Raw genomic sequence first — 143,052 nt, 5'->3', positions numbered from 1 at the left:
TATCAAACTCACATACACAGTAAGCAAACTCTTTCCTGCAGAAATCCTCCACTCCTTATTCTCTTTCTTCTTCCTCTTGAACAACATGCAGACAATTATATAAAGGGTATAAAGGGTAATAAGGGAAGATAGCCTTGGGAAACACAAAGTAAAATTCAGAATCAATTCATGTAAACGCAGAAGCTCCGAATCCTAGCTTCAAAGAGATCGATTTTGAATCCCTAGAATTGATTTTGGAAGACAAAGCCAAACATAAATTATTTTCACTTTCACGGTAGAAGCAAGAAAAAACGTGATTTTGGGATCCTAGACTTGAAACCAAACACACACTTAGTCGTACCATGATGGGGTTTGTGAAAACTATAACTCTGAACTTTTAACTCTTTTAACCTTTAGAGCAACTCAATTTAGCTACTCACCCCACAGTGACTCACTACTCTGAGAGTATTTTAATTAGAGTATATCCATATGTTTTGCACAATATACACTTCTTCTTTTTTTTTTTTGTTGAATTCTCAATAGACACACTTAATTTCATATGAATTGATTGATATTCATACTATTAAAATTGAATGATTTGCAGGTTCAAAACAAGACTGTCACACGATTGTGCCATGAACAAGTGATTGTCACAGTTAATGGACTTTACCCTGGTCCAAAGTTGGAGGTCACAGAAGGTGACTCTGTTATTGTTCATGTAGTCAACAATTCACCTTACAACGTAACAATTCATTGGTAAGCAATTTGATTAACATAATTTATGTGATAATATTACATTTTTCAATCTTAGACATATTAGGCTTCTTTTTTTTCAACAATTCATTTGTAAACAATGCATATTTGATCCATGTAGGAGACTTTAATTTTTTATAAGATTTTGATACTAAAATTGAATTGAATTTCTAACTGTTTATGGATTTTTGAACTATGTAAAGGCACGGAGTATTCCAGCTATTTAGTGCATGGGCAGATGGTCCTGAATATATAACACAATGTTCAATTCGTCCGGGATATAATTTTACGTACAAATTTAATGTGACGGAACAAGAAGGAACAATATGGTGGCATGCACACGCATCAGCTGTACGTGCAACAGTTCACGGTGCTCTTATCATTCGTCCTCGTTCGGGTCAATTTCCATTTCCCAAACCCTACAAGGAAGTACCAATAATACTAGGTAATTTGATTTGCTTTTTGTTGATTTTGTTCTTTCCAATCCAACCTCAATTTTATGAATAAACTATAGAATTTACTCGAAAATAACTTTAACAAAAATTTTTATTTTGATATAGGTGATTGGTATGATGGGAATGTTGAGGATCTTATCAAAAAGGAACTCGAAACAGGCGATAAAATAGCATCCAATGCTTTCACTATCAATGGCTTTCCTGGTGATCTCTTCAATTGTTCAAAACATCGTATGTTTCTATGGTTGCCTTCTCTATTTTAGCTAAACATTTAGTAATATATTAATATAATACATGAAAGCTTATTTATTTGTGTAAACTGTTTCACATAAGTTCAAAAATAAGTCAATCCAAACGGACCCTAAGTCAACGTTCATTCGCTAAAAGAAATATTTTCGAAAAACATTATATAATGTTAGTGTTCAAAACTTACTATTGAAATAAACAATACTCTAATTCATGTATGTATATTTTGACTTATATTTTAGATATATACAAGCTGAGAGTGAAGCAAGGAAAGACTTACCTGTTCCGAATGGTCAACGCTGCACTCAATAACAACCTTTTCTTCAAGATTACAAATCACAAGTTCACAGTTGTAGCTTCGGATGCCGCATATACCGAGCCTTATGTCACCGACATACTCGTCATTGCTGCCGGCCAAAGCGCGGATGTGCTTTTCACCGCCGACCAACCTAAAAGTTCATACTACATGGCTGCATCACCTTATGTTGTTGGAGAACCTGTACCACTTTTTGACAATACAACAACTCGTGGCATTTTATATTATGAAGGTTACAAAAAATCAAAAACAAATCATAAACTTGTGATGCCAGCATTACCATTACACAACAATACACCAATAGCTCACAAATTTTTCAGCAGCATAAAGGGCCTTGTAGGGGCACCACATTGGGTCCCTGTCCCACTTGAAGTCGATGAACACATGTTTATCACAATTAACATGGGTTTACAACATTGTCCTTTAAATGCTACATGCACAGGTCCATTAGGGCAAAAATTCTCAGCTAGCATGAACAATGAGTCGTTTGCGCTTCCAGTTGGAAAAGGGTACTCTATACAGGAAGCATATTTTTACAATGTGAGTGGTATATATACTACAGACTTCCCAGATAATCCTCCGAAAACATTCAATTTTGTCGATCCAAAAATATTTTTCGATGCAAATGTTACATTTGTGCCGAAATCGACTAAGGTGAGGAAATTCAAGTTCAATTCAACGGTCGAGGTTGTATTTCAAAATACAGCAATTTTGAATGCGCAAAGTCATCCAATGCACCTTCATGGTATGAATTTTCATATTTTGGCTCAAGACTTTGGGATTTTCAATCCTGCTACAGATAGATTGAAGTATAATTTGGTGAACCCTCAAATTCGGAACACGGTTCCTGTGCCAGTTGCTGGATGGGCAGCTATTAGATTTCGAGCAAACAACCCAGGTATGTATATGTACAAGTGTATGTTATATTAGTTCACTACTTTAAAAAATTAATCAGTGACAGACATTTGTAAAAGAAAATTATCAAATCTCTCTGAATTCGCCACTAAGTAATTTAGTGACGAATTTGATTTTTTGTCTATAATTGTGGTCACTATTTTGTTTGGATAGCATATTATAATTATTCATTGTTTTATTTTTGCAGGGGTATGGTTTTTACATTGTCATGTGGATGATCATAATCTTTGGGGACTAGTCACAGCTTTCATAGTTGAGAATGGACCAACACCTCCAACTTCTCTTGGCCCACCACCTGCTGATTTGCCTAAATGTTAATTAGCTACTATGTGTTAGATTAATGTTGTTTGTATATGTTACAAATCAAAGTCAAAGTCTCATGTATCAGACTTTTCTTTTCATTATTTAATCAGTCAAACATTTGAGTTAAATTTTATGAAAAAAGTAAGACCTTTAGCCTTTAGTTAGGTGCTAGGATGCAAGTTTTAAGGTCTTAAATTGATGATATTAAACTGCATCATTTGTAATAAGTGCAGTAAAAATGTGAAATGTTTATGATTAACCCACCCTTGTTTATAATCATTTAGTTGAAGATTCATTTAGTTGAAGGTCTTCTTTCCAATCAATATTAAAAAGAAACATGAAAGAAAACTCGAGATCTCGCATGTTAACGAGAAAAACAAAGAGAATCATCGATTTGTCTTAAAATCTATTGTTAGTATAAGTGATTATGAGCCAAATACATTTCTTCTTGTCAACTGTGTTATGTCCTGTTGGCATAGTTCAAACCAGAATCATAACATGGAATTGAGGGGTATGAAAATGTTTAAAGATCAAAGAAAACAAATGCTTCAATTTTTCATTTACCTGCTCCAGCACTCCCACTAACCTCTATGCTGCATCTTCACTACCAATGATATCAAAGCCTCTCCCATGCAGTAGAGTTTGTTAGTGTGTCTTTTTCACTTCCTTTCCTCCTCTGTAGCACATTCATGAAGCAAATCAAATTTGCTTAAACCAAAAGTTGAAATAGATTATTGGCAGATTCTAACAGTTTGAGTCAAACAAGTAAGCAACTCTTTTCAAAAGAAAAAGAAAAGTAAACAAGTATTTGCATAAGGAGATATATATCATATATGAACTTCAACATATAACTAAAGATCCAAGTCATAAATCAAAATGAGAAAAAACTATAGCTAGCCGTGGAAAGTTCAAGCTTACTATGTTCCACTTTCTATGCTCTGATCATACTACATAATCTTAATGTAACAAATTGTCCCATCAATCATCCTCAGAATCACTGTCACTTAGATCAGACGAATCCAATTCCTTTGATATCAAAGGTTCTTCCTTTTCCTCACTACAATCTCCAACCATTTCTCCAATTACACTAGTATCCTTTATTAGGATAAACTTTCCTACCAGACTGTCGTATACAGAGATTGTGCTTGGTGTCGGGGTTGCAGACCTATAATTCAAAAATATATCCATTAGACAGAAGTGACAAAACAAAACTTACAATAAAAACACAAAAAGAAAAAAATGATTGCATAGTGATAATTGTTAACAATGCAGCCATATCCATCAGCAAACAAAGAAATTGATTAGCGTCAACCATGATGCCATGAATTCAAGCCTGTACAAAAGACTATAATGGGTCCTGTCATTAAATAATAGTTCTTATTGCAATATCATTATCATCAGGTATACAAATATCATAACTTTCTTGTACAATCAACCTAAGGCATGATATGAAATATGCACATGTTATCATTACATGATAAAGATTTTAAAACAACATACATGAATTACCATAGATTGAAACAATGGTAAATGGCTGTAAACTATAGAAGAGAACTTACTTCCAATTCCAACAAGTCAAAACCAAGCTTTCAACGTAATAATATAATGCGTGGCAGAAAACCAACAAAGTTCGTTGGAAATTCTAATTCTTTCTACATGTCTCTCCGATTATAAATAATTGCTCTATTACCGTGACAATTTCACAACATCAGTTTATCTCCTTTCTTAGAGAGGTAGAATGGAAACAATTCAGTGCAAAATTCAATGTGTGGAAGCAAAGCCAAGTCATGAAGGAATGACATGTAGTGCATTTTAAGATTGAGTCCAAGACTCTTGAACTCCAAATTCCTTCATCTGCCATATAACAAACTGAGTCCCCTTGAAATCATGCGAAAAGCAAAGGCTGTCCATCATAACTTGAAGAGTTGAATGAAAGCGTGGCACCTCATCGATGCCCGGAGGCAGCAAAAACTGTGTATGTGTCCCTTGATTTGATGAGATTTGATGTAATTGGGAAGAGCCAACCAGTTAGCAGTACCCTTCAAATGCACACCTTGATTAATTTTATTAGGGTAAAACTTCATTAAGCAAACAGGAATCAAAAGGCAACTTTGAATATTTCTCCAACAATTATCATCTGAACTGAAAACTACAACCTAAATTCTCCATAAAACATTATTCTCGATATCAACCAGTATCTGCCGAAGAGTCACGACCTTGTAAGTTCCCGTTGAAATATCACAACCAAAAGTGAAATTTAATAAAATGACATAGGATTGAAAAGTCCCTAATTTTTTAGATAACGTTCACATGACAGGGTTCCATAAACAAAGCCAGTACTTAGTTCAACCTCAGATTCACAGTCACATAGTTCATCCTCAGACTCACTGTCACTTAGTTCATCGAAATATAACAAAGACCCTTCTTCTTCATCACTACTATCACCAACTGTGTCTCGAGTGATATCAAGCCTCGTGCCTTTTCTCATTTCCTTTCCTCCTGCTTAGTAAATTCATGCAGCTAATCAAATCAAATTTGCTTAAACCAAATTTGAGTTGATGAAACATGGCAGATTGTCACACTTTCTAAAGGTACAAGTCCAAGCAGAATGCAATAATTTAGTTTAAACATGTTCCAATCCACTTGTGGACAACTTTGAAAGTAAGAGCTTAGGAGGATAAGCCAACAAAATATAATTATGCCATTCAGTTTTCAATTGCAAACTAGTTTAAAATTTGACTAATAGTCCAACATATTAAGAGAAAAGAAGCCAACAAAGAAATTGGAATTCCCCTTTAACATATTTGCTGATATAAGAACCAACTAAAGTCTCTAGAATAGGTAAATTCCAGATGCCATAATCTATAAAGCAACAACAGAACTAACATATTTGTCTGATTAGGGCACTTGTTAAGTTGTTAGTATTTTTCTTTTTTTTTTTCTAGTTCAAGTATACAAACTCTAGTAGCTCTTACTAAACAGAACACAATCCCACACATTACAGACAAATATAACTTAATGCTTAAAGAAATAATGTTTTTTTTTTGTAAAAAAAAAAAAAAAAAAAGCAGTAACTATGATGTGTAGTTCAAAATACTTACAAAAAGAAGAAACTATGTTTCCAAAAGATGGTAAATCAATGTTTATAAAATAAAAGTTTTAGAGGGAAATAGGAAAGAAGATGAAGAAAATCTGCACAATGTGAGCAGCAACTAAGATCAATAATATCTTCAAAGTCAAACAGAAGCAATGGCGAAAAAAGGCAGCAGAAAAAGCTAGTGAGTGGTATATATACTATAAAATAATTTGAACATCTATGAATCACAATATCAACTTATTTGATGAGAACCTTGTTTTGAGATTGAGTGCATAAAGGCAGAAACTGGATATTTTAGATCTCAATTTCTAATAAAAACTACTTCAAACAAGCAGGTAAGTCCCAAATTTAAAATTGTTAAAGAAAACTTCTGACAATATAATTGAACAGAGAACAGTAAACTTAAAATATAAAATAAAAGAATGGAATATTACTATGATGATCCTTAATTTTTTGTCTAGTTCAAGTATACAACCTCTAGCTCTTATTAAACAGAATACACGATCCACACACTGCAGTCACGCATTATAACTTAATCCGTATAGAAATTTTTTTTTTACGCAGTAACTACAGTGTGTTTCCAAAACAGGAAAAATACTTAACAATAATGTGTGTAGTACAGTAACTACAAAAGGAAGAAACAATGTTTCTAAAAGGTATGCCATTGTTAATAAAATAAAGGTATGAGAGTGACAAATACCCAACAATATAAAATGCCAATCCCACAGTCAAACACTCCAAAAAACTAAAACAGAGGAAAAGGTGAAAGAAAATGAAGAAAATCAACACAATGTGAGCAGCAACTAAGATAAAAACTACATAATCTTTTGTTTTTGAAAGGCCTAAATAATTATAATAAAACCTCAAATTCGGCATGCAAGAAAAATAAAACAAAATTACAAGATAGTCAGACTACATAGTACATCCATCAACATCAGACTCACTGTCACTTGCTTAGTTCATCCTCGGACTCACTGTAACTTAGTTCATCCAAATATAAGAAAGACCCTTCGTCTTCCTCACTACTATCTTCAACTGTGTCTCCAATTTCACTATCATCCTCTATTAGGATAGACTTTCCTACCATACTGTCATGTGGAAAGGATGTGCTTGGAGTCGGGGTTGCAGACCTATAATTAAAAAAATATCCATTAGTATAGATACATCAATTCTACAATAATATGTCTAGAATTGATGTACAATGAATCTAAAAAAATAATTTTTTTCTTATATATAGGACCGGAGGGAGTACATGGACTACCGTGGATTCAAACAATTGTGAATGGTAGAAGAGGACTTACTTCCAAGGAGGTGAAACCAAGCTTTCAACGTAATCCATGGCAGAAAACCAAAATAGTTTGTTGGAAATTCTAATTCTCTCTATCTCTACTCTTTGATCTCTCCGATTATAGATAATTGCTCGGTCATCTTCATAATTTGCCAATATCAGTGTATCTCCATTCTTAGAAAGGTACAATGGGAGCAACGGAGTACCAAATTGACTGCATCCATTGAAATCCAAGTCATGATAAATTCTGAAGTAGTCAATTCTAAATAACCGAGTCCAAGACTCCTGAACTCCAAACTCTTTCATCTGCCATATAACAAATTCGATTCCCTTGAAATCATGCGAAAAGCAAAGGCAATCCATCATAACATGAAGGTTTGGACTAAAGCGTGGCACCTCATCAAAACCTAGAGGCGGCGAAATCTGTGTGTATGTCTCAGTCGAAAGATCAAGTGAAACAATCATAAATTGCTTAGCATTAGCAACACACTTCCAAACATTATCTTCATAAAACCATGGCCATATGTGATTGGAAAGAGCCAACCAGTTAACAGTACCATAGAAATACAGACCATTACTAGTTCGATCATTGTTATAGACCATTAGACAAAGAGGAGTCAAAGGGCATTTCGGAACATTTCTCCAAAAATTAACACAAAAATTGTACACTCTAACCTGACTTTTCCATCCATCATTTCCTTCACCAATAACCGCCGCCTTACGCAGGGCAACCACCTTGTAATCTCCAGTTGAAATATCACATCCAAAAGCAAACTTGTAAGTGAGATCGTAAGTGAAAATAGGAGATTTAGAGTCACATAAAGGATTAGGGTCGTAAAATGTCCCTAATTTTTGAGACATTGTTCTCATGGCAGGGTTCCATAAACAAAATGAGAATTTCCGAAACAAACCTTTGTTTGTCTTACAGCGAGATTGAAAAAGCAAGCAGAGCAATCCATTGCAAGAACCAACAACCTTACAGTAGTTCATTGAACCATGACAACTGTCACCGGAAACAGTGATCGGCGGAGTCTCGAGTAAACGACTCACGGGGAATGATTTGATACTACTCATAGGGTATTGCCTAGTTGGTGGTGTGAGTATGAGGTGTGGTTTTTGTGAGGATTTGTTAAGGTGTTTTTGGACAAAGGTTGGATCTGAGATGAGAGTGTTCCATGATTTGCTTACGCATTTGAGTTGCACGATGGTTTTGAAGCTAAGAAGCAATAGGATTTTGGCAATGAGATCGTCGGGAATGGTTGCCGGAGGCAGCAGCTTTGAGTTGGATATATCCATTAGATTGAGAACCCTAATTTTTTCAAATTCCTCAAATGATTAAGAAGTAAGAGAGGAGAAAGAAGGAAAAGGAAGCACGTATGGTTCGATTAGAAAGCAAAAGGAACAAGAAATGGATGAAGGGTATTTCCCTCTGATTCCATCTGCTGTGGGTATGTGCTGGTTCGAAGAAGCATGGAGAAAAGAAAACAATGAACAAACATCTCCTTTTCATCCATGTGGATTAAAAAATAAATATAAATAAATAATAATTGACATGTAAGCCTGCCACGTCAACAAAATGTACAATGTGTGATTAAAGACTATAAACTGCAAAAAACAGTATTATAGGGGATAATAAAACTCGCCCAAATAAATCTCTGTGAACTTAACTCAGTTGGCAGGACATCGCACTATATGTACAGGAGATAATGCTCAAATCTCAGACACTCCACTTATTCACCTTTAAGGTAGATTTTCTATCCTTGATGATATGGAACAATCATGATATTACAAGAAGATTCATTAAAAACTTCAATTTCAACTTCAAAAATTTGTGATAATCAAAGTGTCATTTACTTATCGAAGAATTTTTCTTTTCACTTGAGGTTGAAGCATATTGATGTTTGTTATCATTGGATTCGTGATGTATTAGATTCCAAGTTGATGGAGCTTGAAAAGATTCACACCGATGACAATGGTTCGGATATGTGACGAAGGTGTTTTCTAGCGGAAAGTTTGAGTTTTGTCCTATGGAAGCTAGATTAGTGTTGCCCTTCAAATAGTCGGTCGGAGGAGTTTATTGGGCTATCCCTTCTATTTGGAGTGACCCAAATGAATGTGGGTTAGTGACTCATGTGTGTATGCCTTTGTTATTATCCAACAAAGAGGAATATAGTTAATATTGTACGAGAAACAACAAAAGAAAAGAAGAGTGAAAGATATAACCACATCAATCCTCGTAGCTGTATTTTTTAGCACATAACAGTCTCACTAAATCGGAGTTTTCTCACAATTCAACCGTTGGATCGTCCTAAAACTTTGATATAGTGTTCGTCACTCATAGGAGTACATTCTAAATGGTGTGATTTGGATTTGGAGCTTTCTAAGTCTGCCTGATGAATCCATTTATGAGGTATGAAAATCCTGGTGTTTTTGGGTTGTTTGTCTCTCTTGATTCTTGTTGTATTCCAAAGATTGATCGTAGATCTTGATGATGTTTATGTACGCCTCTAACCAGTGTTAGAGAGAACATTGATTGGCCTAAGGGTCCTGTGGTTTTTACTCCTAGTTAATAGAGGTTTTTCCACGCTAAAATTGTGTTGTATTGTTTTGCGTGTTTTGTTAGTTTTCGTTGCATTTGGTATTTGGGAGAGATTGCATTATTGAATAGTTTCCGTTGCATTTGTGGTTTCCTCCCAACAGAAGGTCCGCTCTCCAATCAAATATATTCCTCCTATGAGTTCAGTTATGTGCTATTGACATAGATAAAATCAGATTACCAGAATCATAACATGGAAATAGAGGAGTTAAATTTGCAAATGTTTACATGTCAAAGAAAACAAATGCTTTAGTTTTTCATTTATTTGTTCAAGCATTCCCACTATCAAGCCTGCCTCTCCCTTGGAGTAGAGTGTTGATGAGACACATGGTGATTGATTAACAGAATTTCAAAACAATGTGTGATGAAATGATTCAGGAATTCCATGGTAGATTATTGGTAGATTATAACATTTTCTAGAGGTACAAATCCAAGAAGAATTCAGTATATTAGTCTTAACATGTTCCAAACTTCCAATCCATTTATTTGCAGCCAACTAAATTTATGGATAATAATCCAATTCATTGTTTCAGTTATAAATCAATCTTGGTAGCTCAGGTCCAATTGTTTGAATTAAGTTCTCTTTGGATAAGCAGCTTACTTGAGAGATCTTTTCATAAGTTATTATGGAGAGCTTATAGAAAATTAGAAATAAGCCGAAAACAACTTATGAACATGAGAAACAATTTCTATAAACACTTTCAAACAGTCTCAAATAGCGTTTCCGCCAATATCAGTTCAAATAAGCCAATTGAAACCGAATCACTAATAATTAAAATTTAAACATACAAATATGTTGGTAGACCAATTAAAAAATTAATAGTTCAAAATTTCATATAATATTAAAATTAAAAAAAATAAACAGAAACAACAATCACCCTCTTAACAATTTGAGACTACTACCCAATTTATTCCACATAGACCTTCCCATGAATTCCCAATAATTATAGGAGTAATAATTATGAAAATTAAAATAATAAAACAGATAATAAACCATTGCAACGAAAAACACCATCATCCCAATTCTCACTGAATATTTCTTACCAATTTGAACTGTGTCCTTCCATTGAATTGGAAAGAAAAGATTTGACGATGTCGATGTCTTTGTTTTAGCAGCAGCAATGTTGGGTTTGTTCCTGGGTCGAAATTTGCTGAAGAATTTCTTGAATTTAAAAGTGATGAATTTGTTGAATTTAGAAGTGATGAAACTAGGTGGTGGTGGTTGTTTTGTGGGGTGTGAAGTGATTGTGAAAAGGAAATTGGGAAGGTTTAGAAGAATGGAGAAGCGAAAGAAGGAGATGGTTAGTGTTGATGGGTTTGTTGCAGCTGCGAATCTGAATCTGAATCTGAAACGTTTGGCTTTTGAAGTGAGTCGGATTCTCCATTGTTGTTGTTGTTGTTGATCTCGATCGAGTTCCATTGCATTGCCAAACAGAGCGGAAGTAACCGTTAGAGTTAGGCTTTTGAAGCGTAGTGGGAGAGTGCTGCAACGGTGTTGTTATTCTATTCAACGCGTAATGGACAAAACTTAGACCATGTACCTATTAGGTACTCATGGTACTTATTAGGTACTATCATTGGAGCACAACATATTTTAGTACCTAATAGGTACCACTTCTAATATAAGAACTCTCTCTCTTCTTTTTATGGGACCCACTTTATTTAATATATTCAAAAAAAATTAATTTGGTAATATTATTTTAAATTAAATTTCAAATTTTAATGATGTGGAGTTATTGATGGGACCCATTTTAGAACTTTTTAAGAAATGCTTCATTGGAGGGGTTGAGTACCCATTAGGTACTATTATTAAAAAAATAATAAATTGATGATGTGTTTATGTGGGACCATTTAAGTACTCAAAAATGGAGTGCTCCATTGTGGATACTCTTAGGGGGCGTTTGTTTCAAGATTGTTAATTTTACTCCCAGGAATCATATTTTCAGGAAATAATAATGGGAACTTTATTCCCAGGTATTTTAGAAAAAACATGTTTGGTTCATATTAACTACATTCCTAGGAATTATTGATAAAAGTGGGTAAAAGAGAAGTTATTGGAAGTTATTTAAAATGTATTCCCATTTTCATGAGAACTTTTCTTTCCCACCCATTTTCTTGGGAATAAAATCATGGGAATAAGAGAAGTTATTGGAAGTTATTTTATTCCAAGGAAACTTCATATCCAGGAATAATTTCATGTCAACCTTGTAACAAACATAGGTATATTTATTCCAACCCATATATTCCCAGGAATATTATTCCTAACCTTGAAACAAACACCCCCTTAGATACATTACTATAGGTACTGTTTTTGCTGTTCCCAATAAAAACCGGACACGTGTACACATACATAGTCCCATCCTAAGACCATCCACGATGGTCTGTCTCAACATTCAACACCACTTTTTTCACTCCACATCATTTTCTCTTTCTACCACTACTCATTCAACACTCATTCAACTTTTATTCTCTCCAATAGTTTTTTCATTCAACACACTATCCCACCACTTTCTCTACCCCACCACTTTTATTTCATATTCTTATTTAAATTTATATTTTTGTTTTTATTATTACATAAAATTACAATTATCGATTAAAAATAAATTAAAATAATTAACACTTGACGATTTATTTTTTAGTTTTTTGTAATAAAAACAAAATTTATTTAAATAATTTATATGATACAAATCATCTTAACTTAATTTAAAATAAAACACACAGGTAACGTAATTAGTACGATACAAATAATTTAAAATGCAATGCAACACACAAACAACGTAATTAGTACGATACAAATAATTTAAAATGCAATGCAACACACAAACAACGTAATAATTAGTACAATACAAATCATCTTCAATCACGTCTCATTCCAATGTTTGTCCATATGTGCTTCACTAAATCTGCTTGCAATTCTTGATGACCTTTTGGGATCCATTTCTCATAAAAAAAGACTAATACTTCAAGATTAACACTAATAGAAAGATAATAATACAATTAACACTAATAGTGAAAAAATCAATTTTTTTTCCTGTGTCCAAATCAAATGAACCAAGTCTTCATTTATAGACAAAAAAAAATCATGAATTTTGGTGAAAAAAATAAAAAAATAAAAAATTAATTTGCAACGAAATAATTGAGTTCAAAAATATTACATAGATAAAAATCCAACCAATCACAGCCAGCCACGTGGTTGGATCTTATCTCCCACCACTCTCTCTCCGCGTCCAGCAACTTGCAAGCCTCACCTTGCGCGCATGTGGCACACGCGCCTGTTGTGAGCCACAAGAAGCCTACCGCGTGGTCCCCCTTGCATTCTTCAACTGTGTTGAATAACTTCATCACCTCTCTCCTCCAATTCATGTTCAACATGAGTTTCAACACACCATTGCACAGATTTTTTGTGTTGAATTCAGTTTCAACAAGCTCATTGCACATGGGTCTAAGAGCATCTACAATGGAAAAACAAATTTTGGTTGCTTGAAGTATTTTTTGTGGGACCAAATTGCCACATTGCATTTAAGCAACCTCTAAACAATGGCAATTAATATAAGCAACCTATATTTGACCCACCACTTTATATTTTTTTATTTTCATTTAATTAATATTGAGTCAAATTTAAATTTTAAATAAATAAATTATTCATTTATTTTTTTACTGAATTGTTAACATGTGTGTACCGTAATAAATGTAGAATTTGCTTGACTATAAAAATAAATAAAGAGTATAATTTGGGATGCAGAACAACACAAAATCCAGACACTTTTTTCTTTTGCTGGGTAACTCTAGAAACACCAACTCCATTAATCAATTTCTCAAAATCTCACCACAAAACAAAACACTCTCAAACTACCCTTCAATTGATAACTCACAACAAATCTAGATCTATGATTCTCTTGATCTGCTTTTTTTTTTAGACATTTATAAATCTATTTTTTGGATTTATTATTCTCTTCCTTCATTTCTATAGATCTCACAACAAATCTGTAACTCACAACTAGAGCTGTAAAAAGGGCCTTAAGGGGCCGACCCTTTAAGGGGCGGACCCACTTATTCCTGATTATTAATTTTATTTAAATTTTAAACACAGTTTTTTTAGGGTGCCGATCGTGGACAGTGCTGATTGAAGAAAAAGAGAATAAGTTCACGACACTAGAAAAATTGTTTAAAATTTAAATAAAATTAATAATCAGGAATAAGTGGGTCCGCCCCTTAAAGGGCCGACCCCTTAAGGCCCTTTTTACAGCTCTACTCACAACAAACTAATTTATATATTTTTGGATTTCGTTTGAGATTGCAGCAAGGATTTATTAGGCTGATCTGATTTTTTTTCTCTCCTCATCTATGAATTCCGTTTAAGATTGTAGCAAGCTGCCAAGCTTTTATTATTTTTTTAATGATAAGCAACACATCCTTTCATTGCTTCGAAAAGCAACTAACACAAAATACTAAGCAATGAGAACGCCACATGTATCTACTCCAAAGCTGAAAAACTTGAAACAGAGAACCAATGTATCCATGTAGGCGCTAAGCAACCGTCATTGTAGTTGCTCTAACTCCGTTAATTTTATTTGGAAATTACTGGAATCACACGCAATTTTTCTTACACCAATTGCTGCGTGTGAGTCCCTAATCTCACTTGTTGAACTTTCTAAGTTTTGTCCTTCTCTAATTCTCTAATTTTGTTAAAATCCTAATCCTTAATCTACTATTTAGTAAAATCGATTACCACCAAAGTCATTAATTTATCATTATTACTTTTAACCACGTTGCAAGTTTTATATTGTTTATTGTAATTTCACTAAAAGCATATATTAAAAAAAAATATAGAAAGATGATATGCTTAAAAATAAGAATAAACCAGATTATAGATTAAAACAAAACACAACAACCAATACATAAAAATAGGGAAAAAAAATTATAGAAAATTTAGTCAATAAAAAATTATAGAGAAAATATAGAAAAAAATAAGAAACCGCATAAAAAATAGGAATATAAAAAAAATGACAATACTCTAAAAAAATTTATAGGTTCTTGCATAATAGACACAGACTAGCGCGGAACGCGCCTGTCTGACCACTAGTATACCATAATTTTTGTTACATATACCTTTTAATATTAAGACTTTTATATCTTATTTTTTAGGGTAAATGATCATTTACCCCCTGCAAAATAAGCGAATTTTCGTTTACCCCCTATGCAGATTTTTTTTTTCTGTTTACCCCACTGCAAAACATAGATTCCCTCATTTTGCCCCATGGGTGTACAGCAGGACATGTGACTGTGCACATATGCTGACGTGACTTGTACACGTGGAAAAAATCATTTATATTTTTTTAAAAAATTCCACGTCAGATAATATATTATTTTTTTTTAAAAAAAGTTTCCTAAAATAAAAAAAACTAATTTTTTTTCCTAAAATAAAAATTTTTTTTTTTATTTTGCACCAAAAATAAAGATTTACTCCCAAATAAAATTTATTTTTAAAATAAAAATTTTAAAGATTTATTTTCAAATTTTTTTAATTAAAAAAAAAACAGAATCTTTATTTTTTAAAAACAAAACCATTTTATATTAATCTTTTTGAATTAAAAAAAATATAGAAAAAGTACAGTAAAAAAATAGAAAAAGTAGTTTCAGTTTTCATCTTCTACCAAAACTATTTGCCCTACAACTAGAAATAACGAAGTAGAAGAGGACTCTGACGATTGAAAAAGACGACGACGAATACGATCACGACGGTGGAACTAGAAATAACTAAAAATTCATTCTACTTCTACTTCATTTTCTATCTTATCTAATAAATATAAAATTCAAAATTAAACAAATGGATTCTGGTAACTAATCTTACTCGATTGAATGAATTTGTTTTGACTTTTATATTTATTAGATAAGATAGAAAATGAGTTATTTTCAAGGTAGCTAGTTAGAACTTGATTCTTCAAAAATTGAAAGATAAATGAAATAGTACATTTTTTCAAGGTACTGTTCTAGTATTTCAAATTTATCAAATAAGAGTTGAAATTTAGTCTGTGGTTTGTTCTGTCTTAATTGAAGTCTGTTACTGTCAAACTTTGAGTAGCTAGCTGCGTCTTCTGGTTTTATTGTTTTCGGGTGTTGCTGGGTTTGTTTGGGTTACTTGAAGCTTAGGTGTGGGCAATTTTTTCTTGTTTCTCTCCCTGGTAGTGCAGTGGCGTGTATCTTTTTGGCTCCCGGGTACATCTTGTGCTTCGGTATTGAGTTTGAAACAGTATAATGGTTGCAAATTTGCAGATACAGAGTTGAAATATGTAGAATAGAAATTTTATGCTTTGATTGTTCTAACTTTTGACCATTGACCAATACATATAATCAAATGCTTTCACTTCATCAATCAATTTTCAATTGGTTCCTTCTTATTATATTTCACACAATCTATTTTAGCGAGTGAAATTGGTATCGACAAGTTTATAATGATTTCATTTACTTCAATTTTCATTATGCTAAGAACTGGATTCATGGCATTGTGTTTGTATTATGTGAGTTTGTGTTACATTTAATTCGTGTGTTTCGCTTTTTCACTTCTAGTTTGATGAGTTTTTTTTTTATTAATATTAGATTGCAGCTCCAAGCACATTGGAAGTGGGAAAACATTTAATATTGCACGACGCGGATAAGCTAAGCAGCCTTGGTTACAGGATGATGGATTAGACAATCAGTTAGATTACTTTCTGTGATCTAAACATTTTGAGGAAGTAGAAAATAGTAATTTTTACATTTTGCCATTTTCTTAGATGTTGTTTTAATGGGAGCCAGAGCATTTGATCTTTGTGCAACAAGCAACTGTTTTGTCTTTTAAATTTTCCTTATAATATCATGTTATTATTCTATTTTATTTTTTAAATATCAAATAGTCTACACCACACCAGTATTTTGACACAAATACATCAAAACATAAACAGGAGTAGTACCGGTAGGTATCATAGGGATTTGGATCGGCTGATGTAACTGCTACATGCAGTAAAAAAACCGTAGCTCTACAAAACAGATCAGACACTCCTGATTAATATAATTAATTTTATATAGATTTTAATCTTGGCCATTCATTTCTGATTGGGGTTAGAAGCAGTTACCGCGTTGACACAGTAACTGGATCAAATCCAATTCCGTATTATACTCCAAGACTGCTGCCCAGCACGGAATTATAAGGACCAAAATGGACCACAACGTTACTATACCTGAAAAACCAGCATAGCAATAACTAGAACAGAATAGATAATGGGCAGGAAGTTTTAAGAGGCAAGTATTAGAAATTGCCATTCTTCCAAGCTAGGAAGCTATAACTCTTTAGGTCCTATAGAGGCATCAAACCAATGGCAAAAAATAACATCAGATTTAAATTCACAGTATAACAACAATTATGTTAGCTAGTATCACAATTTTACATATTCTTTCTTCATATCATGTTTGCACCAGCTTCTTTTGACACTCTTATGTGCCATACCCTGCCACACACCTCGTACACAATGTGATGTTGATACTTTATTATTTATTAAAACCAGACTTGCATTGTTCCCTCTTCAATTGAAAATGAATCACATTATATAATCCACCGATAGTACTAGTAGTGTTAATAAGAAAGAAAGGTGGCCATTGGGGTATGGCTTAAGGGGTATCCAGTTTCGTAAATGAAACACAACGCACAAATATCACCAAAATCAAATCCCTTATACACAATTTTCACTGAATCGATACATAAATTCTACAAACTTTGTGGCCCAATTACAACAGAGTTTTTTTATACAGTCCAATTTACAAGAGTTAGTGTATATATATATTTATGATTTGCAAAATTTGTGCCCAAAAAAAAAATAAATTTGCAAAATTTGATTTTCTTTTGATTGTATTGCAAGGAAGAAAAGAACATTTGAATCTATGGTAATTCATGTATGTTGTTTTAAAATCTGTGATGTTAAAATAACTGTGTGAATATTTCATATGATGACTTATGTTAATTGTATTGGAGTTAGCAATTAAATCTATTTTTTAATGGCATATGACCCTAATAATAATATAGCCTTTCGAGATGGCTTGGAATCATGAGATAGTGTTTTTTTTTTGACGTTATGGAATCATGAGATAGTGTTAGTAATTGAGATAGTAGTGATAGTTTAGAAAATAGTTTGATAGTAGCAAGTAGCGTGAGGATCACTTAGAGAAAGAATAGATTGTATTGCTCTCGACTTGGATACAATTACAAATGATCCATGGTTACATATTTATAGGGGTGGATGACACATTCTAGGTCCTAGATTCTAGATCTTTCGTGATATGTGCTAGTATAAGGGCTCGTTTGACCCAACTTTTTTTCGAGCTTATGCAAACAGCTTATGCAATATAAATTAAGTTTTATGCTATTTTATAAGTTCACACGAGTGGAAATTGTAATTTTATAAGCTATTTTATCATAAACTACCTTGACAAACTTATAATAATATATAAAAATTGCATAAGCTGTTTGCATAAGCTCTAAAAAAAGCTGGGCCAAATGAGCCCTAAATCTAGTACTTATTCTACTAACTACTCAAGTAATCTAAAAAGTTCTACAAGTGTTACTTAATTAACTAATAGTTATAAATTCGACAAGTTACTAATACATTCTAGAAAATTCTAGAAATGTGCATCGCATTTTTAACAGATAGAAGCCAATATTTTCTTTGTTTACTGTTAGATATTGCTACAATTTTGACCATTCACATTATGTATTCCTTTTTTGAATTAATTAAGTGGAAAGGTCTTTGTTATCAGAGGATTTGGATGGGGATGAGGATTAATTAAGTGGCACTCACTCATAATGGATGAGTTAATTTGTTAGATTAAGATTATGTAGTATGATGAAAGCATAGGAAGTAGGACAGTTGAAATTTGAATTTTTTACAACCAGCCACAGTTTTTCTTATTCTGATATTTTTTTTCTTTTATGAGTTGGATTTTTAGTTATGTTCAAGTTCATTTATGATATATTAACTTACTAATGGTGAAATTGAAAGCCAAAAAATAAAAAAAAACTTTTACCACTTCTTTGACAAAGTTGACATTTCAAAGAATGGTTTTGGTTGATACAATTCAAAGAATATGCTGTGAATTTATGTTAGGCCTATTGTTTCTTTGAATATTGCGGAAAGTTTGAGTCACCATTCTAAAGATATTAGCTGATCTAATATTAATTTAAGTTTAACACACATTAGATGATCTAATATTTTAAGCTCACAAGATAAAAAGAGCTATGATAATTTTAAGGGTAAAATATGTTTTACCCTAATTTTAATTACGGCCAAATTTGATTAAGAATAAAAATCCTATTACTTAAATCTTCGTTTTAAATTAAATAATCTACTTCTAATTATATTAATTAAAAAATAAAAATAAAATTGATTACTATTAAATTTACTAATTTGTCTTTATCTTTTTTAATAATATTCCAAGTATTATATCTTTATTGTAGTTTTTTTTTATACAAATCTTTATTGTAGTTTTACTCTACTAATAAGATATGAATATTTTTTTTAGTAAAAAAGATATGAATATCTTTTTGTAGTTTTACTCTATTAATAAGATATGAACAAAATAAAAATATGAATCTATGCATAAAATAGAAACAAATATTTTTTTTAGGAAGTTTAGTAAAAAAATTATAAATAACAGAAAGAATATTATAGAAACACCAATGCTATATACAGTAAGTTAGCAACAAACTTATACAATAGGTTTGCGTTCTTTAACTTGGGTGAGGGTTTTCTGAATTCAGCGTGGCTGCTCTGATGGCTATCCTTCCGAACAAGAAGAAGCCATATCAATCCAAGGAACGACTGCCGCCGGCATTCATTCCCGATGAACTGATTTCCGAAATCCTATCTCTTCTCAGTGTTAAAACCATCGTGAGACTCAAATGCGTAAGCAAGTCATGGAACAGTCTCATCTCCGATCAAACCTTTGTCGAAAAACACCTTAAGGTATCTTCACAAAACCCACAACTCATATTCACACCACCTTATTTAAAATACCCTATGAGTAGTATCTTACCCATCCCTGTGTGTCGTTTACTCGATAAGCCGTCGATCACTATTCCCCATAGTTCGATGGAGTACTGTCAGGTAGTTGGTTCCTGCAAGGGATTGCTCTGTTTACTTTTCCATGATCTCTGCAGTAAACAGGAACGTATGTATCGGACATACTCGTTTTGTTTATTGAACCCCGCCACGAGAACACTATCTGAAAAATTAGGGACTTTTCATGACTATAATGATCCAGAACCTCGACCAGGCACTTACAAGTTCAGTTTTGGTTGTGATATTTCAACAGGAACTTTCAAGGTGGTGGAGAATTTTGGAAAACGAGATACAGAGAATTGGCGTTCATGGATAAGTCATGTCAGAATTTTCAGTTTGAGTGATAATTGTTGGAGAAATATTGAGAGTTTCCCTTTCTTTCCTATTCATCTAAACAATGATGGCTTGTATTTCAGTGGCACCGTCAATTGGCTGGCTCTTCGTAAGCATGGTTGTTATGTTGATTTTTATCAATTGATTCCCAGAGTTGAGGACATTATTGTGATTGTTTCCCTTGATCTTTCCACTGAGACATACAAGCAGTTTTCGTTGCCTCCGGGTTTTGATGAGCTGCCACGCTATCAGCCAACTCTTCATGTTCTGATGGACAGCTTATGCTTTTCGCATGATTTCAAGCGTACTGAGTTTGTAACATGGAAAATGACAGAGTTTGGAGTTCAAGAGTCTTGGACTCAGTTATTTAGAATTCAATACTTTAATCTTCAAATGTATGACCTTCCAGGCAAGCATGACACGTTGGCGTACCTTCTTGATTATAACCTTCCATTGTTGCCATTAGACATTTCTCAGAATGGAGATACACTAATATTTGCAAATTATGAAGATGAGCAAGCTATTGTCTATAATCATATAGATAAGAGAGTAGAGAGAATTGAAATTTCCAAGAAACTGTGTTTGTTTTCTGCCAGGAACTATGTTGAAAGTTTGGTTTCGACTCCTTCAAAGTAAGTTTTTTATTACTGTTTCCTATGGTATTCATGTATGTTGTTTTAAAACTTGTGTGAATATTTCATATGATGACTATAGTGATGATATTGCAGTAAAATCTATTTTTTAATGATGCGGCCCTGATCATGAATGTTTGGATTCATAGCATCATGATAGAAGCTAATTTTTTCTTTGTTCACTGCTAGACATAACTACAATTTTAACCATTATCATTATGCATTCATTTCTTGAATTATAGGTCTGCAACCCCGACTCGTAGCACATCCTCTGCAGATGGAAGTATGGTAGGAAAGTCCGTCGTAGACGACGATAGCCAAATTGGAAAGATAGTTGGTGATAGTAGTGAGGAAGACAAAGTTAAAGCCATTCGGACGAGGATTAACTAAGTGACATCAACTCTAAAGATAACAGGAGTGCTAATTTCACAACCTCTGATGGCTGCAGGAACCTTTTTTTTTTTTTTTTTATGAACGAACTGTAACGAAAAAAGTGACCATTCGACAGCGGATTTGAATAGGATTTTCAGATTTTAGAAAAGGTTTTGTTTTTGTGTGAGTGAATTCAATTCTATTTCTGAATTTTAATTAATCGTATTTCAAGAAGTTTTTGTTACAATTCAATCTTTCCCCCTACAAAATTCCATGACTTTCTCAATTTTCTTTCCCAACTCAAGTTTTTCTCAACACTGCTTTGATTTATTTTTTTTCCTTTTTTTTCAATTTTTCCATCTATTTTCTCACTTGGATTTTTCTCACAAAAGGGTTTTCTGGATTTAATTTTCTTTATTGTTTTTACTCAAACACACACACAACCCATTTTTTGACTAAACCCATTATGTACTTGAACGTTACAATACCTGAAGAGAAGAAGTTAGATCCCAACAACAACGTGACAGTGAGGAAAAAACGAAGAAGAGGACACAAAGAGACAAAGTATCGAATAATGGCTAGTTTTTTAGAATTAACCTGGTAAACAGATAAAAATAAGTGGATGACAAGTCAAATCTCTTATATTATAAGTTTATATACAAGAGCAAACCTTAAATCTAGAATGAACATTATTGTCACGTTAGTAAAAAATATAATAAAACAATTTGCAATGTTCACATTATTGTTGCATCATTGGAGAACGAGAACAACAAGCTGAAGATGCAATGTTCACATAATTCAAAATAATTTAGAATTGTTCAAAATATTAGCAAAAAATTTAGAATGAACATTATGAAATGAATACGTTAATGTATAATACGGAATGAACATATTTTGCATACATTTTGCATATATTTTGCAAAGGATTATGTAGAAAGTTTGGTTTCAGTTTGTTGAGAGTAAGTTTCTCTTAGAAATTTGCTTATTTGAATTTATGTTAATTCAATTGCCCTGTATCCTTGTCATTATGCAATTTACTCTGTGCTGTGGTTTGTTCTTGCTTATTTTAAGTCTGTTACTGTCAAACTGGTTTTATTGTTTTCGGGGGTTTGTTTGTGTTACTTGAAGTTTAGGTGTGGGCAATTTTTTCTTGTTTCTCTCCCTGGTAGTGCAGTGGTTTGTATCTTTTTGATTCACTTGTGAACATTACGAATTCATTTCTATTATGTGAGTTTGTGTTACATTTAATTTTCGTGTTTCGCTTTTTCACCGCTAGTCTGATGAGTACTTTATTTTTCAAGCACATTAGGCACTATCAATGCTACATGGAAGTGGAAAAGCATTTGATATTGCACGACACGGATAAGATAAGCAGCCTTGGTTACGGGATGATGGATTAGACTACTTTCTGTGATCTAAACATTTTGAGGAAGTAGGAAATTGTAATTTACATTTTGCAATTTTACAACAATTATGTTAGGTAGTATCACAATTTTACATAATCTTTCTTCATATCATGTTTGCACCAGCTTCTTTTGACACTACCCTGCCACACATTGTGATGTTGATACTTATTAGTTATTAAAACCAGACTTGCATTGTTCGCTCTGTAATTGAATAGAATCACACATTATATAATCCACGGATAGTAGTGTTAATAAGAAGGAAGGTGACCATTGGGGTGTGGCTTAAAGGGTACCCGGTTTGGTAAATGGAAGACAACGCACCACTCTCCGTCGGCGCTGGGCCTTTGGATGATGTAGTGCGCCATCGCCGTCTATTCGTCTGGATGTCGTACTCTAGAGGGTGTAATTTTTGACCTATTTTCTACCATAGTTTAGAGTGTCACTTGTGAAATTGAGTTGTTTTTATCATGGACTTCCTTGTTTATTACTTTGCACAATTTTGGGCAGTTATACAAAACGTCTTAAAAGAGCGATCTAGTTCGCGACTTTGCCTGTAATTTCTTCACGGACTTTTTTTTTTAAACCATAATTTTTAAATAAATATAAAAACAACCGAACAATGAGAGAAGACGATACAAATTAATTTTCAACAACACAATCAACAACACTAACCACTCATAAACAACATCAACAACAACACACACACAATCAAGAAAATGGATCCTCTCAATTTATTTTTCCTCAATTTTTCTCAATTTGCACATCTCAACCCTCAACTAATTTTTCTCCATTTTTTAAAACTTAAATATTATTCTATATTTATAACTCCTGGTCTAGATAGCACATTATTTCCTCAATTTTTTTTTTCCATTTGAGAGGATCCATTCTCCACAATCAACACTCAAACCAACAACAACAACCTCAACCTTCTTCTTTTCCTTCTTCAACAGATTTTGCGGATTCTGGCACAGCCGGCGAAACAAATCAATAGTTCCGGTAGCGTGTGGCCTCTGATTTGTTTTAGTTTTGATTTGTTTGGGTCTTTAAGAATTAAAGATCTGATTGGTTTCTAATTTGTTTTAGTTTTAATTTGTTCGGGTCTTTAAGAATTTAAGATCTGATTTTTAGATACTTTTTAGTTATAATTTTTTTTTTTTACAATTTAACGGTTTTTGTGAAAATTGGACGGAAAAGACTATTGTGACTTGTTAAATATGCTTGGATCTCATCCCCAAAAGCTAGCTCAAAGGGTGAGGTTGCCCTCACATATTTATACACTTCACATCCCGGGAACCTAAGCAATGTGGGACTTCAAACAATCTCAAACAACACAACAACACATTCAACACCCACCCTCACGCCTAGCGTGGTCCTGGGTCAAATGTCCACATTGCAGTCCTTAACCCGGCTCTGATACCATGTTAAATATGTTTGGATCTCAACCCCAAAAGCTAGCTCAAAGGGTGAGATTGCCCTCACTTATTTATACACTTCACATCCCGGGAACCTAAGCAATGTGAGACTTCAAACAATCTCAAACAACACAACAACACATTCAACATGACTAACGATGATATGGTTAAGGGACTAAAACGATTTTTTTTAAGGGGCTAATGTGAAACCAAAAATATTTTTAAGGGACTAAAATACTAATCAAACCTTTATTTTTTTAACGAAACCTTCTCTCATCTTTTACCTCTTTTCACCAAAATGAAATCCCTTGTACGGAATTTTCGCCGAATTGATACATAAAATCGGCAAACTTCACACGTTTGGGTTGACCTGCACTTTTGTGCGATTTTATTAGATCAGATTCTATGTCCCCCAATGATTTCTCTTCTAATTTCTTTTTCCTTTTTATTAAATATTGTTATTATGGGAATATGGTAGACGATAAGGGTTTTTGGAAATGTCCATGCTGGTATTCCTAAAGATCACTACTCTTTTAACTTAGGAAAAAAAAGTTAAATAATGCATTTTAAGAGTATTAGGGGCAAGTTTAGATTGTAGAGAAATTGTGGTTGAAAGATAAATTTTGATGTCTATGGATAAATTAATTGGAAGTATTTTTTTGAAATCTTCTCAACCCATCACAACATTTCTCCTTTAATAAATTTTTTTTTTTTGCATTTTATCTTCCTATTATACCTTTATTTTAATTCACCAATAAATATTTTTTCACATATTTTCTCTTTCCAATAAATTTAATATATCATGTATCAAAAAAAATTAATATGTTATGTACAAAAAAAAACTTAAATTATCAACAACTATCCTAAATATTTGGAATTTACATAAGGGTATAATAGACAAAATATAATCTTAAATTATCAAAACGACAAGTAATTTGAAACAATTTTTTTCTTCTAAAAGGACATAATTTGAAACGGAGGGAGTAGTCGATGTAGGAGGATTTCTTCTGTATTTTATTATTTTAGTTAGATTTAGTTTTATTATATTTTAGGTTGATTTCTTATTTTTATATTTCACCTAGGTTAGTTATTTTTATATTTTAGGTAGATTTGTAATTTTTATTTAGCTAGGTTTGTTGTTTTTATTTTTACAATCTTTTAGGAGATTTGTTAATTTTATTTTTCACTCCTATTTAAGATAAATTATTGTAGCCGCAACTTTTTGATTCAGTAAAAATTCAGAGATTTTTCTCAAATTTTGGTGGATTCCAAATTACTCTTTACGGTGGATTCCAAAAATCTGGTGAATTCGAGCACCTTTATCTAATAAGATTAGGATTTGTTTTTCCTTCAAGCTTTCCTTCTGCGTCAGTAGTATATATATTTGATTTTCTTTGTTAGGGTTTAACTAACCGTCACCACTGCCGACTTCTATCTATGATGGATACCCTTGTGATTAAAAGAAAAAAGCCACGGCAATCTAATGCCCCAAAGAACTCGTTGCCAACGCTGTTCCTCCCTGAAGAACTCCTGGCCGAAATCCTACCCTTCTTTGACGTTAAAACCGTCACGCGACTCAAGTGCCTGAGCAAGTCATGGATGGCTTTCATATCCGATTCAAACTTCGTCCAAAAGCATCTTAAAAATTCATTACAAAACCCACACCTCACTTTATTTTGGTTTCAACGCAATTGTTGTTTTAATGTTGTACCCTTCCCCGTGTATCGTTTACTCAAAAATCCTGGCATTAACCTTTATTACAGTCGCTGTTTCCATCGTTTAAAGCATCGTTTGGAGGAGTCTTGCGAGTTTGTTGGTTCCTGTAACGGATTGCTCTGCTTTCATAACTATTCTGAAACATTGGCACGAACTCATGAGCTCTGTTTCTGGAACCCTGCCACCAGAACAACATCGAAAAAATTAGGGTCGTCGTTATGTGATAGCAACTGGCCTGATTTAGGCATTTTTCACTTCACGTTTGGTTATGATGCTTCAACGAGAACATATAAGGTTGTTGCGTTTCGTGCTAATGAGAACGGAGGTTTGTGGAAAAGCCAGGTTAAAGTGTTCAGTCTAGGTGATAATTGTTGGAGAAATATTCAGAGTTTTCCGGTGGTACCTTTTAATTGGTTGAATATTAGTTGTAGACGTCTTAATGATGGTGTTCATTTTAGTGGCACTGTTAATTGGTTGGCTCTGGACAGGTCTATTACTCATGTAAAGCAAATTGTGATCGTTTCGCTAGACCTTTCAACGGAGACATACAAGCAGTTTTTGCTGCCTCCAGGTTTTGATGTGGTGCCACTTTTTAAGCCGGTTCTTAGGGTTCTGATGGACTGTCTTTGTTTTTCTCATGATTCCAACAAAACTGAATTTGTTTTATGGCAAATGAAGGAGTATGGGGTTCAAGAGTCGTGGACTCAATTATTTAAGATTAATTTAAGCTATCTTCAAATGCATCTTCCAATGCATAAAGATGGTTTTCAATTGGCATGCCTATATGTAAATGGTGATCGGGTGATTTTTGCAGATAAATTTCGTAAGCGAGCATTTATCTATAATTTAAAAGATAAAACAATAGAGAGAATTAAAAATAGAAACTGCATACATTGGTTCGACAAGGCAAAAGATTATGTAGAAAGTTTAGTTTCAGTTTGTTGAAAGTAAGTTATTCTTTTTTTTCTTTGTTTATGTTAATAGATTGTGTGAATTATTTTGACGATGACTTAGGTTGATTGTATTGCTAATTAATTATATTACTAGATTGAATGAATTTGTTTTGATTGTTAGTACTTCTTAGATAATATCTGCATTTGTAATTTTGTATAATGTTTCAATGATATAAACATTATAAGTTTAGTTTACAATGAACAAATTCGTAGTAGCATTTTACATAATGCAACTTATGTCATGTCATACCAATTTTATGGATATGGATTCACATTCACTTATGAATTCGATTGACTATTTTGTTTACATTTTATTTTGTGATTTGCTTTTTCACTTGTAGTCTATTACAAATTTTTTGAATTTCAGATCTGCAACTCCTACATAAGCACATTGGGCATTATTGATGATACTGTTTTGTCAAATTTTTGTTTATGATGACTTGGATCTTGAATTATATTGATGTTAATTTATATATGACATATCAAATTATAAATCAGTTTATGCAAATATTTGATTGTTTTTTTAATGGCCAAAGTTAGTAATTAATTGTTAGTGTTAGTATTTTTTACATTATGCATAACTTTACTCCTAACTCCTTTCACCTTTAACTCAAACCAGTTGATTTTTTAATGTGTTAGAAGTTCTCACGCATTAACAGGTTACATTTTTGTGGATCTCACTTAAACCTATTGGTCCACAAGGTTTCATTTCATCTCATTTTTCCCTCTAATTAATGCAATTTTGGAACAGAGATTTGTGTTTTAGTCTTTTAGTTATCAAGTAGCTTAGTCAAGTCTAACCAATGCACCAAATAACTCAAACTCGTCGTCGAAGGTGATCCTCCTCCCCATCAACCTCATCGCCGAAATCCTATCTCTGCTTAGCGTAAAAACCATCGTGCAATTCAAATGTGTGAGCAAGTCATGGAACGCTCTCACATCCGAATCAAACTTTGTCGAAAAACACCTTAAGGCATCTTCACAAAACCCGCACCTCACTTTATCTTGGTATGAAAAAAAACCGAATCTTAAGAAATTCATCGTACCCTTCCTTCCATGTGCATCGTTTACTCAAAAACTGATCCGCCACCATTTCCAGCGACGATTTCTATCGTTGGAAGGAAGCTTACGGGAGGTTCGTTGGTTCATGTAACGGATTGCTCTGTTTTGATTCCAGTTCTAGGAAACCGGCAGGAACTTTTGAGTATTGGCTCCATTTCTCAAACCCTGCCACTAGAACAACAAGATCTGAAAAATTTGAGGACACGTTTGGCCACCACAATTGTAGGTTCACATTTGGTTATGATGCTTCAACGAAAACTTATAAGGTTGTAGCGTTTCGTGCTGAAAAAAATAATGGATCTAGCGATGTTAAAGTTTTCAATCTAGGTGATAATTGTTGGAGAAATATTCAAAATTTTCCTGTGGCTCCTAATAATTCGTTGGATCATTATTATACGTTAGATAGCCTTAATAATGGTGTGCATTTTTATGGCACCATTAACTGGTTAGCTCTGGATAAGTCTATTACTCATATTAAGAAATTTGTGATTCTTTCACTGGACCTTTCGACGGAGACATACAAACAGTTTCTGCTGCCTCTCGGTTTTGATGAGGTGCCATTTTCTCAGCTGGTTCTTAGGGTTCTAATGGACTGTCTTTGTTTTTCGCATGATTCCAACAATACTGAATTTATTTTATGGAAGATGAAGGAGTATGGGGTTCAAGAATCTTGGACTCAAGTATTTAAGATTAGTTACCAGAATCTTGCAATGCAACTTCCAATTCGTCTTCTAGTGGAGCCTCCAATGCTTAACATTCGTTATGGTCATCGTTATCAATTGATGTGCCTTTATATAAATGCTGATATAGTAATTTTTGCAAGTAAACATTGCAAAAAGTCATTTATCTATAATTTAAAAGATAAAACAGTTGTGAAAATTAAAAGTAGATATACCATACGGTGGTTCCATGATTCAAAGGATTATGTAGAAAGTTTGGTTTCGGTTCATTGAGAGTTAGTTTCTCTTAGAATTTCACTTGTTTGAATTTATGGTAAATTAATTCATTGTATATATATCCTTGTCATTATGCACTAATTAATAGATTGTGTGAATTATTTGAAGATGGCTCAGTGGATTGCTAATTGCTGCTTATATATTTGAGTTTGGTTGCAGCTAGTTTTAACAGATCCAGGATAGTCTGTGCTTTGTTATGTGCATTATTATCTGCCTTGAATGTTCTAATTTTCTCTGCATTATATGCTAGTTATATCATGCCATTACTTATGGATATGGGGATTCACTTATGAGCATTACGAATTCGTTTTACTTTTTGTTTACATTGTATTTTTGTATTTAGCATTTTCACTTGTAGTCTAATATGATTTTTTTGAATATCAGATCTGCAACCCAACTCCAAGCACCTTCGGAATTATTGATGATACATGGAAGTATGGTAGGAAAGTCTCAAGTGTATGGAAGAGGAAAAAAAATTGATACCACACGACGCGGAAAAGCTAAGCAACCTTGGTTAGGGAATGACAATCAGTTAGATTACTTTATGTGATCTAAAACACAGGAAGTAGGAAAGAGTAATTTACATTTTGCCTTCTTTTTTAGATGTTATTGATTGGGGGCCTGAGCATTATCTTTGTGCAAAAATTGCTTATTGTTAATTATGACTTGGATCTTGTTTCTTGAATTATTTTGATTTTTATATATGATATATCAAACTTATAAATCAGTTTATGCAAATATTTGATGTTTTCATGTGTTAGAACTTCCCACCCATACACAATTTCATGGCAAATATATGCATGTCCTGCAGCCAAATCGATCTGTCTCAATGTATCCCACCATTCTATCCGCCACAACTTCTGATGTCGAACGCCAGTATTCTACGCCCCCATCTGCCTCTCTAAGCTAGTGCAACTACCACCACATAACAAACTAGACTAGTTCCTTGAATTACAAGTTATAAGTAACAATAACTAACCTGTAACCAGTTGGTTTAATATATTTTCTTTAGTTTACTTTTGGTATCTACCACATTTTCCTGAACTTCTAATTTATTTGATTTTTACCAAGTTCTGGTGTAAGATCCTTATTCCTTCTAATTAACCATTAACCTAATACTTTTTAGGGTCTTGTTAACATGTGCCCTTAGGGCACATGTTAAGATATACTAAAATAGAAATTCAACATTTAATGATACAAGAAATTTAATGCTTCAAAAGTCAAAATACACAAATTAGCATTTAATAATTTCTATTTTTGCTTCCTTAACATGTGCCTTAAGGGCACAAGTTAACATTCTCCTACTTTTTAAGGTTTTGGTTACATGAGAGGTGAACCATTAACCTAATACTTTTTAAGGTTTTGGTTAGAGATGTAGTGTCTCTCTCTTGAGGTCCTGGAGAATTTGACCCGATGTTTCTCCCAAAATCCCCTAGAATCCCCAACAAATGGTATCAAAGTTTTTTGGTTTGATTCGGCGATGGAGATCACTGTGTAGTTTAGGCTAGAGAAAATTGATAAAAGAATTATGTTTGCCTTGTGGAAAATCAAGTGAATGATGTGTTGATACGATATAATATTACACAAGGTATTGGTCAGTACACGTGCATTGATTGATATTGATGCAAGGTGTGCTGTTAGATTATGTCGGTGGTTGAAGAGCTTCTTGCCAACACAGAAGTTGCACAATAGTTTTCAGCCGTTTTTTGACATGTGAAATATACTCTTTATGGTGGAGTATGATAGTTCTTTTGAACTATGATTGTCGGTGACGACAATGAAAGCATATGTATTTTAAACATATTTGATTCAGATTCTATTTTTTCTCCGGTATGGACTTTCAACATAATATTCTTTTAATTTCTCTCTGTCTGATATTCCCAACAACTAGTGTCATACTCCACCATAAATATATTCTTTATGGTGGAGTATGATAGTTCTTTTGAACTATGATTGTCGGTGACGACAATGGAAGCATATGTATTTTAAACATATTTGATTCAGATTCTATTTTTTCTCCGGTATGGACTTTCGACATAATATTCTTTTAATTTCTCTATGTCTGATATTCCCAACAACTGGTGTCATATTTTTGCGTTTCAAATATGGGTTGTTAAGTCTCACATCGACTTGAAATAACAAGAATGATGAGTTTATAAGAGATGTGACACGTTAACTTACTACTTTAAGGTTTTGGGCAGAGATGTGACGTCTTCCTCACTACAAGAATTCTTGGTATTATCTATGAAAATTTCTGAAAAAATTCGATTCCTCACAAAACGCAATCAATTCTGAGGAAATATTCCTAGGAAACCATTTATAAGGGTAGCGCGTTTTACAAGAATACATTTCCTAGGAATTTTTTCTCACTAACCAGTTTTCACTGAGTCAGACTACTTTCCTACTTTCCTAAAAATATTTCCTCACTAACCATCTAATCTTATAAACAAGGCAAGACTTCATTCTGCACAAAGGCTGTTTTCAATGTCTTCCACACGTTTCCCTATGGTGTTTACCTAGGAAATTTTTCAAGAAAACCAACATTGATGACCGTTTCAAATAAGTACCTATTCATTATTATCCTGATCATTTTGGCATTTTTTTTTGGTTGCAAACCTTCAAATATTCCTTTCCTTATTTATTCCTTTCCTCATAATTGATTTTGTTTCATAAAATAAAAAAATTGATTTGTTCCAAAATAAATCAATTTGATATTCTATTTTAGTTGAATGAAATAAAATTAGAATTTATTTATGGGTCAGATCAAATTATACCAATTAGTTTGACACTAAATGTTACACTTCAGACAAATCCCAAATCATTTGATATATATTGAGATACATCAAAATTAACGGTTTGTGTCGTTTTTTAAATACTGTTAATCTTTATGTTCGCAATAGCATATCAAATGATTTTGGATTTGTCTGAAATTTTACATAAATGATCTATATGATATAAATTTTTCAATCCAACGGTGGATTTTATAAAATTTATATCGGTTAAAACGTTATTGAGATGTGTAACATTTGGTGTCAAACTAGTTTATGTCATTTGATCCCGACCCTTTAATAAACCGGAATATTTGGTGTCAAACTAGTTATTTCCATTTGATGTGAAACAAAGTTGTTGAAGAAAACCAACAAACGGGAACACATGTCCTTAAAGTTGTCCGGTAAACTAAATATGAACAAATGAACATGATAAATATGAACAATTGCCTTAAAAAAAAAAAAATCAGCTAGTACTATATATAAGATTGCAAAATTTGATTTGCTTTTAATTGCATTGCACGGTAGAAAGAAATACTAGTAACATAGGTTAGGGTTTAACAAACGCACACAACTGCCGCCAAATTAATAACATTGCAAGGTTCTACTCTTTTGTATTTGCACAACTGATTTGCGGTCCTTGAGTTGTGTTGGGATTTTTTCAACTTCTACAATGGATACGTTTCCGATCAAAAGAAAGAAGCCGCGTCGATCCAGTACACCAAAGAACTCATCGCAGATGGTGTTCCTCCCTGAAGAACTCCTCAGTCCTCACCGAAATTCTGCCATTCTTTAACGTTAAAACCATCATGCGGATGAAATGCCTAAGCAAGTCATGGATGACTTTCATATCCGATTTAAACTTCGTCGAAAAGCATCTTAAAAATTCATCAAAAAACCCACACCTCACTATGTATTGGCATCAACGCAATAGACATCTTAATGTTGTACCCTATTCCGTGTCTCGTATACTCAAAAACCCATGCATCAACCTTTATGACAGCAAGAATTTCCAGCATTCCAAGCATCACTTGGAGAATCCTCGGCAGTTCATTGGTTCTTGTAACGGATTGCTCTGCTTCCTTTTGCCTTCTGAAACATTGGCACAAACTGATGAGCTCTGTTTCTGGAACCCTGCCACCAGAACAACATCTAAAAAATTAGGGTCGTCGTTATGTTATAGCAACTGGCCTGATTTAGGCTTTTTTCACTTCACGTTTGGTTATGATGCTTCAACGAGAACATATAAGGTTGTTGCGTTTCGTGCTAGTGAGACCGGAGGTTCATGGAAAAGCGAGGTTAAAGTGTTTAGTGTAGGTGATAGTTGTTGGAGAAATATTCAGAGCTTTCCTATGGTTCCTTTTAATTGGTTGGATATTCCTTATAGACGTCTTAATGATGGTGTTCATTTCAATGGCACCGTTAATTGGTTGACTCTTGACGAGTCTATTACACATGTTGAGAAATTTGGGATCGTCTCTCTAGACCTTTCCACGGAGACATACAAGCAGTTTCTGCTGCCTCCAGGTTTTGATGATGTGCCATTTTTTCATCCGGTTCTTAGGGTTCTGATGGACAGTCTTTGTTTTTCTCATGATTCCAATAAAACTGAATTTGTTTTATGGCAAATGAAACAGTATGGAGTTCAAGAGTCTTGGAAGCAATTATTTAAGTTTAGCTTCCAGAATCTTAACGTCCATAATATCGATTATGGTTTTCCATTAGTGTGTCTTTATGTGAATGGTGATATGGGAATTTTTACAGATAAACTTCGTAATCGAGCATTTATCTATAATTTAAAAGATAAAACAGTAAAGAGCATTACAAGTATAAATAGCAATTGGTCCGTTGACAAAGCAATGGAGTATGTGGAAAGTTTAGTTTCAGTTGGTTGAGAGTAAGTTTTTTTTTTATTATTATTTATGTTAATTCATTGTTTTTCTATCCTTTTCTTTATGTATTAATAGATAGATTGAGGTACATGAGAAACATTAAAAATAATAGAGGGAAAAAGGTTAATGTGGAAGTGACATTGATTATTGTTATGTACTACTTAGAAAATATCTACATTTGTACAAGTACACAAATGAGGTCTTTGATGGGTGGTATAAATGTTAAAATTTTAGTATTTCAATTGAGTACAAACTACAAAACTCATGTTCCATAAGAGAAATTATCTGCCTTGAATGTTCTAAGTTTTAACATTTAAGCTTTATGAATTCAATTTACTTTTTGTTTACATTTTATTTTTGGGATTCACTTTTACACTTAGCTTGTAGTACTATAATACAATTTTTTTGGATTTCAGATCTGCAACTCCAACATATGCACCTTGGGCACGGAAGCATGGTAGGAATGTTTATAGAGAGTAAGGAAAAGTAAAAGCATTTGATATTACAGGACGCGGAAAAACTAAGCAACGGATGAGACAAACAGTTAGATTACTTTCTGTGATCTAAACATAGGAAGTAGGAAATAGTAATTTACAATTTAATGAGGCCATAGTGCTTGTGGATCTCCTAATCAAAATATAACAAATCTTTTACCACTTCTCTAACAATACAGACAATTCTACGAATGGTAACTGCAAGTTTTCTCAGTTATATGTCATCATGTTTCAATAACATTGCTCTGTGAATGTTATTTGCTTTGAATATCATGGAAAATTTATAGCAAAAACAATTGACTCTTGTGACTCTTAACAAAAAGAATCCCAAAACCAGAAAAATGTACAGTAAACCAGTAAATACGACATTGCTGAATTGTGCAAACCACAGAGGGATAAACAAGAAAGATAGCAATGCAGAAGTACATTTTAAACAAAAAGTCATGCAGTGTCAAAACTGAGATTATGCAGAAACGCATAAACAAAAACCGGTTTTTTCACACTGAAATAGAAACAAAAGTAATGCAAAAGTTTAATATAAACAACATAGAAGCAGCAGTAATTTACAAACCTGGAATGTGTTTATTGAAGGAGATGCTCTCTCCCGGAGATGTAATCTATCTTTTGAGGCCAAACTTTATAATCAAACTTGTGTGTACAATTCTTCCCGTCTCATGATGAAACCATCTCTTGTTAATTTCATCAGTTGATAATTTTACTGCACAGATATGTATGTTTTGGCATTTTTGCTTGTTTACGGTTGCTGTGTTTCTGGTTACTAAATAAACTGTGTTATCGTTGTTTTTGGTTTATCATTTTCTGCACTGTGAATATTCACCGCTTCATTACCTGTTTAGTTTGTGCGTTTCTGGTTTAAGCACTACTATAGTACTATTCTGTTTTCTGCTGCATTACTTGTTGCTGGCTGTCTTTTTGGTTTGATTTGTGCAATGATATAAATTCTTGAAGGCTTCCCAATTGTTTTTCATTTTTTGATCTTAACCCTCCGGTTCCCAAGGGAAGGGAGACCTGATAAACTGGAGTTCGGCCAAAAATTATTCCACACAAAAAGTATACTTTTGTTCCTTTCCCCTTGTAATTTATTCTCAATGTGTTTATACAATTTTAGGTATAGCTTCCCTTAATAGTCTTCATCATTATTCTAAAACAACATTGTTTATTTGGTGTTTCTTTCTGAGATGTAATAGAGAACAAGAGAAATAAATAGTAACGAAGACAAAAATGAGAAATGTAAAGAAACCATTGCCAGATTCAAAATGGAAAATTGAAAGAACAAGATATTGATGAGTTCATGCCCATCAAACAATTAAAAACTATCAAGCAACAAAAGCTACAGATCAAATATTTGGCAATCCTCCAAGATTAGTTCTTATAATCTGGAAGAGACCAATTGTCAAAGCAGAAGTCGAGGTCAAAACAGCTTTTAGTATGTTGAGACCCTACATTAACATAAAAATTAAAAAACAAATCAGTACCAGTGTAATGTAAAAAACAGATTCTAGTTGAATTTCAAAGCATAAATTCTAAGGAAGTTTCTTACCTCGTTTACACCAATTCGGATGACCATTTCCTCCAAGTCAAATAGAGGGACATTTGATCTTATTAGATATGAAGCAGCAGATACAGAAGACATTGGAGTCACAACCAAGCTGTCTGTCACCAGGAACATTGAAGGTCCTTTGGCATATTCTCCAGAGCTTGATGATTTTGACAAACAAAACTTAGGATCAACGAAAGACAATGGTGTATTATGTTGACTAACACAATTGCTCACATACTTGGTGTTGAATTAACTGACGGAAGACATCTACTGAACACCTTCGTTTGGTAAGTATGATAATAATACATAGGTAACGCTCTGGCGCCAATTTGGGTGGGCTAATTTAGCTTCTTCAAAAAAATAATACATAGGTAACGAAGCAGCACTGATTGGTAATAACTGGTTCCTAAGCTCGAATTGAGGGGCACACAGAGGCGTTACCAGTTTGTTTTTTAGGTCTTGTGAAATCAAATATCTGTCTGGACTCAACTCAGTCATGCTATTATATAAATTATCAATGGAGCTTACCGAAGAGAATCCTTGAAGCATATGCAACACTCCTCCTAAGGGGAAAGTGAGAAAACTCAAAAGAAAGTCAACAAAATCTTCCTCTGCTTCAGCATACAAAACCTCTCTTGTTGAGTTTCTCACCAGTAGTTTCACAGACATTTGTCTAAAATCATAGGGTGATCCATCTCTAATCTCAAACACAGATTGGTTTCTTTGGTTCAAACTACGAATAAATTGATTATTATTTCTAAATATAAAATCAGTTCAAGGAGTATTTGAGAGCATTGAGAATTTGAGAAGATAAAGTACCTGCACAAATCAAATCAATCAAAAATAACTTAATTAATTAAACAAAAATCAGCAGCAAAGATATATTTGTATAGAGCGAAATGCCAAGAAAGCATGCCTCATTTCTGGTTATGAGCAGTGTTCTTTCCTCAATAGCTTGAATGTTTTGGACTCCAAGGTTCCGAAGCAGATGAACACTTGTTCCGATAATGTTAGGCATAACATAAAGATCATCACAAATTATAAATGTAGCAGTTTCCTTGACAAATCCGTTTTCTCCAATCAAACAATTATATGGGATTACTACTTTGGTCATTACCCCTCCACAAGTGCATCTCTGATTCCTAAAAGTGCTCAAAAGGTCACAGGCCACTTCTACTCTCAGAGTAACAAGTCAAGTTCTCACAGACAAAATACTTCCTGGGTTCAGTGTCGTCGATGTTCAATTTCATATTACGGCAATAAGCTTCCATAAAGTTTCTAGGATTGAGTAGCATTTCCTTGCAGGCATGTGTCGAGAGACATTGTTCATCAAGATTTGCCACACTTTGTTAGAGTGAGCTAATGCTACCAAATCTCACTGCTTCAACATTCGACTCTTTAGCAACAAGTCTAGCAATAGTACCTAAAGGCAGTGTTAAGAAGCTGAAAAGAGCATCAACAAAATCCTTCCCTGCCTCGGCATACACAACTTTGTTCCTTTCATTGTCCACCAAAACTCTCAATATAACTCTGTCAACTTGTTGAACTGATTGAATTACAGTACCAGCCATTGTAACAAACAATAGCAGATCGCCTAGTTAGAAAAGAAAAGCAATCGATGAAACTTGCTTATTATGAAGAGTTTGTTTGGTTTTTAAGATAGACGTTTTATTTCTTCAACGTGTTTTAGATTCTGCAAAACATTGGAATGTGAATTGAAATTATTAATCACATCTGATAGTGCAAAAGCCTTGGAGTAATTGGGCAGAAAAAAAGGATTGGCTATTTTTACGATTCAGATTCCCTCTTTTTTTTTTTAAAATGTAATATATTTTTTATATAAAAAATATTGACTACCCAAATTTTATAACAAGGATTCTCTTCTTTATGCTTCCATATAATTCAAGTCCTCAAAGTTTTTAATATGATGACTTAAACTTTTTTTCTTTAGTTGAGAATTTTTAATTAGCTAAAGAATTTTGATTTTGAGACTGGTAGAAAAGTATACTGAGCTAAACTAATAGCAAATAATGCATTACATTTTATTTATTGAAATTATTTGAAGTACAAACTAATTTCAAATTTTGAAAATTCGTTGAGTACCAACAAATTAAAGATTTTTATTACAATGATCAAATCCCAAAACATAATGCGAGTACTTTCTAATTCTTTCCCATCTATGCAAAAGATAAATTGAGAACTAATTCATGGGACTAAGGTACTTTTTTTTTACAGAGGAGCAGGGGCAAATGCTACATGCATGTCCTCTGACACATAAGAAACAGGGCCAGATGCAGCTCCAGAGCTCACAAGCTCGACCATAGCGCGGCGAGGGTTGGTCTTTTGCATCTCACAGAGGTCAGGCAAAAACACACCTGCATAATATCAAATCAATCTTCGTTTATGTCTATGTGAAACTCATAAAACAAAACATATATAGTCCTTCATAAATAATTAAATTAAAAAAAAAATGCAAATATGATCACTAATACGAGGAAAAGAACCATAGTTATTTTATATTTTGTTTGCGAAGAATGACAAATGTGTATCTTTGATTAAATTTGAAGTTTTTACATTTTAATGTTCACTTTCAACCAAGAAATTAGAACAAAAAGAAAAGACTAAACATCCTTATTAAGTTGAAATTTCAACCATGATTTATTAATTATTACTATGTTAGTTGAGAGAACATTCTTGGAAGGTTCTTGAAATAAAGACAGCAACATGTAGTTTTCAACACTAATCACTAAAGTCCAATTATTTGAATTGATCAAAATAAGATTAAAAGGAATATCACATCATGAAATGCATCTCACTTTTTCTAAATTGATGGGTTGAAAATTGAAATAATTAGTCTAATTATTATTTTTTTGTCAAGTAACTAATGATTAGTCTAATTTAATTTATGGCCACAATGATAAGCAAAATTGTCCTTTCAGATTCATTAGATAACTGATATATTCGGACTATAATACAAACCAAATACATCGGTTATTCAATAAATCTGAAAAGTACAGTTTCGCTTATATTCGTGGCTAAATGGAGTATATTTTAAAATCATACTAAAGGAAATAATTTTTTTTATACTAAAGACAATCCAAATGAAAATTTTCTTACCCTCTCCAGCAGCCAAATTGAAATAAAGATCAACAATATTGGGGCAATTCTGGTAACAAGATGGTGAACAAAGTTTGGCAGTGAATTGTGGCTCAAGCAATGCATCAGAAGAAATTCCAACAGAATTCCTTTCAACTCCACAAGCTTTCACACATTGATTTGTCTCTATGTATCCTGCCATTCTCTCCACCACAACTTCCGATGTCGTGCACTGGTATTCTACGCCACCATCCGCGGCCTTCTCTGTCTCCAACAAACACCGTTTTCCCGAAGAAGCTATTGAGAAAGAACATAAATCCTTTTGCAACTCCTCACATACAACTTCAGCTGTCAATTGAAGATTGAGAATTAATTAAAATACATATTATGTCAAGATTTAATTTTTTAAATAAAAAAAAATTGCGTTAATAACTAGATATTAATTGGAAAATATTTTAGAGGGTTGTATATATATATATAGTATGCGTACCAAAAGATGCATGGATAAAAAGGGAACAAAAGAACATAACCAAAGGTAATTTGGATGAGTAAGACATGGTTTGAAATTTTGGCTATTACTATAAGATTTGTGTATAGTGTATCAAAAATTAAGGAATTGAATTAAAAAAAATAGGAAATATGGTATGGAAGATTTTTTCTTTGTTTTTGAGAATATGGTAATTGTATGGAAGAGATGTTCACAAACTATATGAAAATGTAACAAAGATTTGACTATATATAGGTGGGAAATGTGTCTAATGGACGCGTTAAGATGGCTCCTAATGTCCTAAATAAGTTAGCTTGGGCTCCACCCCATTCTCTTCTTTTTTTTTCTTTCTTAATTAAATCTTAAATCACACATGATTTTTTATTTTTTTACAGAACTGCTATAGCATTTTTACACAATTTTAGGTATTCAAAAAAAAAAAAAAATTCAAACATTATTCGAGATTAAACAGGTTAAATTTCAGTCAAAATGTATTACAACTCTAAAAAAAATTAAAAAAAAATTATTAATTTGAACTAATTAGTACTACCTTCAATCATTTTTATAAAAGATAAATGAATTCGGGCTTAGGCCCTCATGATTATAAAAAAAAAAAAATTTACAAAATTGATATATGTAAAACTCAATCCAAGGGGGTAAACGATGGAATCTTGATATTACGATGGGGTAATCAAAAAAAATTATTTTGTAGGGGTAAGTCAAAAATCGGTCATATTGCAAGCGGTAAAGACCTATTAAATACATCAACTTTTTGTATTTTTGAGTATTTGATTAATTAAATGGTCATTGATTTGTCTACATGCATGAATTATATAGATAAAAATGCATTTCTAGCTAGTATTACATTATTCGACAAAAAAAAAATCATTGCTTTGTATTTCGTTGACCTTTTTATTTGTATATTAATTGGAAGCCATAAAAAGTGATAGGAATTTACAAATTAAATAATACAAGTATTTGGAAATTTAGGAGAATAAAATGGGAATGGCCTCCCTTAGCTTGTTGTGACGCTAGTTAGTTAGAAAGTTGACGTTGTAACAAAAGGACATTGAATTAGTTTTGTGTTTCCCACGTTTAGAACTTCATTTTTTCACTTAAAGAAAAAGTCATAATGGACGAAGGCTCGACAGAATTGCCACTTGTCTTGTCTGCGTATAAGAAAGGAAGGTTGCAACTAGCTGACCATAAACAAAGTAGCTAGCCAGTATCAACCAAATACATCGAATTATATTAAGCAAACAGCATATATAATATATACCGTTTTATTATAATTATTATTAGGAGGCTCTTATTATTAGTATTTTTTAAGTTATCAGATATATTAATTAGTCGGTGAATTAAGATAAATAGTTTATGAACTTTTATTAAATATGGTTAAATTTTATGGATATTTTCAGTGATGGATATTATAATTTTTGCTAGCGAAGGCTAAAAAATAGTCTAAATATTTCAATAAAAGAAATACTTTTTGAACTTTTTTAAAATACACAATTATAGTATTTTTTTTTACTCAAAAATAATAATATTCATTATTCAATTTCGCTAAAAATCAATAAGGATGAATCTGCGAACAGGCTCATATCATCCGAGTTAATAGCATAAAACAGCCTAGTGCCTATAACAAAACCTACAATTGATATTATAAAATTCAAATGTCTGGAATAGACATGCATTCATATCTGCAACGTTGACGACGCTAAAGTCATTGAATCTGAACTGAATTTGGATCGAATCAAACCTGCAAATCTGAACAAAAAACAAACATCATACTAAGACGGAACAATCAAAACAAAAAACTCTGCACTAAGATGAGATTAAAACATGAAAATATCTCGAAGAAAACTCGAATGAAACCTAAAAAATATGTGAACATCTGTTAAGAGTCTCACATCGGTTAAGAGATGGTCTGACTAAGTGTTTATAAACAAGAGGCAATCCTCACTTTACGAGCCGGTTTTGTAAGGTTGAGTTAGGTCCAATACTCATTTCTAAGATGATATCAGAGCTCTCCACGATCCGTTGGGCCACCTGTTATCGGGTTTCCGCTATCGGGCCACCTACCGTTTATATCCACGCACCAAGTCCATTAGTGCTGGGCGTGAGGGGGTGTGGTAAGAGTCCCACATCGGTTGAGAGATGGTCTGACTAAGTGTTTATATACTAGAGGCAATCCTCACCTTACAAGCTGATTTTGTAAAGATTATTTAGGCCTCGATATTCATGACATATTTGGCCACCCGTTGTTGTTGATTACACGTTCCAGCTTGTTCAGTCCTAGACGTGAGGGGGTGTGTTAGAAGTCCCACATTGTCTAGAGATATGGCAAAGATAACCTTTATAAGTGTAGTGCAAACCTCAACCTCAAACTAGCTTTTGTGATTGAGTATAGGTTTCCAAATTCTAATAATATCCTCACTTATTTAAATAAAAAAATAAATAAAAAAAGATCAAAAGTAGTAATTTCGGATCAAAATTGATCCTAACCCCTGTCTAATTGATAAGCCAGGAGAAGAAGAAAAAAAATGAAGTGTGAAGAAATTAAAAAGTTGGATTAGTGAAAAGTTCGTTGAAAATATTCCATGATATTTTCACTATCAATATTATAAAATTTTCAGATGTAACTAAAAGATCATTCAATGGAAGTAACAGCAAGAGAAATAGACAAAAAATTGGTTGAAACTTTCCCAGTTTATATATTTATATTTTTATATATTCCTTCCTTCTTTTTTATTTTTAAAAAAAAATTGCATTTATATTTTTTTATATGCATATTTTTAAAAAAAAAATTTTTTTGACAATAAGGACGTGAAGAGATTTAATAAAGAAAAAAAAATGAATTTGGAGGATAATTGGTCCCAAACCAAAAAATAACTAGTAACTAGATTTAAAATTGAATTTAAGAAATATTCGGTTTTAAACTAAATTTGATAAATAACCAATTTAAAAATCGGATTTACAAATTTAACCGGTTACGTAACCATAATCATATTTATAACTAGTTTGATAATCGGTTTTTAAATAAAATGTGGATTTGATTATGGATACTAATCCAAAAAAATGGTTTATAAATGGTTTGGTTTTGGTTTTGGAGAAAAACCGACCATGCACACCCCTAGTTGAAAGTGAACAAACTATTGCTTCAATGAATTAAGAGAGAAGAAGAAAAAAGTTAAAAGACAAAGTGCGTAGAAATTAAAAAGTTGAATTATTGAAAAATTGAAACCTGAACAATCATCAAATATGTTCTAGTATGAAATTTCAAACTGAAGCAATTTTCTGGTATGTATTTCAAAGAATTTATGCAAATCAAGCAATTTTTTGTAATAATGTGTAAAAATAAAAAACTTGATTGTTTTTAGTTTATACATGAAACCAAATTAGTCCCATCAAAATAATTGCAAGGGTGGAAGAAATTTTTTTTCTCTTCTAGAATCGTTTCTCGAGTAGAATAAAGTCGTTCCATTTCTATGACTTGGCTATAGAGATTTTCTTTTGTCACCCTAACAATATTTCGGACTTCCTACAAAATTATCAATATATCCCCTGTGTGCTACTTAGGTAGCGAATATTATAAAAATAAGAAATTTGAAAGTAAAAAAACTCTCTTTTAGCCATCTGCTAGTTAAGTACCAAAAGAGTAAAATATGAAACAAATAAAGCACGCAAGAAGGTGGAAAAGTGGCCAAAAAATCTCTCTTGGGCCTTACTGAACAATTAGGTCAAGATTTCTCTACGGCTCAATGCTTCCTACAGATGTTTTCTCTTTAGGTCTCCATGATTCTTTTTCTCCCTGGATTTTATTTTTTTGCCCTTAAATAAAAATTCCGGTTTCTACGAAACCGAATTTCTTTTGCTTGAAAAAAAAATCGGTTTCTGTTAACCGAATTTTTCCTGAATTTGAACTAGAAAAACTTTGGTTTCTGCGAATCGAAATTTTTATCAAGAGCAAAATTGGATTTTTGGGAGGTATAAAAGTTACATTGGGGACCTAAAGAGAAAACATCCTTCCTACACCTTGGATGTGTATCACGTTACGGGCCGGTAAAGGCAATATAGTATTTAAATGAGAAAAAAGTTCAATATTATCTCCCACATCAATACCATTTAGGGCGCGCCAGTAACCCTTAACATTTGGGCTTCCTATGCTCAACACACACAAGTCAGATTCAACATATCGATCGGTTTTAGACCACTATACTTATCGCATCACCCATGCTTTTGGCACGCCTCATGTATTTTCTTATTTAACTAATTGACGTTGTAATAAAAAAAATTGAAATGAAAAAAAAAAATTTACTATTTATCTAGCAACTGCATTTGTTACTTATAATGCGGATTAAACTGACACAAGGATATTAAAAGAAAGGGTGATGCTAACTAGTGCCCCCGAGGCACTAGTTAAAGATATAAAAAAAATAATTTTTGCATTGGAAATGACACTTTTTATACTTTACAAACATTGACTACACAAGTTTCAATGTAATTTTACTATAATTAGTATCCTTAACTAGTGCCCCGAGGGCACTAGTTAACATTTTCCAATAAAACATGAACACGTCAATGATAAGTCAACAACATGTTGACTTTAATCTTCACTTGTGTGTATTACTTTAATATTCCAAAGTCCACGACATCGAATTGTTTTGGAATTCAACCAATAGTTGGTTTAGTGGTGATTGATGCTGAACTTGGTAAGAAGGATCACGGTTCGATTCCCAACAATTGTGGGGGGACTGGAATCACTTGATGTTAAAAATAACTTCCGAACCAGATTAAACTGGTGGTGAAAGAAAAAAAAATTGTTTTGGAATTGTTGAGAGTACAATTTTTTTCTTATTTTGATAAAAAAAAAAATACAAAAATCCATCGTGGCAGAACAGAACCATTGGAATCCACAAGTAATATCAATCACAAAAAGGAAAAATCATATGAATAAGATAAGTGGGACCAACAGTATCACAAACAATTATGAACCTTACAATCTCTTTTCCATCAATACCTTACAACACAATCCATCCATGCAACTTCATCACTAGCAACACCCTCCAAAAAAAAAAATCAACAAAAACTAAAACTTTACAATAACCATGGTTGCAATGGCAGCAGCAACAGCATCATCACAATTAATATTCTCAAAACCATGTTCACCTTCACGTCTTTGTCCTTTTCAACTGTGTGTTTTTGACACAAAATCAGTGTTATCATCAAGTTCAAGGAGAAAGCATGTGAGTGGTGGCTCTGGTGTTAGATGTATGGCTGTGGGTGAAGTAACACCTGAAACAAAGAAAAAAAGTGGTTATGAGCTTATAACATTGACTAGTTGGTTGTTGAAGCAAGAACAAACAGGGATTATTGATGCAGAATTAACAATTGTTCTTTCTAGTATTTCCTTGGCATGTAAACAGATTGCTTCTTTGGTTCAAAGAGCTAATATTTCTAATCTTACTGGTGTTCAAGGTGCTGTAAATATTCAAGGAGAAGACCAGAAAAAACTTGATGTTGTCTCGAATGAGGTAAAGTATTACACATTTCTTTATTCAAAAAGTTTAAGTCAGGATGAATTCTGAATTATGGTATTAAATTGCGGTTGCTGTGACATGCAATGCAGCTGTTGCCGTGTGAAATGATTTTGGAATTTTAAGAATCTATATAAAATGACAGTGGGACACGAGAAAGGATCCTCTCAATTTGTTTTCTCTCAATTTCTCTCAATTTTCACATCTCAACCATCGATCAATTTTAATTGATTTCTTTTTAGATTTAAATATTGTTTTATATGTCCAAATACCAACATTATTTCCTCTAAAAAAATTTCAACTTGAGAATCCTTTCTCAGTGGGACACTACTATGCCACTAGACTTTTTTTGCCCTCCATCGTAGAGTATCAGTTTATTCTATAAGTATGGATTCAAATATGCTTGAAATATACTGTTGACAGACTGTTAAAAGTAAGGTTTTTCATTAGATTTTAGGCAAATTAGGATTTGAGATTTATAAGTTTTTTTTGTGAGAAAATTTGAAGAACATGCTTAAATTGTCTGATGCGGCTTCACATGCGGTTGCATTGCATTTGAACACGGTAATGAAAATCACACTGCAATTGCGGGGTGCGGAATTGAGGACAATTTAAAACAATGTTCTGAATTTTTTTGAATGGCTAAAAGAAATTGTTCTGACTTCTGAATTACCAAAGCTCTGTCTTCTCCAAAAGGCAGATGTTAACATCAAAAAGAAAAATTCAAGGCCGAGTTGCAATTTGATATAGCAATTAAATGTTACTAATGCTGCTGCTGCCTCAAGTACAGTCACTTCAAATCTCAAGAGACGTAAATTTTTTTGATGTCGCGATCAAAATCGCAATTGTGGGTTTATTTAAATATCCTTGTTAAATATGTTTCAATTCACTGAGAAAATTTAATTTTCGCCAAGTTAATTTGCAAAAACATTTATTCTAAAAGACTGTAGTAGAAGTAGAAGCGTTTGTTTCTCACATTCTTAACCAAAATTTATAGGTACTTCAATTTAAAGGTTTACTTAGGTAGGTAGCTACTAATATTGATAAACAGTGTATTGTTTTGTATTTATTTTCAGGTTTTTTCAAATTGCTTGAGGTCAAGTGGGAGGACAGGTATAATAGCATCAGAGGAAGAGGATGTACCAGTGGCAGTAGAAGAGAGTTATTCAGGAAACTACATTGTGGTATTTGATCCACTTGATGGTTCATCAAATATTGATGCTGCAGTTTCAACTGGTTCCATTTTTGGCATTTACAGCCCCAATGATGAGTGTCTAGCTGACACTAGTGACTCTGATGACCCCACAGTAAGTGATGTTTGGGAATAGATTATGTTTTATTATGATTAGAAATCGAACTCGGTACTCTGAGGTTTACAACATTCACACACACGGTTTACCTATTTATCAAGAAATTAGAAAAAATATTATTCATTTCATTAAGAATTGACAAGGGCTTGAGACCTTGAAGTGTGCTCCTCTCAAGGTCTCATGTTCGATTCCCCCTGGTATAAATTTGGGTTGGCTAGTCCATACAGAGTAAAAAAAAAAAAAAAAAAACTGTCCTTAAACGAGGCCCCCACAAGTGGGCGGTGGTATTGGCCGGATACTGAGTTTTCAAAAAACAAAAAATATTGATAAGGGCCTTGAAAATTTTGATTCAACTGTCATAGGTGTATGATCAGGTTTGGCTGACAAAATAAACTACAAAGGTAGTCTAGTTGAACAAGGGCTTAACTGCAATTGGTTGAACCGATTGAACCATGACCAAATGATCTTACTGGTTCAATCTCTGATCCGAGTTTTAAAACATTTCTTAACACAGTACAAATTTTGATTGCAGCTTGACACAGAAGAACAAAGGTGCATTGTGAATGTGTGCCAACCAGGAAGCAACCTACTAGCAGCTGGTTACTGCATGTATTCTAGCTCAGTAATCTTTGTTCTAACAATTGGCAAAGGAGTTTTTGTATTCACATTGGATCCAATGTATGGAGAATTTGTTTTGACTCAGGAAAATCTTCAAATACCAAAATCAGGGCAAATTTATTCTTTCAATGAAGGGAATTATGGGTTGTGGGATGACAAATTAAAGAAATACATTGATTCTCTTAAGGAACCAGGTGCAAATGGCAAACCTTATTCTGCAAGGTATATTGGTAGTTTGGTAGGTGATTTCCATAGGACACTGCTTTATGGTGGCATTTATGGGTACCCTAGGGACAAGAAAAGTAAGAATGGGAAGCTTAGGCTTTTATATGAGTGTGCTCCAATGAGTTTCATTGTAGAACAGGCTGGTGGAAAAGGTTCAGATGGTCATCAGAGAGTACTTGACATTCAACCCACAGAAGTAAGTGTAGACTGATTTCATATGCATCTATAATGCAATGTCTTAAATCAATGATTTTAAGATCATACCAAACTAGTCGGTTCAACCGATTGAACCACAAACTGACTATTTTGTCGGTCGGTGTGATCCCAGTTGAACTGTAGTCTAGTTCAACTGGGTATAACCTAAGATTGGTTAAACTTTCTTTTTTCTTTCTATTTTAACTTTTCAAATACTTTTTTATGTAATTATTTGTCTTGCGGTTAGGTTTAACCAATTGAACCATGACCCAAAGGATTAAAAAATTAAATCTCTGGTCTTGTTTCTATAAACATTGTCTAAATCTTGATCGCAATCACCATCTCTTGTATTCAAGAGAATCACGATCAAATATGATAGATGTGATTGCGACCTAATTTTGGTCATGTTGGAGTCGCAGAGACATCAAATACCTTGATGTCGCAGTCCAAACCGCGGTTGAGGAACTTTTTGTTTCCTTTATAATAGTTCATTATAAATGTTAGGTTGGATAGTCTTATTCAACTTTTCTTTTTTATGGACAGATTCATCAGCGTGTTCCACTTTACATTGGGAGCACAGAGGAGGTGGAGAAGGTTGAAAAGTACTTGGCTTAAATGATATGTTAATGCAGAGAAAGTTGTTCTGTTTATGAAGTTTAAGCTCAATGAATTCTTTTGGTTTTATTCCCCATTTTCAGATTATTTTGGATAGACATTATATATATAAAATTTTGAAGTAATCCTGTTTTAATAGCACAACTTACCTTTGCCTAAAATTGATAACGAAACAATCATGTCTAGTACATTTTCATTTTAAAATTACATCAAATGTTTCAAAGTATATTACACATGCATCAAGGTATTTAACCACAATATATTGTTGCCTATTTCTTCTAATCAGATATTCAATTTATAGACATCAATTTAACTGAACTTACTGCAAACCAAAGATATTGGCTGATAAAAGATATATAAAAGAAACATAATATATATTATTTCGATTTAAAAGGAACCAATATTGTATATATCATCTAAGACAAAAATTGGAAGTGCAAAGGCATCATTATGAATAACTGACATCCCAACTATGTTGGCACCCCAGTAATCCAACAATCATTTGCAGCACGCCAAATATTAAGTGAATTATTTGTTTGTACAAACAAAATATGTGTGTTCGTACAAAGCTACATTTTCGAACAAAACATAACAGCATTTTCAAAAGCTACAGATTTCTTCATCAACATTGAAGCTCCAATCTTCTATTTGCATCGCTAGCTTGAAAAGTCAATTAGTTTATAAATGTCATCATCATCTGAGTTAAAAAGATCATCTACGTTTAAAAGATCATCTACGATTAAAAGATCATCTAGGTTTAAATGATCATCAAAGGCAGAATTGTCGAATTGATTTTCGGATGCAGGTGTAGAAATCTCATTGAACAGCTGATTTTTCAAGCTTTCAGGCACATCGGCAGAATCAATGCCCAGCATACTTTCTTCATGATCACTCTTACTCGGCTTGTCTGAATTTGTCATGACAGGAGAAATGCAATGACTCGTTTCCTTGGAAGCCATTTGTTTAGTAGGACTGGCCATAACTCTCTTGCATGATATTGCATTGTAACTAGTTGGCACGGCCTCATGATCGCTGATCTTACTCGGCTTGTCTGAATTTGTCATGACAGGAGAAATGCAATGACTCGTTTCCTTGGAAGCCATTTGTTTCGTTGGACTAGCCATAACTCTCTTGCATGATATTGCATTGCAACTAGTTGTCACGGCCTCTCCATCGCACGGCACGACAAAAGAATTCTCCATAGAAGATATATTTGTATCAATTTGAGAAGACATTGTTACATTAATACCTTGTATGGGAATTCTTCTACCAGATGAAGTATGATGGTGTTTGGGTGCTGAAGGAGCATCCATATCTGAAATATCCTTTCTCTTTCTACTAGATATATTTGAAATGCTCGAAGGAGGTTGCAACTGTGTATTGAATTTGTTTTGCCCAGAAGTAGAGACACCTAAGTAAAAATAGATAAAACATTAAAATCAAGAATGATAAAGAGCAGAGTAGACAAATTCAAAGTATGAATTAGCAAACTTGTAAATCACTCCATCAAATAACTCTCTAAGTTCTCCCAGAAAAATTTTCAAGGCATAGGAACTCTACATATTCGAAAAAGAACTCCCTAATGTCAATTTTATAAGAAACAACTTATTTTTAAGGTTAGTTGAATATTTGAAATGTATCTGATCTATATTGACCGGATACATTAAATATTTAACCGTTTCTTGTAAAAAAGACCGAAAGTAGTAACAAACTATATTGTGAATAAAGGATTGTACCTGGATGAGATTTGTTACTAATAATTGCTGGTTGAGGAACATGAGTGAGTGTTGATTTTGCAGCAGGTGGAGGAATGAGCCCACTAACATTGTAAGTATTCATGTGCATTAGAATTTGATTTTTCGCATGTTCTAAATTAGCCTTTTCTTTATCCATTGTTTCCTTCTGCTCTTTTAAACTGATATATTCCTCTAACATCTCATTCAATGTCATCAGATTCTTTGGTGCCTGAATAAATAAAATATAAATATCAATAAATAAATAAATAAATAAATAAATACATAAAGAAAAGTTAGACCTAATATCTAGAAATCTTTGACAAAATAGAAGAAACCGAAGTGTTGAAAATAAATTGAAAATAAAGATGCAACAAAAGTACCTCGTGAATGGGAGAATGAGCAAATAAAGAAACTTCGTTTCGAAAACACTGACGGGTGCATGAGAAGTTGTTGTCTGACAAATATTTGTCAACAATGAACGTAGCTTGTTCGCCGATAAATTTATTATTCATTGTTGTATTGTAGTAAATAGTAGAGACTGCGAAACTGTGAGAACAGAGAAAAGTGACAAGAAGTTGTTATTAATCAAGATAAAAAATGGAAAGAATTTCAATTTATATCGATTCAGATTTAGATATAACAAACACCTATTTTGATGCGCTCCTCAAACAGGAAAAAAAAAAAACTATATATATTCATTCATTAAAAAATTATTTATGTATGAATCTATGCATAAAAATAGCAACAAAACAAAAATAATAATCTAGCATAAAAATAGGAACAAAAAAAATAATAAAAAAAATTATAGAAACTTTAGTCAAATAAAAAAATTATAGAAAAAATACGATGAATGCTCATTAAATAGAAATATATAAATAAAAACATAAACAATATTTTTCAATAAAAAAAAACATAAACAATATTACTATCAAGTTTTTTTTATAAGAATATTACTATCAAGTTTACTTACTACTAACTATTAATAATATTGTAATATATAATACTACTAACTATTAATAATACTGTAATATTATAATAATAAAGTTAATTAGTATAAAATTATCTAAGTTACCCTAAATACTTCTAACCAAATTTCTAACTTTTTATTAAAAAATATACACCGTACTATTATTCATTTAATAAGTTTTATAAGAAATAACACAATAATTTCACTCTTGTAAAAAAAAAAATACTTGTGTCAACGATAATTACATAAGATAAAAGAACACATAAAATATTTCAATAATTACAATTTAAGTTCGAAGTGAAGTCTATAAAACGGTAAGGAAATATTGTTATTCATCACACTCTTGCAAGAGCGATGATTTATCGAACTAGTCAATATTGTATTATTTGTATTTGTCTATTATCTTCTTTATATTGAAATTTATTTGATTAATGAAATAAATAAAAAGATTTATAAGAATTGATAACGAGAGATTAATGCAATGTATTACCTTTTGGTGGATGAATGTGAAAGAATCAATCTCACTCTCTGAACTGGATTCCTTGCCTCTTTCTTCTACGAGGATGAATGTGAGAGACTGACAACACACTTATGAAATTTATACAGAATTTCCCATTATTATTTTTTATATATATAATGGGGGCCTAATTAAGCCCAACCATTATTTTAGGATATTTTGTTTCTTTTTCTTCCCTTTTATTTTAAAATTTACATTTATCCTTTTTTTTTAACCGTAAATCTATCTATTGTTTCGATTTTTTTTTTACCACCAGTTGAATCTGGTTCGGTCTTTTATCTTTTTTTTAATAAAACTAATTAATGCCAAGCACGAACACCTCTATGATTTGGCGTGTCGCAGTGTCTGACACGTGTCGGGGTCCGACACTCGTGCGGCACGTGTCAGATAGCTCATAGCGGTGTCGGAAAAAACTCAATTTTTCCTTTACTTTGACACTCATTTGATCGGTGTCCGACTCTTATAAGACACTCGTACGACCCGTGTCGGACAAGTGTCCCAAAATTTTAATTTTTTTTTGCTTATGCTCTCCTTAGACACATATCAGACATATCTACAAGAGTTAAAGATGTAACACCCTAACCCATACTACCCTTAAAAACGTAATTTTAAAAACTTTTCAACAAGTGTAAAGGCAGAGTGCCACGCGGTAATTAAAACACAAGCATACACACAGAGCGTCATGAAGTTTAACATGAAAAGCAACAGCGGATTCAATCAAACCAAGCATGCATATATATACATAAGCCATATTCATCCTTAAGGATGTCACTTATACAAGAACTAGCATATCAAAAAGGTAACACCGATATACGATGTAAGCCAAGCGTAAACCCCGACTCGATGTTACATTACCAGAGCATTTACTATTTACAAACTCTAGCCAAAAGCTAGCACTAAAAGGAGAAATCTATACTAAGTCTCCTCACCAAAAGGTACTTCAACACCAAGCTAAAACAGCAGTCTAAACGTCGGCACAGTCCTCAGCCTGAATATCTGAACCCCCAAAGGTCCAGCAAATAACACAAAGCAGAGAGTTAGAAAACATAATCGCATAACATACGAGCATAAGAAAGGTCTTACACTTTCGAACTACATCATACATATTCTAACTCACGCCAAAACATCGCACTAAACAATTATCAATTAATAAGGTTCAACACAATTCAACCAGATAATGTCACATACCATTTATCAAATATATGCGCATTTACCCTAAGGTATCTAATGCCAATCAATTCACTGTCATGCCATCCCTAGACATAACTAAATGCATGTGGTACCAAGGTGTCTCACCAACGGTGGACCAAGAACAGTTTTATATCTTGCTGGATATGTCGGAACTTACCGAACCATCTTATCTCCCTTGGATAAGGCAACACAGTTTTATATCCTGTTGGATAGCAACTCCGGACTCATGGATTCATCTAATCCGATCCTCGGCTTCATTATGGACACATAATCCATTTTCGTTATTGGAACCCAAGTTTCCAATGTTCACATACAATCATGAATGCATGTATGTATACACATATCAACCATATGATATTCTTTAGCTCGAAGCTACTCTTTTATGAATGCGGGAACACAATCCTAACACATTCACTTAACATTACAATTAATGCCAAAACTTCACATTGCTCACTTTAAGCTACAACTTATTGCATACACGTTTATCAATCATATAACGATTAACAATAAGCATTAACAGTATCAACATGTATCAACAATCATGTAAGGATACCCTTAAACCATGTTACAAGTGCCAAATTACACTTACAAACATCAACAAAAATTGTTGTCACAGAGGCCTTTGCTAAGCGAGGGCTTAGCGAGACATGGCGAACCACGATCCAGGAAGTCACCTGCTCATGGCGAGCATTGGCGAGCTTCAACGAACTATTCGCTGAGCGAAGGCTTAGCGAGCCTACGCGAACCTCACCAGGGGATCACCTGCTCATAGCGAGCATTGGCGAGCTTCAGCGCACATGTTCGCTACAGCGAACTCCTGGTCGCTTAGCGAACTACACCAGAAAAGAATATCTGTTCTTGAGTTTTCTAAGGCGGTTTAACCTTGAATCAACTCAAAAATTCATTCAAACATGTTATAAATTCTTATAAACAGCAATTCCAAGCATATATGATATCAAGGAACATTAATCATCTCTTCCAAACATCCAAATACCTCAAACAATCAAAATCATGCCAATTTCTTGGATTTTAAGCAACTTTCATAAACTTTTCAAACATGATTCAAACACATACATATTTTTCATGAAATCAAGCTAGTGATTAACACATACAAAGTGATGATGAAGAACATCACACTCACATACAAAAGCTTAATCAAAAGTCTAAAAGAAATTGAGTTGGAGAGTTCGGGAATGGAGACATAGACAATCTCCCCTCTCCTTGCCACTCAAGAATCATGAATTCTAATCTCTCACCTTAAGTTTGGTGATGATTCCTTGCCTTCTCTTGCTCAAGCTTTCTCTCTTGATCAAACCCTAGCCCTTGTTCTATTCTTGCTTCTAAGACAAAAGTCATGAAATGAGCTAAGTCTCATGACAAGGTTTCCTTAAATACCTCTCCCTAAAAGTCATGAACCAAGCCCAAGTGGCTTAGGCCCAAATGGCCTCTCACGCCCATTAAGCCCAAAACAAAGGTTCTCGCGTCTAATAACTTACGTTCGGCTAAATAATTATTCGTCGCTCACTAAAATAATAAAAGCCAATTAATAAATAAAATACATTTAATAAAATATACGAATACGAAAAATGGGTCGTTACAAAAGATGTGTCGAAACAACAATATTGATCAATGAGAGATTGAAGACTTTACATTTTGATTACAATATTTTTAGTTTTTTCGGCTCGTACCACTTTTCGGCGGGCTTAAGCGGACCAAGCCTAAATGGGGAGGGCTTGTACGGTTTTCCACCCCTAGTCGCGGTGTCTGTGTTGGAGTCTGTGCTTCATAGATTAATGCTATATATTTGAAAAACTAAAGTTTATTTTTACATAACATTTTTTTGGTACATAATATATTAAATTTATTGAAAAGAGAATAGTGTGTGTAAAAAAATAGGAATTTATTAGTTAAAATGAGTGTATAATGGGAAGAAAATGTGAAGAAAAAAAACACTTTATTAATTTGTTGTTACTATTCTATTAAAACACTTAAAAGGATCTTTTTTTTGTGGTGCACTTAAAAAGGAACTAAACAGGGACGGATTCAGTGAGGGGCAGGCAGTGGCCAAGGCCCTCCCCTCCTACTATATATGAATGTACAAATGCTATATATTTTTCATTACTCCTCTCTCACATACAACATTGATCATATACATACATATAAACTAATATTATAATATTAGTTGTTAGTAATGCTGTAAGACAAACACATGAGTTATATAGGGTAAAACAATGAGTTATTCCGAGGTTGTCAATAGGGTATATTAAATTTAAATAAATATTTTCAATGTGTCTTTTTGTTAGTATTTTTTGGACAAATTGACCAATACAATACACACTTGAGTACCAAACTAATAAAAGATTGATAGACACATATTTGAGAGTTAATCTGTCTAACAAAAGACACATTGAAGTTTTTCTTTTCATAATTTAAATACATTAAAAGACTATTGTGATAGTTTAATTTTTCGATTTCCCATCGAATGAGTTTCTAGATCCGTCCCTGGAACTAAATGAATATTTTTTATCCTATTTATATGTAATAATTTTGGAATGCGCAAACCCATTCTCAATTTTGCAACTTATCTTTTTTATATATTTATTTATATTAATTAAATTCTTAAATATTTTGAAGTTCGATTTGATATTTAAATGTATTTTACATATGACATATGATATTGGTTATGAACTCAATAGTCACACGAATAAGTGGAGCAAATTTAATGGCAACCAAAATCAAAATGAACGCAATAATAATCACGAAGAAAATAAACTAAGCAAAGAAGGATGAAGAAGAACAATCATACTTAGTATGGGGTGAGAGTTGTCGTTCGTTCCACTAATTCAAAAGAGTATTAGAAACGGTTTTTCCAAAAAAAAAAAAAAAAGAGTATTAGAAACGGTTGCAGAAAGATTCCAAAGCAATTACAAGAATTAATATTCAAATCTAATTCTACCATTTTCCTGAATCTAATTCTACTTAATTTTGAGCTTATGAGAAACAACTTATGCAAAATAAATAAACTTTTACTCTATATTATTATAAGTTTTTCAAGATAGTTTATGAGAAAATAACTTTTAAAGATATACAATTTTTATTAGTGAAAACTTATGAATTAACATAAAAAATTATTTATTTGCACAAACTATTTTCATAAGCTAAAAAATTAGCCAAATCCAAACGGTCCCATAGTGTTCTTCAAAGTGAATCCAATGATGATTCAAAATGTGTTCTTGCCGGGAGAATTCTCCATAAACCCTAGTTTGAATGTTGGCTTCAAACCCTATTTATACGTTTACATGCTCTCAATATATAGTAAAATTAACTAAACAAAATCTTTGAGTATTTTTTCTGAATCTTGCGTGCAAGAACCGGTTCATCTGGAACATGCATTGGTTCATGTTCTTCTCGGATTCCAGTTTGCACAATCTTGCATCAGATCATCCAAAGATGCTTCGGTTCATTTATCTCTGGATCCTCTTTGATTGTGACATGCACTAGTTCTTATGAACTTGCACCAGTGCATCCTAGAACTTATAGACTTCTGATGAATTTCTGAACCTTGATCTCGGCAACAATTTGGTTAACATACATGTTGGATTCTCTTCTGGTGTTACTTTCTCTACAACGATCTCCTTTAAATCAATCATGTCTCTAACAAAGTGTAATAGAATGTCGATGTGTGTTTTCCTTTCATGATACAGTTGATCATTTGCCAAATGAATTGCACTCTGACTATCATAGTGTATCTTCACACACCCTTGACCGAATCCAAGCTCCCCAATCATACTTTTCAACCATATGACTTCCTTCGCCCCTTCAAAAGGACAAATTCACTTCCTATCAATTTAAACACAAAGCCTGACAAAGATTTTATTGTGTCTATATATATATTATCTGCATAGTCCGGTCTTCATCATTTCTCGTGTCTATATATTTTCTTGTTTATTTAAGACCACCCTTCAAAGAACCATTTCAAGTATTTTAGGAGGGTACTATCTGAAAGATTTTAGAAGAAATAAACTCAAAATTTAAGGTAAAGTTAGAAAAAATTAACTCAAAATTTAACAAAAAGGACGAATTAACTTATGTTGAGAGCAACAACATAAGGGACCAACTTGAAATTTTGTAAACATAAGTACCAAATTGAAACATCAGGGGCTAAATATGCAATTAAGCCTAAAATAATAATGACAAATTAGTAAATTTGGTATTAATCAATTTTATTATATTAGAAGTAGATATTAAGTGTTTAAAGGTCATGCTAAATAATACCTTGGGGCAACTGCTAAACATACCAAAAAAAAAAATAAAAATAAAAAATAAAGTTAATACCAAAAGGACAACATTTCCTTATTAACTAGAACATCGACCTGTGCGGTGCACAGATCTAATTAGTTGTAATGTAAGATATGTAATTATAAATTATGATATGATAATTGCAATAATATAAGGTATATGAAAAAATTTTAGTAACATTAAACGATAGTTCAATAATAATTTTGGATAAATATTCATACAAAGGAAGGTATATTACGGAAGACTTCCTTACGGACCACATTCGAAGTCTTAGTCGTATCTTCGTCGTCATCGTCGATGATCAATATTTTTAATACTTCTCTAGAAGTAACTTTTGAAATCGCAACATACAACTGACCATGTGAAAACACTGGCGACAGAAGATATATCTCAACATGCTTTAAAAATTGTCTCTGGCTCTTTGAACCGGAAAACAACCTTCTTTGATTCGGAAAGGTTAAGATATATTGTTAGCAAAAGAAACAAATGTGAATCAGTGATTTTTTTCGTAATTAATAATATATAGTCACGTTGATATATACCTAAAGTCAACTACTATTTGCATAAATATCACCTTGATATATGTATATATATATATATATATATTTGCAGTAATACGATCAACCATACTCCTCAACATGAACAAACTTTTAAGTTCAGAATGACATTAAAAAAGTATATTTTTCTTAGCATGTTTAGTTAAAAAAAGTAACTTTTAAGTCCAATGATTTTTTTTCTTTCCGTAAAAAAAAACACTAAGAAAATGGTTAACATGGTTAGTTAATTAGTAAAAAATATTGAATTAGGATAAAAAAATGTAAATTTTTTCAAAAAATAAAACACTAAGAAAATGTATGATTTGATGATTTGCTAGATTTCTAATTATCGGTTTTTAATTGTTTAAACTGTGCAATGTAATTTGATGGTGTTTAATTGTTGTATGAAATCTTTCCTATGAAAATCGATGGTGCTTATCAATTATTGCACATAATTTTAATCACATTTGGTATACTTGCCATAGTGGTTGAAAATATTGCATTGCATTGAAGGGCTGCGGGTTCGAATCCCCTAGTCAAGACAAAATTGTATTAGTTTTTAATAAAAATTGCAAGATAAAAGTGAAGGGAGAACAAATTAGGTTTATGGTTTGCTTGTGTATACAAGCTTATAATACTAGAACATCGACCCCGCACGGGTCTGGTTAGCTCTAAGATATATAATGATTAAATAAAATATGATAATTCCAATAATGTAAGGTATATGAAAAAAGTTGAGTAACATTAAACGATAGTTCAACAATAATATTGGATAAATATTCATACAAAGAAAATTATGTTATATTTCGGAAGACTTCCTTATAGACCACATTCGAAGTCTTAGTCGTATCTTCACCGTTGTCATCGATCATCAATATTTTTAATCCTTTTCAAGAAGTAACTTTTGAAATTACAACATACAACTGACCATATGAAAACACTGACGACGGAAGATATATCCCAACATACTTTAAAGATTGTCCCTGACTCTTATTAATAGTCATCGCAAAAGAAATCATTATAGGAAATTGTCTCCGTTGAAATTTAAAAGGAATTCTCACGTTAGATGGTGTCAGAGAAAATCTAGGTATGAAAACCTGATCACCAATATTACTTCCTGAAATAATTTTTCCTCCAAGAACACGTTTTCCCAATCTCGTAATAATAAGTCTTGTTCCATTGCATAATCCTAATTTTTGATTCAAATTCCTTAATAGCATAACTGGAACTCCAACTTTAAGTCTCAACTTGTGATTTGGAAGTCCCGACGTAGAAATCGTGTTCAAAAATTCGGGAGTATGACAACATCCACTGTTTGACCGTCTACATTTTGTGTGAGTGGAGTATCATAACTCAAATATGTATTTTCTTCACCAGAAATTAAATCCAACATATAATCATTTATTGTGTCGACTATTGAATTTTTAGGAGCTAATATAGCTCTATTTTGGAAATACGTTATATCGTTCATGTTTTGTAAAAGTTGGGGATAGGTGCTTTCAACGATAGAAGCAAGAGGATCACCTGAATTTGGAATCAATAAATCTGATGGAATGTCAAGTTCTAAATCATCGTCGTTGTCATCTCCAATTTCTCCATCGCCAACACCCAAAACCCATTCATAAAACAATCTTTTTTGTTCAACGTCTGCACTCGAAGCACCACCGAGAAGCCTCATGTTTTTAATCAATGTTAAAACTTCACAAAAATTCCAAAGAATCGAATAATTAATAGTAGCATGAACAACTTTTGGGCTTGTACCTTTGGGTATTACTGGTAGAATTTGTCTAAAATCTCCACCAAAAACAACAACTTTTCCACCGAAGGGAATGTGTTTATTTTTTTCATCAACAGACTTGAGAATATCTTTTAAAGTTCGATCAACAGCTTCGAAATAGTGTTTGTGCATCTTTGGTGCTTCATCCCATATAATGAGCTTTGGTTTTTGTATTAATAGCGCCAAAGGGCTTTTAGGAACTATGGTACGTGTTGAGAACTCGTCAACATTTAGAGGAATACAAAACCTTGAATGTGCTGTTCCACCGCCAGGTATAAGCAATGAGATCGACATCGACTCATCCCAATCTTTAAGGAAGAGATCAGCGATCCCACTTGAGGCAACTGTTAAAACTATCTCACCTTTTGAGCGTAATGCGGCTGACATGACCCTCCAGATAAATGTCTTCCCTGTACCGCCATAACCATAAAAAAAAAACACACCAGGTTTGTTTTCGTTAACTCTTTTCATGATTATGTCATATACTTTACGTTGCTCTGAAGTCATAGTTGACATCAATCTAACATGTTCCTCAGCTAATGATTGTCTGTTATAATTCAATTCGTCGTGTATTAAACTATTTTGTATATCAGGAACTAATGATGTGTCTGCTCTAGGCATTGGAGGATAATCTTTTAAACTCTTCCCACAACTATGTAACATCATCTCAATATCTGCTAGTGCATATTGTATCAATTGATCATCAGTTAATTTTAAATCTGCAATGTTAAAATCAAAATAATGAATGTGATTAGTGACATGACTATGGTTGTGTTTGGTTGTATTGTAAAAAAAATTGATTTAGCAGGATTGAGTTTTGATAATAACTTTCCAAATCTCACATGATAATTATTCTCTAAATTTATGATCCGGTAGAAAAAAATCATTGATCAGGAAAGACATAAAAATATTTTGTGATGAATAATATAGTCAACAATAATTTTGATAAGATATACTTTTAAAATTGATGGTACTTATCAATTATTGCACATAATTTTAATCACAATTGGTATACTTGCCATAGTGGTTGGAAATATTGCCTTGTACTGAAGGGTTGCAGACAAAATTGTATTATTTTATAATAAAAATTACAAGATAAAATGGAGGAAAAATAGGGAAAACAAATTAGGGTTTAGAGTTTTTAATATAAAAGATATTATTAAAAAGTACCTGGGGCACTCTATAGTACTACCTCCGTTTTTTATAAGTGGTCATTTATAATAGTTACAACAAATTAAGAATATGTATTTTTGTCTCTTATCTTCCTATTATAAGTGGTCATTTATGTACAAAAATATATATTTAATATATTATGTACTAAAAGAAAAAAAATATAGTTTTCCAAATATATAACATTAATTAGTTTTATTGAAAAATATAAGAGTAATTGACAAAAGCTACAATTGACAAATCATATTCTTTTTTTTTTTTTTGGAAAACTGAAAATATTATTGAAAAGCAAATTATGACACACACCCCAAGTCTTTTTGGACCTGGTTCATAATAGACACAGGAAAGTTATTGGGCCAGTATCTATTTGGCTCAATTAAAGCCCAATGTGCTAGAACATTGACAAATCATATTCTTAAAACACTAAACTGGACAATTAAAAAAAATGGATGGAGTATTTTCTAGTATTTAAATGGTTGAATATACTAGGGATGGCAACGGGCGCCCATGGGTGCAGGTTTGACACTTACCAAACCCACACCCGAAATCATCACCCAAACCCAAACTCAAACCCAAATGTTGTTCGGGTGGCAAAACAACACCCACGTCCACACCCATTGGGTTCGGGTTTTTTTCACCCAAACCCAAACCCGCAACACATTTGAAAATAATTTGCAAATTTAAGAAATTAAATTTCAACATAGACTTTGAAGAAATTACAACATAGACTTTCAAGAAATTACAACATAGACTTTCAAGAAATTACAACATAGACTTTCAAGAAATTAAATTATAACTAAAATTTAAGGTCTTCCAAGGAAATTGAGGGAGATTATGAGGGTAATTAGGTAGTTATAAAATATTTCGGGTGGGTGTATGGGTTTCGGGTGTGGGTTTGACTGATACCAAACCCACACCCATATTATCGGGTGTCACCTGAACCCAAACCCAAACCCAGTCAAATCGGGTTTCACCCGTTGACTTGGGTTTGGGTTCGGGTGGGTCTCTCGGGTTTGGGTTTTTTTGCCATTCCTAGAATATACAAGTTTTTGAAATAATCTTTTAGTCAAATTAAGGCACATGCTAATAAGTGATACATACCTTTTGATAATTGAGGATATTTATCCAAGAAACAATAAGAATAAACCACATAAATAGATTTGTATGTGGTAGTCACAACTAACTTATAACCAACTTTTTATGTCACATGAATATGATTTATTCTCATTGTTTTTTATATTGATTTGTTCTCATTGATTATTAGTAAATACCCGTAAATTATTAAGGAAAGTTTAGAAAAAACTAATATTTTCCAAAATTTAATAATTAAGATAACCAACCATTAATAAAAGGAGATTCATAAACGAGTAGATATTTTGGGAAGAAGAATATTAAAGTGACAACGAAAAATCTATTTTGAAGGAAAATAAAATTTAAATAACACCATAAAAACAATTTTTAAATTTTCAATTGTTTTATTTAATTTCATTTTAACCTAATCTTAAAAGAGTTGGACCCTTGATTGTCCGTGGTTTGACACTAGTTTCAAAGTTATTTTTGACACAAAATCTTGTTGGCCGATTTTAAACAAAGAATCCTCTTAGGATTGTCATTCGAAGGTGGTGAATTTTTTTCCCTGATTATGGGGATCGAGGAAAAATTCCCCAAAACAGGTTTAAGGATGAGAAAGAGATTTTTAAAGGATGAGAAAGAGATTTTATACCAAGTCTCGCGCGTGGCCGAACACTTTATATGTGTATACACACAATGTGTGGAAAATATATTTTTATGTGATCTTTGTTTTTGTCGCAACTCACAAGACACACAATAATGTCTTCGTTTTTTCTCTATTTTATGATTAATCTTTTTTTACAACTAATTTGATTAAAAATAATAGCAAATTGATAATTTTTATAATGACATTAATCTTCTTATGTCATGCTTTTATGTAAACTTTGAGGTTAAGTTTTTTAAGAGATAAATTTGATTGGTCATACTCTTGCTATGACAGTCAATGTAATTGGGCCAGAGATTATTCTTTTATGTATTGAACATTTATATAGTTAATTATATGAATTAAGTTTGTTTGGTTAAAAAAAAAAAACTCAACAAACTAAATATAATGATTGGTGATGCTTGGTTTTTTCCGTTATAATTTGGGATGGAGGGGATATTAGATAAATAATATATAATTTGTTTTTTGTCATTTTCATGTATTAAATATGACTCTTAAAATCATACATATCAATCACTAAGAACAACCCACCAACCATCAAATTACGAAGTTTAATTTAAAAAATTAAAATTTCAGTATTAATAAATCATACACAATTCCTTCATTCTCATGTAATAAATATAACTTTTTGAGGCATGCATATTAATGACAAAAACACCTAAAAAATATTTAGTGCCTCTATAAATATGAGGTCCTGAAAGTCATTCATCTCGAACTATGTTCAAAGCCGCTATTATTTACCAATATTTACTATATAAATTTATTTTATCTCCATGTGCCCGTTAAATTAATTTTCTCGTGCCTATCATGTCCATAGGAACATAGTCACTGCTACCATGTGTATGTAATTTTAATCATCCCTAAATTATTATTAGTATTAGTATTATATACTATATATATATATATATATATATATATATATATATATATATATATATATGAAATAACTTCTATGCTTATACGTGCACATTTTATTCATTCCTAAACATATATACTCATAATTTTTATTTTATCTTCGATATGTAAAACTTAATCATTTTATACTTCATGCATATCAATAAATCATTTACTAAATTGTGAGTTATATATATATATATATATATATATATATATATATATATATATATATATATATATATATATATATATATATATATATATATATATATATATATATATATGGGGTTTGCTAATTTAGACCCACTTAAAAACATGAAGTTTAAATTAGTAAGGTGCACTTTTTCACTTTAGACAAAAATATCAACTTTTTCTATGTCATCGGATTCTTTGGTGCCTGAATAAATAAAAGGGTCGTGTTAAACAGTGCACCCGGTGCACTTGTTAAGCATACTCAAAATAGAAATAAAACATAAAGTTAATGTTAATAAAAACAACTTTTTACACTTTCAATGCATTGAATGCATGAGTTTCAAGATAATTTTTTTGTATTTATGTGCTTAACTAGTGGACCGGGTGCACTATTTAACATTTTCCTAAATAAAATATAAATATCAATAAATAAACAAATACATAAAGAAAAGTTAGACCTATTATCCAGAAATCTTTGACAAAACAGAGGAAACCCAAAAGTTGAAAATAAAGATGCAACAAAAGTACCTCGTGAATGGGAGAACGAGCAAATAAAGAAGCTTCGTTTCGAAAACAGTGACGGGTGCATAAAAGTTGTTGCCTGACAAGTATTTGTTAACAACGAACGCAGCTTGTTCGCCGATAAATTTATTCTTCATTATCATATAGAAACTGAAAGCTGTGAGAATCTAAAAATCAAATAAGAACTTGTTGAGAGGATAGATCAAAAGCAAATTAAACCAGGGAGTTTGATGAGTTATTCTATAAAGTATTAAATTTAAACCAACCAAAGATTTTGGTTGCTCTTTTATACACCTAACATTTTGAAACAACAACAAATAAAATCCCTATTTTCGTGCACCATTCATGTAAATCTATGTATTGTTTCGAATTTAGATTTAGATATATAATAACTTATCCCGTTAATAATGTAGATATACTCATATCAAAGGATTTTTTTTCATTTTAAAAATAAAATCCCCGGCAAACTTGGATAAAACATTGTCTTAACTTTATTTTATTTTACACACTTGTAGACCAAATGTATGCTTCTTCCGTCCCGTTTTTGATTGCGAATTTAACGTTTATATTTAACTTTCGTTTTAGTATTTTAAGGGTATAATTTGTCAATTATACATTTGTCAATTATTTTTATCTTTTTCAAAAAAAAATTGAACAACAAAATATTATTATTAATAATTGGTCTATGCACAAGACGTAACCGGTCTTTTATCTTTTTTTAATAAAACTAATTAATGCCTAGCACGGAAACCTTTATGATTAGGTGTGTCGCGGTGTCTGACACGTGTTGGGGTCCGACACTCATATGACACTCGTACGGCACGTGTCAAATAGCTCATAGCGGTGTTGGAAAAAACTCAATTTTTCCTTTACTTTGACACTCATTTGATCGGTGTCCGACACTTGTAACTTTACATTTTGATTACAATATTTTTAGTTTTTTTGGAGATATGTCTAATATGTCTAATTTATTGTGTACTATATTTTTGATTACATAACTTTACATATTTTCCTTTACTTCTCCTTAGACACATATTAGACATATTTTAAAGATGTGTCGAAACAACAATATTGATCAATGAGGGATTTGAGACTTTACATTTTGATTACAATATTTTTAGTTTTTTTGGCTCGTACCGCTTTTCGGCGGGCTTAAGCGAACCGAGCCTAAACGGGGCGGGCTTGTCCGGTTTTCCACCCCTAGTCGCGGGGTCTGTGTCGGAGTCCGTGTTTCTTAGATTAATCCTATATATTTGAAAAACATAGTACACAATAAATTTTGTGGTCCTATATATATCTCAAGCTATACGAACTTTTGACATTTGCCATAAACCCTAATATAGTGTTGTTCTATTGCAAAACATTTTTTCATAAAAGATGAAACCCAAAGCTATTAAAGCATTGTGAAAGCGAAAGCACACAAGCAAAAGGGAAAAGCATAGGGCAACCCTAATGCAAACCTGTGATAAGGTTGTGACATTTCAGTCTTATGTGATTTATCATCAGAGTCTCACATGCTCTAACGATTTAGTTGTAGCTACCAAATAAATAGTCATGGTGTGGTTGTGAAGAAATAAATTAAGTTAAAGAGAGAGGTTTCCTTCTTCAAAATTGGAAATAAAAAGATTATATCAAACTACTAAACTTTTTTTTTTTTTATGTACAAACTACTAAACTTTGAAATAAACATAGATAGATATAATGTAATTAATGACACATAATATGTGATGCATTATTAAGTATCATATGGTCATTTTAACATTGGGCAGATATAGGGTTGTGGAATTAGAGGGGGTGAATTAGAGAATGGAGTGACAAGTAAGGTAAAGCTATGATTCTCACCTTCAATAAAACTAACTATACTAATTACTAACATTAGTTATTTAAAAAATTATATCTTTGTGACCTCTGGTTGGAGGACAAAAAGACTTATCAAGTAAAAGTAATTTAGAGTCCAATCCAGATAAATATATTTTAACCATCAATCTTTCATTAAACTTTATTTACATCTCAACTCTTAGAAATTCGATATTAATTCATTCTTACAAAATCGTTTGTTATGTGAGGATTGTCTATACTTTATAAATACATATTCAAGCAATCTTGCAACTGATGTGAGACTTATCTCACTTCACACTTGTCACAACATATGAACGGTTTCAAAACCTCCAAGAAATTGAATTACTGTGTAATTTTAGATGATTTGAAGCTGGTTATATACTCCTTTCAATTTCATATATAAGTAAAAGTTTATTTTTTTTCTTATGTTTATTCAATAACTGATATATTCTGTTTATATTGATTAACCATATTAATTATTGAGTGAAATTAAAAAAAATGAATTTACTTATATATAATCATAGTAGAGTACTTTTGAACTGCAGTGGAATTAAAGTGTATAGATCCAAAATACCACAGCTGTTGCATGGAAGCAAAGCAAAGAATGTTGTTTACACTTTACATGTTAGGTTTAGGAACATGACAAAGAAAGCATGCGTAGACAGTATTTGTTTTTATTTGATGTGGCTATTTTTAATTTGCCTATGATCTATTCCCTCCGTTCTATAATGAGCGAGTCATATGATTGCGCCACGCATGTTAATACATAACTTTGACGATTAATATTTTTAATTAAATAATAGTAAAAATTATAAAAATATGATATTTTGAAATATTCATTGAGATGAATTCAACAACATCTAATATACTAATATTTGTTTTTATTTATTAGTAAAAAAAGATCAAAGCAACACATGTGAATAGTGCATATAGTCAAAATAATTCAGTCATTTACCCCCTGCAAAATAAGCAAATTTTTGTTTACCTTCCATGCAGATTTTTTTCTGTTTACCCCCTGTAAAAAATAGATTCCCTCATTTTGCCCCCTGAATGTACAGCAGGATAAGTGACTATGCAAATTTGCTGATGTGGCTTGTATACCTGAAAAAAATTATTTATATTTATTTTTTTAATTCCACGTCAGATAATAAAATTGTATTTTTTTTTAATAAAAAACTGCAAGATAAAAGTAGAGGGAAAATAAATTAGGTTTAGGGTTTGCTTGTATATACAAGCTTATATTATAAGAGATAACTATTATCACGTTGATATATACCTGGAGTCAACTACTATTTGCATAAATATCACGTTGATATATATTTGCACTAATACGATCAATCATACTCCCCAACAGGAACAAACTTTTAAATCCAAAAAGACATAAAAAAAAAGTAAATTTTTCTTAGCATGTTTAGTTAAAAAAAATTAACTTTTAAGTCGAATGATTTTTTTCTTTCCGTAAAAAAGAACACTAAGAAAATGGTTAACATGTTTAGTTAATTAGTAAAAAAAAAAATATATTATCCTAGGATGTTTAGTGTTTTTTAAAAGAGATTTTCTTATAGCTGGAATATATGTACCAAATCGATAAAAAACCAAAAATATTGAATTAGGATAAAAAAATGTAAATTTTTTCGTAAAATAAAACATTAAGAAAATGTATGATTTGATGATTTGGTAGATTTCTAATTGTCGGTTTTTAATTGTTTAAACTATGCAATGTAATTTGATGGTGCTTAATTGTTGTATGAAATCTTTCCTATGAAAATTGATGATGCTTAACAATTATTGCACATAATTTTAATTATAATTGGTATACTTGTCATAGTGGTAGAAAATGTTGCATTGCACTGAAGGGTTGTGAGTTCGAATCTTAGTCAAAATTGATTTTGTTTTAATAAAAAACCACAATATAAAAGTGGAGGGAAAACAAATTAAGTTTAAGTATTGTTTGTGTATATAAACTTATAATATAAGAGATATTTAACTATTTTGCTTCCTTATGCTTAAAAGTAATGACCTTTAATTAATTTAATAATGTGACGTGATAATAAAGAATATTAAATATTGTGAATTTGTGAACCCTCTCCAGCAAGATTCCTTTAAGCATAAGTCAAGTATTGATACCATTGTTCGACCTGTGAATATTTTTTTAATAGATTGATCTTGTTACATCTCTTTCATTTTCAAACCCTACATACACTACACGTTTGCATATTGGAAATTGCCATATTATTTTTTTGATTTTATACATTTGAAGCTTGTTTTATATTTATATTAGAGTTAATAAGCGGAAAGTTTGGGGTTCGAACCCGAACTTTTGTATAATATATGTAATATTTCTACCAACTAAATTAAGCTCACATGTACCTTTTTTTTTATGGTCGTGTTAAACAGTGCACTTGGTGCACTTGTGCTTCTGGTGCACTTGTTAAGCATACCAAAAATAGAAATAAAACATAAAGTTAATGTTGATAAAAATAATTTTTTACACTTTCAATGCATTGAATGCACAAGTTTTAAGATTTTTTTTTTTTGTATGTTTAACTAATGCACCAGGTACACTATTTAACATTATTTTTTTTTATTAGAGTTAAAAAATAAACTTATATTGTATTTTATTGTTGCATTGAATATGTAATAATAAGTACCCACAGTTCGGTCGGTATGTATTTTGTACACTTGAAAAGGACATCATACGTGTATCATGTGAAGCTATTTATGTAGAAATCCAAAATATCCATTTTAGTATATAGATTCTTTTCTCTCGGTAAGTGCATGATACAATTTTTATCTTATTTTTGTGTATACAAGTTTCTACTATAGAAAGAAAGATTCTTCCTAAAAAGAAAGTGAATTTTTTGTTGTAATTAAAGTTAGAGGCGTAAATTATATCAAGAAAAAAAGTAGTTAGAAAGAGTAATTTTTTAAAGGCATGTAAAATATATTTTTTGTTTTTATAAAATTAGGAAATTTTCATTTTTTTTTTTGGTTTGGAGTAAATTTTCATTTTAATGTTAATGTTTATAACATTTTTATATCAGTGATATGATGAAAATGGAGAAATAAAGTAAAATGAAGTGTTGAATGAATGTTAGAAATCTAAAAAATTACAAATGCCATTGTTCAAAAAATGAAAGCATGTCTGGCAGTGAGATTGAGTGATTGACTCTAATTGAAAGAAAATATGAGAAAGTAAAAAATAAAAATAAAGCATGCTATTATAGTTTTAATAAAATCATTCCCAAAAAGACCTCGTGAGCTCAGTTCAGTTGGTAGGGACATCGTACTATATGTGCAGGAGGTTCGAACCCGGGACACTCCGCTTATTCACCTTTAAGGTGGATTTTCTAGCCACTAGGCTACTTGACAAAAAAAACATTTTAAACTAATTGTTAGTTGGTTCAGTGGTGATTGACGCTAAACTTGTTAGGGAGAATTGCGGTTCGATCCCCGCAACTGCGATCGGGAGGGGGCTGGAACCACTTGATGCCGGAACTGAACCTCAAATCAGATTAAACTGGTGGTAGAAAAACAAAAATTACCAAAGAGTGTGTGTTTGAATCCAACCCTTAAAATGTAGCAGTTTTAAGTTCTCTTGAGGGAGAAGTTTGTGACCCATTGTGATCCTAAACGATAGGAAGAATTAATTTCTACAATAACAAGTACTCCCTCCGATCCTATATATAAAAAGCATTTCACTTTTAGATTAATTGTAGAATTGATGTATTTAGATTATATTATTGTCTGAATACATCAATTTTATAATTAAATCTAAAATGTCAATTTTTTTTTATATATAGAACCGGATGAAGTAACATATACTTGATTCATAATAAGATACTTTCAAAGTTTCAATAACATCATTTTTTTCCCGCAAAAAATCCAAATTTCCATCTCAATCACCAATACCATTTTAGTAAAAAAAAAATTATTGCTGTATTCATTTATTTTTTGTGGAAAAAAATTAATTATATTAATTTTCTTACAAGAACATTAATTATAATTTTTTTTTGGTATATCCATTAATTATAATTTTATAGTACCACTACTTTATTGTATTCCATCACTGTCTACCACTGAAAGAAAGTGAAAGTGAAAGTAAAGTGCACACAATGCAAATTCAGCAAAAACAGTTAAAACGTATTTAATTTTCACAACCTCAACCCCAATAACTTTTCTCCCAATATTCTTAACTTTCTTTCTCAGTTTTCTTCACTCTCTCTCAAACCCTAAAAATGAACAATTTCCCCTTTTGATGCAAATGGGTTCAATTCACCAACTCTAAACCCACACCCACCAAAATTAAACTCACACCCACTTCAATTATGGCAACATTCTTCACTTCCCACCACTTCACTGCTTTTACTTTCCTCATCTTATTCCTCAAAATCCAATCTTTTGATCCTGTTTCATCCTTTAACTTCACAGATTTTGGTAAAGATCCAAATTTTAAGTCTATTGTAGGACTTTATCACAATGCAAAGGTTGCTAATGGTGGTTCTGAAGCTCTTCTTTATGGGTCTGAGGATTCAGCAAAATGGATAGTCAGGTACAAAAAACCCATCAGGGTTGTTGATGTTGATGGTAAACCAAAGATGTCAGTCTCATTTTCAACTTATTTTGAATTTTCATTGTCTTTGGGTGATGGGAATGGCTTGGCTTTTGTTATGGCTCCAAAGGATGCTGATGAAGATGATGATAGTTCATCTAGGTTACCTTTTGATTTGAAGGTAATAGAAACTAAGGATATTGCTGTTGAGTTTATTGCTTCAAATAAGAGTTCTGCTAGCTTTAGTATCAATATTAAAGTTGGTACTACTCCTGTTAAAAAAATCAATGTCTCTTCTTTTAATATGGTTATAAGAAATGGTGGAAAGTTGTATGCTTGGATTGATTATCAAGCGAGTTCGAGGCATTTGGAAGTTAGGTTGAGTCGATATGGTCATTCAAAGCCGGTTGATCCATTGTTATCGGAATATGTTGATTTGTCGAATAATTGGAAAACTGGAGAGATGTTTGTTGGCTTTGATTCAATGAAAGGGAGACCTTCTTCTCAACCATGTTTTCTCTATTCGTGGAGTTTTAATTTAAGGCATTATCCACGACGGGTGCATTCTGAGCCGCTGGATCCGAAGGCTTTTTCTGCTAAGAACACACATAGTCCATCAGCAGGGAAGCCGAGGAGTGATTGTGTTTTAAAAATTCTTGCTGCAATGATATTTGGTGCTGGATGTGGAGCATTGGCTGCATTCACCGTGCTTTATTTGTGGACAATGTTTGGTAATAGACGTCCTGTGGCTGTGGTTCCAGAGGAGTGTGTTATGCAGCCGGTAGATTTTGAGTACAAGAAAGTGAACATTGTTGTAGATAAACCCCTTAAAGATGCTAAGGAGTAGATCTACAGGATTGAACTAGTTGGATGTGTGTGTTGTAAATCGGTGTTCCTTGTATTCAGGTTTTGCTGTGTTGTAGTTTGGTAAAGAACTAATTAAGTTGAATTTTCTTATGTTATTGTCTATTTTTGAGCAAATTAAGATTGAGATCCTCCTCTGCATTAAAGGTCAGATAAATCTATGTTATCAATGTACATTATATGATATGATGTTTGCTAACCGTGATTTTTGAGCAAATTAAGATTGAGACCGCCCTGTGATGACTGTGCACTGTAAGGAATTCAAATATGAGAAAGAAAGGTATCATACATAAAGAATGATTATGAAGTTAGAATTGTTCTATATTTCCTTCTTTTTATTTTTATTGATATGTCAATTTCTAACTTAAGTTAAAAAGAACTTTAAAGAGCATCATTGGAAACAAAAGGATTAGTCATGGAAGAAGCATCAGTGTTATGCATATTATAGTCTTATCTCTTATATGATACTTTGTCCATGAAACTGCGAAACTACAAAGATTTGGATCACGACTTCGTTTTTTTTTCTCTTATATGATACCTAGTCTCATTTCAGTTTTCTCAAATTGTATCATTTTTTTTCTTTCTTTTATTGAGCTTTTCCTTCATTCCTTCTTTGAAAACAGGTAGCTGTTTTATTAATAAGACTTTTGATTTGTTCGCACCCTCTGTTACTTATCACTAATATTCTGGCATATAATGCTGTTGTATGAGATATTGGGTTTATTGGCATCTTTAAACCGGAAATGGATTCCCTGCCTGCTGCAACTGCGTGATGCAGTTACTGATCTCTGTCATTTGATCTTGAAACAAAGGCAAGAGACTCATTACTTTGTGTTATCGCGTGAAACTTCTACTGCAGGGAATCCAGGTCCCTTTAACTCATGCTCTCTTACTCTCTGCATTCAACTGATAGTATTTATGGTATATCAAGCATTATGTCCTACAGATTACATTGCATCCTACACTATTGCCTTAAAATGTTTGAGTAAAACTTTGATCCTTGTTTTAATGTTGAAGTTTTCCTTTGTCAAGCTCAAGCATTTATAACATTTTGGCATATTGTTATTAAATAGCCTCTCTGAATGTGTATGTTCTCCCCTGCGGTATGTTTTCTCAAATACTTACTAGTAACTAGTAATATGCTAGTCATGTAATTTTGCTTGTTATGGTCTAGTAGGTGGAGGAAATTTATTTTGATCATTATTGCTTGGCAAGTTATATGTGGCTTTTTTTTTGGCACATAAATTTGCTGATATTATGATCATTTAGGTATTTTCTTTTTCTTGGTATTTTAGATGTTTTTCTTGGTTGGCTTTATTGCTTAACTGGAACTTATTTGAATGAGAAACATCATATATCATTATTTAATTTTTTCTTTAAAACTGCTACTTGGTTTGAATAAGAAACATCATATACCATTCATTGTTAAAAATTTTCAAATTCTACTTGCTAGTTAAGTTCTGAAACAGAATTAGGTTTTGTTGTTTGGTTACTGTGGCGAAAACCTATCTTAATAGAATTTATTTTGTAAAATTGACTCTAATTAAAATTAAATTGATTGTAAACTGATTTATATTTAAATATGGTTATGTGAAAGTGAGTTGGATAATAAATTTGAGTGCCGATTTTAATTTTTAGAGGCAAAAGTTACAAAATAATCTATATGATTAAACAACACCGGTGGAACCAATATGCTAATTGACGACGGACTATGCAACCGTTTATAAACAAAACAAATAACACAAACAAATAGTATGAATTTATTGAATTCACCAAGTAATTTGATTGGTTGAAGCTATGTGACAACCACACACGTGGCCAATCATATTTTGCCACGTGTCAATCACATTTGACTGCATGAAAGACTGTTTTTTTGTCTTTTTTTTTTTCACGTCGACCAGTTTGTTGTGTGCAATGCTAACTGAGTTCGCAGCGTAGTCAGCAAACGGTTTTTTATTTTCTTTCCCAATTTTTGCAATTTTACATACTCGCTACCTATGTAGCGAGGAGGGTAAATTTGAAAGTTTAGAGCGTGCGTGACAAGGTCGGGGGACAGGAAAAGAAGAACTCTTGGATTGTATAATAGTGGGCAAAATAAATCCCGTTATTTTGTTCTACATTCCTTATCTTTAATAAAATCTTTATTATTTTTAGATTTTTTCCTTTTGATTCGTAATAAATCTTATTCATATTTTTTTTTTATTATAGATTTATTATATTCTATACTTACTTATTTTGTGTACTCCATATATAATAGGTAGATTTATATTTATATATTCATATAAATATTATTTTGTGTACTGCGTATAATTTTGTAGCTATACTGAAGCAATTTTTAAAATAGACTTAGTACACAAAAACATCTCACTCCAAAATTTGTTGTATGAAAAATATCATGGTTTAGTTTTTCTTTAGTTCATGTTTAGAAATCCAACACAGGTTCTTGCAGAACAAGAGGTAGGACTGTGATTCCATTAAAATCCAATTACTCCATTTTTAGTTAGAAAATATGAAAAAGATTAATTACTGACTGTAAAACTTTTTTATACGTGCAAATCTTCTTGCTTAAAACTTGTTAATACTTCGTAGTTTAAGGTGTGTTTGTTTAATCACTATAAATATGATGTTTTTTTTTTGAACCAAACTATAAATATGATTTATGCTTCTTAAAAAAAAAAAAATCTGTAAATATATGTTGCGCAAAGTCTACTTTTCAATTCAATGTGGAATTTATAACACATTTAACACACCAATAATTTTCACTGTGAGTATATCCATTCATGAGAAGTGCTATTGTCATACTCTCTAACACACTCATCTAACACACTCTAATTACAACTTGTCACATCATGAGTTTTTTATATTTTTGTACGGGTTACCGTTTCAAGTGTAACATTTTTATTTTATTTTTTATTATTATTAATTATTTGGTTCAGCTTTTCGTCTTCTTCTGCAATCTCAACCTCCCACCATCAATATTGTCTTCGTGTGAAGTTCCAAATTCAACAATCCAAACTCTAAAAACATTATAACAACCCAAAACAGAATTTTGTTGGATACAAAGTTATAGAATTAAAAATTGAAATCACAAAAACTGAATTTTTCATCTTCCAGATCCAGATTTGCAAAGTGAGAGAGTGATTGAGAAAAACGAGTAATAACCAAGTTGAATTCTACAAATTTTGTCACCAAGGAAGTTCAATTTGAAGACATTGTTCAAAGTAAAGATTTGGATCGGAGGTGTTCGTTCACATTACAGATTTTCCATTTGTTGTCTTGGAAAACAGTTTAAATAGGTGTTGAGCGAGTAGTTATTTCTAAGAAGAAAGTAAAGGTCTGGTGTCTTTTGACATGCATTAACCAGGAGACCAAGTGATAGAGACCAAATCTGCAGAGATATTGGTGCGTACAAGATTTGGAGGAGAAACTGAAGGTGGAAGATGAGAAGTTAAATCCAAATAATAATAATAATATTAAAAATAATTAAAAGTTAAACTCTCTCTCTTCACTTGCAAATCCGGTCATCAGGTAAAAGCTAAAAAGAAATGAGTGATGTGTCATAAATAAATTGGAGTGTGTTTAAGGGGTGTGTTAGAGGGTGTGACCCTAGCATTCCTCATCCATTCATATGTGTTTTTCCTCAAATGAAAGTTTTTTCATCTGCATATACTTGTAATGTCATTGGAATCAACACCAACGAGACACAACATATAACCACCACCACTTTGTTAGGGGGACTTTCAATACAAAAAAGTTGGTCGAGCCATCGGCTCAGATACCATTATTGAGTCAAAAGAGGACCCAATGAAACATCACATTAAAATATGAGCCACCACACAAGTGGATTGTACATTATATTTTAATCAAATGTATAATGTTCAATATCTACTTTTCCATTCAAAACAAGACGCTCGAAATCCAACAATATTTAAGAATTATAGGCATTTTCCATAGAAAGTTTAAGAGGTCGTAGTTCGCTATACTTTGCGCGAACGCAATTTTGCTTTCGACTTTCTTACAAAAAACGGGTGTTGTACTAGAGACCAATTAACATACTTCACTATGGAAGACTTTCAATAATACACACATCATATCATTAAGTAATATGACATTTAGTTTATTTAGTCATGAGAATGCACAAACAAACAAATATGAAAATCGTTTATTTTCATATTGAATATTTCAGAAAATATTATAGATCATTGTAGAGGGGTTTACACCATTTTTAATATGCAAAAACTACACAGACAGATTATAGTAATAGATGGCAGAAAACATTGTGACATAATCCAAAACAAAATTCAACCGCATAGTGGAACTATCCCATCACTAAAAAGTGATACTAACAAAATTTGTACTGATAAGATTTTTACATTTTTTAAGGTTGATTTGCAGATTACTTGCTAAGCTCCTCGCAATCTTCTTAACGTGCCTCGTATTGGATAATGCGATGTGTGCGCTTCTTGTAAAGGATTCTAGAATGACACTCAGAGCACTCAACAACATCGCCAGATTTCAGGGGAGTCTCTGCTGCGCATTCACCACAGAGATAATGGACAGGCTTAGGCTGAGGATCCATGACTGGTTTAAGTAACAGACCTGCAGAAAACTTAATGCATGTTATCATGAATTCAATTCAAGAGGAAGCTAATACATTCAAAGCATGTGAGGTACAATTTTGACAGAACCAGAGGTTTAGAAAAATATTTGTGAAAATTTTGATTGAACCATGTTATCATCTTCATCTTTCTTTAATTGTGAAAATAAACTATAATCATTCTAAGAAACAGAGATGAATTATTAAATGTTTTAATCGGTGATCCAATTTAAAATTAAAATTTCAGAGCATGCAATCATGTTGAACCCTAATGTTAAACCCTAATGTTGAATTCCAAAAGAGCAAATAAATCAAATTAAACTAAACAAACCAAAGTGACAAAAGCTAAAATTGTTTTCAACCTAATAGATTTCACATCAAATTGGATCTTTTGTGGTTTCAGAATTATAGTAAGAGAAGTATAACGAACTAGTAGAAATTTAGAATTGAACATCACAAGAAACTTAACGTCAGAAAACGATTGAAAATTAGAATGCGGACAACAGGATTATACCTTGAAATAGCGAAAGAATCGGAGGAGAAACTTTGATGAAAGAGAATTTAGTTGAAGACTGTTTGTGGAGAGAGGGTTTTAACGATTTATAGAACAGCGTAAAACCCTAGCGATTATTGGATTTTTCTCTTATTGGATTGGATCCTAAAAACGATACATGAGCCCAAACTCACTTAAATCCAATACAGAATTTTGGGATTATTTCAATGCAATATTTTGTATTTTCTTTATTATTTTATGATTAATTTCTGTATTTTGACCATATTGTCTTAAAAAACTAATTTTTTTCAAAAAAAAAAAATTACTTGTTGGACCAAATAAACCTAAGCCTTTTATTTAACACTTTTTTCCGTAAAAAAACTCATTAGTAATGGTTTCAAAAATCATCCTCCTAATTAGCTTTTCTAGAAAATCATCTTATTACTACAAATATTATTATATACAAATACTAATTAGCTTTTCTAGATAATTTAGGAAATATTAAAACCTAAAGTTTAAAAATTGAAAAATTAAATTGAAAAAAATGGGTAGTCATTGTAGTTCTATTTTATTCTCATAGAAATAAAAAAAAATAAAAAATTCAACATCTATGATATTGAGAAATCAATACAAATTTTATTCTTAGAATTAAATAAACTTAAAAATAAATTATCAAAAATAAAAAACTTGAAATTAAATTCTATAATTGTTGCACCATTTTTTTTATAGATATGCGCACCTATGAATGCTAATATTGCCATTTAACAACTCATATTCTCAATATTTGAGATAATCTAGAGAATTACAATGCACAAATCACTTGTCCTAGAACATTAGAAGAAAATTAAAATCTCCAAAATTCCTCTCATTAGTCATTAGTACTCGCTCCTTATTTGGAGTGCAAGCAAAGAAGAAAATTAATCCTTTCAGCTCTTGCTATCAAACATTTGGATTGAAATAAAATTTACCCATCAAATCAACCTAATAGACATGGATATAACCCCCAAACAAAAACATTTCTTAAGGATGATTCTAAACAAGGATAAGATAATTGAAAATATGATAATCACAGTATTGATAAGAAACATAAAACAATACCAACAAAAAATGCAACAGCACAGTGAAATAAGCAGAGTTATCCCATTGTAACCAAAAGGTGTTCTTACAATTTATACAGATCAGAGATTCTAATAATGTTTTGAAGATGATTCATAGAGATTACATGTCAAGGTCCTCAAAAACTTATTAACGGGCCTCATATTGGACAATGCGACGAGTGCGCTTCTTGTACAGGATTCTATAACCACATTCCCGGCACTGAATAACATCGCCTGGCTTCAGGGTATTCTCCACTCCACAGTCACCACAAAGGTAACTCACAGGCTCAGGCAAAGGATCCATGGCTGTTGCAAGTAATAGATTTCAGAAAAATTAATACAAGTTATCGTCAATTCAATATGTCAACTAACCAATCATTATATTTATAAGTCAGAAAATTATTCTAGCGAAATCAAATGAAAATGATTTCTGTTTATTCTTGTGAGGTCCAATTTTCATTAAATCAAATATGGAAATACATGCAAAATAATTGATACTTGCATTTACATTCTTCAAGAGATATAAGTAACTGATAGTATGTGTATATATTAACTAACAATAATGTGAGTTATTAGCATTAATGACATGATAAGTCAATACAATTTGTATAAACAAGATAACATTAGTTTCCTAATATATGATATATTATATATGTCATACATTAGAAAACTAATGATAACTTATTAATACAAATTGTCAATAAACTCATTTCATCACTAATACCAACCGCACGTACTACTCTGTCCCAAAATATAAGGGAAAATTGGTCAAAGAAAGTTGATGTATTTAGTTAAAAATTTGGACTAGATACATCAATTTTAGTTGACCAATTTTCCCTTATATTTTGGGACAGAGGGAGTACTATTTACTAATATTGTATCGGTGACAACCAATCTTTTTACTTGCGTACAAAATTCATTGAATTTGATTCAAATAAAACTGAAACAAATCAGACAACAAATGATAACACCTGTTCTAAAACATGAAAGAATGTTGAAACAAAAATGAAAGAAAATTGAAATTCAAAATAATTCAATAAAGAAAGTTGAATGGAAAGGAAATGTAACAAACAACAATGGAAGATGAATCAGAAAGAACGTAGCGATAATAAGTTCGATCATACCAAATACATAGTATTTGATGATCAGACATCTTTTATTATTGTTCTCATCATATTCACCTTACTCTAATTGTAAAAAATAATTATAGCCATCACAAACCATAGCGAATAACAAAAAAAAAATTATCAAATGAGACATTTATAAAAACCTTTATTTTATAACTTGTACATAAATTATGGTCTAATTAATAATTTTCCAACCATTGGAAAAAATCAAACGAAGCAAAAAAATGTGTTTTGAAGCTTAGATCTCAGCATATAAAATTATCCTCAATTCCTCTAGCGAGGTTTCAGATAGATAACGCAGTTTAAAATAACATCACAGATCTATAAATCAAACCAAACAAGAAACATAAACACAAAAATAAACAAAATAAAAAACTTTAGAATAGATGATTAAGAGAAACATATAAAAAGAGCATCTCAGAGTAATAATTCCCCATAGTTTTCTTCACTAACAATCAAAGTGCAAGGATAACGAATTATAGTTGCTCATCACTGATGCTCAAAAATGTAAACACAAAATATAAAAGATCAAAGATATTGAAGATTAAAAGATAAAGAATTATACCTCGGATTTGGTAATGGTTAGAAACTGCGTGTGAGAATAGAAGAGCCTGAATTTTTGGTATTTATAGAACTGTAAACCCTAGGCGCTGTTTGGAACCTCTGATATTTGCATTCGGTTTGGGCCTGTATGAGCCAAACACTCTTAAATCGCTATCAAGTTTTAGGTTTTTTATAAGCTTCTTTTCACACCCTACGTTTCTTTTATAAACTTCTCCTGTCCAATTTCTTTTTAAGTCCGTGACAAAGGATAAAATAAAACAAATTTTATTTTTGAAGATTGAATTTAACCATCCTAATGTGTAAAAAAAATAAAATGGTGTGGTAAACTGTGGCGGAACTATGAATTTTTTTGGATGGGACACTAAAAAGTTATAATATACACCTTTAAAATTTTTTTTTTTGCAGTGACAAATTTTTTTAATTCACAATAAGCATAAATTGATCATAAAAAAAGCTAAATTGCATACACCTTTTTTTTTTTTTTCACCACCAGTTGAATCTGGTTCGGGAGTCAGTTCTGACATCAAGTGGTTCCAGCCCCCTCTTGATCGCAGTTGCGGGAGAAAAAATTGCATACACCTTTGATACTGTCAGTATTCATTCTTAACCGCCATGCTAGCTTCTATATTGATATTATATATTGTCACGGAGAGTATACTTGAAGTATACATTTGTAATTTTAAAAAATTACTTGGGCTATTATAGTACTTTCCCATTGTTGGACCAGCCACCCGTAGTTCCGCCGTATTGGTAAAAGTATCTCTATTTTCGTATAAAAGTTGTGAGGTTGTAACTTTCCATATGTTTTTTTTTATATATAAATGAGATTTTATGGGGTTTGGGGTTATTTTAGCCAAAAACACCCATAATAAAAAAAAAAAATTAAATTCCTCAACTTTTTTGAAAACGTCATTTGGTGATTTTTGGCATATTTTTTTAGGTGTAGAAGTTATTTTAACCATAAAATTAGAAATAATAGCTTTAAAACTAAAAATTAAAGTTGTTTGGTAAGTTAAAAGTTGTTTTTATTATTATTATAATTATAACACAGTTAAAAAATATGTTTGATAATATATTAGAATATTTATTAAAATATAGAAGCTGTTTTTTTTTTCTTACTAGAGCTATTAAAAATTATTGTTTGGCCTAGCTTGTTACTTTTAAGGGAAAAAAAGAGGAAAAAAAGTTAGGCCAAATGATACCTAGTTGACAAGACTCTTCTGAAATGAGCAATCCATTTTAAATAGTAAAGTGAATGATATCAATTGATTAACAAATTAACGATTGGTGTTATTGCACATGAATAAAAAATCGTGAGTATTTACAATTCAACTCTTGATTTTTCTACTTTACTAACTAGTACGCGTTCTTTAAATGTCACTCAATTGATAGCTACTAGGAATATTATTGAAGGGTTGTGGTTCGTATCCCAAAATTTTCACTTCTCGATACTTTAAATATGAGCCAAATTCCAATTTAATGGAACTAAAACTCTTTGAATCATTTCAAGATTTAGAACTTAGTAAGCTTCAAAATGATAGCATTATTATAGTGAAAGATTTCATCAAGGAGAATCACTTCTCTTTGAACAAGATCCAATTCAAAGGTTTTTATCCTCTTTTGAAGCAAACTATATCTGCCAAATTCTTCTCATTGTTAGGTATGAGCAAGTCAAATCATACTTGGATTGAGAATTTTTCATCAATTTGTACTTCCTCTTCTTTAAGCGTGAGTTTTGTTAGTGCAAATTCTATTGTTCATACTATTTTCTTATGGCATAAACAACCTTCTTGGAACTAGTTGAAGAAAGGGCTTCTTCACAAAAGTATGTCATCATGTCTTTTTTTTTTTTTTTTATAGGAAGCATGTCATCATGTCAAGTGCAAATAAATATTGAATAAAGGGTTTCTTGTGCATAGGCCTAAGTGTAGAAATCCAAAATGCGAAGGCACGCCTTCCCAACCATGGCCACCTCCACTGCCACAATCTATCCTAATCCAAAGCGACCTATTATTGTTGCTGGCAGAGTCTCCACAACCTGAATATTTCAAATGAAGATTGCACTAGCGAAGGAAATTACTCTCCTCCACAACATACAACTCGAAATGCACACCAGGAAGCTCCTAAAGTCCACACGATGATGCGGCATGCGAAATGCTGCCTACTGATTATATTATTCTTGCAATATTCTGCTACAACTCTTAGCTAGGTATCTTAGCAGCAAAGAAATTCAAATGAAGCCTAAGAAAATTTGATAGAACATAAGCGATCCAAACAAGCCATGAATAATTAAACAAACAAAATATAAACCCGAATTTGGCTTTATTTCATAAAATAAATGTAATGCATAGCTGTTATCCGTACATGCCAAATGATAATACTGCTAGAACAAGTATTAAGCGATCCAAACAACATAGTGTACAAAACCCTCAAACCAAAAACATGTTTCTGCTATTATTCAGAACAAACAAAAGAGAACATGTACAACCTTAAGACATCACAACTTCAACCACTCCAAACAAGGACACAAGCCCCAACAATATCTAGAGGGGTAATAATCCTTTAAGTAAACGTCCCTGTTATATCCTACAATATAGAAACTGAAGGATTGCCGGCGATGAGACATGGTGACGCGAGTTACTGGAACAACTGAGATTGTATGTCTTTCACAAATGACTCTTGCAGTGGTAGGTACTTGAGCTCTCTCAGCAATGACTTCAGAAGAAAATTTGTTGAGAAAATAAGAATCAGCGAAAAAGGCGGGAGTACATTGGTAAGCCTGAGTGTTGCATAATTGAACCCCTTGGGATCTATGGAAAACCTCGTCTGGTACTGACGCTGCTCCTCTAGTTGCATTTACTTTCCGAGTTGAAAGTGTCCTCCTGTAAATGCGCAGATGTTTACAATTAGTATTGTCGCTAAAAGAAGTCAATGTTTAAGAATATCAAACTAAAATTGCAGGACTAGGAGCATCTTAAAAAAAGGTCAGATACATGAAGTTGTATGATACTGCAAAATGAATCTTATAATTTTACCATATTTAATATAATCTGTTTCTAGTGATGGATTTCAAATCTGTGAAAGGGATTGAGCAGTAATGCTCAAACATCAAATTAAACACAGGCCTTTTGTTCCTCAATATTTGGGGTCACCACAAGTACTTACCAACAATACAGAATATTTATCTTGAATATATAAAGACCATTCAGTTTTATAAAATACCATTAATAACTTTAAAAAAAAAAAACTCTATCAAGTAATGAGCTTGCAAAATTGAAATTTTATTTTAGTACACATAATAGTTCATAACAACTGATGATGCAATTTACTCAACATATTTTCAATGCATATTTCACTAGTTTAAAAATGAAATATTTTATTGAAAATTATAGAACCAAAACCAACCAAATGAGTACCTCCAACAACTACATTAAATTTAAGGAACGTTATTCCATGCAAGCGCATATTTTTACCATTCTAGTTAGTAAAAGTAAACAAACTAGACACGAGCAGATTAACATACCATTTAACAATGGCTACACTGCGTGCTAAAAGAGAACCGGTTCCATTACACGTTTCACACTTAAGCAATCCACGAGATCCACAGGTTGCACAAGGAAGCTTCCCTTTACCATTACATTTCACACATCTGCAAGAACATGTAAATTGAGCCACTTCTGTTACACAACATTTCATACTTAAGTTAATTGAGCATTTCAATTGTGAGTATAAACTTCCAGCTTCACAAAAGGCAATGCAGAATAGACATTTGACCAAAGCTTGAATTCAACATTTGAATTTTTTATTTTCAGTATTTCATTTTATGGAAAATAGAGCAATCAATCATCTAACCTACATACAAAATATAAGCAAACAAACTACTTACAGTGTGTCAGAACCATCTTTGTGAGCAATCAAACCCCTTCCATAACAACTAGGACATTGAGTCATCTGATTTTCTTTATAATGTCCAGGTTCTTGGTCCGCATTGCATGTACTACAGACTATCCCTCCTCGCCCGGTACAATCTGAAAATAATTTACGGGTTTTAATTGGAAGGTAAAAATAAATATTAAGAAAATAGCAGCTTAAATACATGAAATTTGATTTGTGAAACTTTGAGATGTAAATAATGAATTTACCTGAGCATTTCTCAATAACTTCAGAATGGGGAATCTTTTCACGCACTTCTTTGGAGGGTACAAATAGAACAGGGAACTGAGACCTTAGATCCAATTCCCAAATACTAAGTTCGGGTCCCTTATCCTTTCCATCAATACTGCTACCAAGGTATGGCTCTGTCTCCTTTATGATCTCTCTTTCTTCTATGAACGTATCGAGAGTTCCAACATAAACATTACAGTCTTCCACTGCATGAATCTTCCATGTTCGAGCAGGACGGCTACCCCAACAACAACGATGACCAACATGATCAATGAGCAACTCTCGTATCTCTACTTCATCCAAATTTTCCCTATAAGTGAGTTATCCATTTGACAAAATTATTTCCCAATATAGTGCTGGAGTATTCAACTCGAGAAATTTTTATCATTAAGGGCTTTATTGAATAGGTTACACTTTAGAGAAAATAGAGGATTAGAAGACACTTTTTTAGTTAAATTAGACATGTATAATATGCTTTACCAGAACAAGCCTTGAAAGTAATAAGCTAATTCGGTAACCAGTTACCGGAAACAAGACATACTTCAATGAAATCAAACATGATTAGAAGTTTATCTTAATCAACCATGCTAGTTTCACTCTCATCCCAACCCTTGTGATATATTACAATTTCTAAAATAAATTTTTTGAACAAGAAATTTCTAAAATAAATTAAATGATGGCAACCTAATTTTTATGCATTTGGAGCATTTTAACTGCAAATAGATCATATAATTAGTTGCTTCACGATGTATATATACAATTTCAATTATTTGTGTGAAATCAATATGAAAGAGGCATAACACCATGATCCAGATCAGATATATTTAACAATACAAATCAAAGTTGCAAAAGCATCTTAGTTCCTCAAAGGGGGTGGGATGGGTAGCTCAACTGGTTAAGCTAGTTGAGTTAAGGGTTTAAGAGTTGGAGGTACAGGGTTCAAGTCCTGCCAAGGAGAAAAACTAACATAACATTGTAATATACTGACAACTAACAATTTGCCATTCAAAAAAAAAAAAAAACTTAGTTCCTCAAAGGTCATAGTCAATCAAAGAGATCTAAACTTTTGAGCTATTGCCATTTTTAAGATATTTTGAAGCCATTGCTAATGTCTTACACATGTAAAGGCAGAGCGGCAACGTACTAATGAATTGGAGCAGTTCCAATGCAAATATATGAAAGTATGTAATCTAGCTACTTCATGCAGTATATATCATTTTAACACATCTTTCACAGACACAGTTTAAGTAATTATACCTCTGGACTTCAGGTCTTGGTCCACCATAATCTCCTCCATATCCGCCTTGATGGACAGGAGCTTGCACTGCAACAAGCAATGTATTTAACATCCATGTTTATACATATGAAAAAAACCCTTCTGCGACATATCTTAAATAAGAAAATCTAGTAACTCTATTTGCCTCACAATTATAAAAGACATCGCTTAATAAAAATAAAACAAATTCCCCCTATTCAAGAATAAATGCAATGTTGTCAATCATGTATCACGGGAAATAGTTGTTTGTTCAAATTCTGCTAGGCTACTATGCTATAGCTACTATTTGACAAATGGCAAAATTTTGTGCTAAATCGCATATCGTGTGACAATAGTGGTTTGCTGAAATTCTGCTATGCTATAACACTATGGCAACAAAATAGCCATTATTTGACAACACTGCAAAAATTGCCACTTTGTACTTTGGACCTATGAAGCATGAAATCCTGACACGGCACGTACACGGACACGACGACACACATAATAATTTGAGAAAATGACACAATTCAATGCAATCACATAAGTGTCAGTATCCTGTCGGTGTCGCACAACGGACATGCCTAATCCGAGGAGTCATGCTTCATAGCTTTGGACTCTATAATTTCACCAATCATTATGAATTTATGACATTTAATTAAATGTATATGTGTCTACATTTCCAGCAATCAGTCATCAAAATGATAATAAAAATACAAATCAAAACCAATCATCATAACTGAAAAGAGACACAAAAATAATCATAATCATAAACAATAAGAGCACTACCTGTAGGATCAGGCTCAGGTGATCCAACCAAAGCCCCATGAACAGGAGGATAGTAGCCTACAGAAGAAGAAACAGCAGCAGCAGATCGAATTTCATCAACACTTACATGAGTTCCAGTCAATGAACCAGTAGGTATTGCAGAACCTGTTCGACCCAGATACTGATACGAGCTCCAATTTCCACTCTGATTCCCAACCAAATCATTTTTTTGTTCTAATTCAACAAAACACAAAAATTACCCAGAATCAAAATCATGATAAAAATTCAAGATCAGTGATAAAAATTGAAAATTTATGTGAAAAAAAATATTGAAATTTTACCAGATAGAAGTGGTTGTTGTTCCATGATGGTTGAGATGGCTTAGACAGAGACTATGTTATGGAATTCGGTGCATTATATATGTGGGTTTAACTTTGTCATTAAGGAATTAGAATTTTGGATTATAGAAATAACTAAGATGTGTCAAATGTGATATGAACGTTGTAAATGGTCCACGCTCTTTAATACACGGCATGATAATCCATGTTTGGTCGAGTGGTGTTGGCTTGGGTCTCTCAGGTTCGATTCCCACTGTGCCAATTTCGGTGGGCTAAGTCCATACAGAGAAAAAAAAAAACTCTGGCTTTAAATAGGATCCCCGCAAGTGGGCGGTGGGATTAGTCCTCTTGGATTAGTCGGTCCTAAGACCGGATACCAAATTTTCAAAAAAAAAATTAAAAAAATACACGGCATCATGTTGACAACGAACGGCAAAATCCAAGAACAAACTTTTGTTGTTTGTTGCTGTGAGGGTCAATTAGGTAAATTCTGAAGTCTAGCTTGTGCAACTCAACTTTATTAGTAAACAATTAAACAATCATTTCAATTTAATGGATTTGGATGATCATTAAAGTAATAATTTTTATGAATTTTGCTCTTCTCGACTCCCTTATTGCACTCAGGTCCCCATTCTGTTCAAATTATAGTGTCCAACTACTATCAATTGTGTAGCACCTACGATTAGAGTAGAAGAAAACAATTGGCCTTTTCTCCTCTGTAATGGTTTTATAGACAAATGTATGATGTGGTTTTGCTTGGATGAATACTGTACTAACCTATGTACTGGTTGAGGCTGTTCGTCAAAACATCAGATGTTGAGGTCAATGAAGCTTTTAGAATGCTGAGACCCTGCAACCACATGAAATCAAATATGGTGAGTTGTTATGAATGAATCTAATACAAGAAATATTAAAATGAAAGACAGTGCTACTAACACGACGCTCCTGTTTACCTCTTTTTGGCCAATATTAACGACTATTTCCTCCACATCATTAAGGGGGACCTTCATTCTTTCAAGATATGAAATAGCATCAATGGATGACATTGGAGTCACAACCATGTCGTCTGTCACCATAAATGTTATTGGTCCATTAGCATATCCTCCAGAATTAGGGGATTTAGGATCAACAAAATTATATAATTTGATGGATTCCTTATAGTTGCTAGTACGTATCGGTAATATCTGATGCCTGAGTTCCAATTGCCTGGAAATGGAAGGATTCGTTAGCAAGACTTTAAATTCCTGTGACCATAAACCTTTGTTTGAACTCAATTCAGTCACGCTCCTATATAATTTATCAATGGAGAATATGGAAGAGAATCCTTGGAGCATACGCAACACTCCTCCCAAGGGAAAGGTGAGAAAACTAAAAACAAAGTCCGCAAAATCTTCTTCAGCTTCAACAAACAAAATCTGTTCGTTTGATTTTCTTCTCACTACTTTCACAACCATTTTATCTGATAGTTCCTTTTCTTCACCAGTCCTAACCCAAAATCGGTTTCTTGGGTCTAAATTATCAACAAACTGTTCCTTTTTAAATATAAAGTCCGACAGAGGAGTTTTTGAGATTAAAGACAATTTGAGAAGATCGACTACCTATTAAAACGAGAGATTGAAGAATTAGTTAGAGAAAACAGAAAATTAGGCAAGAATAGAATTTATAAATATGTATATAGAGTTGTGCTAAAGAGTGGCGGTGCTCATATATATATGGACTTGTTAAAAACACTAAAAAAGGAAATCAAAGATATAATTAATGTTGAAAAGATACGTTTTTACATTTTTTTAAGATATTGAATGCACAAATTTCACTTTTAACTAATGCTGGGAAATAATATTAAGTAAAACTTGCCTCTTTATTTTTCACTTTTACAAGTGTATCTGGATGTGTGCTTGAACTAGCACAACATATGGCAGCAGACCACTTTTCACTCTTCTCAGTTTTGCTTTTGAGTATTTGGCAACATAGGAACAATAAATTGTGGAGAAATGAAGTAGAATCGGTCAATGTTGTGTATGATTGTGGCATTAATCTCTTAACAGGTTGGAACCAAGCACAAGAAATGAAACGAAAGCAAAGTAGAATTCAACCAACTATAGCGGGTACTAGGTGGTCCAAACCATCTATTGGAAGGTACAAATGCAATATAGATGCATCCTTCTCCACTATTCTCAACAAAGTGGGTATAGGAGTATGTGTTAGAGATGATCAAGGAAGTTTTGTACTTGCTAAGACGGAATGGTTCTCTCCAATTATGAATGTGGACATTGGTGAGGCGTTGGGATTGTTGCATGCCATGAAATGGATTCAAGATTTACAACTGGAGCATGTGGATTTCGAGCTTGACTCACAAATTGTTGTAACTAAATTTCATAGTAAGAATAGAGATGAGTCTGAGCTTGGTGATATTATTAAGGACTGTAGGACCATGTTTAACACACATTTTAGAAACTCTCGGGTTGAGTATATTAGGAGACAAGCCAATGAGGTCGCTCATGTATTAGCAAGAGAGGCCACATCCTTAGCTAGTTTCCACATTTTCATTGATGTTCCCCTTTGTATTCGTGATATTATTATGAATGAAATGGAGTAGATACTTTACGTTCAAAAAAAAAAAAACATCATAATCATTGACTCCATGTTTCTGAAGGAGATTTAAACTTGTTCCAATAAGATTAGGCATCACAAAAAGATCATCAGAAACTATAAAACTCGAAGTTTCCATAACAAAGCCAATCGTTTCCTTTAAATTCCTGATGGTTTTTCGATTCAATAACTTTCCACAAATACATTTTTTATTCTCAAAGTAACTCATATAAAAATTCAACATATAAAAATTAGTTTAAAATATTAAATTCTAAGTATCTTAAATAATATTAATTTAATAAAAAAAATTATTGAATTAAAGATGTCATTTTATGTCATTTTACATTTATCAGTCAGGTGAACTACTAATTTTACCAAACACTTCAATCAACTTATCAACTATCAGTCATCAGCCACCAGCCATAAGCTATAGCTTATCAGTCGTAAGCTATTTTTACCAAACAGAGTCTAAGTAGAGGAAACGATGACACATCGCGGTCTTTTAGTCTGTAGGTGCAGTAAAAATTGGGTGGGTGCAACACTAGATATTCAGGGTATGCAGGGTGCAATTTTCATTAGAATTATAGGTGTAATTTTGCAAACTCAGGGAGTGCAATTGCACACCCTCAGCCAAGTGTAGATCCGCCCCTGATTCTAGATGTTTATTTTTTTTTTTGAAACTTTCTAGATGTTTATTATGAGGGTGTTACACTATCGTTTTTTCAAAACGTTTTACCTTTACTGTTATTATTTTAATTCAAATTAATTTTAGCTATATTTGTACCCAAAAAAATAAATGTCGATATTTTATTTTTACATTTTAACTATTTTAAGGCAAATTAAAATAATTTATTTTCAATACTAAAACGTGATATAACATAACAAAAACTGTTTTTCATTCTAATTTATTTTCATTCTAACTTGATATAGTAATTTATTTTAATATATGCTATCATTTAATATAACCTATAAATAAAATTGGAACTTTAACAAAGTGTAACATTAAAAAAAAAACGTAACTTTAATAAAGTGTAACTTCGTAAAGTATATACATAACGCTACGACCCATGCTTATCGGACGAGTCTCTTACTGGTGCTTCTATATAAATGTATGTATATTGACATTGTCTCAATATTTTATAGACTTTCGTTTAAGAATATTAAGGACAAGAAAATCAAGATGAAGCAAGCAATCATTCTCCTAATGTTGTTGTCTTTGCTTGCTCTCTTTAGCCACACCTTTGGTACATCAAACTCATTTATTATAATTTATATGTTAAATTGGTGTAAGGCGGAAATAGGACTTTTTCGTCACTAAAAATTATAATATAACATATAAATTAAATATAAAAATTATATTACTTAAAAAAATTGAATTCTTTTCTTTTTGTGGTGAAATTAAATTAATTCATAATAACCATAAGTTGATCATAAAAATAAAAATATAACATGAATTTATTTAGTTATAAAATACATTGTTATGATTTGAATATTTTTATGAAGAAGATTATTATTTTAATTGTATTTTTAGACATCAGGTCATCCAGTTCGACCTATTTAATACTTATATAGTTTTGTATTGAAGACCGATTTATTCAACCGAGTTATCCGGTTTTATCCGGTTTAGTGTCATGCGGTTCAACCAGTGACCCGGTGATTCGCCCAATGAACCAATGACCTAGTACTCTCACTGGTTCGATGACCAGTCCGATTTTTAAAACACTGAAACTAATACACCCACAAAATTGATAAGGGTCATGCTAACCAGTGCCCCCGGGGCACTAGTTAAGGATACCAAAATGAGTAATTTTTACATTGAAAAGAGCATTTTTTATACTTATAAAAAGTAGATTACACAATTTCCAATACATTCATACCTTATTTAGCTCCTTAACCAGTGCCCCAGGGGCACTAGTTAGCATTTTCCAATTGATAATCATAAAACTATGTTTTATTCAATTACACGTATACCGAAAAGAGAATGATTGTTTTTAATTAAAAATACTTGTGTTTATATTTTTCAAAACAGAATATATCTTTGACACTAATAAACATATATTCTTAATCAATGTTCTATCTTTCTAGTTTCCTATAATTTTTTATTATTTGGGGGTGATCGTTGCCCACCCCAACCATCCTCTAGTTCCGCCATTATTGTAATTATGTACTCTAACTAAACATTTTTTGTGAATTAATTTTCTAATTTTTATATATTTTTTTGTCAATAATGTAATAGCAAGCATTGAGAATCAAGATAAGGTGTGTCAGATGGGACGGGAGGTGCCCGGATTGTGTGACCTCAGCAAGTGTGCCGCTGAAGTCAGCAAATATTACGGGGTCAAGGTTTTAAATTGTACTTGTAAAAATACTGTAATTAAGCTTGCACTTTGCATGTGTAACACTATTTGTTTAAAAAATTAAGGTCTTGTCTGAACCTTAATTTTATGAAATTGATAATAAACGATTAATAAATAGATAGCTTTTTGATCATGTATTAATCTTTTAATTATATGTTTTGGGTCTTAGGTGTTTTTTTTTTTTTGGAGATTTGATTTTCAATATTCCAATACTTTCCTTGAAATAAATAATCATGTTTACATAAAAAAAAATTGTTGAAATTTTCGGTCATATTAATTTAATTCGTATTAAATAAGTTTATTTGATCTAATACATAGTACAATTAAGCTTGCATTTTGCATGTGTAACACTATTTGTAAAAATAATTAAGGTCTATTTGTAAAAAACAATTAAGGTTTTGTCTGAACCTTAATTTTTTGATATAGCAAATTGAAAAACCGATTATAGAATTGATAATATCTATATATATAAATCCTAGATAGTTGTGGAATTGTCTATCTAAACCCTAATCCACAAACCAATGAAAACTTTTCATTTAGCCATATCATCCACTTACATTCATTTAATGTGGGGTACTAATTGTAATTATTATTATTATTATTATTATTATTATTATTATTATTATTATTTTGGGTTATTATTCATTTACATTTTTTTGTTCATTTTATTATTTTTTGTATTTTATTGTTTTTTTTTTCAAAAAGGTTAATGTTTTTGCTAATAATCTTTTGTCCAATCTTTGTAAATATAAGGAGTTGGTCGATTGTCAGGACTACTTTCTAATGTTAGTAAAAAAAATAGATAAAATAAAGTTTACTAATGGTTGTTATGTCCTGTATGATTTTTATCATATTCGATATTTGAGTATGAGTTAAGTTGGTTTATTTTTGCTCCAATAAGTTTCAAATTAATATAAATGTCAAATTCGATAATACAGTAGTTTTTTTGTAAGAGATAATAAAGTAGTTTATCCAACTCAGAATCCTCCAATGAGATTTATAATATAAATAAAAACTTATGTTTCAACATCGATTGTTTTCCATGGTCAATTATATGTTGTCATTTCCATAGTTATTTTGAAGAATGAGTTAAAGATATTGCTAATCAATGTTAATGAAGAAGATACCAAAGTAACTTCAAATCTGATGTATAAATAAGTTTTTTAAATGTATAAGCATCGATATATATAATTCCTAGATAGTTGTGCAACCACTAATCTAACCACAGTGTATGAGTATGACCATAAACCGTTTTCATAGTGACATGACAATTTATGGATTACCAACTTATTTTGGTAGATGCAATAGGATCCATTGTAATCTTTTCGAAATGTATAAACACATCTTTAATATCTATCTTATATTTACATCACTTTATTATATTTTTTTTAAGGAACATCACTTTATTATTATTATTATTTTGTTTTTATTGATGTTATTATTATAATTTTCATAATACTTATTATTTCAATTTATACGAATGATTTTTCAACATTATAATATAAAATACCGCATAACACCCGTGCATCGCACGGGTGTGGGACTAGTATGATTATTAAAATTAATAATATTTTAAGCATGCATTAATGCTTGAATTCATTATATTTTGGGTCTTAGATTCTCAATAGTTACTTGAAATAATCATGGTAATAAATAAAAATAAATATTCCCACAATTAGAGGCAGGAATAAGTTAGGGCGATCATAATCTTCATGGTAGACTTTAATCTATTTAAAAGAAGAAATAAAAAACGAAACGATTGTGAATTAGAATCAAGGTTGTCAGAACCGGACCGATCATCGAACCGACGAGCTCACCGGTTCAAGGTTCAATTGGTTGGACCGGGTTCAATCGGGGTCGAATCGTTTTTAATTAAATATATATTTTAATTAATATATAAATAAAAATATATGAATAATTGCTCAATATTTCATAATTTCACACATTAAAAAGATAAAATATCACAAGTCAAAATAAAATAAAATTTATAATTCAAACCAAATGAAAAATAGATGAAAAACAAAAATCTTTCCTATTCCTAGGACGTCGTTGTTTTGTTTCATTTTTTTTAAAAAATAAAAAAAAGTTAAAACGACGTCGTTTTGCCCTATTTTTTTTAAAAAAAAACTGCAAAACCGCTTGAACCGCCCGACCGGTTCACCGGTTCGTCCCGGTTCGACCCTGGTTCATGCGGTTTTTTGCCGGTCATTTTCCTATCCGTTTTTTGCTCAAAACCGAACCGTTTTCATGACCGATTCACGGTCCGACCGGCCGGTCCGGTCCGGTTTTGATAACCTTGATTAGAATAGAATCATACCAATTGTAGATGGAATAAAATAAATAAGGATTGTTGGTACCTCAAAATATAATAAAAAAGCAGATTATACTGTGTAGTTAACAATGGATAGTTGCGATTTGGTGTATACAAAATCAATAGTTTAGAAATTACGAAACAAATGATAAAAACGACAGTATAGTTGCATTGAGCGGGTGTCAAAAAAAGGGTTCTTTAAGGAGTGGAACACACGTGTGTGTTATATCAGGTTGCAAACCCAGTCTAAAATAAGGATTAAAATTACAAAGGAACAATATGATAGGATTAACAAAAGGTAAATTAGTTTATCCTTTCCTATTGATGCACCAATAAGATATTTAAGTATAATAGGATATTTTTATCATATCCCGTCTCTCCATCTTGTGCACAAAACAGGCCCTTATAGTTTCCCTAGAAAACAAGGTAAATCTGTAGGAAGTTGTTGGGTCACACGAGGGAGCAGCTAGGGGCGGGGGATCATCCACATTGGACTTAGAATAACTTTACAAATTTGTTGGACATCTTACATTAACCCAAAACCTGATAAAACATTCGATTTATGAGCCATCTCACTTATAAAGTGTTAAACCTCCACTTTTCTAAAATAATGTGAGACTTAACTCATCTCACACTTACCACAATAATCTCTCCCTCAAGTATGAGCCATCAATTCATTATGCAACCCCCGTAAGTGAGAGTTAAAAGAGTAAATTTTAAAATTAAAGTGTTCAAAGGACTCCTTTAAACTATATTATAAAAAATAAAAAATTGCACAATATTTTAAACGGGTTAAGTTCATAGGTTCATGAGGGTGAAGGGGGTAATCGCCCTAGATCCCAAAAAATAAGTATAAAATTGAAAGCCAAAAATAATTTATTTAGAGGTGCATTAATAGAGAAGTGAAGTTGAAAAGGTCATAGAGAAGTTGAAACAGAGTGGATAGTCTTAGATGAGCGAGAAGTTGAAAGAAGAGACAAACTTAGGTCAACATTCCTTTTGGCGAGACTCTATAGAAAATGCCACCAACAATTTGCTCCGGTTCTTACGTTTTAATTCTACTTCAACAACAGAGTACGCATAGCAAAGACACAACAATAAATCAAGCACCACAAACAATTTAAATTGAGAAAAGAGCAACAATGTAATACTGTATGAGCATCCAAATTACTTAAACATAACCACATAATTTCAAACACAAAAAATATAACATGGTTGCTCGATCTACACCACTCCTAATGATCAGTTGGCTCAAGCTTCATTTTCTTTCTTTGGCTTTTCAGGATATCAGTCGAAACAGCATCAGATGACAAACTAGCCTGAACATATAATGAAAGTAGTAATGAGTACCAATTCAAAATGGTTTATTAACAAGAAGTGAAGAAACATTAAAAAAAATCGAATATGTTGTCACGAATATCGAGGCCTAACTCATCCTTACAAAACCGGCTTGTAAGGTGAGGATTGCCTCCTCTTTATAAACTCTTCTCAAGAGTCCTATCTATCCAATGTGGGACTAAATCCCACCGAGTGTTGGCCGCTAACATATGTGACCATGATTTTCTATATTTAAAAATAGGGAAAAGCATTTCCCACCCTTCTATATTGTCTCATAACATTTCCCTTTTTAAATGTTCCTCTATATCACTAATTAGCTTTATAGAACATATGAACATCGAATATATGAGTATTATTACCATCTTTCATTACTTTATATACTCAAAATAAAACAATTTCTACAGGAACTTTAATATCATGTATCTGAAATTTTGTTTGGTTGAATAATGTACTAACCTATGTACTGGTTAAGGCTGTTCGTCAAAACAGATGTTGAGGTCAATGAAGCTTTTAGAATGCTGAGACCCTGCAACCACATGAAATCAAATATGGTGAGTTGTCATGAATCTAATTTAAGAAATATTAAAATGAAAAACGGTGCTAAATGAAGATTAACACACTCCCTTTTACCTCATTCTTGCCAATATTAAGAACAATTTCCTCTATATCATTAAGGGGGACATTCATTCTTTCTAGATATGAAATAGCATCAATGGATGACATTGGAGTCACAATCAAGTCGTCTGTCACCATAATAGTTAATGGACCTTTGGCATATCCCCCGGAAATAGGGGATTTTGGATCAATAAAATCCAATCGTTGGCTATTCCAAGTGAGTTCAAATGTTTCAATTGCTAATATTTGCCTTCTAAGTTCAAAATTTGGAAAAATATCAGGCTTAATTAGTTTGTCTTTGAGTTCCTGTGACCTTAAACATCTATCTGGACTCAACTCTTTAATGCTCCTATATAAACAATCCATGCAGCTTATAGAAGAGAATCCTTCTAGCATTTGCAACACTGCCCCCAAAGGAAAGGTGAGAAAACTAAAAAGAATGTCTGCAAAATCTTCCTCTGCGGTAGCAAACAAAATCTTTCCATTTGATGTTCTTCTTATTACTTTCACAACCATCTGCTTACCCTCATCAGAATCTGACGATGGTAAGCCATTTTCGATCTTAATCTTGGGCTCGAAATTTTGATTCAAATTACAAAGGATTGGTTTCCTCTTCAATACAAAGTCTGACAGAGGGGTCTTTGAAAGCAAGGACAACTTGAGAAGATCTGCTACCTACACACGAAAAAAAAAGGTTATATTTAGAACAAACTCTGAGAGCAAGGACAGCTTGAGCAGATCTGCTACCTACACATATAAAAAAGTATTGTTTTTTATGTGTTTCTCAATACCAAAGATGAAATATAGAAACTGAGAAAACATGCCTCCTTCTTGCCGACAAGTATCATTTTTTTCTCAATATCTGCAATGTTGTTGATTCCTCGCTTCTGAAGCAAACAAAGACTTGTTCCTAGATCATTAGGCATCACATTAAGATCATCCTGTATTATAAAAGTAGCACTTTCCTTAACAAAGCCTTTTTGATAAATCAAATGAACATCTGTTTTCAAAAGCTTTCCACAGTGGCACTTCTGGTTACTAAAAATACTCACACAACTCCTACAAGACTTATCCTCACACATGAACAACTGTAAGGGTGTGTCATCAATGTTCAGTTTGAGGTGCTTGTAATGATCTTCCATTGAGTTCCTTGGATTGAGTAACATTTCCTTGCAATTATGTGACCATAGATGTTGTTGATCAAGGTCTGATACACTTTCATAAATTGAGCTTATGCTGCCAAATCTCACTGCTTCAATATTTGATTCTTTAGCAACGAGTCTTGCAATAGTACCTAAAGGCAATGTTAAGAAGCTGAAAAGAACATCAACAAAATCCTTGCCAGCCTCAGCATACACAACTTGGTTCCTTCCTTTGTCCACAATGACTCTCAAGGTAACTTTATCACCTTGTTCAACTGATTCACTTGCCATGCCAGCTGCCATTGTACAGAAATAGCAGATCACAGGATACTAAGCAATTACCAATCAACTTTCTCAACTTGTAAATTGTAATGGATGCTTTCCTTCAACGTGTATTTATGTAGTTTCTATACAACTTTGGAAACTGAAAAAACTATTAATCACATACTGAGAAGAAAAAGTTTGGTAAGTGAAAAACAACACTTTCCTTCTTCAACGTGTATTTATGTAGTTTCATTAATGCAACTTTGGAAAGTGAAAAACTATTACTACTAGTAAAATTGAAAAGTTTTGGTTGACGATTCTTTAAAAAATTGAACAAATCCCAATGGATTTGTGGTTAATACTTGTAACGGTACATTTCTTTTTTTAATACTAACGATACATCACTTTTTAATTTTTTTTTGACAGAGAAAACGATATGTCTTCTTGAACATATAAGTGCAATTGATTGCCAAATAGAAATGTGAATATCTCCACAGGTTTTCAATTTTATCCCTTAAGTAGCTGGAATGAATATCCAAATTGGTTGAGCTAAGGGTTAAAATAGTTGGAGATCTAAGATTCTAGTTCTGGCAAATTGAAAAGAAAAAAAAACTAACATAGCAATTACTCCTTCGTTCATTTCTAAGTGTCGTTTGAGAATTGTACGCACTATTCATACGAGCTACTTTGATCGTAATTTTTTATTAATATATAAAAATAAATATTAGCATATAGGATATTGTACATTTTGTCTCTATGAGTATTTTCAAAATATAAAATTTTCATAATTCTTTATAATAATAGATATTAAAGATGCTATAAATGTTGTGCATGTGAGCAGTGATCTAAAACGACATTTAAAAAGAAAATGATGAGTAACATACTAACAATTTTCCATTAAAAAAGAAAAAAATAGTTGATCAGTCAATACAATCGAGTAATTTTTGAGTAATTTCGAAAATGTCGTCCACTACGTAGCAGATCAGTCGATTGGCATGTATCCTGCCTCCGTCAAGGCATGCTAATTGGCCACTTGTGCGGCCATGTCATAGCTCTAGCCAATGGGGAGCCTTCAAATATTCTATATATCCCCTTCTCTTCTGTTCACTTCTCCCTCCTCTCATATTTTTTTTCCTTTCGTCAGTTTTAGTTATAGTTAGTTTAGTTTAATTTTTGTCATTTTATGTGTAATTAAACGGTCGCATAGTCCATCATCGGGGATTGATATTGTTTCTATTGGTGTTGTTTAATCATCATGGTTGGAACGATATGGTAATCTACGAGGGACTTTATGTGGTCAAATTAGGAATGATATATGAGTTGGCGAAACAAGTTCTACCAAGCTGAATACCGGAACTTGACAAGGGAGATTTTCCCGAACAAAAAATGGGACTGTCCTATCATGCTAAAATTTTCGGTTGGGGTAGCTAAGTGGCTGCCTATAGGACCAAAAACAAAACTTGTAGAGGATGCTGAGAGCATTGGCAGTTGAACATTCTTATATTTTTTGTCGTTATTGTTAATTTGATTAAATTTGATGTAATTTTTTTGTGTAACGTGTAATATTTAATTTCCCTAGGAGAAAGATTTCATTCACATTGTAGTTGAAACAGTAGATGAAGTGTATAAGTAGATATTATTTGGTTTTAAGTTTGATCCCCGACCGATGTGTATGGAGAGGCATTTTTGGTGAACAAGACGGGTTCGTCTGAGCAGACCGACAAATGGCGATACTTGACATCGGTCACCCTTCTTGAATCACAAAAGTGGAGGCTGTCACGACCCAATTTCAATCGTGACCGGCGCACGAACTAATACTAGTCCGGCAAGCCTAATGACCAAATTTAACAACAATAAATATAATATTTCCAAATCAAAATAAATCCTGTTTGCAGCATATACATCCTTAAGTCAGAAGTTTCAAAATATACATGTTTAAATTTATACATTTCAACACAAAAGATTCCTAGACTCAAAATAGCTGCAGATATTCAATCAACTCAAAATATACATATACAAAGTAACATTTCATCAAGGAAGCCTACCAATAGAATGATACCGACGACTCTCAATATCTGCTAGAAACCCCTACTCAGCTGACTTTGAATCTGAAAAAAAAATAGAAGATGAAGGGGTAAGTCACAAGGACTTAGTGAGAGATAACAACCACTACCAACTAGATGGGAAACACACAAGGCACGAGCATTTGATTTTTAGAAAGCTTGTAACAATTCTTGTAAAGTAGTAATTATGTAATATAAATAATACTCGATTCAAATCATTATAGAGTTTGAAATTGAAATAAGAAAAATATAGAAATCCAATCAAATAAAAAGAAATCATTAGGAGAGAATCGAGAGACGGCTCCATCTCGTTGATAGCCCTTTCCTCCTAAGAGCGGCCTTTCCACTTAGGGGCGGCTCCATCTAACGGATAGCCCTTTTCACCTCGATTACGAAAACACATCCTCATCTTTAATTAGGGAGTCTACAGCTCGTTGATAGCCAATTCGTTATGAGAGAATCGAGAGACGGCTCCATCTCGTTGATAGCCCTTTCCTCCTAAGAGTGGCCTTTCACTTAGGGGCGGCTCCATCTAACGGATAGCCCTTTTCTACTCGATATTATATAACTAGGTGCACCTAGGCCGTCGTCATTATAACCGCAATTCTTAAAATACATCTCTTAAAACCATGTTTCACACATTTCTAAAACTTTTGGAAATACATAAAAATCCAAATGAAATTGAAAATATTCCAACCATAAGTAAAGTCAATTCCAATAGAAGAATATTAACATTTTCCGAAAACAAATATCACAAAACTGTATTCCTATGTATCTCAAAACATGTCATAGTATATGCACCCAACCCTCAATTTCAAATCATTTGCTCAATGAATCATGGATAAATCCAAAGAGTATAGTTAAATTTGATGACATCGAAATTATATAATAATGACGAGAAAAATGTTCAAAGGGTGTGTTCCCCAATTTTTATAAATACTTTAACATAGAAAATAAGTAACATAAAATTAATAATAGTAGTTAAAATAAGTAGTAATGATCATCATCAACTCACAACTATGACGAATCAACTCCGTTCCTAGCAATGCCTTCCGGAATGACCACCGGAGCAATTTTCATCGAATCTGAACATCATACAACAATTTCAGCTCTCGTGAAAACTTATTTAAGATCACACTACCAATATATAAAAGAATTAGACAAAACCCCCAATTTGTTAGTTAGAGTTTAAAGTGATTCATGAAAATCTAAGAGTTTACTACACACTAGTTCCGCTACTCATCCAAAATAGATATCATTTTTAAACTCGTGAATCATAAAATTTTACCTCAAAGAATATAAATGACCAACTTTCAAGAGATGGGTATTCTTCTCCTTTCTTAGAGCAATAACCCTAACTCCAAAATCTTTACCCATGAACACTTGTAGACTAGGAGATAGCTTTGCTTATATGAGTAATTAATCATCAAGAGTGGAGAGAAGAGAAAAAGAATTATGGTGAATTGGAATACAGACGAACAAAATGAAAGTGAGAGTGGAGAGAATTCTAGAAGATGGGAGTAGAGAGTGAAATGCACGTGAGAGAAATAGAAAGGGGTGGGTGGGGTTTCTGTGTTTTATTTGGTTTTTGTCTTTTTGTCCCATGTTTTTTTTATTTTTTATATTTTTTTATTTTAGAAAAAAAAAGAAACAGTGCGTTTCAATCTTCCCCCCTTAAGAAAATTCGTCCTCGAATTTATACTACTAATCTTGATTTTTAAATAAATGTGGATACTTGTCACACATGACTTATCTGGGTTCTCAAGTTATTACCTCGTTAAACAATCTCTGCCATATAATCTTTACTTAAACGATACCCTTTGATCATAAACATATATATCACTTCCTTATCTATACATATTATAGCTGTCAAATGGTTCAACATAAGAAAAATCCTAGTCTAGCTGCACATTTTCATGACTAATCACATGAAAGGGTCATAAAGGTATTTCTAGAGCCTAGAAATATAAAATACCGTACGGACTGTCGAGAGATCTGGTCGAAGTCCCAAGTGATAAGCTAGAAGTTCGAATCTCTACCGAAACTCTAACATTCCATTGAACCTTAAACTAATTTTCCCCCTTCAGCCAAACCACAATACACCCTACATTTGTGAAACATGTAGGAATGCATGCTCTCCCACATTGAACTCTAAGGGCGACACCTCTGATTAGAGTAATACTTTTCCTACTTCGAATTGTCATTAAACACTCTTAGAAAATCTTAACCTTTTCAACAATATGTTGAATCAACTCTAGGCCCACTAGTTTAGACTAGCCAACATCCAATCATACTATCAAAGACATACATTGTCTACATATAATGCCTCAAAGGCGCCACTTTAATACTAGATTCGTAACTATTTATATGAAATTTCCATCATAGAAAAACATTGGTCAACTTCCTCTAATAATAAGAACACAAGCACGAAACATATCCTCTATGTTTTTTTTATAGTTTTGACAAATTAACCATCGGTCCTAGTATAATGATTGTACTAAGATTCAAACGGGTTCCTATTTCGGATTGACATCTAAAACAGAGCAGGCAACTGAGCAAACCAGGTTGTGAGAGATAGTAGAGATTGACATACCATGTAAAGAAAGGATCTCGTTTAAATAAATCTTAACATAATGATCTACGGATGGTTTAAAGTTTCTACTGTTGCTTGTATGTAAAATGGTCTACTGTTGGCACAATTCCACTAGCATTCTTGCTGTAACTAACTAAAATTCAACAATAGACCTTAGAATCACATCTCTTTTAGTTCAATGGTCTATTACTTTAGGCATTTGGAATCATACTTTCACATCTTACAATCATTAAAACAATATACTCAAGGTTCTCACTCTTGTGACATATGTAAGACCACCCCCAACAAGAACTTATATAAGGTTGCAACATTACTTTCAAACAAAACACGCAAGGAATTGAACATAAAATTAAAGGTACCGAACTTAAATTATGTCTTGAACAATGATGTATGGAGGTTTTGGGAGTAGCACTTCACACACTTCTAGTTTTATTTGACACCCTGCTTTTACTATAATCATTGCAGCACATCAAAATCTCCTTTCCACCAACATGCTTTCGCTGCGCAACTCTGATTTGTTTGGTAAGTAGTTTATGACCGTATTCCATAATACTCACCTAATCTACTCTCTACTGTTTCAATTTATCAACTCGTGATCTAATAACCCAAGAAACATATAGTAAGAAATATTGAGAGGTTTAAAAAATTAGTCTTCAAGAGCTTATAAATAAATAAAAAAATAAAAATACTTGTTTCATTCATTCCAGAAGTTAATCACCTTGAATGACTATCACAGGGCATCATTCTATTATAACTAGTATTTATGTTATATAAACCACCTACTTCATGTTTAATTTACATCTTAATAGTCTACCAACCAAGCCTGGATATACTCAATCCAAATGTATTCCTAAATCAAGGAATATTAAATTTCAAGTTTAATAATATCCTTATCAAGGCCTAAATTTTTACTGATAAATATGTCAATAGCCTAGAAGCTACTAACCAATGCAGAGTTAATAGGTGGTTTTCCGTCTGTTTCTATTGCTTAGGAATTTCACATATAAGTAATTTTTATTTTATTTTATTTTGGTGACTCATAAGAAAAGGTAGAATTTTGAGACTTGAAAAGAAATTTTTTCAATCCTAGTAGGTCTTCAGTACAATCTTGATTTGAAAACTCTCAGGTTTATGACCGTTATCCTAACTCTATCAAATATCCATAAAGATGTTAGAGCATTACTAAACTCAAAAGACATAACCAGAATTATATAATGCTCATAGTATGTGCAAAGAGTTTTCATTGAAATAAGACCCCTCTCAACCTTTAATTGGTGATGCCTAGACCGCAAATCATTCCTAGACAAAACACTTAGCTTCTTGAAGTTATCAAACAACTCGTCAATTCAAAGTAAACAATATTCACTCGTTACTACCCTACTATTCGATTCTCTACCACACAATATCACATGGGTACGGTTCATCTTTCTTCCCTATAAACAATATCACGGCTTCCCAAGGAAAAGAAGTTGGACTAATAAATATCTTATTGAGAAAATCATATAGCTTCTCCCTTACACTTAAAGTTATGCTAACTATTTGATTAAGAGGTATGGATGTCATTGAGTGTTAGGAACCAAGTTTATAGAGATCTTAATATTCTTATCATGAGGCAATCTAAGAAATTCTTCAGGAAAAACATTAGGAAACTCACGTTTTTGGAACTATTTAATGTTTTTTCTTCACTCACTTGTATTTCCATAATCAAGAATAATTATCCATAATAACTCCCTTTTTAAATACATTGTTAGATCCTAAACAAGAGGTTAAATTATATGGTACAAAATCACGTTCTACTCGCAAAGGATAAAAGCGATTACCCAATATCTCAATTCTCACTCCCTTGTTATAACAGACTAAGGTGATATGATGGAAGAACATCCAATTCATACACAACATCCTGTCATAATCTATACAAAAGCTACTAGTATTAATTCATGACTAGATAATAATTGTGTCGTAGCTGCCAAGGACGACCCCTCCTGTTATTGCATACTCGACCACATTGAAAGTATATTTTATCCTCTTTGAAAAAAAAATAAAAATTCAGATTGAAATCAACCTTTAGAGTCAAAATTATTCTAAGGAAAAGTGAATTATCTATATGCCCCATAATCTAATCTACGACTCTACACTATGTAAAAAAAATTGTCTAATAGAACTATCTCTCTTGTGATACTAATATTTGTTGTGCCTTGAAAGTTCTGCAAAACGAGTTTTGTTCTTTGAAATCGACATAACCTCAGTTTGTTTAAATCCCTCATAGTCATAATTTAAACCATCTCCAACACTTTCTAGAAGAAAACGAGTGATAAACAATCAAGAGATCTCACTCCATGCCAACGTCGGTGATCCTATTTGTACAGGTAAGTGTATCAAACAAGTCATATACCAAATCCTCCAACTTAAATTATGTCAACTTCACTGCCCCTATATCTGAGCATCCTAACGCTTTTTATAACCTCTTTAGATAGTCAATGAATTTTAGTGGATCCCCACACACACTAGACTTGGAAAAAGTAAAGGTTTAAGTTTCATGAATTTCTCTATATCAACATTAATCTCTCTAGATGGGGTTATCGTCTAGTACTCACCTTGGCTAACTACTTATGACCCATCAAAATTTGTTTGTCTTAGATTATCATTATCATGCTACTTCTCAACAACAATCACAATAAGTTGTTGCAATACCTTTAGCAATATTTGTCTTACTCTAGGCACCTCAACACTAACTACTACTACTACAACCAATCACGTCCGTCGACAACGAGTACGACTGAATCACGACCTCTTTGACTAGGGTTTTAAGGTTGGAAAGTAAACGTATAAGGAACAAACTTCACTTATAGTGGTGATCCTAGTGTTGGGTGATATACTCACTAAACGAAAGGAAATTTACCGAATATTAGACAAGACGACAAACAGAGTGAGACAAATCAAATACCAAAAGAGAGATGATAGGATTGGACAACAAGTGAGATAGAGACTACCATAGAGTACTAATAGCTTCTTGCAAGTAAATGGTGCCGCGGTTCACAATTTACTAGCAAAAATCTATTATCACTCTATGTCTGCAGCTATTTGGACCTACAACCGAGCTCTGATACCAACTTTGTCACGACCCAATTTCAATCGTGACCGGCGCACGAACTAATACTAGTCCGGCAAGCCTAATGACCAAATTTAACAACAATAAATATAATATTTCCAAATCAAAATAAATCCTGTTTGCAGCATATACATCCTTAAGTCAGAAGTTTCAAAATATACATGTTTAAATTTATACATTTCAACACAAAAGATTCCTAGACTCAAAATAGCTGCAGATATTCAATCAACTCAAAATATACATATACAAAGTAACATTTCATCAAGGAAGCCTACCAATAGAATGATACCGACGACTCTCAATATCTGCTAGAAACCCCTACTCAGCTGACTTTGAATCTGAAAAAAAAATAGAAGATGAAGGGGTAAGTCACAAGGACTTAGTGAGAGATAACAACCACTACCAACTAGATGGGAAACACACAAGGCACGAGCATTTGATTTTTAGAAAGCTTGTAACAATTCTTGTAAAGTAGTAATTATGTAATATAAATAATACTCGATTCAAATCATTATAGAGTTTGAAATTGAAATAAGAAAAATATAGAAATCCAATCAAATAAAAAGAAATCATTAGGAGAGAATCGAGAGACGGCTCCATCTCGTTGATAGCCCTTTCCTCCTAAGAGCGGCCTTTCCACTTAGGGGCGGCTCCATCTAACGGATAGCCCTTTTCACCTCGATTACGAAAACACATCCTCATCTTTAATTAGGGAGTCTACAGCTCGTTGATAGCCAATTCGTTATGAGAGAATCGAGAGACGGCTCCATCTCGTTGATAGCCCTTTCCTCCTAAGAGTGGCCTTTCACTTAGGGGCGGCTCCATCTAACGGATAGCCCTTTTCTACTCGATATTATATAACTAGGTGCACCTAGGCCGTCGTCATTATAACCGCAATTCTTAAAATACATCTCTTAAAACCATGTTTCACACATTTCTAAAACTTTTGGAAATACATAAAAATCCAAATGAAATTGAAAATATTCCAACCATAAGTAAAGTCAATTCCAATAGAAGAATATTAACATTTTCCGAAAACAAATATCACAAAACTGTATTCCTATGTATCTCAAAACATGTCATAGTATATGCACCCAACCCTCAATTTCAAATCATTTGCTCAATGAATCATGGATAAATCCAAAGAGTATAGTTAAATTTGATGACATCGAAATTATATAATAATGACGAGAAAAATGTTCAAAGGGTGTGTTCCCCAATTTTTATAAATACTTTAACATAGAAAATAAGTAACATAAAATTAATAATAGTAGTTAAAATAAGTAGTAATGATCATCATCAACTCACAACTATGACGAATCAACTCCGTTCCTAGCAATGCCTTCCGGAATGACCACCGGAGCAATTTTCATCGAATCTGAACATCATACAACAATTTCAGCTCTCGTGAAAACTTATTTAAGATCACACTACCAATATATAAAAGAATTAGACAAAACCCCCAATTTGTTAGTTAGAGTTTAAAGTGATTCATGAAAATCTAAGAGTTTACTACACACTAGTTCCGCTACTCATCCAAAATAGATATCATTTTTAAACTCGTGAATCATAAAATTTTACCTCAAAGAATATAAATGACCAACTTTCAAGAGATGGGTATTCTTCTCCTTTCTTAGAGCAATAACCCTAACTCCAAAATCTTTACCCATGAACACTTGTAGACTAGGAGATAGCTTTGCTTATATGAGTAATTAATCATCAAGAGTGGAGAGAAGAGAAAAAGAATTATGGTGAATTGGAATACAGACGAACAAAATGAAAGTGAGAGTGGAGAGAATTCTAGAAGATGGGAGTAGAGAGTGAAATGCACGTGAGAGAAATAGAAAGGGGTGGGTGGGGTTTCTGTGTTTTATTTGGTTTTTGTCTTTTTGTCCCATGTTTTTTTTATTTTTTATATTTTTTTATTTTAGAAAAAAAAAGAAACAGTGCGTTTCAGAGGCGACCTTTGAGTTGGCTCAACTGGTGCTACATATCAAACAGTGTAACATTACCGTGGAAGTTAAAAAGATTTGATTTACCGCGGTTGTAATTGACTACAACTAGACGTGGATGTTCTTTTGGAATTCTATAATCTCCATTTTCAAAGTTGTGATGAATAAAAAATGAAACAAAAAACCCCCCTATTTATACATGTGATTTTTTATTAGTATACACACTAGTATGCTCTATTACCTGATATGAGACTTTAGCTTCTAGGGCTGTGTTTGGTTTTGTGGAAAGTGGAAAAGAAAATTTACAGAAACCGATGGATGAACTTGGACTAGAGTTGGCCTAAATTCATCCATCGATTTTCGTAATTTTTCTTTTCTTCCACTTTCTTTCCTTCAAACCAAAGCCTAGAGTTTTATTTTCAACTCTCACACAATTGTTCTACTTGTTCCAACAATATAAATCATCAAGATCGTGTCTAGTTGCAAATAATAAGCTTACAGTCACCGACTATTTTATTTTTTTAAAACTTGGTATCCGGCCCTAGCACTGACTAATCCAAGGGGATCAATCCCACCGTCCACTTGCGGGGGACCCATTTAAAGCCAGAGTTTTTTGTTCTGTATGGACTAGCCCACCGAAATTGGCACCGAACCTGACACCTTGAGAGAAGCATAATGAACAAAGCCAACACTACTAGACCAACCCAAAGTGGGTTTACAGTTACAGACTATTAACATAGGAAGGACAAGATTTAGGTGTTCATGTAAATTTTGTAAGGAATGGACCGAAACCATTAGTCAGAGCAGAAGATGAGATCAAAGAAGCTTTCACAATGCTGAGACTCTGCAGCACCACATAAAAACAACATAGATAATAAACTACTGTAACAAAAATAACAATTTATAGATTAGAAAGATGAAACAAAAGAAATCAACATAACAATGACAATAATTTTACCTCATTTTTGCCAATGTCAATGTCACATTCCACCACATCAGAGAGAGGAATTCTCAATTTAGTCAGAACAGATATGGCAGAGGTGGAGGAACCTGGTGTGACGATCAAGTCATCTGAAACCATGTACAATGCCGGTTTCTTAGTGAATCCTCTTCCACCAATTGCAAATCTGTTATATGCATCACCAGTTGATGATTGTGGCTCCAAATATTCCAAATGAACACAAGTATCAAAAAATGACCAAGAACAACCATTTGAGGCAACTAAAGAGCTTCTCACTTCACCATACATCTCTTTCTTACTATAACAAGCGTAATTAAAAGCAGAAGCTTCGTCAATCGGTAAAATCTGGTTGCAGATTTTAAATTGGTGTGCAAGCCGAGATTTAACAAGTTTATCAACCAAATCAGGGGATCTTAAATATTTACAACGGTCCAAAACAGAGATACTCTGGTAAAGATTATCAATGCTGCCCATGTAAGATTTCCCGTTTAACATGTACTCGACACCTCCTAACGGGAATGTTAATAAACTTATAACGAAATCTGCAAAATCCTCGCCACCTAAAGCGAACAATACTGTGTTACTTGATTTTCTTACCAGTAGCTTTACACTAATTTTTTTCTCTCTTGACTTTGATTTCTGGTCGCGACAATCAGTGTCAAATGAGCTGATGGATTGTGTGTTCCTATTCTCAATAACCAAATTCTTCTTCAAGAATACGTCGGTTAAAGGTGTCATCGAAAATAAGGAGCACTTGAGCAAGTCCAAAATCTACAAATTTAGTGAACAATATTTATTTTGTTAAACAAACAATCATAAAAAATAAGAAATAATATAGTACATGACTATTGAGAATTTTACGAGAGATAGATATCGATACGGATACCTCTTTCCGAGTAACATTTATTGTGACTTGCTTGATAGCATCCAAATTACAACTTTCTGGAAGATTAATAGGTTTGAAAATAGTCCCACTTAAAGTATCTGGTTTTACACTCAAATCATCTGAAATAATGAAAGATGCAGTATCTGGAACAAACCCTTCATAATCAACTTTTTCATTAGTGCATGAACTTGCAAGAAATATCTCTCGATTCATCGGTTTTCCACACTTGCATCTTTGATTCCTGAATGTACTCAACAAAGCCCCCGATTCACGACTGCAGTTCTGATTCTCACATACAAAGTACTTCATTTTCTCAGTGTCGTCAATGTTAAGTTTTATACGTTGGCAATATTCTTCCATTGAGTTCCTTGGTCGAAGCAGCATTTCTTTGCAAACAGGTGTCCAGAATTGCTTTTCGTCAAGGTTGACAACACTATCATACAAAGAGCTTATGCTTCCAACTCTAACTTTTTGGATGTTAGAGTTCTTGCTGACAAGCCTAGCAATTGTGCCCAAAGGCAAAGTTAAGAAGCTAAGTAGCACATCCATAAAATCTTTCCCTGCTTGTACAAACAAAACTTTATTTTTCTCTTCATCTATGAAAAGTTTCACATTAACATGTTCTTTGCTTAGATATGCACCCATGGTAAAACAATTAGATTTGCATATGTTGCTTGGTGTTTGCTTTGATCTGCATACTTATATAGAGATGGTCATACTAAACAGACCTTCGGACACTTGTTAAACATACTAACAAAAAAGACAAAATTATACTAGATGTCTTTTATCTTATTTATTTGTAACACTTCAGTTTTTGTTCTGTGTAAACCAAAAATGTCTTTAAGAGACCATTTTACTAATTAAGCTATGAGATTATTGTGAGTCTAGTCAGTGCTCCTTAGGATGTTCCTAGCTATTGGTAGTTCTTTGTATTTTTTCTTTACTGTTTAACATTTTCTTAAAAAAAATTCTTTTGCTTTTCCTTTTAATTTTTGGGTATACTAACCGGTGTTCCCGGGGCACTAGTTAAGGAAACCAAAAACAGAAAGTTTTGAAAAGAAAAGAATACTTTTTAAATTTTCGAGGAGTTGACCGCACAAACTCCAATGCCAAATTACTATTTTTGCATCCTTAACCAGTGCCCCCGCCCGGGGCACTGTTTAACATTTTCCTTAATTTTTTTAGTACTATATGATTAAGAAACTTCTCTCTTGAGAATGAAAATCGTTTAAGAAGGATTTTAAAGACAGTTCTGGAAGTCAATGGATTTTATGACAATTCTTTAAGATGCATATTCTGAAAGTCAATGGATTTTATGACAACTCTTGAAAATGTAAATTCTATCGGAAAGGGTTCAATAGATTTTTATGACAAACAAACCGTCCGCATGAATTGATATAAATGTTACTTGCAAAACCCGAGTAGTAGATGAGTTAACTTTGAAGTAGTAAAATTAGTTTTTTTAATGGACGAAATTTTCACTATCATTAGCAATGAGTAATCTCTGTGCATAAGTTAGGAATTGAAACTCGGACTACATGCTTAAGAGAATCGGGACCCTTACCACTTGAATCAATTACTACTTGAATCAATTCATTGTTAGTTCAAGTAGTAAAACTGGTTAACTTTTATTTTTTTGTTTAAGTAGGAAAACTAATTAACTTTTATTTTTTATTTTTTTTAGGGTTAAATATGTTTTTACTTCCTATATTTTGTCCTATAGTTAAGAATAGTCCCTACATTTTTTTTACTATGAAAAAATTATGTAATTTTTTTGTTATCAAAATTGGTCCTTACTGTTAATTATGCAAAGGGAATGCTGACATGGCACAGTGTGGACTTGTTGTTTTTAGGGTGAAATATGTTTTTAGCCCTTCAAATTTTTTTGGTAAACCAACGGTATTCTCCGCGTGCAACTAGAGAGACTGAGATTTATTTAAGGGGTTAACCTCTCCCAACAAATGCTTCTCCATACGCATCGGCCGATGATCGAGCTCAGGACTAAATGATTAAGGTACCCATTAGCCCTTTTATTTTAAAAGTTGTGTAAAAAAACCTATAATTTACTAGTATTAGGTTACTCCCTCCAGTCATATATATAAGGAACACTTTGGAGAAAATTTTTTGGTCATTTTTATAAGAAACACTCTTTAAATTTATTTTTTATTAAATAGATAATCCCTTGTATATCGTTATTAAATTGTATAAAATGCAACTTATTCCAATGTTATGCATTAATTACACAAACATATTCCCGAGGTTAATTAGTTTTGGAATAACACATAACATTTTAGAATTTTTAATAAAAAAAAGCCTCCTTGATATATGTGTTTTTCTCGGTGTGTTTATTATAGATAGGACCAGAGGGAGTACTAAATTGTGTCTCTCTTTAATTTTACATACGAAATGATTATGGCAATTGTGGGCCCCTTTTTTTAAAAAAAGAAGAAAAAAAACTTAAAAAAATAAATTTGAAATTCAACTCTTCATCTCTCTAAACCTCCACAAATTCCTCCTCCGAACACAAGCCAACGATCATGATTCAATCGACAATTTTCATGTTTTACTTGAACAAGAAATGAACCGTGACACGTTAGTTTTATTCCACTTAAAATTTGTTTATGTGGATTCAACAAAAAATAAATAAATTATGTGGATACTTTTTTACTCTTTTGAGGAGATGGATATATAGTTGAGTTGATGGCCAATGGGTATGGGACCGGAGAAGAGATTTATTTGTCCGGAAACTTAATCCTATGGAAAATCTTCTTAATACATTAACCACTTGATACATCTCTAACAATGCCCGCCCCATGATCAATCCCAACAAAAATGAAGTATCTATACCATTTCCTATTCTTCTTTCCAGCAAACCATTTAACCAGCCCTTCGTAAACAAACACTCCCTTCCCATTATCAATGGAAACAGCAATCCCATAAACAACTATAGCATTACCAGATTTATAAAAAATCCATGTATCAATTTTATATCTTTTTATAGAAAAATGTTAATTTATAGTTTATAGATAATTGTTAGAAATAATATAAAACCATTGATATGGCTCTATCCTAACACCTTAAGGTTTTGGGATAATCGGTTATTTGACATGGTATCAGAGCCTCTATGACTAAGTGGTCTAGAGTTCGATCCCCGCTCCACTCACTTTCTAATTAAAAAGGTGGAATTTAAGCATATGGTAGGTGGGCCTATGCATTATCCACGCTTCAAGCCCAAGTGGGCTCTTGCGTGAGGCGGCGTGTTAGAAATAATATAAAACCATTGATATGGCTCTATCCTAACACCTTAAGGTTTTGGGATAATCGGTTATTTGACAATAATAGCCTCTGTTCTCATTTTTATTTGAAGAAAAACAAATATGATTCATATTAGAGAACTGTTGTGTTTGTTTTAAAATCTCTTTTAAAGTCTGAAAATGGTCTGGCTACTGTCTCACCCACCAGACGGATTATTGATAAAATTGGACATTTCATCACTGCCTCGTTCGCGAGGCAGATACATGATCGATATCCTCAAGAAATAATTTCTCGCTGAGTATGTTCCTGTGACATTGAACATGTAATATTTGTAATATTTGAATTCAATGTTCAACTCAGTAATTGCAAAACCATTTCATAACATTTCATAACATGTAATAATTTCTCGCTGAGTATGTTCCTCGTTCGCTGAGTATGATTCTGGACTCAACTCAGTAATTGCAAAACCATTTCATAACATGGTTCCTCTTCTACCGCTCTAATACAAAACTTCAATCAGTTTCTTGGGTCTATATTACCAAATATTAAAGAATTACAGAGAGAGTAAACAAACAATGTAAAAATAAACAGATCTAGATAAACAGAAATGATGACAGACAAAATTAGAAAACATGCTCATCTTTAAACAGTCGATAAAAGGTTTTCTGATTTAAATGACAGAATACAAACACCAAATATGATGACACGGCCGTTAAATATGCTTGGATCTCAACTCCAAAATCTAGCTTAAAGGGTGAGGTTGCCCTCACATATTTATACACTTCACACCACGGGAACCTAAACAATGTGAAACGTCAAACAATCTCCAACAACACAACTTCTTATTCAACAAGGCTTCTCGTGCAGTAAATCAGCTCATGCTTCACTTTCTTCCTTTGGCTTCTTCAAGGTGCTACTACCTAGGTACTGCTTGAGGCCGTTAGTCAGAGCAGATGTTGAGGACAACGAAGCTTTTAGTATGCTGAGACCCTGCATCAACATATGAAGTCAAATTTAAAATGATAGACACCGTGGTAAATTAATACTAACAAACACTTCCTTTTACCTCTTTCTGGCCAATATTAATGACCATTTCCTCAACATCACCAAGGAGGACCTTCATTCTTTCTATATATGAAATACCATCAATGGATGACATTGGAGTCACAACTAATTCATCTGTCACCATAAACGTCATTGGTCCGTTAGTATATCCTCCAGAAATGGAGGATTTTGGATCAACAAAGTTATATGATGTACTGCTTTCCTTATAATTGTGATTACGTATTGGTAATATCTGGTTGCTGAGTTCCAATTGACTGGAAACATGGGGATTAGTTAGTACGTCTTTGAGTTTCTGTGAGGAAAAAGACTTGTCCGGACTCAATTCAGTCATGCTATTATATAAGTTATCAATGCAGTATAAGAAAGATAATCCTTGGAGAACACGCAACACTCCACCCAAGGGAAAGGTCAGAAAACTAAAAATAAAATCAACAAAATCTTCCTCTGCTTCAACAAACAAAATCTGTTCATTTGATTTTCTTCTCACCACTTTCACAACCATTTTATCAGATAGTTCCTTTTCTTCAACAGTGAAAACCCCAAATCGATTTTTTGGGTCTAATTTATAAACAAATTGTTCCTTTTTGAGGATAAAGTCTGACAGAGCAGTTTTTGAGACCAAAGACAATTTGAGAAGATCAATCACCTATTCAAAGAAAACAGAAAATTAGGCCACGGAATTTTAAATATAATAATAAATATATGCCAAACAAAAATAAAAACATGCCTCTTTCTTGCTGATATTAACAGTTTGTTTATCAATAGTATCAAAGCCATTGATTCCATGCTTCTGAAGCAGATTTAAACTTGTTCCAATAATATTAGGCATCACAACAAGATCATCAGAAACAATAAATGTTGAAATTTGTTTAACAAAGCCAATTTGTTCCGTCAAAATCCAGGTATTTTTTCGGTTCAATAGCCCTCCACAAATAGTACATTTTTGATTACTGAAGTAACTCACACAGGCCCTTTTTTCAATTTTGCAAGTCACCTTCTCACAGAGGTAATAGGACTGCAAGGGTTCAGTATCATCAATGTTCAGTTTCATATTCTTGCAATAACCTCCCATTGAGTTTCTTGGCATGAGTAGCATATCCTTGCAAGTCTTTGACCATAGATATTGTTCATCAAGATCTGAGACACTTTGATAGAGTGAGCTAATGCTGCCAAATCTCACTGCTTCAATATTAGACTCCTTAGCAACAAGTCTTGCAATAGTACCTAAAGGCAATGTTAAGAAGCTGAAAAGAACATCAACAAAATCCTTCCCTGCCTCAGCATACACAACTTTGTTCTTTTCTTTGTCCACCAAAACTCTCAATGTGACTTTGTCAACATGTTCAGCTGATGAATTTTCAGCCATGGTAAGAATCTCAAAAGAAAGATTCGTAATCACAAAAGACAATTGCAAAAAACACTATAATTAAGGAAATGCTCTCTTACTTAAATATAAGTTGCATGATAATAATAATAATAATAATAATAATAGTAGTAAAAATGGAGTAGTTTCTAGACGAACTTGGGAAAGGAAAACAATAAAATGACGGAAAGGTTGTTATTAATCTTCATCATTGAAAATAAAAAATTTGCATAGTTTCTAGATGACTTTGGAAAGAAAGACAATTAAATCTTCGGTTATGTAAATCTAAGAGACTAATTGGAGTTAATACGTTCCATCCCTAGTTTTCTTATTCCCACCGTCCCAAAATATAGGCAAAAAAAAAAAAAAATCACGCTTATTAAGAAACTCTAAATTTTACCAAAATAAGCAATTGAGTTGCCTAAACTACCCTTATCATAATGAAAATAAAACCAACTGTCCAAGTAAATGCCACTTCCTTGGTAATGAAAAAAGAAGCTTACTTTTACTTTATGATGATAGAAGCCAAAAAGCCATAGAATTGGGATACAACAATTCTTTTTTTATTATTTTTTTTAAGGAACTCAAGAGTTTATTGGGAAACTCTATAAGTAATGAATTGGAGTAGTAGTATTACTAAGGGTAATATTGTAACTTTATCAACAAAAAGGATGTCTTTTGTTTATATTTAGATAATTGTGTCATATTTTATCTCAATTCAAAATTTGATAAGACAACAAAATATGATATGATATGATAAGTTAATTTGAAATATTTCTTTATCTATTTTGAAACTTTTTTTTTTTTGACAAGATTTTTTAAACTTATTTTATTATATGTCGCTTTGGTTAAAAAAATGTATTCTAAATGTAAATTTAATTAAAATCAAGCTAGATAAAAAAAAAAGATTTACATCAATCGTATCTAAGGAACGGAAAAAGAAAAATAATAGAATATAGTCAGAAGCGCATAACAACCCTACCACACTCGCTCCAAAGGTGCCGCTCCTCACATGTCGTTATGAAGTATTGGTACTGTCTTTCAGTGGTTTGGAATGACCCGAAAATAGAAATAGCTTATAGGCATAGTAAAGTTAGTAATGATAAATCCTTCGTGTGGTGGGTGTTTCTTTACATGATAGATGAGTCTTTGAGGGACATTCTAGTATCTCCTTATTATCGATTTATGTAGTATATTTTACCTTTTCTTCGGAGTAAGGGCTAGTCCCCCTCTCCCTGTTGGAGTAAGCCATAAAAGTCAATTTATTTGATAGTATTTGATTTTATGTTGTGACTTGATTTATATATTTAATATATATAATAAGACATTTCTTTATTATATTTGTTATGAAGTTAATAAAGTCCCTATAATAGATAGCTCAAAGTGAGAGTTGATCGTGAGATTATATTAACTTAATAACACTATTCTAAAATTATCTGTAGTCAAGCTTTAATGTAAGTTGGGATAATAATAAAGCATAAAGACTATTATGTATGTAGATTGATGACCACATCTCATAGGTCATGTATATGAGATATTAAGTCTATACATTGATATAAATATTATGAGTAATATTTATATTGGATTGACCCACCACGAGACTACTGCATAGTATGTTATGAAAGTTTCATAAGATAATCTCGTAGTGATAATAATGTACATCACTCTTAGACCTGAAACCACTATGACCCCTAGATGTGGACTTAAAATGTTTTGTTGTCGTTCAAACGTTATCTGTAACAGGATAATCATAACATCAGTTCATGGGCATTTGACGAATCATGATGAGGGACATGAATGTCCTAGATGGGATTTGTCCCTCATGCATAACAAGAGATATATCTTTATGCCTCTCGACGAGCATGACTAAAATATTGCATGGCCATACCGAATTAAATCAATATGAGATATTGAGTTTATTCGTTACTCAGTATGTTTCGGGGTCAAGAAATATAAACATTGAACTATAGAAGAGTGACACTATTTATGCCTTGTGTTCAATATAGATATGAGGACAAAGGAGTTATTGTACACATATACTTCCTCCGAACACAAATATAAGAAAAAAATGCACTTTTTAGATTCATTAAATCTAAAGTTCAGATACATCCATTATTCAATTAATCTAAAAAATGCATTTTTTCTTACATTTGTGTTCGGAGGTTGTACATGATCATGGAAATGTTTCTTACATTTGGTAGCAGTGATGTGTTGCTAGATACCGCTCACTGTTTATAATATTAAATATATGAGATTTAATATTATTATTGTCAATGTGGCATGATCCTATAAGGTCACACACAATATAACAGTCATAAGGAGAAACATAAGTAAAACTTATGAATAGGGTGTGGTTAGTAAACTTGCTAATTAGTTAGCAAAGGCGAATGGGCTAAAGGGGTTAGTAAACTTGCTAATCACTTGACTTGTTGCATACACAAGCGGTTCTATAAATAGAACCCTTGTGCTAAAGACAAAGGTTAATCAGGTTTTTCAAACATTTCACCGGGTGTTAGTAGTCTTGAGAAACATGTATCTTAGTTGATCATTTACTTAACATATAATTTTCATATTCATACATAATTTAAAGATAAATAAGTAAAGTCGTGTCACACAAATATCTGAGTTCATTTTATAGATAACTTGATATGAGTCGTCTCAAAAGAATCATGACCATCCAGATCACTGCACTATACTACTCCCTACAATTATTTTTGCACGGGAGAGGGGATGGATATGTATCCTGAACCTGAATCATGTACTGACTTTATGAATTTACCATTAAAAAAACATATATGTTTGAATTGATTAAATTAACATAGTCGGTCAAATGTATGACTTTTCTAACAAACAGTTCCTCCTCACAAAAAATTAAATAAAATAATCCACCATATTTCCTTTTTTTTGGTCAAATCCACCATATTTCCTATTAAATCAATTTTATATTTTTTTTTAATAAGTAAATCAATTTTATATTACAATTTATTAAATGACGACACATAATGGATTTTTATATTGTATGGTCAGCATAAACTAACATAATTAAATATACCAGAAAAAGAAATTAACATAATTAAAATCTAACTAAATGCATTGTACCAACAAAAAAATCTAACAAAAATGACTATATATATGTAATTAGTTTTTGTTGTTTGACATTGTCTCAATATTCTTTAAACTTTCGGTTAAGAATATTGAGTAGAAGAAAATCAAGATGAAGCAAGGAATCATTCTCCTAATGTTGGTTTCTTTGGCTGCTCTCTTTAGCCACACCTATGGTATACATCTAACTCATTTATCATATCTTAAAATTTTGTAACTACTATTCTTTACTAAATACTATTATTTGTGAGTTACCTAACAAATTTTTATATTGTTTTTGTCAATAATGTAATAGCAAGCATTGAGAATCAAGATAAGGTGTGTCAGATGGGACGGGAGGTGCCCGGATTGTGTGACCTCAGCAAGTGTGCTGCTGTAGTCAGCAAATATTACGGGGTCAAGGTTTTAAGTTGTTCTTGTCACAATACTCCAATTCAGCTTGCATTTTGCATGTGTAACACTATTTGTATAAGTAATTAAGGTCTTATCTGAACCTTAATTTTATGATATAGAAAATTGTAAAACCTATTATATTATGAAATTGATAATAAACGATTAATAAATTGATAAATTTATGACCATGTATTAATGTTTGAATTACTATGTTTCAGTCTTGAGTTTTTTTAATTTATTTATTGAGATTTGATTTTCAATATTCCAATAGTACTTTCCTTGAAATAAGAATGTTTATATAATTTTGTTTTGTTGAAATTTATGTTTATATATTAGTGTACTTTGTCATATAATAAGTTTATTTGATCTAATTACTTATTTTAGTGTCATTTTTACCACGATGCACTATTCATATAATTTACCTTGACTATAACTTTTTATTAATTTACAAAATTAAATGTTAGCAAATAAAATATTTTTCAATTTATCTCGAGGAATGTTTTCAAAATATAAAATTTTCATAATTTTTTATAATAGATAATTAAAGACAATGATAAAATGTTAAGAAGTTCCACAAGAATAGAATAATCAACGAGCAAAAACCTTTCTTTGAATGACTCCATGTAGTCTAAGTCGATCCTATGTTTTATTGATATCATGTCTTAGTCGATCCTATGTTTTATACGTACATACTATCTCATTACCTAGAAGAGAAGTGTTATTTAGACACAATTTCAAGAGAAAAATACAACATCTAGGGGCAATTATGTCATTTTCCTAATGAAAAGTACAAATTGGTAGAGAACAAATAATGATGGTGGAAGTGGACGAGAGAATAATATGAAATTACAAAATTATCCCTAGATGTTGTATTTTTGTCTCAAAAGTTATGTATAAATAACATTTATCTATCTAGAATACTCCCTTTAGTCATTAATATAAGAAATATATTTTCTAGATACATTGAAATATCTGGTTGATCTGCAAAATATAAATACTGGACAGAACAGTACAGGACAGTACAAGCCAGAACAATACTGACAAACGTTTAAGATATTGAACAAACTTTGTGTTGTATGATATTTGGTGGACAAAATGTTATTTTGGTAATTTAGACAACTTGTGTTGAGGACAAGAATTTCAGTTTTTGTCATGTCCCTTGGCCTTTAGTTTGTCCAGTACCAGGAACAGTTTTAAAATCAAACACAGTACAGTAAGAGTTGTTCTATCCAGTCCCTTATTTTTTAGCAGATCAAACGCAAATGTATCTAGTTTATATCATAGTCTAGGTACATTAATTGATGCGAAAATTGATCAAGAAGAGCTGGAAATCATTAATTAAAGCACTCTAATTCGTATCATTAATATATATTTCAATGTATCAAAAAAGTGAATTTCCTCTTGTATTAAGGACCGGAGGGCAAAAGTAGACTTCAATACGTGTGCCAAGACTTTTACTCTCTCCGATCACTATTATAAGCAAAAAAACCACCTTTTAGGTTATTGAAAAAGTTTTGATTAAAAAAAAAAAGTTATTGAAAAAGTAATATATCTGATCTATATTATTGACCAGATACATATTACCTTTACAATGAACCTAAAAAATGATTTTTTGAGAGATATGCATATGCCTTTAATATTTCATAGACCGTTGAGAATTGAGAAACCCCGTTACGAATTACAACAAATATTTGTCATATTCAACATTGAAAAAAAAAAATACATGTCGTGAGCTGCATACTAACATTCACAATGTTATATCCTATGATTACTTTCTATAGGATTTGAATTCTCTATATTTGATCTCTCCAAATTCACATAGTACATTCAAGCAAAAATTAACTAAGAAAGAGAAAATATATTACATATGCAAATACATCTGTGTGTTGTAAAGACAAAAATACCCTAAAAGTTTGTCTAAACATATGAATTTATGACTTCGGGGAATCCAAATCCCTTTCTACACTACATCCGAAACATTATATTCTATTTTTGTCAATTTTCCCTTAATTCTTAATTATAAGAAAAAATCTACTACGGTATTTTTTAGATTCATTGAATAACCAATATACTTTAGATTCATTGCATTAACCGATGAGTCTATTTTTTAGAGTCTTCTTTTTAGATTGGATACATTAGTTATTCAATAAATTTAAGATATGTTAATTTTTTTTTTTATAATTAAGAATGAAGTTGTACTAGTAAAAATAGTTTAATAATCCCTCAGGCATTTTTATAAGAAACAACAAATTTTTCAGGTATATTGAATAACTAATGTATTTAGTCTATAATATAAACAAAATACATTAATTATTGAATGAATATGAAATGTCAAAAGTTTCTTATAAAAAAGGCCGGAGAGAATAGCAGTGTTACTATCTGTTGAAAGTTTCATTACATTTCTTCCTAAAAAATGTTAATTGCACTAATTAAGACATTGAACTCAACTGATTAATGAGCCCCTAGAACGGATCGTTTGAAAAAATCTTAGTTCGATTTTCACCGCCACCTCTAGGAAGTAAAGGGTTAATACCAAAAGTAAAATGTTAAACACAAAATTACTTGAGACGTTACATTTTCGTTGCCTTCCATCCATTATTGGTCACGTCTCATATTCGCACGTTACCAATGTCTATCTCTGTTTTGTTTTGGGAGTAGTAGCATTACTTGTAGGACACGCATGCAGTATTTGAATCGTTTTTCAGTTGAATTGAAATTCACAAAAAAAACCTTACCTATCCCTCTCTCTCTATCAATCTTAATTGTTTCGAAACCTTACAAATTTCTCTCCCTATATACAGTCTCTACTTGTGAGAATAAAACATCACTTCACAATACTTTAATCACTAGTACTACATTATTACCACACCTTAATCAGATAACTATTTTATCATGTCTAAACCAATTTCACTGAGAATTTTGATCGATGAAGAGAAAAATAAGGTCTTATTTCCTCAAGCAGGGAAAGATTTCATGGATATCTTACTAAGCTTCTTAACATTTCCCTTGGCCACCATTGCAAGACTTGTTAACACTGAATCTAACATGCACAAAGTTAGTTTTGGAAGCATAAGCACTTTGTATGAAAGCGTGGCAAATCTTGAAGAACAACAATTTTGGACACCAGCTTGCAAGAAAATGCTGCTTCAACCAAAGAACTCAATGGTAGACTATTACCAAAATCTTAAGCATTACATTGATGTCACAGAAGAAACTAGTTATTTTATATGCGAGGATTGGTACTGTAGTCGTGAATCAAGTGGTGGCTTGTTGACCACATTCTCTAATTTGAAATGCCGTTGTGGGAAGTTTATGTCTTCATCGATTTCTCTATCGGGTAGTGATAAGATTGATCACAGTGAAGGATTTGTCACAGATGCAACAACTTTTAATATTTCAGATGATTTAAGTGTGAAGCCGGATAGTTTTCAAAATTCTATCTGCCAACCCATGAATCTTCTTGGACTTGAAAACTTCAATGCTATCAAGTTTATGACTGTTGAGGTCACTAAGAAAGAGGTATCTTGTTTTTCATAAATATTTCTTTGGTGAAATCCTTGCTAGAACCAGAATCTTTAATGTACTGTATTTTTTTTTTGGGTATTTTGTAGATACTGGATTTATTGAAGTGTGCCTTAATCTCGAAGACACCATTGACAGACATATTTTTGCTTAAGAAACAGAATCTTGAGAGTCCACTACTCAACACTAGTGTATTGGATTTGCATAGTAATATTGTTGAGGAAAATGAAAGCAAGAAATTAAAAATAAAGGCAATGCTAAGAAAATCCAACAACAAAATTTTATTTGCTTTAGGTGATGCTGATTTTGCAGACTTCATTCTTAGCTTGCTAACATTTCCTTTGGGAGGAGTAGAACACATGTTAAAGGGAAACTCATGTGATTCAAGCATTGACAATTTTTACAAGAGCATTGTTGAATTGGATAGTGACACATATTTGAGATCCTCTGATTTAAAGGATAAGTTGGTTAAATCTAAACTTGCTCACCAGTTCAAACTCTGTGACCAGTTGTTACCGTTTGAAGAAACGCCTGCGATTGATTACTTTATTGTGTCAAGATATAATAGGCGAAAAACTGGATTTCATGGATATTTAACTGCTTTTGAGGAACCTTCAATAACTTCAAAAGAGTTATGTGTTCCATTGAAATTTGTGGAGCCACAGTCATCAATCGGCGAAGAGTATGGTGAATGTGGTGGAAGAGGATTCATGAAAGGTCCGGCATTGTACATGGTGACAGATGACTTGGTAGTTACTCAAAGTACTTCTGTTTCTGTCATTTCATTTTTGAGTAAATTAGGTGTTCCTTCTTCTGATTTGGAGGAAAAAGTGATTACTATTGGAAAAAAAGAGGTAAAATAAAAGATGTTACTTTTACATTAATTATTATTATGATTTCAACAAACTTCAATTCACAATAGTTTATTTTATTCCTTTGGTTTTGTTGCAGGGTCTTAGCATTTTGAAAGCTTCTTTGATGTCATGTTCTGCTCTGACCAATGGACTTGGTCCATTTCTTAAAGTCAAGGTTCAGACATTTGTTAAAGTCAAGGATGAGAATATCTCAAACTAATGCTATACAGTACCATCGGTAAAGTAGTGACTGAGGCGATTAATCACCATCAAAATCGATGAGCCTAATGTACTGATTCTTAATATGCTGAATTTTAGTATAAGTACTTCTATATTTATGTTTTGATTATCAAGCAATGTTTATGATGTGTTTTGTTTTGGAAGTTTTACTATATCTTTACAAGATCGTTGCATTAATTAATGAACACATCCATCAAAGAATTGTTTCCAATGAATATTCTGTAGTTTAATCTTTCTACGTACATGTCTACATTAGTAACATGAAAATAGTTATAAAGCTAAAAGCAGAAATCAAACCTTGCAACAATTGTAACGATTCAATCCTTAAAATTGCACATAAAGAAAACTGTGTTGCTCTGCATCTTTCAATCTTTAATTTGATATAAATGAAAATCCTGATCAATACATTCGCAAGATGAATTATATATATTGATCCTAGTATTTGGTTCTACCCGACTTGCCAGCATGACATGTTGCAATCTTGACACTCAATCCATTCTTACTCCCCTCAGAAGTGACCGAGTCTATAAGATCTCAAAATTGGCCGGTGCTAGCTAGTATACAGCCATACTGCCATAGTACTTAATTTACATATGGGGCAGTAGCAGTTGAAGGAAAATGATCGTTATTTTAATTAACTGCATATATCCTTTCCAACATACTCTTGCATCGTGTTATTTTCAAAGGGTGGTACACTGTCCTCAGCCAGTTATGGATTTGTCTGTGCTTTAGGCTTCCTTTTTAGATAAGGGTTTCCTTTCGCCAAAATCCTTCGAATGCTTGCCCACTTCTGACCTCCAGTGATGGCACATCAGGTTCATATAGATACTGTGGCACCACTTGCTACGGTTATTAAACTACTTGTCATTGTTGCATCAGTTACATCGTTTGTAGATGCTGCACTACTTACTTTATCTCTAGGTTACGGCCGTCAATTCCCTTTCTCCAAAGTCTGTGTGATTTTCAATGTATCAAAATTTCTTTTCTTAATAAAGGCTGCTACATATATATGAATGAAAATAGGGCAGATCGTGCCACTATAAGAATAAGAATAAGATGAGATCGCGTCCATTACCCTGCTGCCACTTCATTCAAGTGAAAGGTCAAGCTGAACGCGCTACTGTAGCGGATGACGTCACTCGTTCCTTTGTAAAGCAAATTCGCGTAGCTAGCACATTCCGTTCGTGACGCGAGAAATCCAGAGAATGCACACTTCAAAACTTGTGAAATTTTTATAAGTCTTTTTCTCCTTTGGTGTTTTGTCTTCAATCTCTTTGATATGTTAATTTCTTCATAAAATCTTCTATTTGACCATGCATTTTTCCTTAAAATTTATGAAACTACTGTGAAATTGCAATTAAAATTAATAAATGACTTGCTGTCATCATGGTACAATATTGATGAGAAATGAAAATACACCACTATCACATTTCAGAATATTCTCCATATGAAATGTAATAAAATATTTGATAAATAAAGTCCGTCAACTACTCTCAAATACTTCCTCCTATCATTTTTATAAGAAAGAACTCACTTTTTAGGTTCATTGAATAGTTGATGTATTTAGTCTAAAAAGTTAATTGTTTCTTATAAAAAAGATCGGAAATAGTATCACGTTACAGCTGTAGTTATAACATTCATAACTACGTACTTATATTCCTGAACTGACTGGCTATGTAATGTTACAATATTCACGAAACATTTGATGTAATATGCAAAGGCTGAGACCGTTTGTCAAAGCAGATGTTGAGATCAATGACGCTTTAAGTATGCTGAGACACTGCAACCATATATTCAATCAAATACTGTGAGTTACTATCAATCTGATTCAAAAAATATTAAAATGAAAGATTGTGTCAAAAATGAAATCTACAGATGCCTTACCTCCATCCGACCAATACGGATGAAACATTCTTCTACATCATTAAGAGGGACCTTCATTCTTTCTAAATATGCAAGACCAGAAATAGATGACATTGGACTCACAACTAAGTCATCCGTCACCATGAATGATGTTGGTCCTCTAGCATATCCTCCATAAATAGGGGATTTTGGATCAACAAAATTGAATAAATGAGAAAATGGTTCTGCACCGATGGGTAGTATTTGGTTCCTAATTTCAAATTGCAGGCCAATACATGGACTACTTAGTCTGTCTTTGACATATTGTGACCTTAAATACCTCTCTGGACACAACTCTGTCATGCTCTTATATAAATTTTCAATGCAGCTTATAGAAGAGTGTCCCTTAAGCATATGCAACACTCCTCCCAGGGGAAAGGTGAGAAAACTAAAAACAAAGTCAGCAAAATCTTCTTGTGCTTCGACAAATAGAATTTTTATATTTGATTTTCTTCTCACTACTTTCACGACCATATTTATCGATGAATCCTTTGCCTCTCCGATCAAAAACTCACTAAGATTTAGTGGGTCAAAATTGAGAATGAATTTTTCCTTTTTAAATATAAAGTCTGTCAGAGGAGTCTTAGATATCAAAGACAACTTGAGAAGATCAATTACCTATTCAAAACCAGACATTAAATAATTATTGAGATGATAAACAGAACAATACTACAATAAAGAGAAAAATTACAAAAATTAGAAAATGTACCTCTTTCTTGCTGATATTAACCATCTTTTTATCAATAGTATCAAAATCAGTGACTCCAAGCTTCTGAAGGAGATTTAGTCTTGTTTCAAAAAGATTAGGCATCACAAAAAGATCATAAGAAATAATAAAAGTAGAAGTTTCATGAACAAAGCCGTTTTCGTCACTGGTTTTTGGTTGGCGCATTATATTCAATAGCTTTCCACAAATTCCTTTTTGGTCCCTGAAAGTACTCACATTGCACCCATTTTCTCTTTTGCAATTATCGTCCTCACAGAAAAAGAACGACAAGCTTTCTGTTTCATCGATGTTCAATTTCATCTTCTGGCAATAAGCTTCCATGGAGTTTCTAGGCTGCAGCAACATTTCCTTGCAGGTTTTATTCCATAGATGTTCTTCCCCAAGATCTGAGATACTTTGATAGAGTGAGCTAATGCTACCAAATTGAACAGCTTCAATATTCGACTCTTTAGCAACAAGTCTAGCAATAGTCCCTAACGGCAATGTCAAGAAACTCAAAAGAACATCAACAAAATCCTTTCCGGCCTCAGCATACACAACTTTACTTTTCTCTTTGTCCACAAAAACTGCTAGTGAAACTTGATCATCTGATTGATTTGCCGCCATGGTAAGAATCTAAGAAAATGAAGTCATAGGAAAAATTTCTAGGAGTACTTCTATATTAATAAGGAGTAAAAGTTGGAAGAATTAAGTTTCTTCAATGTGTTATGGTTTCTAGATAACTTTTGAAAGGTAAGCAATAACTAATCACATTAGCAATCAAACGGCATGGCTCCTGATATTCAGTAATCTAGCAATGAAACGGCATGTCTTCAATTTTTTTCAACAATTTTTTGTTGAACAAACTCTATTTTTCTACATTTTTAGTTCTTTAAATTAATTTAAGTTTTTGATAAAATAAAATTTAAGTTTTATTCAGGTTCCTTGAGTATTTTTGTTCTCATTTTAATCCCTTAAATTAGAAACATCAAATAATTTGTTTCTCAAGTTTTTTTTCGTTTCATTTTCATCCTTGTGAATGTTGAACATTTTGGTCCTTAGACCCATATATTAAAAATATTAAAATATTTTAATCTCTAATAGGAGAATTAAATTGTCTAAGGTTTATAACTTAAAGCATTAAAGTGTTCAATATTTAAGATTTAAGGGACCAATATAAAAATAAAAATACAAAAAAAAAAACTTAAAAGACCAAATTATATAACTTTTTGATCTATTTCAGACCTGAGATCTGGATTGTGTATGAGTTTTGGCTAGTGGATTTCTAGTTATTTGTTGATCGTAACTCGTTGGAAATGAGATGGGAACCTGTTCACACTCGGACGGTCAAGTCAGCAAGCGCTGTAAATGGGAGGTATTTAGATTTAGATAATTCACACGATGTAGCCTTTTGAAATTTGAAGGCCTTTATATAAACAAATAATTAGGTTAGAAAAGACCTAAAATATTATTTTGCCCCCTTGTGATTGTAACATGTTGTCTGATGGCAAGGCGGTTGTGCCAAGCAGTCCGCGTGTCCTAGTCAAGTGGAAATCGCCTGTAATGAGAGTGTGTCCATTGTATGATCCACATTGTTATTTCTTTTGGGTCGGGTAACCCGGTCCAGCATGCGGATAGGCCCTTGAACCAGTTTGAAACACTTTTATATATAAATTTTATTGAGAAATAAAAAACACCAGAAGTTTTCAGAATATTTAACTGAACAAAACAAAATATTTGATCAAAATTGTGTCGAACAAGTCATCTATAGTACTCTATCGCGAAGCATCCATAACTTTTAATTGGTTGCCGTTGTTGCAAGCTTAGCTCGTTTATAGATAGACTGAGACCTTTGTTCTTGCAGGAATTGGTCTGTTATGGAAACACTGAGACCGTTTGTCAAAGCAGAGGTTGTGGTCAATGAGGCTTTTAGTATGCTGAGACCCTGCAAGTGCAACCATATATTGAATCAAAGTCATTGAGTAATAAAAGATGTCGATCCTCAGGAATTGCGTGATTCTCCCAAAGTCATTGTGTTTATGAACATACTAAAATTAGAACACATTTTGGGGGTTTGTTTGAGTAATTGGTTTGTAAGAAAATGTTTAGAATTCAAATGATAAAAGAGCGAGGTTGGATCGTCGACGAGTCCCTAAACAATAGTAATCGCATGCAATCAATCGTGTCGTAATGAACCACTCAAGTGTCACAACTAGATCAACAATATGATGAATCTCAATCTCTTGATAAATTCATCCTATCCTTTACCAATACCTCTCCAATCTCTTGGATGGAAGCTACCGGTAACGGAGTAATTTAAAAAGCGCGTTGATCTTATGTTACACTCTATGTTTCAATCTCTCGACCGGAAACACTCAAGTGCACAATGAATTCATGTCGGATTTTAACTAATATTCTCATACTTAATCAAAATATAAAATCATTGCAAAGTTGATCAGAATTTGTAAAACATTAAGAACAGAAATTCATTGAATAACACTATAAAGAGAGATTCATTACAGACTCAATAGATTACATGGATTGCAATAGTCTAGTTCTTAGTCATGATCCAACCTCTATGAGGGTCTAGCCTCTCATGGTGAAGTAGCTTAATCCTAGCTCCAACTCCAAAGGATGAACTCCCATGATGTTGTATGCTTCAAATCTAGTCACTCTTAACCTCTGGAACACTGGATCGGACTGTCAAAATTCGAACCCATTTCCAAAAAATGGCTTTTCAATATATACAAATTGCAACCACGCCGCGCGTCAGATCCATCACGCCGCGCGTGGTTGCTTTTCCTCATCACGCCACGCGTGTAACTGCCCCACGCCGCGCGTGATTAAGTCAGAGGAGAACTTGATCTTCAGCAATGTTATTACGCCGCGCGTGATGGTTCCACGCCCCCGGCGTAGTTCAATTCTCCTATCACGCCGCGCGTGGCTCTTCCCACGCCGCGCGTGATGTTGACAGGTCCCCACGCCGCGCGTAATTGAAAACAGGATGAGATCTTCTCTGATAAGCTGACTACGCGGCGCGTGATGCTTCACGCCCCCAGCGTAGTGTAAAAGCATAATTTCCTGCATAATTTTCTGCTTTCTTGTAATCCAAGTAATCTTGCTTCTGAGTTGATTTCTCTTGATTTTATTCACTAAAAACATCTAAAACAAGTCTAATGTTCCTTAAATAAGCATGGATATGAGTGTGACGATACGTCATCATTTATTAATTTTAAATGATACTTCAATGTGCTATTATCTTGTAATCCATGATTGATTGAGATAATGAATGTATGTTTGAGTTAGAATTATGCATGATAATATTATGAAGTGTTAAGTACATTCTTACACTTGTATTTTATTGATTATGTTTTCTAACTCTATGTTTTGTGTTATGTGCTGGACCTTTGAGGGTCTAGATTCACAGGATATGTGGTTATAGATGTCGAGTTGTCAGTGAAGCTACGCTCAGATTGTGACACCGAAAAAATGGGTTTTATATGTATATAAAATCTACTTGTCTGGGTTGTTTTGTATAATTAATGAATACATTATTTGATTCAAAAATTTGTATAAACAAGCAGTTTTACTAATTAATTATATTAGTATTATTTTTATAACGAAGAATGTAATACCTTAAACCAATGTTTTATAATATCAATTCAAATTTCCGTTACTTATTTTGAAAAGATTTTCTAAAGGTAGAATTTTATCTAAATAATGGGTTTGAGTGTTACACTATCAAAGTGAAGGTATGTGAGGTTTCTCTTATTCTCTTAATCGAATTGGATTTTATGAGAAAATTGAAACAGCTAAAATTAATGAATTTAAGCAAGGAAACACATTTGCAGCAGCAAATCCTCAGGAAAACAGCAAATATCTAGTAGTGGCCACATATAATAATTCACACACAAAGTATGGATGGATTGGTACCTCTTATCATTTTTTTTTTCGACCTAACCATATTACCTTATCATGTTATTCCATAGATTTAATCAAGCTTGATTTTCTATCTAACTTATTTTCAAGCGGTAAAACAATCTTTATGTCAAATGAGAAATGAGTACATAGAGAAGTATGTCAAATGAAGAATTGTTAATTAGATTCAAAAGCAAAATACTCGTACATAGAGAAATGAGTACTTCTTACAAAATGGATGGATTTCATGCTTGAAAACAGCTAGCACGCCAAGATTTCAGATAATTTTACTCTCAAATATTATGTCAAAAGCACAACAGCTAAAGTACTCTATTGTGCAGCATCTACAACTTGTAAATAGTAACTGTTCTTCCAAGTCCAATACCTAATCTTTATGGGTAGACTGAGACCTTTGTACATGCATGAATTGTTCTATATTGTAAAGGCTGAGACCGTTTGTCAAAGCAGAAGTTGTAGTCAATGAAGCTTTTAATAAGCTGAGACCCTGCATACATATCATATATTCAATCAAACAATGTGAATAGCTAATGCAAGTAATATTAAGATGAAAAGCTGAAAGTTTCATGAACTGTCTTACCTCTTTAACACCAATGCTAATGAACCTATCTTCCACGTCATTAAGCGGAACCTTCATTTTTTCTAGATATGAAATAACTTTCATAGATGTAATTGGGGTCACAACCAAGTCATCTGTCACCATGTATGATATTGGTCCTCTAGAATATCCTCCAGAAATAGGTGATTTAGGATCGACATATTTATAAAAACCATTGATAGGTGAGATTGATGAAGCTATGGGTAATATTTGATTCTTAAGCTCGAATTGCCTTTCGATAACAGGGTTGGTTAGGGTTTCTTTCATTCCTGGTAAATTTAAATGTCTGTCTTGATTCAACTTAAACACGCTGTCATACAAATTATCGATAGAGCTTAAAAAGGAGAGTCCTTTAAACATGCGCAACACTCCACCTAAGGGAAAGGTGAGAAAACTTAAAACAAAGTCGGCAAAATCTTCATATCCTTCAACAAATAATATTTGTTCATTTGATTTTCTTCTCAACGCTTTCACTAACATCTCTTTAGATTCATCACATTGTTCTTCAACATTTGCAATCCAAAACTCCAATCGATTTCTAGGGTCTAATTTACCAACAAATGGTTCCCTTTTAAAAATAAAGTCTGACAGAGGAGTCTTGGAGACCAAGGACAGCTTGAGAAGATCAATTACCTATTCAAACCAGAGATTAAATAAAAATGGTAAAATAAACTATATAATAATAATAATAATAATCAAATCGTTAATATCAGCAAGAAAGAGGCATGTTTTTTCAGTTTGTGACATACAAACTGAAAAAACATGCCTCTTTCTTGCTGATATTAACGATTTGTTTATCAATAGCGTCAGTGTTAATGACTCCAAGATCACGAAGAAGATTTAAATACACTCCAACATCATACGGCATCACACAAAGATCATCGCAAACAATAAAAGTAACTGCTTTCGCAACAAAGCCATTTGTCAAAAACTTATCTGAGGCCGTTTCTTTGTTCATTAGCTTTCCGCAGACACATTTCTGATTCCTGAAAAAACTTAAGTATACCCCATTTTTCTTTGTACATGTCTCGTTATCATCACATACAAAACACTTCATTTGTTTTGTGTCGTCGATTTTCAGTTTCATATTCCGATAATAAGATTCCATAGAGCTCCTTGGCTTGAGTAGCATTTCTTTGCAAGTTTGATTACAGAGATGTTCTTCTTCATCAAGATCAGAGACACTTTGATAGAGTGAGCTAATGCTGCCAAATCTCACTGCTTCAATATTCTAATCTTTTGCCACAAGTCTTGCAATAGTCCCTAAAGGCAGTGTTAAGAAGCTGAGGAGAGCGTCAACAAAATCTTTCCCTGCTTCAGCATACAGAACTTTGTTCCGTTCTTTGTCCACAAAAAATGTTAGGGGAACTTGATCATTGTGATCTCGTTTATCTGATGCATTTGCAGCCATGGTAACAGAGTAACAAAAAAAGAACACGACAGAGTTGTCACAGTTAAGTAAAGAAACTGAAACGATACCTTGGTACTCATAAGCTCTCTTATTTAAACGATGGGAGAAACTTTCTTTCTTGACGGCTTTGGGAAGGAAACGATAATTAATCACGTTACGTTGGGAAACGATACAAAGGCTACTTTCTTGATGGCTTTGGAAAGGAAATACTGTAATAAATCAATCTATTTCTGCTCTTTTCTTTTCTTTTCTTTTCAGTTCTTTTAAGTTTTCTCTGTTTTCTCTTTCTATAGCATTATTATTACTAAAATAATAAAATTTGGGGACCAAAATTAAAAATACAACTTTTTGTCTCAGGTAGAGACGGTTTAAAAATTACTGCACCCTATCTCCCACGATGAATGAGTAAGTTGATTTGATTGTTTTAGCATGTTAATTTATAATTTTTAAGATTAATAATTTTAATTATATAATAGTAAAAATTATAAATTTGGCACAAAAAAAATTATAAAAAATTTAATATTTTAAAAATATTTGGCGAAATGAATTCAACATCGTACTCCCTCTGGTCCTTATTATAAGAGAAGTTTTACTTTTTAGGTTTATCGTAAAACTAATAGACTATAATATTGTCATAATATATTAGTTTTACAATAAACCTAAAAAAGTAAAACTTCTCTTAATAATGACTTAAGGGAGTATATGTTAATAGTTATTTTTATTTATTAGTAAAAAAATTTGATCAAAGCAAAATATATGCATAGTATATATTGTATAATCAAACTGAGAAAATTATGTATTAATAAAGAAATTTATTTAAAAAATATAGAGTTTAATTGTTGTGCACTGTCAGTATAAAGATTCTTTACACCTACATCCACTGATGAATTGCCACATCGATCATTTAATGAATGTGACACATGACGTGTTTTTAAATATCATACATGATGTGTCAGTATATTATTGGATGCATGTGTAAAATATAACTTTACACCGACTATCCATATAAATTAAATTCAAAAATATATAGCATATATGATCAAAGAAAGAGGCTTTTCAAAGTGTTATGAATATCATATATACTTTCTCTACAACCTTTTTCGGTTATTAACTCACCTAAGACATTAGATAGACGTAGTTAAAAGAGAGGGTTATGTCGCTTTGATACTTTTACACATTGATGACAAATCGTCACACTCTCTAATCCATGCCTATTTTAGCAACATTAGATACATTTTAGTAGGTTTTTAGCAATAAATATAAGAGAAATCTAACCATTTGCTTGATTACTTGTTTTGCAAGAAAACAGGAAAAACTGCAGGATTTGAATGATTTTCACTACGCTGGGGGCGTAGGCCATCACGCGCCGCGTGATGGAGCTCACAGGGAGCCAAGATTTTTACTCTGATCACGCGCGGCGTGATACCTGACCACGCGCGGCGTGAAACTTTGTTCAGGAACTGGATTGCTCTCTGACTTGACTACGCGCGGCGTGATGCCTTACCACGCGCGGCGTGAAGCCTTGTTGAAGATGAAGATTGCTCTCTGACTTGATCACGCGCCGCGTGGTTCTGTTACTACGCGCGGCATAGTGGATGGATTTGCAACCACGCGCGGCGTGGAAGATCTGGCGCGCGGCGTGGTTGCCTTCTGTATATATATTTTCTGCATAATTCTGTTTTGGGGTTGGAAAATTCTGCATCTTTTCACTACATTCTGGTTTTGGAACTTGAAGATCGTGATTCAACACTCCAGTGGAGAGCTCCAAGCACATCGAGAGCATGGATCCACGAGCCATGGCGATGAAGCGAGGAAGCGTACGAAGAACGATGAGGAGCTAAACTCCTTGGAGGTAGGATCTAGGATAGTTTAGGATGTAGTTCATTGAATGTAACCTGCAATTGTGTAAGATCATACTCTCTTTATAGTGTTCATTCAATTCAAGTCTGTTTCTAATGCTTTATAATCCTTCATTAGTGTTATAATGATTTTGAGTTAAGTCACGTGCGAGAGTATTGATTTAATGTCTGAACTGAATTGTATTGAGCACTCGAGTGTCTCCGGTCGAGAGATTGAGGCATGGAGTGTAGCGAACGATTGACGCGCGTTAACATCATTCGTTGTAGGTAGCTTCCGCCCGAGAGATCGGGGGAGTATCGACAACGAATAGAGTGGATTTTGACAAGAGATTGCGATTCACTAATTTGTCGATCTAGTTGTGAACACTTGAGTAGATCTTGTGGCATTGTAGGTTGCATGCGGTTAGCTATAGACTAGATGATTCCGATGATTCTACCTCGCTTTTCCATTATATCAAAGCACATTTTCTAGCAATTCATTACTCAACATACCCCCAATTTATGTGTATTTTCTGTATAATGTCTATGAACACCGTTCGACTAGTTTGATCACACAATCCCTGTGGATCGATATTTTTATTACTACGTGATTTTCGTGCACTTGCGAAATTTATCATCAAGTTTTTGGCGCCGTTGCCGGGGATTGTGATTGATTCAACTAAGCGTTAGTGTTCATATTTTCTGTGTTTTCTTTATTATTTTCTGGTTTATATTTTTCTCCCGGAGCGTTCTACTTGTGTGTTTCATTGTGCATGCGGAGAACAGGTCCTCAAGAGCTGCAATTTGATCCGGAGATTGAAAAAACAGCTCGCGCAATTCGAAAGGCAACAAGGGAAGCTCAAGCTTCAAGGGGAACAATTTTGCTAAGGGATACACCGGACTGTCAAGGACGGACTGCAGCAACAATGGAGGAAGAACAGGTTCCACCGGTTCCTCAACCGCCAAGGCGTACCCTTGGTGATTATGGGAGGAGAGACAATGACGCGTTGGCAAATCAAGGCTTTCAGCCGGCGAATCCTGTCTCATTCGACATCAAGAACACGGTCCTTTCCGCCTTAAAAGAGAATCCTTATTCAGGTTCGGAAGCTCAATGCCCGAACTTACACTTGTCTCACTTCTATGAAGCCTGCGACTATACCGATCCACCGGGGGTGAGCGAATCGGACAAAAGACTGAGGTTATTCAAGCATTCTCTCACCGGCCGTGCTAAAGATTGGTTAGACACGATACCCGCCGGAACTATTGAGACTTGGAGACAGCTGGAGCGGAAGTTCTTAGATCGTTACTTTCCTATTCATAAGTTTCTAGAAAGAAGGGCTGAAATTAGCAACTTCGAACAAGCGGATGGCGAGACGTTGTATGATGCTTGGGAGAGGTTCAAGGTTTGTCTTAAAAGGTGTCCGAATCACGGTTTCGATGGCCACAATCAGATGCAAATGTTCACCCAAGGTTTGAGGGCTCAAACGCGAATGATACTTGACGCATCAGCCGGTGGTTCGTTGAAGAACCGTGACGAAACTGAAGCAAGAGAATTGGTTGAAAGCATGGCTCAAAACGAGTATAGAGCTACTAATGATAGAGGAGCCAAAAAGAAAGGCGGAGTGTTGGAATTGGATACTCAAACAGCACTATTGGAGCAGCAAAAGCTCATGACTAGCCAAATGGAAGCAATGATGAAGTTGTTGTCCAATCCACAAGTCCAATCTTCTCCAATAGGTAAAATTGACAATGTGCGCTGTGATTTTTGTTTGCAGGACCACCCAAATGGCGGATGCTTCCCGGAGGGTTCAGAGGAGGCTCGCTACTTGGCCAATTTTCGGAAGCCGTACAACAACAATAACAACGGTTCCGGGTGGGGGAATGGTATGCAAGGTCAAGGTACACAGCAACAGCAGCAGAGGCCTCCATCAAGGATGGAAGAGACTCTAAATCAGTTCATGCTCATGACCCAAAGCAACTTTGAAGCGATGAAGTCGAGTCAAGCAACCTCTAACAAGAATCATGAAGCTTCGATAAAGAATCTTGAGGTGCAAATGGGTCAGCTGTCAAGACAGTTTTCTATGTTGCAAAACCAAGGAGGTTTCGGTGGAAACACTCATGATAATCCGAAAAATGAAACTTGCAATGGAATCACGTTGAGGAGTAGAGAGATACCGGAAAGGCCAGCTGTAGAGAAACCCTTGAAAAAGAAGGTCATTGAGGGAGAAGTTGAAAATAAGCAAGAGGTCGTAGTTGAAAATGAGAGATATGAGGGAGAAGTAGAAAAGGAAACTATGCTTAAGGAAGTTGAGATTAGTGAGGATGAAGTAGAAGAAGTTGAAAAACAGAGGGAGATAAAAGAAAAAGAGAGTAAGAAGGTTGAGAAAGATAAAGGAGTTGATGAATCGCCATATGCTAGGATGCCTTTTCCTAGGAGAAAGAAAGTGAAGAATCTTGAGCGGGAGAAGGAGTTCAAGAAGTTCATGAAGGTATTGAACAAGCTTGAGATGGCTATACCGTTAGTTGAGGCTTTGGAGCAAATGCCAAGTTATGCAAAGTTTTTGAAGGAGCTGCTCACAAAGAAAAGAAAACCATTAGATGATGAAATGGTAAGTATGACGGAAGAGTGCAGCGCCCTCATTCAACGGAAGCTACCTCAGAAAAAGAAAGATCCGGGGAGCTTTACAATTCCATGTTCCATTGGAAATCTCACTATTGAAAAAGCTTTGTGCGATTTGGGTGCTAGCATTAATCTGATGCCGTTATCAATGATGAAGAAGATACCGGGAGCTGTAGCAAAGCCGACAAAGATGAGTCTCTCTTTGGCGGATAGATCGATTGTGCACCCGGAAGGTATTCTCCACGATGTGTTGGTTAAGGTTGCTGGGTTTGTGTTTCCCGCAGATTTTGTGGTATTAGACATAGAAGAAACTAGAGAGTGGGAACCTTTGCTACTTGGTAGACCCTTTTTAGCAACTAGCCGTGCCCTAATCGATGTAGAGATGGGGGAACTCATGCTAAGGACCGATGATCAGCAGGTGACATTCAATGTCTTTGACAAGATGGAGTGTGGTGATGGAGACCCACAATGTTTTAAAATCCAGGTTTATGATCATATTGTGAAACATGCTCTTAAGTTACCTTGGAATGCACACTACTTGCCACATGGTGGCGCTTCTTCTCCGTGACCCTTAGGGGCATGGAACGTCAAGCATCGGGACGTTAAACAAGCGCTGGTTGGGAGGCAACCCAACGGTTTCTAATGTTTAGTTTGTGTTGTTTGGAAGTATGTAGGTAGGTGTGCAGCAGAAGCAAGGACGGAAGCAAAACAGGGCAGAACAGGATTCTACCACGCCGGGGGCGCAGTACAATCACGCGCGGCGTGATCCTTCATCACAGAGGAAGGAGTTTTCAGAAGCTATCACGCGCGGCGTAGGGGTATATCACGCGCTGCGTGAAAACTGGAGAAATATGGAGTCTCTGACTAAATGAGTACGCGCCGCGTGATGGTTATCACGCGAGGCGTGGCCTTGAGGAAAGAAGTCTTGACCGTTACAATTGGTACTACGCGCGGCGTAGCAGGGGTCACGCGCGGCGTGGTTACACAGAAAAGCGTGTAAAATTTGAATTTCTTCATCTTCTCAACCACTCCATCCGTCCCATCATCAATTCACACGGTCTCCCACACGGAAAACTCCATTGACAACCCATTTTCACTCTTCAAACTTCTCCAATTTCACTTCTAATCACCTTCAATCACCCAATTCATTCACATTCACATACCACCCATATCACCCACTCCTAATTCCACTCCAAATCCCTCATTTCATCTCATTTCACCATTTCCCAAATTAACCCATTTCAATCCTTACAATATCAAGATGTTGACTAGGCTAACCGGAAAGGGAAAGAAGAAGAGTGATGCTAATCCACCACAAGAGCCTCCAAAGAAACCAAGAACGAAGATGAGTGCAAGCAAGGGCCAATCTTCTCGGTCTGCTCAAGCATCTCCTCCTCGCCGGAGCAATGTCACTCGGCCACAGGTTCATCCCCACTTCATCAGTGAAGTTCATGAGAAAAGGTACTCGCAAATTCGAACCTTTACTATTAATCAAGAGAAGGGTTTTGGTGAGGATTTGTTGAAAGGTGTAGCTGAGTTAGGGAATGAGATAAGGTCTAGGGGATGGGAGAGATTTAATAAATTGATGATTAAAGATGAAATGAATCCTGGAAATCAGATGTGGGCTAGGGAATTCTTTGCAAATGCCTATTTACCGGATCAACCAATGTTTCCGGAGTATGTTTCTGTGGTTAGGGGTGTTAAGGTGAGTTATTCTTTTGAAACTATAAATAATCTGCTTGGTTGTGCTGCTGGAGGAGTGTGTGAACTCTTGCGTGATAGGGAAAGGATTGACAAGAGTGGGATCGAAGTTAGGGAGGAACTAAAGAATATTGTGTGTCGTCCGGGAGCAATGTGGCTAGCCCACTCTGCAGCTTCTCTTCCTAGAAGGTTGAGCTTAACAAGTTTTAATCCGGTTCACCGAGCTTGGGGTGAATTTTGGTTGAAAAATGTGAGGGTTGTTGGCAACAATTCAGAAATTCAGCTGGATAATGCAAACGCGGTCCGATTGTTGGTTGAAGGGAAGTTTATTAATCTCGGGTATTGGTTACAAAAGGATCTTCATGAAATAGCCAATCATCCGAATCCTACTTTTACTTTGGGACATTGTAATCTCATCGCTGCTTTGTGTAGGGCGAATAATGTTCCCATGAATGTGCAAGAAGGTGATCTTCACCCCGTCCGTCCATTGTCTTTATCATACTTCATCAAAAAGTTTGAGAGAGGACCTATTGTGCCCCGCGGTGAGGGGAATGCTGCAAGGGAGGAAGCTTTGAGGGAAGAAGAAGAAATAAACCGGTTTGAAGAGGGTAACCATCCGGATCAACAGGGGGATCCGGCATATGAGTCTCAAGAAATACCGGCACATGCTCCTCCACGTTACTCTCATGATATGAATCAGCTTGCTTCGATGTTGCATCAAATGGAAATTTCTCAATATTCCGGGCTGCCGAATCTTTACTTTGATACCGCCTCTTCCATGTACACCGAGGCGATGACTTACCGGTCTACCTTCCCTCCTCCTACTTTTGGGACTTTGTATCCCATTGATACTGATTGGGAGGCCCATCAGGCGAGGGAGCTGAACTCATTTCAGGCCAGACAAGCTTATAATTCGGGTCTGAGAACTTCTGAGTTGGCGGAGATCGAGAGGCGACGCCGGGTTGAGCAAGATGAGGCTGCTGCTATGGAAAGAGAGATGCTGGATGTGGATGGGCTGAATTTGAATTTGAATAGCCCGTTCACAAACTACTTCACCGGCCAACCGGACGATGCGGTTTGACATTGTTGGTGCTGGTGTTCTGCTGCTGCTGCTACTATTCTCCTACTCTATCTCTATCTTTACTTCATTTGTCTTTTATTTGCTTGGTTTGTAATAATATTCTGATGTTGCTTGGATATTGGCTGGATGTTTTAAATATGTACTCTGAATTTGAATCTTCTTTTGTTTAATTGTGGAATGGTTTTTACTCCTAGAGTTTGTTTCAATATTTTGGCATGTTCTTTCTAGTTACTTGAGTATCAATTACTTGATTTTCTCCGTGTGTGATATGTGAAACTGGCAGTGCAATAGCTTGTTGCACTCATGTGATCAAGAGGCAAAGGAAGGGAACGCACACTTTTTGACCGGTTCTTTGATTCGACCCAACCGAGAGGTATTGAGCCAAACACTCCTTTTTCTTCTATGTGTGTATCCACTCATGTATTGTCTCTCGATTTTGCTTGTCGTCTTTTTATTTGATTGGTACTTTTGTAGCACACACGAGGCATGTTCTTTGGTACCTTTGAGCCTTTCTATCCACCCTTACATATAATTATCCTTTGCTTAACCAATTTGAGCTGAAAAAGAAAATGTTATTCTTGCAAAACCTTAAGAAATTTTTGATGAAAAAAGGAATGACTTTCTTGGAGGTTAGGCACCTAATTAGTGGTTGATGCGCATTGCTCACCACTAAGTTTGGGGTTGCTCTTTGGAATTAGCAACAAATAAAGTTTGGGGTGAGGGTACTAGAGAACTTATGAAAGTTTTGATTTGAAAAACTGAGAAAAATTTTCAAAAATTGCAAGGCAAGAAGAAAAAAAAAAAACAAAAATGAAAAAAAAAAAAAGATGAATGTGATAGAAAAGAAGTACAAAAAGAAGTTATATCCTTGAATTCAAAGAATTGCAAAACTTGGTTTGATGATTTGGAAAAGTTCTCTAGTCCACTATTTTTCAAAAGGGGTTTGGTTTATGAAATATTTTTGACCTTAGGGGGATCTAACTCCAAGTTTTTCTACTACTTATCCCAAAATGTCACCATCCACCCTAGCCAAGCCACGTTATAACCCTAAAAGTCCTCTAATGTGTGTGCGCAAAATGAACCGAATGAATTCTTAGACTACTTGCAAAATTATTGTTGACTTGCATTGATGTGTTGATTTGAGCGTATTACCAAAAACTGAAGAGTGCATGTGAGTAGTGTGATGTAATCATAGAGCTTTGGTCGAAAAGTGTGAACTACTTGAAAATGCCTTGCGGAAACGATTGTGCAATTGAGCAATGTGTGCAGGTGGATCATTGATCATCAGGTGAGTCTCACGTATGTATGATTCGAGTGAATTTAAGGAAAATGCCAAGGTCTTGACAGAAAAGCTTGAGGTAAAAGTTGTTTCCTTGAGGACAAGGAAAGGTTTAAGTTTGGGGTTGTGATGACAAATCGTCACACTCTCTAATCCATGCCTATTTTAGCAACATTAGATACATTTTAGTAGGTTTTTAGCAATAAATATAAGAGAAATCTAACCATTTGCTTGATTACTTGTTTTGCAAGAAAACAGGAAAAACTGCAGGATTTGAATGATTTTCACTACGCTGGGGGCGTAGGCCATCACGCGCCGCGTGATGGAGCTCACAGGGAGCCAAGATTTTTACTCTGATCACGCGCGGCGTGATACCTGACCACGCGCGGCGTGAAACTTTGTTCAGGAACTGGATTGCTCTCTGACTTGACTACGCGCGGCGTGATGCCTTACCACGCGCGGCGTGAAGCCTTGTTGAAGATGAAGATTGCTCTCTGACTTGATCACGCGCCGCGTGGTTCTGTTACTACGCGCGGCATAGTGGATGGATTTGCAACCACGCGCGGCGTGGTAGATCTGGCGCGCGGCGTGGTTGCCTTCTGTATATATATTTTCTGCATAATTCTGTTTTGGGGTTGGAAAATTCTGCATCTTTTCACTACATTCTGGTTTTGGAACTTGAAGATCGTGATTCAACACTCCAGTGGAGAGCTCCAAGCACATCGAGAGCATGGATCCACGAGCCATGGCGATGAAGCGAGGAAGCGTACGAAGAACGATGAGGAGCTAAACTCCTTGGAGGTAGGATCTAGGATAGTTTAGGATGTAGTTCATTGAATGTAACCTGCAATTGTGTAAGATCATACTCTCTTTATAGTGTTCATTCAATTCAAGTTGATCATTTACTTAACATATAATTTTCATATTCATACATAATTTAAAGATAAATAAGTAAAGTCGTGTGACACAGATATCTGAGTTCATTAACTTGATATGAGTCGTCTCAAAAGGTCTATCTATACGGCTAAATTGCCTCTCGAATAACTTTTTCTTCCGATAGAATCATGACCATCCAGATCATTGCACTATACTACTCCCTACAATTATTTTTGCACGGGAGAGGGGATCGATATGTATCCTGAACCTGAATCATGTACTGACTTTATGAATTTACCATTAAAAAAACATATATGTTTGAATTGATTAAATTAACATAGTCGGTCAAATGTATGACTTTTCTAACAAACAGTTCCTCCTCACAAAAAATTAAATAAAATAATCCACCATATTTCCTTTTTTTTTTTGGTCAAATCCACCATATTTCCTATTAAATCAATTTTATATTTTTTTTAACAAGTAAATCAATTTTATATTACAATTTATTAAATGACGACACATAATGGATTTTTATATTGTATGGTCAGCATAAACTAACATAATTAAATTTACCAGAAAAATAAATTAACATGATTAAAATCTAACTAAATGCATTGTACCAACAAAAAAATCTAACCAAAATGCCTATATATATGTAATTAGTTTTTGTTGTTTGACATTGTCTCAATATTCTTTAAACTTTCGGTTAAGAATATTGAGTAGAAGAAAATCAAGATGAAGCAAGGAATCATTCTCCTAATGTTGGTTTCTTTGGCTGCTCTCTTTAGCCACACCTATGGTATACATCTAACTCATTTATCATATCTTAAAATTTTGTAACTACTATTCTTTACTAAATACTATTATTTGTGAGTTACCTAACAAATTTTTATATTGTTTTTGTCAATAATGTAATAGCAAGCATTGAGAATCAAGATAAGGTGTGTCAGATGGGACGGGAGGTGCCCGGATTGTGTGACCTCAGCAAGTGTGCTGCTGTAGTCAGCAAATATTACGGGGTCAAGGTTTTAAGTTGTTCTTGTCACAATACTCCAATTCAGCTTGCATTTTGCATGTGTAACACTATTTGTGTAAGTAATTAAGGTCTTATCTGAACCTTAATTTTATGATATAGAAAATTGTAAAACCTATTATATTATGAAATTGATAATAAACGATTAATAAATTGATAACTTTATGACCATGTATTAATGTTTGAATTACTATGTTTCGGTCTTGAGTTTTTTTTTTTTTATTTAGTTATTGAGATTTGATTTTCAATATTCCAATAGTACTTTCCTTGAAATAAGAATGTTTATATAATTTTGTTTTGTTGAAATTTATGTTTATATATTAGTGTACTTTGTCATATAATAAGTTTATTTGATCTAATACGTAGTACTTTCTTTGTTTTTTTAGTGTCATTTTTACCACGATGCACTATTCATATAATTTACTTTGACTATAACTTTTTATTAATTTACAAAATTAAATGTTAGTAAATAAAATATTTTTTAATTTATCTCGAGGAATGTTTTCAAAATATAAAATTTTCATAATTTTTTACAATAGATAATTAAAGACAATGATAAAATGTTAAGAAGTTCCACAAGAATAGAATAATCAACGAGCAAAAACCTTTCTTTTGAACGACTCCATGTAGTCTAAGTCGATCCTATGTTTTATTGATATCATGTCTAAGTCATCCTATGTTTTATACGTACATACTATCTCATTACCTAGAAGAGAAGTGTTATTTAGACACAATTTCAAGAGAAAAATACAACATCTAGGGGCAATTATGTCATTTTCCTAATGAAAAGTACAAATTGGTAGAGAACAAATAATGATGGTGGAAGAGAGAATAATATGAAATTACAAAGTTATCCCTAGATGTTGTATTTTTGTCTCAAAAGTTGTGTATAAATAACATTTATCTATCTAGAATACTCCCTTTAGTCATTAATATAAGAAATATATTTTCTAGATACATTGAAATATCTGGTTGATCTGCAAAATATAAATACTGGACAGAACAGTACAGGACAGTACAAGCCAGAACAATACTGACAAACGTTTAAGATATTGAACAAACTTTGTGTTGTATGATATTTGGTGGACAAAATGTTATTTTGGTAATTTAGACAACTTGTGTTGAGGACAAGAATTTCAGTTTTTGTCATGTCCCTTGGCCTTTAGTTTGTCCAGTACCAGGAACAGTTTTAAAATCAAACACAGTACATTAAGAGTTGTTCTGTCCAGTCCCTTGTTTTTTAGCAGATCAAACGCAAATGTATCTAGTTTATATCATAGTCTAGGTACATTAATTGATGCGAAAATTGATCAAGAAGAGCTGGAAATCATTAATTAAAGCACTCTAATTCGTATCATTAATATATATTTCAATGTATCAAAGAAGTGAATTTCCTCTTGTATTAAGGACCGGAGGACAAAAGTAGACTTCAATACGTGTGCCAAGACTTTTACTCTCTCCGATCACTATTATAAGCAAAAAAACCACCTTTTAGGTTATTGAAAAAGTTTTGATTAAAAAAAAAAGTTATTGAAAAAGTAATATATCTGATCTATATTATTGACCAAATACATATTACCTTTACAATGAACCTAAAAAATGATTTTTTGAGAGATATGCATATGCCTTTAATATTTCATAGACCGTTGAGAATTGAGAAACCCCGTTACGAATTACAACAAATATTTGTCAGATTCAACATTGAAAAAAAAAAAATACATGTCGTGAGCTGCATACTAACATTCACAATATTATATCCTATGATTACTTTCTATAGGATTTGAATTCTCTATATTTGATCTCTCAAATTCACATAGTACATTCAAGCAAAAATTAACTAAGAAAGAGAAAATATATTACATATGCAAATACATCTGTGTGTTGTAAAGACTAAAATACCCTAAAATTTTGTCTAAACATATGAATTTATGACTACCGGGAATCTAAATCCCTTTCTACACTACATCCGAAACATTATATTCTATTTTTGTCAATTTTCCCTTAATTCTTAATTATAAGAAAAAATCTACTACTGTATTTTTTAGATTCATTGAATAACCAATATACTTTAGATTCATTGAATTAACCGATAGAGGTGGGAACAGGCCAGGCCGGCCTACACTACTAGAAAATTGGTCATTTGGGACGGATTTTTGGGACGGAATGGATTTTGTCTGAAGCAAAATTGCACTTTCAGACAAATTATGGACAAATTTCAAATTTGTCTGAAAGGTTGAGACGAATTTCAGACGAAACGCGTATTGTTGATTATTTTATAATTTTTTCACGATTTCCGTCCCAAATCTGTGTGAAATATTGGGACGACTTTGGGACAGATCATAATTTTGTGTGTTGTTACTATTTTTAACCAGTTCCGTCTGAAATCCGTCTGAAATAGAAAACTCTAATTGTCCAAAATTATTGAGAGGGAAAAAAATTTCACCAATTTTGTGAGAGGGAAACATTTTTCTTTTTCTTTTGTTTTTACCTCCAAAATCCCAAATCAGTCTTCTTTTCTAACTTTGTGACCTAAAAAAACTCAAAATCTCATTTCTCTCTTAGAATGAAAGAACCCAAATCAGACCCAGATCCTAAATCCCATTGCTCTCAAATCGTGTTGCTCAGTTATCCATAGCTCATCTTCGCCGTTCACGTCTCTTTCTTCGTTCTCTACGGTCGTCGACCCAGCTCCCTTCTTTGCCGTATTGTTTTGCTCAACCTGTTTCCTCCATTCTTCGCAGCTCATCTTCGTCGTTCAGGTCTTGTCCTCCATTTTATCTATATTTGATTGTTTTTTTGAGCTATTTAGTGTGTTTGATCTGGATTTGTAGAGAAAAAAAAGAAAATAATAAGATTAAAAATAAGTGTGTTCAAATAATTTGGTTGTATTATGTTGTTTGGGGCTTTTCCTTTTGTTCTGTGCGTGTTTTATTAGCCCAGTTTTGGGGTCTCTTATGATTTGTAGTTATTGGCCATCTTTTTTGTGTATATCAGTTTCCATAGTGTTGTGTTCGGCAAGAAATATGGATCTGGTGGTGCTTAAGTATTTAGTGTCTCTTAAGTCAAATTTATTGTTTTTAGATGGCGATGAAAATCATTTAAGTTCTGAGAGTTAGACTAATTGCTGCAGCAAATTTTGTTTAATAAATTTACTCGGGGGGATTCTATCCCAAACTCTTTTAAATTTTGGTTGGAAAGTTGAAATTTATAGCATGATTTGTTGGAGT

The 143,052-nt window shown here is 33.0% G+C and overlaps 19 protein-coding genes, 1 long non-coding RNA gene, 3 other non-coding genes and 1 pseudogene across 24 annotated transcripts in view; 9 read left to right on the top strand and 15 right to left on the bottom strand.

Moving 5' to 3' along the window:
- The window catches only part of LOC123888440 (laccase-7-like), a 4,541-nt gene extending 1,248 nt beyond the window's left edge, over positions 1-3,293 (top strand). The window contains exons 2-6 of the mRNA XM_045937502.1: positions 584-735; positions 936-1,177; positions 1,293-1,418; positions 1,676-2,647; positions 2,852-3,293. Coding sequence (XP_045793458.1) covers positions 584-735; positions 936-1,177; positions 1,293-1,418; positions 1,676-2,647; positions 2,852-2,982 — 1,623 coding nt within the window. The 3' untranslated portion in view covers positions 2,983-3,293. The remainder of the gene's footprint in view (positions 1-583; positions 736-935; positions 1,178-1,292; positions 1,419-1,675; positions 2,648-2,851) is intronic.
- A 3,548-nt stretch (positions 3,294-6,841) lies between these two features.
- LOC123888441 (F-box/kelch-repeat protein At3g23880-like) lies at positions 6,842-8,833 on the bottom strand. Its single transcript, XM_045937503.1, has 3 exons — positions 8,732-8,833; positions 7,366-8,697; positions 6,842-7,194 (listed from the first exon to the last, which is right to left on the bottom strand). Exons 2-3 carry the CDS (start codon positions 8,646-8,648, stop codon positions 7,011-7,013), a joined length of 1,467 nt encoding a protein of 488 aa, XP_045793459.1. The 5' UTR covers positions 8,649-8,697; positions 8,732-8,833; the 3' UTR covers positions 6,842-7,010.
- A 10,912-nt stretch (positions 8,834-19,745) lies between these two features.
- LOC123888439 (F-box protein At1g11270-like) lies at positions 19,746-21,620 on the top strand. Its single transcript, XM_045937501.1, has 2 exons — positions 19,746-21,001; positions 21,244-21,620. Exons 1-2 carry the CDS (start codon positions 19,749-19,751, stop codon positions 21,389-21,391), a joined length of 1,401 nt encoding a protein of 466 aa, XP_045793457.1. The 5' UTR covers positions 19,746-19,748; the 3' UTR covers positions 21,392-21,620.
- Positions 21,621-25,631: 4,011 nt separating this feature from the next.
- On the top strand, positions 25,632-26,852 carry LOC123891995 (F-box/kelch-repeat protein At3g23880-like). Its single transcript, XM_045941853.1, has one exon. The coding sequence runs from the start codon at positions 25,632-25,634 to the stop codon at positions 26,850-26,852; it is 1,221 nt and encodes a 406-aa protein (XP_045797809.1).
- Positions 26,853-27,663: 811 nt separating this feature from the next.
- Positions 27,664-28,875, top strand: LOC123891994 (F-box protein CPR1-like). Its single transcript, XM_045941852.1, has 2 exons — positions 27,664-27,695; positions 28,038-28,875. Exons 1-2 carry the CDS (start codon positions 27,664-27,666, stop codon positions 28,873-28,875), a joined length of 870 nt encoding a protein of 289 aa, XP_045797808.1.
- A 3,682-nt stretch (positions 28,876-32,557) lies between these two features.
- Positions 32,558-33,541, top strand: LOC123891993 (F-box/kelch-repeat protein At3g23880-like). The gene has a single exon (XM_045941851.1). The coding sequence runs from the start codon at positions 32,558-32,560 to the stop codon at positions 33,539-33,541; it is 984 nt and encodes a 327-aa protein (XP_045797807.1).
- A 4,088-nt stretch (positions 33,542-37,629) lies between these two features.
- LOC123888438 lies at positions 37,630-39,385 on the bottom strand. The gene is made up of 3 exons (XM_045937500.1): positions 39,180-39,385; positions 38,711-39,037; positions 37,630-37,968 (listed from the first exon to the last, which is right to left on the bottom strand). The coding sequence occupies exons 1-3, from the start codon at positions 39,244-39,246 to the stop codon at positions 37,823-37,825; spliced, it is 540 nt and encodes a 179-aa protein (XP_045793456.1). The 5' UTR covers positions 39,247-39,385; the 3' UTR covers positions 37,630-37,822.
- A 4,772-nt stretch (positions 39,386-44,157) lies between these two features.
- LOC123888437 (fructose-1,6-bisphosphatase, chloroplastic) lies at positions 44,158-47,820 on the top strand. Its single transcript, XM_045937499.1, has 4 exons — positions 44,158-44,710; positions 45,790-46,020; positions 46,556-47,062; positions 47,605-47,820. Exons 1-4 carry the CDS (start codon positions 44,285-44,287, stop codon positions 47,674-47,676), a joined length of 1,236 nt encoding a protein of 411 aa, XP_045793455.1. The 5' UTR covers positions 44,158-44,284; the 3' UTR covers positions 47,677-47,820.
- Positions 47,821-48,332: 512 nt separating this feature from the next.
- On the bottom strand, positions 48,333-49,924 carry LOC123891991. Its single transcript, XM_045941850.1, has 3 exons — positions 49,793-49,924; positions 49,413-49,641; positions 48,333-49,087 (listed from the first exon to the last, which is right to left on the bottom strand). Exons 1-3 carry the CDS (start codon positions 49,922-49,924, stop codon positions 48,333-48,335), a joined length of 1,116 nt encoding a protein of 371 aa, XP_045797806.1.
- A 7,804-nt stretch (positions 49,925-57,728) lies between these two features.
- Positions 57,729-59,380, bottom strand: LOC123888436 (annotated as a pseudogene).
- A 9,790-nt stretch (positions 59,381-69,170) lies between these two features.
- LOC123888435 (L-type lectin-domain containing receptor kinase IV.4-like) lies at positions 69,171-70,602 on the top strand. The gene has a single exon (XM_045937498.1). The coding sequence runs from the start codon at positions 69,383-69,385 to the stop codon at positions 70,451-70,453; it is 1,071 nt and encodes a 356-aa protein (XP_045793454.1). The 5' UTR covers positions 69,171-69,382; the 3' UTR covers positions 70,454-70,602.
- Positions 70,603-74,604: 4,002 nt separating this feature from the next.
- Positions 74,605-75,775, bottom strand: LOC123888434 (DNA-directed RNA polymerases II, IV and V subunit 12-like). The gene is made up of 2 exons (XM_045937497.1): positions 75,582-75,775; positions 74,605-75,069 (listed from the first exon to the last, which is right to left on the bottom strand). The coding sequence occupies exon 2, from the start codon at positions 75,047-75,049 to the stop codon at positions 74,894-74,896; it is 156 nt and encodes a 51-aa protein (XP_045793453.1). The 5' UTR covers positions 75,050-75,069; positions 75,582-75,775; the 3' UTR covers positions 74,605-74,893.
- A 906-nt stretch (positions 75,776-76,681) lies between these two features.
- Positions 76,682-78,504, bottom strand: LOC123888433 (DNA-directed RNA polymerases II, IV and V subunit 12). The gene is made up of 2 exons (XM_045937496.1): positions 78,350-78,504; positions 76,682-76,963 (listed from the first exon to the last, which is right to left on the bottom strand). Exon 2 carries the CDS (start codon positions 76,959-76,961, stop codon positions 76,806-76,808), a length of 156 nt encoding a protein of 51 aa, XP_045793452.1. The 5' UTR covers positions 76,962-76,963; positions 78,350-78,504; the 3' UTR covers positions 76,682-76,805.
- LOC123893338 lies at positions 77,739-77,840 on the bottom strand. The gene has a single exon (XR_006803444.1). It is a non-coding gene; the product is annotated as a small nucleolar RNA R32/R81/Z41 (small nucleolar RNA).
- LOC123893362 lies at positions 78,022-78,110 on the bottom strand. Its single transcript, XR_006803465.1, has one exon. It is a non-coding gene; the product is annotated as a small nucleolar RNA snoR27 (small nucleolar RNA).
- On the bottom strand, positions 78,195-78,286 carry LOC123893361. The gene has a single exon (XR_006803464.1). It is a non-coding gene; the product is annotated as a small nucleolar RNA snoR26 (small nucleolar RNA).
- Positions 78,505-80,653: 2,149 nt separating the features above from the next.
- Positions 80,654-85,026, bottom strand: LOC123888432 (protein SSUH2 homolog). Its single transcript, XM_045937495.1, has 7 exons — positions 84,874-85,026; positions 84,554-84,766; positions 83,770-83,836; positions 82,491-82,822; positions 82,235-82,376; positions 81,872-81,997; positions 80,654-81,230 (listed from the first exon to the last, which is right to left on the bottom strand). The coding sequence occupies exons 1-7, from the start codon at positions 84,896-84,898 to the stop codon at positions 80,846-80,848; spliced, it is 1,290 nt and encodes a 429-aa protein (XP_045793451.1). The 5' UTR covers positions 84,899-85,026; the 3' UTR covers positions 80,654-80,845.
- Positions 85,027-93,227: 8,201 nt separating this feature from the next.
- On the bottom strand, positions 93,228-95,699 carry LOC123888431. Its single transcript, XM_045937494.1, has 4 exons — positions 94,905-95,699; positions 94,096-94,755; positions 93,922-93,991; positions 93,228-93,446 (listed from the first exon to the last, which is right to left on the bottom strand). Exons 1-4 carry the CDS (start codon positions 95,523-95,525, stop codon positions 93,442-93,444), a joined length of 1,356 nt encoding a protein of 451 aa, XP_045793450.1. The 5' UTR covers positions 95,526-95,699; the 3' UTR covers positions 93,228-93,441.
- A 1,559-nt stretch (positions 95,700-97,258) lies between these two features.
- Positions 97,259-105,137, bottom strand: LOC123888430. 2 transcript variants are annotated; one of them, XR_006802063.1, is made up of 6 exons: positions 104,833-105,137; positions 104,560-104,629; positions 103,527-103,589; positions 98,565-98,634; positions 97,532-97,594; positions 97,259-97,317 (listed from the first exon to the last, which is right to left on the bottom strand). It is a non-coding gene; the product is annotated as an uncharacterized LOC123888430 (long non-coding RNA). The 2 variants fall into 2 exon arrangements; XR_006802062.1 differs by lacking the exon at positions 97,259-97,317 and having other exon boundaries at positions 97,359-97,594; positions 104,833-105,131.
- Positions 105,138-105,963: 826 nt separating this feature from the next.
- On the bottom strand, positions 105,964-107,695 carry LOC123891990. Its single transcript, XM_045941849.1, has 3 exons — positions 107,051-107,695; positions 106,162-106,935; positions 105,964-106,047 (listed from the first exon to the last, which is right to left on the bottom strand). The coding sequence occupies exons 1-3, from the start codon at positions 107,693-107,695 to the stop codon at positions 105,964-105,966; spliced, it is 1,503 nt and encodes a 500-aa protein (XP_045797805.1).
- Positions 107,696-109,827: 2,132 nt separating this feature from the next.
- LOC123891989 lies at positions 109,828-112,736 on the bottom strand. The gene is made up of 4 exons (XM_045941848.1): positions 112,098-112,736; positions 111,372-112,016; positions 111,226-111,295; positions 109,828-109,994 (listed from the first exon to the last, which is right to left on the bottom strand). The coding sequence occupies exons 1-4, from the start codon at positions 112,734-112,736 to the stop codon at positions 109,828-109,830; spliced, it is 1,521 nt and encodes a 506-aa protein (XP_045797804.1).
- Positions 112,737-119,120: 6,384 nt separating this feature from the next.
- Positions 119,121-120,824, top strand: LOC123891988. The gene is made up of 3 exons (XM_045941847.1): positions 119,121-119,747; positions 119,840-120,604; positions 120,702-120,824. Exons 1-3 carry the CDS (start codon positions 119,121-119,123, stop codon positions 120,822-120,824), a joined length of 1,515 nt encoding a protein of 504 aa, XP_045797803.1.
- A 1,692-nt stretch (positions 120,825-122,516) lies between these two features.
- On the bottom strand, positions 122,517-124,079 carry LOC123891987. Its single transcript, XM_045941846.1, has 3 exons — positions 123,456-124,079; positions 122,729-123,364; positions 122,517-122,624 (listed from the first exon to the last, which is right to left on the bottom strand). Exons 1-3 carry the CDS (start codon positions 124,077-124,079, stop codon positions 122,517-122,519), a joined length of 1,368 nt encoding a protein of 455 aa, XP_045797802.1.
- An 18,205-nt stretch (positions 124,080-142,284) lies between these two features.
- The window catches only part of LOC123888426 (G8 domain-containing protein DDB_G0286311-like), a 2,985-nt gene continuing 2,217 nt past the window's right edge, over positions 142,285-143,052 (top strand). The window contains exon 1 of the mRNA XM_045937490.1: positions 142,285-142,584. The gene's annotated coding sequence lies outside the window, so the exon portion shown is untranslated. The remainder of the gene's footprint in view (positions 142,585-143,052) is intronic.

The sequence above is a fragment of the Trifolium pratense genome, linkage group LG6 (genome assembly GCF_020283565.1).
Source record: "Trifolium pratense cultivar HEN17-A07 linkage group LG6, ARS_RC_1.1, whole genome shotgun sequence".
Classification (NCBI taxonomy): Eukaryota; Viridiplantae; Streptophyta; class Magnoliopsida; order Fabales; family Fabaceae; genus Trifolium; species Trifolium pratense.
The sequence above is the reverse complement of the archived record's forward strand: the minus strand, read 5'-3'. Positions and strand labels throughout refer to the sequence as shown.

Bases quoted from the DNA above. Each gene is read 5' to 3' on its own strand.
- LOC123888441 (XM_045937503.1), bottom strand. From the start codon at position 8,648: ATGGATATATCCAACTCAAAGCTGCTGCCTCCGGCAACCATTCCCGAC. The intron at 7,195-7,365 runs GTAAGTCCTCTT...TTTTAATTATAG, and splicing joins TTGGTTTCACCTCCTTGGAA to GTCTGCAACCCCGACTCCAA.
- LOC123888439 (XM_045937501.1), top strand. From the start codon at position 19,749: ATGGCTATCCTTCCGAACAAGAAGAAGCCATATCAATCCAAGGAACGA. The intron at 21,002-21,243 runs GTAAGTTTTTTA...CTTGAATTATAG, and splicing joins TTGGTTTCGACTCCTTCAAA to GTCTGCAACCCCGACTCGTA.
- LOC123891995 (XM_045941853.1), top strand. From the start codon at position 25,632: ATGGATACCCTTGTGATTAAAAGAAAAAAGCCACGGCAATCTAATGCC.
- LOC123891994 (XM_045941852.1), top strand. From the start codon at position 27,664: ATGCACCAAATAACTCAAACTCGTCGTCGAAG. The intron at 27,696-28,037 runs GTGATCCTCCTC...TTTTGATTCCAG, and splicing joins ACTCAAACTCGTCGTCGAAG to TTCTAGGAAACCGGCAGGAA.
- LOC123891993 (XM_045941851.1), top strand. From the start codon at position 32,558: ATGTATTGGCATCAACGCAATAGACATCTTAATGTTGTACCCTATTCC.
- LOC123888438 (XM_045937500.1), bottom strand. From the start codon at position 39,246: ATGTCTTACTCATCCAAATTACCTTTGGTTATGTTCTTTTGTTCCCTT. The intron at 39,038-39,179 runs GTACGCATACTA...TTCAATTGACAG, and splicing joins TTTTATCCATGCATCTTTTG to CTGAAGTTGTATGTGAGGAG. The intron at 37,969-38,710 runs GTAAGAAAATTT...GATATTATGCAG, and splicing joins CAATTTGGCTGCTGGAGAGG to GTGTGTTTTTGCCTGACCTC.
- LOC123888437 (XM_045937499.1), top strand. From the start codon at position 44,285: ATGGTTGCAATGGCAGCAGCAACAGCATCATCACAATTAATATTCTCA. The intron at 44,711-45,789 runs GTAAAGTATTAC...ATTTATTTTCAG, and splicing joins TTGATGTTGTCTCGAATGAG to GTTTTTTCAAATTGCTTGAG. The intron at 47,063-47,604 runs GTAAGTGTAGAC...TTTTATGGACAG, and splicing joins TTGACATTCAACCCACAGAA to ATTCATCAGCGTGTTCCACT.
- LOC123891991 (XM_045941850.1), bottom strand. From the start codon at position 49,924: ATGAATAATAAATTTATCGGCGAACAAGCTACGTTCATTGTTGACAAA. The intron at 49,642-49,792 runs GTACTTTTGTTG...TTATTTATTCAG, and splicing joins CTCATTCTCCCATTCACGAG to GCACCAAAGAATCTGATGAC. The intron at 49,088-49,412 runs GTACAATCCTTT...ATTTTTACTTAG, and splicing joins TAGTAACAAATCTCATCCAG to GTGTCTCTACTTCTGGGCAA.
- LOC123888435 (XM_045937498.1), top strand. From the start codon at position 69,383: ATGGCAACATTCTTCACTTCCCACCACTTCACTGCTTTTACTTTCCTC.
- LOC123888434 (XM_045937497.1), bottom strand. From the start codon at position 75,049: ATGGATCCTCAGCCTAAGCCTGTCCATTATCTCTGTGGTGAATGCGCA.
- LOC123888433 (XM_045937496.1), bottom strand. From the start codon at position 76,961: ATGGATCCTTTGCCTGAGCCTGTGAGTTACCTTTGTGGTGACTGTGGA.
- LOC123888432 (XM_045937495.1), bottom strand. From the start codon at position 84,898: ATGGAACAACAACCACTTCTATCTG. The intron at 83,837-84,553 runs GTAGTGCTCTTA...TGCTTGTTGCAG, and splicing joins ACCTGAGCCTGATCCTACAG to TGCAAGCTCCTGTCCATCAA. The intron at 81,998-82,234 runs GTAAGTAGTTTG...ATGTTCTTGCAG, and splicing joins AAAGATGGTTCTGACACACT to ATGTGTGAAATGTAATGGTA.
- LOC123888431 (XM_045937494.1), bottom strand. From the start codon at position 95,525: ATGGCAGCTGGCATGGCAAGTGAATCAGTTGAACAAGGTGATAAAGTT. The intron at 94,756-94,904 runs GCATGTTTTCTC...TTTCGTGTGTAG, and splicing joins TACTTGTCGGCAAGAAGGAG to GTAGCAGATCTTCTCAAGTT. The intron at 93,992-94,095 runs GTAAAAGGGAGT...ATGTGGTTGCAG, and splicing joins TTAATATTGGCAAGAATGAG to GGTCTCAGCATTCTAAAAGC.
- LOC123891990 (XM_045941849.1), bottom strand. From the start codon at position 107,695: ATGGGTGCATATCTAAGCAAAGAACATGTTAATGTGAAACTTTTCATA. The intron at 106,936-107,050 runs GTATCCGTATCG...CTAAATTTGTAG, and splicing joins TAAATGTTACTCGGAAAGAG to ATTTTGGACTTGCTCAAGTG. The intron at 106,048-106,161 runs GTAAAATTATTG...GTGGTGCTGCAG, and splicing joins TTGACATTGGCAAAAATGAG to AGTCTCAGCATTGTGAAAGC.
- LOC123891989 (XM_045941848.1), bottom strand. From the start codon at position 112,736: ATGGCTGAAAATTCATCAGCTGAACATGTTGACAAAGTCACATTGAGA. The intron at 111,296-111,371 runs GTAAAAGGAAGT...ATGTTGATGCAG, and splicing joins TTAATATTGGCCAGAAAGAG to GGTCTCAGCATACTAAAAGC. The intron at 109,995-111,225 runs GTAGTAGCACCT...GTAATGCTATAG, and splicing joins CGGCCTCAAGCAGTACCTAG to TTGTTTATGGGATTGCTGTT.
- LOC123891988 (XM_045941847.1), top strand. From the start codon at position 119,121: ATGTCTAAACCAATTTCACTGAGAATTTTGATCGATGAAGAGAAAAAT. The intron at 119,748-119,839 runs GTATCTTGTTTT...GGTATTTTGTAG, and splicing joins TTGAGGTCACTAAGAAAGAG to ATACTGGATTTATTGAAGTG. The intron at 120,605-120,701 runs GTAAAATAAAAG...GTTTTGTTGCAG, and splicing joins TTACTATTGGAAAAAAAGAG to GGTCTTAGCATTTTGAAAGC.
- LOC123891987 (XM_045941846.1), bottom strand. From the start codon at position 124,079: ATGGCGGCAAATCAATCAGATGATCAAGTTTCACTAGCAGTTTTTGTG. The intron at 123,365-123,455 runs GTACATTTTCTA...GGTTTTGAATAG, and splicing joins TTAATATCAGCAAGAAAGAG to GTAATTGATCTTCTCAAGTT. The intron at 122,625-122,728 runs GTAAGGCATCTG...ATATGGTTGCAG, and splicing joins TCCGTATTGGTCGGATGGAG to TGTCTCAGCATACTTAAAGC.